Below are 144179 nucleotides of genomic sequence, written 5' to 3'. Positions count from 1 at the left end.
GAAACAATACATGCACTGACATTTGTCATTCAAAGTGGAATGTTTTTGTTAGTTAAACTTCATGAAGTGTATCAATGAGTGGTGGACCTTCCCCTTCTTAAGTCTTCATTCAGTACTGCTCAAACAGTATTGTTGTTGAAGAACAACAGACTAAACAGACTGGGTTCGTTTGACGACAGTGTATTTTTTTCTCTCGTCTGTCTGTCTGTCTGTCTGAAAATGTTGCTTTAAAGATGCTGATATGGAAAACTTTTGTGAGGCTGTAAGCTACCTGACTACACAATGCCAACATATTGATGTTTAATGTTTACCATGTTGTTAATTTGCAGATATTTAGTCAGAAACAAGAAACAAGATTAATCTCTATAGGAATTGAATAAGAAGTGAGCGCTGCTGTTTGTATGAACGGTAGGTAGATTGCTCCCTCTAGTTTTGTATTTGAATAAAGTCTCTGTCACCATCTTCACTACAGTGATCATGAATGTGAAATCACACTCCATTCAACACTTTGTGTGGAGTACACATACTGATACTGAGGTACTGTGCATACACTCAATGTTTAGAGTGGTTGATTCATTATAGAAATGATGCTACCATCATGTTTCACAGAGACGTAAACTTTATGTAAATTAATTTTGTATATTAAATACTGATAATTCAACACCAAATAACAAAACAAGCATACAAAGTCCTATTTACAACTTCATTGTGATTTACAGACTCACTGTATGTGAACCTTAATCAATTTGTTACACATAGTTAAGTGAGAGAAAGAAGATGCTGATTTTAACTCTCCCTGCCTCTGCAAGTGCATTCACCACAGTAGAAAGAACATTTTTCTATTTCTTTTCATGATTTAAAACGTGTTCTGATAATGCAATACTAATACAAACAACTAATACAAAGACAATACAAAGCAAGCAGAATTTGGTATCTGGAAGTTGTGACCATTCTTTTATCTTCTGAACCCCCATTTGTAGCCTCTTAGCCCAGCTGTTTTTCTTTGTAGGACTGGGGCTGTAGAATAGGTACATGCTCTCATTGAATTTGCAGCCAGTAAAAGAGTAGACCAGGATCCCAGTGTCTGCATCAACAAAGCACACCAATCCAGCGTCATAGTCTACAAACACAACGACTCTCTCAGGTTTCCTAATCAAGAAGAGGTGGACTGGGACCTCATGTAGAGCATTGCAGTTGGTGTCAGTTCCTAACCTTATGACCCAGTTTTCATTCCTGGGGTTAGGTATAAATGTCCTCATCCCACGCATCGACTCTCCTATATCCAAGCCGGTGTTCCCTTCGGCCTGAACCTCACAATAGAATCTTCCTTCAGAAAAGTCCCTGTTTCCTGCATAATAGCCATGTCTGTTGAATTGGTGTGGAATCCACCAAATGGGAGACACTTGCATTTGATTCGTGCCTACATTGTTTGCCATCACTTCATATTTGCCTTTTCTCTTTGTCTGCACTGCCACTTTTGTCTTCTGAGCCCTCTTTCCACGCTTATGTTTCACTTCTGCCTTTTTCTTCCCCATCTGAACCCTCTTGTCGACATATGCTTCCTCTAAAGGGACCATATCATGAGAGCTATGTTCTGTACACAGGACACAAACACATGCCTGGTCATTCCTGCAGAAGAGCTCCAACATCCTGTTGTGTTTCTTGCATATTTGGTCCTCCAGGTTATGCACAGGATTAGTCAGTTTGTGTCTCTTTAAAGCTGGAACTTTCAGATGAGGCTCTAGGTGCGTTTCACAATAAGAGGCCAAGCAAACCAAACAGGTTTTAGAGGCTTTGAACTTGTTTCCAAGGCAGCAGTCACATGGCACCTGTCCTGGTTTGACTGGGGAATATTTGTTAGCTATCACATTGTGTTCCTTGAAATTCTCCACCACCTCCCTGAATACAGTGTTGACACAAAGTTTGAGCCCTTTGTTGAACTTCGCATTGCACAGTGGACACTGACACTGCTCTTTGCCCTCCCAGTGCCTGGTGAGACAGGCCTTGCAGAAGTTGTGTCCACATGGAACTGAAACAGGCTCAGTGAAAACATCCAGACAGATGGAGCACTGGAACTGATCTTCAGACAGGAAACTGCAGGCCGTGGCCATATCTAGAGGAGAGATGGTTTGAAAGCTAAGAACCATCGTTTTTTGACTCCTAAGTGCTACTGGTGTGAGCCATTTTGTCAACAAAAGGTGCAAAGTTCATTACACGTAGCTAAAAAATACTCTACAATATCAGAATATTATCAAGTATTTAACAGGGAAGTTGAACTTCACCTTCTTGGATGCTCTGCTCTGCTGTTGTCTGTCTTGTATGTGAATGGGCGAACTTATCTGTGTTTACCAGTTAAGTTTCATTTCTCTATAAATGTTGCAATAGTGCTCCTCCTGCCCTGGCTCATACTCCACCCATCTGCTCTTCCTGCATGACATTAACCCCTTATGACATGAAATGGAATATGATTTTGAGCATAATTTCTGCTAATGAAACCAATAAAGAACGCTTTATTACTACACAGTGTAATAACAGATCCACTCAACCAAAGTAACACCAACTCAAACCACAACGAACATCTGTGCCCAACTCAAACTTAACTCTAAAAGGAGATCTGTCTCTGAACCAAGTCATCTTGTGTGAAATTATTAGTCTCCACTCTTAAAGAGTTAACATGAAAGGAGTGAAACGTCTGTGCCACGAAAATGAAATGAATCACTCCACAAATATTCTATTCTGTAAAACTGCTGTTTAGTTTCTGGTTTCACTTTAAGATAGAGTGGAAAGAAGCATGAATGTGTCTGCAAATTTAACTCCAAATTTCACTTAATGAATCAATAATGTAATCTGATTACTTTTGGCCGTGCATTTGCCTAATATGGATTATGAAGATGATGCTATGCATTGTATTTCAGTCACTTCTTACTTGACTTCTATAACATTTAACCACCTATAGTTACTTGTGTAAAGTGTGTTTTTTAATGTTCTTATAAACAGCATTTCTGTAAAAATATATTCATTTAATCAAAAATAAAAAGTAACACCTCTTGGATTATATTTGTTTTACTTTGATAGTAATAAATCACATCAGTATTTTAGTAACAACGTGATTTAACATTATATTGAAAAGTGTGAGGCCTGCAAAATATGTTAAACTAATAGGGAAGTATGCAAAAATAAATCTGACTGAGGATTAAAAAAAAGATTATTTAACAACCTTTAAATAGCATCACCTTTAATAAGATTGAGTTATCTGTGTGTTTGTTTGTTTGTTTGTTTTGAAGGTCATTACCACAACAAAGAATGTACATTTCCTCTGTTAGCTCATTTCCATATAAAAGTAAAAATCAAGTGTAGCTTATACACCTCATTAAGCCAAATTATTCTTAGTGTTTCTGTTTTAGTCTCTTTCTCAAAATAAACCCCTCTTTGGTGCGGCTCAGTAGTAATGATATATGTAGTTCAGAAGGCGAGCAAGTAAGGAAGCTTGGCTCCTTTGTTATACAGCCTGCCTGCACTAAACATTCCAGTGACTACACAATTTGAATAATTATGACATAGACACTGAAATATGTAATATTAAATCATTAGATCATGCCCTTATTTCTCATAGTATTCACATGTGCACATACATCTACATACACATCTTGGTTTCTCATGCCTCCTCCATAATGTATGTTGCAAAAATAGAAATTCAGTTTATTTTAATTAATAATCTCCATGCATGTAATATATATATATATATATATATATATATATATATATATATATATATATATATATATATATATAAAAGAGGTGACTCAAAGCTTCTTGAAAAGGCACTATTTAATTTGAACATATTCATTTAATTCAAACTTGTGAAGTATGAATGTTCAATTTAATACTTTAACCTGAGCATCTTTATAAAAAAAAAGACAGTATATGGAACATTACTGTGCATTTAAATAAATAACTAAATGTTTGGGGGAATAAGTTAAGACGGTCAGTTTGTATTAATGGCCTATAATTTTCAAATTTCAAGATACAAGATGGCTTACTTCTGCATTTCTAGAATATAATTGAATAATCTTTATTGCACCAAGGCAGGACATTTGTCTGTGTATCAAAAATAACACCCACAGCTAAATGGATCAAATAACACAATAATAGAGGGTTCCCAGTGGTTTTACTGACACGTTTAACCTCACAGACGTCAATTTAAAATGCCACCAGTAGGTGTCGTGGCTGCATTGCTAATAGCTATGACAGCTGTTTAAAGAAAATGCATACTTATGGATTTAAGTGTCGTTACATCCAAAAAGCTGTAACTTCTATGCACTTAAAGTCCTCACTGAAGTCCCAGCAGCTCTTTGGTTGTTTCCCCCTGATATGATCATGTCTGAAGCTGCTGACTGAAGCTGCATCATGGCTTTTGCCTCCATCTCCTCTTCTGCATCCCTGCCAGTCACTCACAGGGCTCGGACCCTACTCATCGTCAAACAGAGGCTCCATGCATTGATTGTAGAGATAACCTGACACGAGTTGCACCTTGAGTTCACTCATCTGAACTCTCACGAGCCTGCAGGATTGACAGCTTGCATGTGAAGGACCTTTAGAATAATGATGGAGTTGTAAAGCAAAAGCTCAGAGGAGGGCTCTCCATGTCAGAGCTTCCTAACAAAACGCTCGCTATCTCTTTGAGACGTCAAAACAGGCTAGGCGCATTCATGTACGCGCGTAACCAGTCTCACGTCTGCAACGTGAACTTGGTCAGCAGAGTGCATGGTCTCACTGGGAATTGGAAGACTAGAAACTCGGTTCTAGTCATATTTAATTAAGATTAAGAAGATTAAGATGCGTCTGTTTAATAAAGGCATGTTAAAAACAGCTACCATAATGAAAATGTCCAGTTTTTTGTCACTTCTTCAGCACCACGCGGCCTAATGACTCACAAAACCCAATTATGGTTTTATTCACGAAATAGACGTTAATTGCTTTTTAATTATATATTTTAACATCACAATAGGGTTTTTGCATCATTGTAATATTATTAACCTACGAGTAGCCTACAATTAATACATTAATAGATTTTGTGAATTTGTTCATTGTGGTTTAACTATGCATCACTTGTGACGTCTCAACGTTCAGGGGAAATGATGAACACATGAAGTGTATAGGGTCTGGAGATGGGATCGGCTGACGGCGGGGGGAGCAAACTCCACCCAGCAGATAGGATCCCTGGCAGGCGGAGCGGGGAGCTGCTTGCGCCGAAAGGGCTCGGGCTGGTTGGTCGGGACGCTTGACAAGTCCCGCAGAAAACTTGAGAGGGGCAAAGTCCAGCCTGAGTGTGAGGGAGACAGAGTGGAAGTTGGTGTGTGAGAGCGTGCTGGGGACATAACCACATGTAATTTTAAAGAAATGTTCCAAAGATGGCGGTGGCAATAGCGACTGGAGTTTCAGGTGCCTCCGGAGTGCAAAAAAGTGGATTTGTGGAGGTTTTGGTGCGGGAGCGGTGGCACAAAGTTTTGGTCATCTTGAACGAGGAAGCGCTCACGTTAAGTTGCGAGGAAAGCTGCGTTAACGACAACGTGAACGACAATGTCAACTCCAACGGCGTTACCAACGGATCTTACCTTGACAACAATAACACTAACTCCAACAACGGCCCCCAAACTGTGCGCACCGCGTTCACGGACCTCCCGGAGCGAGTGCCCGAGGCGATCGCCAACAGAAAACGTTGCGTTAAGGTGACCAAGCAGGAGATCGGGGGACTTGGGATCAGCATCAAAGGTGGGAAGGAGAATAAAATGCCTATCCTCATCAGTAAGATATTCCAGGGGCTCGCAGCGGACCAGACCCAGGCTCTGTATGTCGGGGATGCCATCCTGTCAGTGAACAGCGTGAACCTGCGGGACGCGACCCACGACGAGGCTGTGCAGGCGCTAAAACGGGCCGGGAAAGAGGTGACACTGGAAGGTAGGCATGCTGGACGGACTGTGTGAGAGAGGATGACAGAAACAATGTGGGACCCAAATAATGAAAGAGAGTTGCGGCCGGGGGTTAGGGAACTAAACTGTTTTAAGCCTATAGTCTACTTCATGCATGCGCCAATTTATTTCATAAACTCCCAAATAATAAGGTTATATTTTAGGAAGCCCACGTAAGCGTTATGTGTGTATATAAGCTATATATTTTAGTGAATGATTGTACAGGGGACTGTACCTGGGGAGATACAAGTTAATTATTAGATCTCAGTTTAGCCAAAGTCCTTCTGTTTTCAGCCTCATTTTTTATGGAGACCTAATATAACCAAACTCAAAGATCCCTGAGGGAACTCTGGACCTTAACATGCATGGGGACCTCATCCTTTAGGGAGGGAGAAATGCCATGTAAGTCTGAGCGCTTCTTATCCCTTAGCTTCCTTTTTCCTAGACTGGCGTTGGGCTGTTTTATGCACATCATCCATCAGGTCGGTGGTCCTCAGGACACAAAGTTCTGCAAATTACTGCAAGTTTTCTATTCTACCTGCCAGTTGATTGTATTCACTAAGCATCCCAGGTGCAAATCACTCCCTGATTAGAGGATAATGAAAAGCTGCTGGACTCTAACAGTTGAACCATCTGCTGTAGATGTGATTTACTTTCCATTAAAGAAAGGAGGTAGACTACTGGTTAATAGCAAGAGCGGAGAAAGAAAGGATGGTATTTGTATTGCACCTGCCTATATTATTCATATCTAATTTCATCAAATCTGTTTTTCTGTTAATTTACAATTTGTTGTCACCAAGCAGTCTCCCAGGGTACAAAAACTGAAGGAAAAAAAATTCTTCTCTGCAAATGTATTTAATTTACTGCAGAAGAGGGGAAGACACTTTACTTATGTACATAGTGCAACTTTCCAGGACACCCTACAGTGCATGTATTCTATAGTTGTGAAACAGCTGTACTGCCTGCCTTTTGTACAAAAGAACAGTTTAGATTCCTAAGGAAACAGTTATTATGCAACCAGAGATGCCAAGGGAGAATCATTCAAGGTCATGCTGCGTTCCAGACACAATTTTTAGCCCGTAAGTGATGTCACAACTCACGACTTGGTAGTGTTCCAGGCAAAGTCACCACCTTAATTTTACTGTCTATGGTCACCACAAACCCTTCTAGCTAGCATTAGCATTAATTAGCGGCTACCTAGCGCTAGATGATACTATCGATTTCTAGTCAGCATCATATTTTGGGCTTAATTTAATAAACATAACCTGTAGTAGTACACAATCGTATGTGTATTGTTTTGATTACAATGTGCGGAATGACTTTACGTTGCCTATTTATGTATATTTATTTCTATTTCTCACTGTTAATAACCGGCGCCTGTACAGCATCAACAGGGGTCGACATGGTTGTTTATGTGTGTGTGACGTCAAAACTGCAACTTGGAGTACAACGATCTGGTACGAGTTCACGAGTAGTAAGTTATGGGTTTGACTGCCGTTCCAGGGCACTTTCACGGGTAGAAGCCAGGTTGTGAAAACACGAGTTAGACACACACACACACACACACACACACACACACACTTTGCTTTCACCTCACTCACACTAGTGCGGCCAAGTTGGTGTTGCGCAGCTGTTTTTAGCCAAAAGTGAAGATCAAAATCAGGCTGATGGTAGCTAGTGCTGGGCGGTATACCGGTTTTATACGGTATTAAATTCCCGTATGATATGAATTTTTTATATACCGTAATACCGGTGCATTGCTGCAGGGAGCGCTACGGCCGAAGTAATCTGCAAGTGAATTGAGAACGGGAGCCGTGTTAACTGCGTACCCTTCTCACTAATGTTAGTAACTTTATAACACAACAATTAATAACCCACAACTAACTCTCTTTAACAGGATAAAACACCATAGCACACAACAATTTGTGACTTAAACAATTTCTAACACTAATAATTTTACATTTACAAATTTACACTGCCGGACGGCATGTTGGGTAACATTATAGCTGCTAGCTAGCCAGGTAGCAAAACAGTCTGTAAAGCTGGGAGAGGCTCCGGTCGCTACTGCACATTCAAGAAGTTAGAGGATGAAGAAAAACTGGAGATACACCAGAACACCGTATGCTCAAGAGAGGAGCTGTCTGTTGTTCCAAAGTTTTTTGTTTCTAAAAAATCTGACATAATTTAGCCACTGTTGTTGCCCGTCGCTGTAACATACTTGGTTGCGCTAACGTTACTCGGCCATGCTAACGTTAAAGACATGTCACTTCAAGCATGCAGTGGAGCAACATTATGAACGCAATAACAATCCACCTACGGTCCTGCTACAGACGGTTGAGAAAGAAGGGAGAAAGACAGGTTCAGAGAAATGATTAAAACACTAGATTTAAGATGTCTTGCCTCGCTGAAATACGTCCACCAACCTAATAACATTATTCAAACACCGAAGGAGACTGACAACAGAGCTCCGTTCAGTCGCCCACTTTTCTACAACAACCTAACTTACCTGTGGCCAAGGTAGTGTTTATACAACTATCTTACAACTATTTTGTTTTGAAAGGGAAACAATGTTAACGTTGTTTGTATGTGTATTCATTCGATTTAAGTTTAATTTACTACTTTGCAGTTTGCACAATAAAAATAGTTTAGATTCTGTAACTGTTTCATGCATTCTCCTTCATATAACGTTATTATATAATGTTGTGAAGCCAAGCAAACCCTTTAGTAATCAAAGCTTTTAGTAAACATGACATTAAAATATTTGTGTGATATTCTATGTACTCCTGACAGTAGAATAAGCCATTATAAACTTAAATAAAGGCCCAGTCAAGCAAAAGAAAGAAAATACCGTGATATACCTTGAAACCGCCAGAATCTTAAAAAATACTGTGATACAAATTTTTGGTCATACCGCCCAGGATTAATGGCAGCCAGATTCCACTCTGGAGCAAGAACATCATTTTACCCCCATAACACATTCACATGTACACACACACACACACACACACACACACACACACACACACACACACACACACACACACACACACACACACGCGCGCACACACACACACACACACACACACACACACACACACACACACACATAAGTATGCAAGCACAAATACACACGCACACGGAAAATGTTGCACACAAGTGTCCACTTCTGATTTTTTTTCTTTTCTGTTACTGTGAGGACTCTTGGACCCGAGATAGTAAGAACAAAGTGTCTCTCGCTCTTCCTACCTCACTTTTGCACACACACATGCACATTGTCTCTCTCACTTGTATATACATGTGAGCATGAACCTTCCCAGAGGGACACAGGGGCTATACTGCAGAGGAAAAAGCAAATCCCTGCTGAAAACTTACCAAGATAAGAAACAAGGAGAAAGGGAAGGGAGCAGGCAAGAAGGAAGGGGGGGAGAGATGGGTGTGTGTGTGTGTGTGTGTGTGTGGGGGGGCTGAATTTGAATTTAATGGGGAAAGTGCTAAGAGGGAGAGAGATAGAAAGAGACTGAACAGAAGGAAAGCTAACGAGGGAGGCTAAGAGGCTGATAACGACGACAGCGAGGGTTAACTTAAGGGTAACAGAGAGACAGAAGTTCACCACAACTGCAATTTAACAGAGATCATTTGCATTTGGCAAAGCAGTATAACATAGTGAAATAGCAAAAAGTGACCAAGTGCGTTTTCAAGAGATTTCATGGATGTTTGGGTTGCTCAACACGTAATCGAGCACATTATCTTTCATTTTAGATTAAAAGACGCCTAAAATGAGTGATTTAGTCCCTTTATTTTTCCTGAGTGTAAGCCACTTATAAGATGTGAGAGAAAAAGACTGTGTTACATGAGATCAGGAGGAAAAATCGGATTCAAATGTTTGGAGAGATAGTACATGCCTCATGGGAGGTGTGTGTGTGTGTGTGTGTGTGTGTGTGTGTGTGTGTGTGTGTGTGTGTGTGTGTGTGTGTGTTTGTGTGTGTGTGTGTGTGTGTGTGTGCGTGCGTGCGTGTGTGACTTTACATACTGTATATGTCTGTAGAGATGCACTGCATTTTTGTGTGTACAGCAACAGAGCTTGTACAGGCACTTGGTAATCTGTTTATTTTACTGTAGCACTGACAAGCCATCTTGGAAACTCATTAAGAAGATGGAGAACAAATTCAGCTAAAATAGGCAGTGACCACTCACTCCCGCCTGATGCAGTCGTAAAAGGGCAGCAGATTGATCCATTGGTCAAAAACTAAGAGGCACAACGGTTCAAGCCCCCATGTCAGAGAGGATCCGCTTTGTTAAAGTGTCCCCTGAGCAAGACGCTGGCTCTTTGCTGGCTCTGTTCTGTGGCTCAGCATGCAGCCTGACAAGTCAAAAGTGAATTTTCCCACAAATAATGCCTTCAATTACAGTACATACTGATGAAAAACGATACATAATACAGTTACAAGTTTGTACTTGTACAGATTTTTTTGACCCTATAGTGTACAGCTTGTACAGTGTACTGCAACTTGAGAGTCAAAGTAACTTTTATTTTATTTTATTTATTTATCTCAAACAATCAACCTACTTTAAAATAGAAAAAATAAAATAAAACACAAATATAAAACACAATCATATAGAAATCAATCTGATTCCCTCAAAGAAAACAGAAAGGATGAGTTCGAGAAGGAGCAGGCAGAAGCATAATGCTTATAAAGTCCTGCCCCTACTTTAAAATATCATATAATCACAAAAACAAATATATATTCTTTAATGAAATTGTAGGTCATACAACAACCCACAAAATACAACAACAGACAAACTTCAAGCAGCAATTGGCCTCTTTCACTTGTCATAGTAGGAAAAACAAAGGTGTTACTAACAACACAGTGATGCCTCTGTTCTTTTCAAGTGTCCCAGTAAGTCACGACAGAACCCTGAAACTGATGAGTGGAATTCAGCCTGTGCTTTTCCTACTGTGACAAATGTCAAAATATCTATCTCTATACCCACCCTCCTCTGCCTCTAATTGGCTGGTACTCGCTGCTTTCACTGATTAGATTGGTTAACTTTAGGCATGAGGACTGATGAGCCAATCAGAGGCAGAGTAGGGCGGGTCATGCCGAGGAAAATATCGCTAATACCTCAGGTGCCAGTGAAAAAAAACAAAAAAAAACCTCAGGTGCCGGTGCCACTTGACTACGATAACGGCAGCAGACCAAACAACAGCTGAAGAAATAACACAAGCGGCGGTGTGCCACCCCAGTTGATGGAAGACATAATTCTGAGGTAAGTTTTAAGGTGGTTTCCAAATCAATCATTATTTTAAACTACTGGCAAATTGCCAGTGGCAATATGACTGCACATTTAGAGGAGAAGAGATAACACCATGTTTGCCTCATGATAAATACATTTTACATTCATCCAGGCTGCTTGTGTGACCAGTAGTAACTACAAACTGCTCCTAATCAAGTCATGATCATTTTATAATAGTGAGCAAGTAGAAATGACAGATTTTTGGGTAAACTAAATCATAGTCTTACATGTCACTGTTTCTAAAACAGGGCTTTTTTCTGGACTACTTTAGAAAAAAAAAAAAAAAAAAAAAAGGTGAAAACTGAGAGTATACCCACTTCTCCAGGGACCACTACACCACTGGGCCCAATTAGCCATGTGTGTGGAGAGAAAGTATGCAATATTTGAACATCTCTCTCAAAAAGACACATACAAGACATAGTGACCTAAGTCAGCAGATCCTGCCTTCTCTCCCGATATCAGTGCCCCATAGAGAACCTGTGAGATGTCCTGGATAGCAACATTAGCAGGTGTGACCCCTTTACCTGCCTGTGGTAAACAACTTAATTCCCTGGTGCAGGACTAAGAGAACTTTACAGGTGTCAGTTGTGGCTGCAAGAGGCGGTCATGCAAGGATAACCGTTTTTAATGTTCACAGCTGTCCCCGGTCTGTCCTCGTTGCACTGTTTTGTTTTCCTTTTGTATTGCTGTTTTATGCAGTGATGATTGAAAATTCAGTCCAAACATGGGGGTGTTAAGTTTATTTTTCCCTCAGTGCGAAGAGCTATTTGGTTAAAGTTAAAAAGAGAGGAGAACAATACCTTTGGAGAATTGTGTAGCTCAATTCATTTATGTTTATAATTAAAACTGGATAGTATCACATGTAAAAAAAAATATATCACATGTAAAAAAATATTTCTAAATTTAGATTATGGAGTGTTTTAGAGCCAGAAGACGATATAGATGATGTCTACCCCACACAAGGAGAGGTCAGATTATTTATTTAGAATTTCTTTGTATTTTGCTGATTGTACCTAGGTGATCATTCATCGAGTCACGTGTGGGCTGAACAAAACCTTCCCAAGGTTGGCTTGATGCCAAGAGGCTAAATTGATTTTCACTGACCTCAGAGTAGTCCAGGTTGTCTCAGTAGCCAGTGATGTTAAGAATACTCAATATATTTGTCTTATTTAGGGTGTGGAAAAATATATTCTGCAGTTTTTTCACAGTAGCATGTAATGCTGTAGATAGCTTTATGTAGGTTGTGTAGCTTTTTCCCTTTGAGGGAAGTTGCCAGACTAGGTCAAAAGCCTGCTGTGTAGAGTAGTAATATGTTTTTGGTATGTCAGTAATAGCTTACTCAAATAATGTGTATGCATTACAGCTTAAAAAAAAGTGTAAGTATCTACAGTAATATGGTATTTGAGAATCTAAGCCTCATAGTTTTTACTAGTTTATGTAAAGTAACCTCTCATGTTCTGCCACTTGTCAAACGCAACCCTTGAGTTGATGAAATTGACACGTTAATACAATCTCTGCCCGACGTTGTTGTTACCTGTCGAGCTTTCCGCTCTCGCACGGTACACATGCAATTTGCAGTGTAAACAGTGGTGGATTTACCATAAAAAATCTTTGTCATTTTTGAAACAATGCGTTCTTGATATTGGACAGAGGTAGAAGTGCATCAAAACAAGTCCAAAAAGCCTAAACATGAAGGAAGAAGAAATGAAGAACTGAAAGCCACAATACAATAAAGAACATCTGCCACACTTCAGTAGACAGGAAATGAGTCAGTGTCTTGTAAGCTCCTCTGTCGATCCACCTAACAAGCCGTACCTGTCATCATCTGTCATCTGGATGGGTATACTGTGTATATGTGCTGCTGTCAGCAGTGTGATGCAGAGTGTGTGTCTAGGAGCTTGTGTATATCTGTGCAATCAAGTTAAGTCAGCAGTGTAGTCTAGACCGATGCTACAGTCAATGGTATGCTGTATGTGGTTGAGTGTGCTAAGTGTGTGTGAGAGAGATAGAGAGAGATTAAGAAAAAGAGAGAGAGTCGATGTGTCTACCAGCTGCTTGTGTATGTCATTAGAGAAACTATCATCTCCTCTGCTTTGTGGAGTCTGACTCAGAGCGGGAGTGGGTGATGATAATAACTGTAGCGTTGCAGTAGTTATTGTTGTGGTGAAGACAATAGATTGACTCATTCATTCCTCTGTGAAAGTTACAGCCAAAACAAAAGCTCAGAGTTAAAGCTCATCTGTTGTTTCCTGTTGTCTTTGTTTGAAAAAGACAAAACTCCTTTCCCCTCCAGGTGTAAGCATTGGGTTTGTTTTTATTCTAGTTTTCTCCAATCGTCGTCAGAAAACTGAACTTTACGGTGGCTAAATACTTCACGTTAGTGCTTGAATTGGAAATTTGAAAAAGATTTTAACAGGATGACCAAAAATGACCCAAAATAACTGTTCTTCACTGTCTTCACTGACTTCTGTTGAATCCGTATCACTCTAGACGAGTCAACAGCCTACTGTAAAAACTGCCATCTGTTCACACTTTCTGTGGTTGTGGTTTTGAGCAATTATGGTGGCTTATGTTGTCATTTACAGACATGTATAAAGTACTAGAGACCCAGACTTGAGTAAAAGTACAAGTGCTCTATCAAAAAAGTGACTTGAGTAGAATTTGAAGTGCTCTTTAAGCACCTCACTTAAGTGGAAGCACTAAATTATTCAACATTTTTTGTACTTAAGTATTGCAAGTAGTTTATTTTAAAATGTACTACTCAAGTACTGAAAGTAAAAGTACAAGTATTGTGTTATGAATGTATTAAAGAAAGCAGTCAAAAGTTTGAATATCATATTGTTTATATTATTTCAAATGGTTAGCCTAAAGTAGGCCTCCACAATATTGGAAAAAACTTACGTTGCAATATTTTTTTCTCCCTGCGATATATATTGCGAAATGAATAAAGATGACTAATAAAAAATAATAAATCATTCTGGACTACTGGGGTGATTTTGTAGGGGCGTGCATCTACATAGAAAATAAAAATGAAAAAGGAACTTTTCTAATGTGAATCATTCTTTGAACTTTAATGCTTTACAAACGCCAAAGCAAGTAAGCGCTGTGACTACTCTTCTGAAGTGATTTTGGAGAGGGACATAAAGGTAGTTAAATACACTGGTTGACTGACATGACACCATTGTAGCCTATTCATAGAATACTATCAATCCAGGCTAAAGTGAATTATATTAACAATGCATGCATGTTGCTTCCTCTAAATTTTAGGTTGTGGTCGACTAGTGGGGCCTGCTTGTTAGATAAGTTGATCAACATAGATTGTGATTAGTGGTTTGCTGTGCATCCAGACCTACATGTCACACACTAGCAACAAACTGTGTATCCAAGAACACTTCAGTCAGTGTAAATGACGTTATATCAGACACAGACTTCTCTTGTAGATTGGTGTTACGTTTCCAGCGTTGCGGCTCTGAACCGTAACGTTAGTTGGGACTTTTTCTTTAGGCTACCTATATTAGTTTTAGCCTGGCTGGTAGCAGCTTTCTGCGGTGAAAAATAGCCGGGAGATGTCGTGATAATGTTGCATTAATCAGGTGATTTAGTTTGTCTTTGCATTGAACATAAAACACTGACTACTGTATACTGTAATGTAACGCACAGCTTACTAGTTTTAAAGATTGATGATAAAAATAATGTATCCTGCCTTTCACTTTTTCTACTTTTTTTAAGCTGAGTAATATATTGTATGCTATCCTTTTGGCATTAGGAATTTGGTATTTTGGTTTTTGTGAGCAAACACTGAGAAATTGCTGTGATAGATTTGTGTAAAGTTTAAATATGGACGAGCAGGACGTCAGAATATATGTACGATTTTGGTTATGAGGATGATGCACTTACCTTTAGTTATGGTCAAGCTTTCTGCCTTATGGCAAAAAGTGAGTTTACAATGGTAACAAAGTCAGATTTATCGCTTGAAATTGTCAGTGATTTTTGAACAGTGTCCCTGATTTCAGACAGAAGTACAAAAGAGCAGGCTTTTTAATCCTAGACGGCGACCGTTGATTTCGCTGGCAGACTAGGCTAGCTGATTAAGCTTAGGTCAGCTTAATCAATCAGTTGAAAACGTTTTCTCTGGTTGATTTTTTTGGTGTCCGCTCACTCCAATCATGCTTGGATTTAGCTGTTCAATATGAATATTTGACTATTTGTTCCTATTTTCATATAGAGTATCAAGCAAAGCATGTTTTAATGGGAAGGATGTTCATGGTAACGGCAGCATGCACGTAATACAGTAAACAAGCCAATCTTTTCACCACATAGTCAATTGTAAGTCAATTCGGACAAAAGCATCTGCTAAATGAGTTTAATGTAGTATAAGGTAATGATTTACGGCCCTAAAAATATCACGCAAACATAAAAAGCTCAGCCTCACCAGTATGTGAGAATATATGGGATGTGAGTTGTTTTTCTGACAGTTTAACATATTAGGCAGATTTTTGGCTGTTAATAATCACATAAAACGTGTCCTTCTGAACACACTGTGTGGTTGTAGGCATCAAGTATTTGCATCTTCTTATTTGACTTTTTGCAAATAAGCTCTTGAGCTCATCTTTCTTTTCAGTTTCTTTGTACTTGTATACACGCCTACCAAAGTGACTAAAATTTAAACATTCACATACTCATAGCCCTATTTACAGTCAAACAATTTATCAAGATGTTTTCATACAGAAAACCTATGGCTATTCATTTTCTTTGATCTACAGGTTCAGCTCACTTTTGCTATCTCTTCAATCTGTTCAGATCCATGTCTCCTTTTTTGTGTAAACACATTTCTTCTTCTCTACTTACAGTACCTAAAGTTAGGAGCCTGCAGAGAGTTAGTAACTGTTTGACATCATGTTCAGAGTTCGTTGTCAGTGAGTAATTCTGCCTACGCAATTGCTTTGTCAAATTCCTTTTATAAAAAGTCCTTCACCTTAGTTACTATTCATTGTTCACTTAAGGCGATATTTGAACTCTTTGAAAAATTTGTCCAAATCTTACAAAAAGATGCCTTGAGGGTGGATTTGTAAAGGCCTTTTGTGCTGCAGTAGTATCCAGCTACCTGCTCAATGCCGACACGGAGTAAAAGCCTTCATTCTTCTATCAGAGGACCCTTTTTCTCCTTTTCTACCTCTTTGCCCTGCTCTGTTCTCTTTTCACTATCTACTAATGTTAAGCTGTCTACTTTATCTCCCACAGGCTTAATTAGAGGAAGTATTTTTTTTTTTCCTTTGGTACATTTTCTCACCAAATACAAATCCCCATTGAAAGCATATGGTAGAAAGTCCAATGACTTCGGACCTCATTAAATACTGTTAAGGACTATTAAGTGAAAAAGACACAATGACGCTGATATAGTAATTACACCTTGCGGTATGGAGTGGTGTGTGTGTGTGTGTGTGTGTGTGTGTGTGTGTGTGTGTGTGTGTGTGTGTGTGTGTGTATGTGTGTTGGGGCTGCGCAAACACATGGTGAGGAATGCGAATGAACAAGTGTGTGTATGTTTTCATTGTGAATGTGTGTTGTAGACACAACTGAACACTATTCTATTATTTGGACAATGTATAAGTCCTGTTATGGGGCTGAGTACAGTTTTCAAACAGGTGAATGGTTTTTAAATATCATCAATGGAAGTGGCATTTTTATGGTGAGTTGAACAGCTGTCTGTGGTGATACATTGCCATTCAGACATCTGCATCACAACTACTAAAACAGCAAGCCACTGTTTCTAAATGGAGTGGAGAAAAGCGGAGAGTGGAAGTCACAACACAAAAATATTTAGTTGTGTCTGTATGTGCATGCTCTCACTTTGTTTCAAGCCAGAGCCAGAAAAATCGGGAATTAAAATGATGGGGGAGGGCAGCCCCTCATTTGGATCATTTGGTTTGACTTATGTAACGGCCCAAGCAGTACGAGCGCTATTCTCTCCAAGTTCTTATCGTGCTATTGAGGTTATTGTGCAGAGTTGGCCGTGTTGCTGCTGTAATGGAATTGAAACACGTCCAAAGGGAACACATTTACACACGTCCACTGTAATGATCACATGGACTCCACCCCATTTATTTTCCCCTCTGCTGGAAACAGTTACAGCTCTATTTCTGGGCACAGAGCCCCGGGTTCGTGAGTTTACATTTCCTCCCAACGGACTGTCATTGTAAATGTTAACTGAAAACAAATCACCCACTAAACATTATGTTTGTGTAATAGCTGCATATGATTTGTTTTTAATTTAGTTTGTTCAGAAAGTGGACTGTAAAAAACCCAAGATTGAGCTGCTTGGCTACATAGTTTTAGTATAATTTGAAATTCATTGTGTTCAAAGTAAAATGTCCCCTTATCTTTGTCCTCATTAGGGATGCAACTAACAATCGTTCCGATGTTAATTCATTGATTAATCATTTAAAATATAAAAAAGCATCCATCACATAATCCAGGGCCAGAGGTGACATTTCAAACTGCCTGTTTACAGATATTCAATATACAATGATATAAAGTAGAGAAAAGCAGAACACCCTTTAACCAGAGTGGCATTTAGACACACACACACACACACACACACACTTTTTGGGGATCTTAGGTATTGCAGCTTCATCATGCTTTGCATCACAAAAGATGAGGCAACAGTGTGTGTTAGTGTGTGCATCTATGTATGTCACAAGACTCTCTCAAATTTGAAAACCTTGTTGCCTTTTCCTTTCTAAATTTAAATCCTACATGTGCCTTTGTGTCACTTTGGTCTCATAGATGCACGGCTCTGAACAATCACAACCAGACAAGGTTGTCATCATCCAACCGCACCAGATTTGATCTTTTCAGTCCATTGAATTCACTTGTATTGTACCTTCTTATGATGCATTTTAACAAATGGATTTGTCAGTCTTTTAATCTGATTAGACTTTGGGTTATTCTAATGTGCAATTGGATCACGCGTCGTCACTGTCGGTCCATTGAGGACACTCTCACCCCCGTCTCCTCCTCTGTGTTATGTGTCAGCCTGTCATCTCTTCTCTACAGGTTGGTGGTTAGGCTTGTTATGCAGTCTCATAGGGGTCCATAGTGCTTCTTCCTAGAATAGTTCACTTGCTGGATTACAAATGCCAACAGCCATATGCCAATTATACGCGGCCTAGTACAGTGGGATATGCCAATTAAACATCCAAGGCATACCAAGGATTCAGAACATTCAGGATATAGAAAGCGTACTGAGCACCCACTTTATCTCTGCCTCTCTATTTTTGTCCTTTACTGAAACATGTGTCCTGTCAGAAAATTGAGTTTGACATTTACAAGTAAAGCTTTCTGTTTTACCGGTTAAAAATGGGGGCTTCTAAGCAGAATCGGTTATATATCGGTTATCTGTTATAAAATACCCTTCTGCCATCTAGTGGAACTTATTGTGGAAGTGCCTTCCCTGTTGAAACAATGTTTGAATTGGATTGTAACATTAAAATCGAAAGTTAAATGAAATCGTGAATTTGGAGAATCGTGACACCTCTACTTCTGAGTCAGTTGTGACTGCCCTATATGAAAATATAGGAGGCTATGGGGGGTAGCATCAGTATTTTCAAGACCATAACTCTTTTCATGCTGCCTGCCCGTAGCAACAGAGACAAGGTGTGAATCATCAGTGCAATTAATAGCATGAATACATTACAGTATACATTTTAGGAACTATACTGAGAGGTGAACCCGAGTCTGCTTTGACTATCAGCATTTTGACTGTTAGTTCAAATTGACAACAGAGAGGGCTAACTGTACCAGCTCATTGGAAGGTAATCATTTGATCAACAGAGCTTCCTGTTGTCTGTGCAACATGCATGCACTGCTTTATTTGCATACTGCTTTATTTGCATACTCAATACTTCATACTTCAATTATAGAATCACAAGTTGTACACACATTTGTTTTAATGTGTAACTTATGGACTAAGGTCTACTATAAAGACAATTCCCCCTTGCAAACCTGAACCAGCAATTGAATAGTCTCATAGTCAAAGAAATGTCACATTGACAAGTTTCCAGACTACCCACACATCTTCAGTTCAAGCACCGTTTATGCACAGATATATTACAGAGAGTTATCTTTCTATCTGTTGCCACATGACAGGATCTGTAATACTTACCAATGCCTCAGAGGTACAATAATTATTTCTGTTGTGTATCTAAACATCTGTGGTATCATCACATCCTTCCTCTGTCCTGTAACGGAGACAAACTACCTACAATAGATTGAGCCTTTTTAAACAGTTTTTTGTTGCCTTTGATATTATAATTGGGGTCCACATCAAAATATGATTCAAGATCGAACAGTAGATTCTGTGATTTGCATCTATGGAATGAGTAAGTCAGTCATCTGTGTGTGTTGCTCACACAAATATTATACCAAACAATGCTGCAGGAATCTACTGAGTGAAATATTTTTTTCTTTTTTCCCAATTTATGCATTCAAATTAATCCCCCACCTTGACCAAAGGTATCTCCAGAACATTTCAAGCTCTAAATGTGCTACTGCCATGTCCCAGTTCAACCGTGTTTACCATGTCTTACTATATACTGGAAATGTCTGTCTTTGTTTTTCTGCCCAGTGAAGTACATGCGCGAGGCCACACCGTACGTGAAAAAGGGCTCCCCTGTGTCTGAGATCGGCTGGGAAACCCCCCCTCCTGATTCTCCCCGTCTCGGCAGCCCTCCCATCACCTCCTCATCTGAACCTCCGAGCTCTCCTGCCCAGCCCTCCCTGTCTCTGCAGGGCGACAGGAGGTGCATACCACTCAAGATGTGTTGTGTAACCCGAGCCATGACCACACCAGACCCTGAGAACAGGCAGGTGAAACACACACACACACACACACACACACACACACATAAAAATGCCTGTATCCTCATTCTTTTCATCATTCATCATTTTCTTTTCATTCATTGGCTCTCTCGCCCAGCTATCTCAGCTCAATTCTCTTCTTCTATCTCCATCCTCTGCCCATTATTGTGTCTCTCTTAAATGTATTTCTTTTTTCTCTCTCAGTTCTCAGTGTCTCTCTATTGTTCCGTCCCTCCACCCATGTGTGTTCCTCTCTGCATAATGTATGATTTTAGAAGTGTGAGATAGTTGAACCTCACTAAACTTCAAAGCTTTAGATGATGGAGTCAACATCAAAGTCAAGTCCTAACACTGAGCAGTCACTTCAAAGTCCCTCCGTATGTATAGACGTTGTTAGACGGCTCAATGCTGCAACTGTAAAATGTAAATGCTAACACACACACACACACACACACACACACACACAAACAATCAGTGAAAAAATACAAACTAAATGACAAATAAGAACACCATCCACAGGCGGAGCAGATGTTCTCTGTTGACTGGCTCTCTTGTGTGATCAAACTTTTATTTCCTTTAAAATATGAAATACAAAGATTCACAAAAACTACATTATTTTTGTCAGATGGAAATGCAGTTGTCACTTTTCCTTGCTGGATATGTCCAGAGTCAGCTGTTTCCCCTCTCTTCTAATTATTATGCTAAGCTACGCTAATTGCCTCTCAGCTCTCCACACTTGAGAGTGGTATTGTTCTTATTTAACTTTCGAAAAGAGGGCAAATAAATGGGTTTCTTAAAATGTCGAACTACTACTTTAAAGCTACATTTCAACAGGCTGTTAAGATCTGTTAGAGCAGGACCCACCTTAAGGGGTTATTGGTTCCTCCCCCCAGCTTCAAATTCAACTTGAAAACATCAGTCTCCCTTTAGTGTAGTATTTTAGGAAAAAAACTCTCTTGACTTGAAAAATAACAGAAAGCTTCCTGGTGAAAACAGCTTTTCGAAACTGATCTGATGGAAAATGTGCAACATATAGAAGTTTTTGTAGATACAAAGCTTTTGCAGACATTAGTGAGGACGTAGTTGGAGTTCATGCTGTGGTTGGCCAGTTGTTCTTGGATAGATAGTTTTGCCTGAAAATGGGAATAAACAGATTTCCCTTTAAAAATATAAAATATTGAATCCCACATTTCAAAATGCTCAGAGACTGTTCAGAGAACATTTCAGTTGTACTTGCACACATCTTGGTTTAAGTATTAAACCTTTTTAAGAGCACAGTGTAGTTGAACATTCATTTTGATGGCCATAACTTTGACTTTATTGGTAAGCCAGTTAAAGGAACTGGGGTCAATAACTTTTTGGTGGCAAGGTGAGTTTTTGCTTTCCACAGATAACAGTGTTTTATGGTTTGATTTGTGTAAAAATGTACCTTGACCAGCATGTTTCTTTTTTGTAATGTCCTTTATCCTCACAGCCAGGGCAAATTCCCCTTTGACTCACCAGTAAATGTTTATTAAATGTTTGAATGGGAGGACACCCAAGTTGAAATGAAGCCTGTTATGCCATGCAACTCACATAAAGTTGGATGCTTCTCAGTATTATCGTGTTCATAGATAATGTAATCAGATAAAGATTACAGGGCAAAATTAAACCTACTCTCTGTTTTTCTTATTTTTGGTTCGGAGATGGAATGGTTCAAGAGGCTTTATGCTAAGTGACAGGGGAGTCTGGCTTATCTTTTTATACAAGACTCAATGTTGCATCCCCTCAGAGGGTTTCTCTTTTCATTTCAGCAGATGTTGTTTAAACTGTGTGCGAGCCTTTGAGAACAGACAGGAGAGAAGGATATGAGGAAAGGCGGAGCACGATCAAAAACGACAAGGAAAGTAGAGGTGAAGGAGTAGAGTACGGAGAAGAGAAGACTTGATTTGCCTTATTTTAAAACTAAACTTTGTAACGCTCTGAAGGCATTTTCCCCACCTTACTCTAACATACACAATGAAAGTGTATACAGTATAACTTCCTGTGACATTGGTGAAAGATTATATATATCATATTATTACATTCTTATCATTTACAGTGTGGATAAAAATGTTATGAGAAGGTGTGGAGAGACGGAATAAGAGGAAGTGAGAAGGGATGGAGGAGAAAATTGAGAAAAACAGAAAAGGCTAAGATGAGCAAAGATAAGGAAAAGGAGAAGAGAGAGGTGCCAAGAGACAAGAGGAAAAAAGTTATTAACTCCTAAATGGATGAAATATATCTCTGTTTTCTTTCACTATCAATCTGTGTCATTACTGGGAAACCTGCAGTGTGAATGTGTGAGACTTGGTTATCAATAGAAAACATGTATGGCTGTGTAAAAGGAGGAGATGACTCCTGGCAGAACCAGCACAGTTCCTCACAGTATGATTAACCTTGAAAGCTTTTTGAAAGGAATAACACTTACACTCTCTCTCTCTCTCCAATTCTCACCTAGGTCAAGTGTATGCCTACATACTATGTTAGATAACCTCAATATTAGTGCAGGGAAATTAGCCTTTTAACTTGAATGATACAACCTCTTACTTTGGTATCCTAGTACTAATCTCTTAAAGGTCCAATGTGTGGGGATTTCTCCCATCAAGCGTTGAGATCATTTATCGCAATCAACTCTCTCGCACCACGCAGTTCAAAGTACGTATTACAGCTACGGTAGCCTTCACGCTTCAAAAAGCCAGTCTCTTGCTCTTTTCAATATCCTTTTTCTTTTTCTGGGTGAAGAAGAAGACTCCTGTTCCTGAAATTTGGATTTTGAATACGTGTGGTCCTCTATGTTTCCTTCTTCAAACTTGCCGGGGCCGGGAAGCTACGATACCCATTAGCAGCACCTGTGAGTTTATCATGTGACAGCGAAAACGAGAAAGGCTGAGCAGTATGTCCTGTATGTCCCTTACCGGCTAATGTATTTCAAGATGGCAATTTCAAGCCAAAAGGAATACTTGGAATTGATGGTGGTGGTAAATATTCATGAAAAAGGACAAGTTTGTGAACGGGCAACACAGATTTTGATAATGAACAACTAAACACGTTACACACTGGACCTTTAAGTTGTCTCCATTGTGTGAATGCTGATTCAGCAGTATTGTTATCAGATTCTTTATTCTTCAGCTTTCTTTGGTTGCCTCTAACTTCTGCATACGTTCAGCTACAAAAAAATATATAAACATCAAAATGTTTAGCTACTTCAGGACGTGATGGCTACTATTCAACTTTTTTTCTGTTAGTTGTAACTGTGTGAATGCTGATTCTGCAGCATTCACAGTATTGTTAGATTCTTTATTATTTTTATTTTTCCATACGTTTTTTGGTCGTCTCTAACTTCTGCATACGTTCAGCTACAAAAAACATTCAAATATCAAAATGTTCAGCTCTTTAAGGACATTTTTGCTCCTCTTCAATTTTTTCTGCTATTTCTGCTTTTTAAGTTAGGTTTCATTGAAAAAAAATTACATTGAAAGTGATTGGGAGCAGGCTTCAAATCCTTCAAATCCTTTTCCACTTCAAAATGCTACTCCTCCTACATACTTTCACCTACAGACGTCATTCAAACTTTTAAACTATTGACAAAACTTCTGCTATTAGAAAATATCTCTGCTGTTTGATATCTTGTAATTTTTTTGTGTTATCACCGTTTAAGTTTAATGCTTTTTTAGGCTATTTCTGCGTTTGTGAGGCTGCTTAGTGTGTGTGATGTCATAGCTAGAGGGCAGAGAGATAGAAATCCTCTTAAAATTTTCTCTATAACTTGCTCTCCCGCCCACACTTCTTACTTGTCATACACAATTTATACGTCAAAATGTAGGTATGCTTGTCTACTTTCAGCCAATGTGCTCATTTAAGTGATAGGAGTTAGACATTTGGCTCAGTGAGCTTCCAACAGTTTGAAGCATTCCTCCATTCAAAGCCCATATTAAACATCCGCAACATTTCTGGATGAAGCCACAGCGTACCAGTTCTACGAATCACTGTTTTGCCCATTTTTTATAACTTTTTTCGACGTACCATACTATGACTTTTTAATGGCTTTTTTGGCATAGTATGCTATGACTGTGTTGCCACGTGGCTCAGTGGTTAAGTGCTGCCAGCAAGTAGGCCCTCCAGACTCAGACACTTGGTTCGATCCCCAGTTTGGCCTGGGCCTTTTTGATTGGAGTTTGCATGTTCTTAAAGACTTTTTTTGCCATACTATACTATGACTTTTTTTTAAATACTATGCTATGACTTTTTCAACATTCTATATTATGGCTTTTTTCGACATACCATACTATGACTATTTTTGACATACTATACTATGATTTTTTGAAAACTTTTTTTGATATATACTATGACTTTTTATGACTTTCGAAATACTATACTCTGACTTTTTTCGACTTACCATATTATGATTTTTTAATGGCTTTTTTCAACACACTGTTTTCAACGAACTTTATTTTCGTGGCTCAGTTGTTAACACTCTTCCAATTTGTACTGGAAGCAGGTAGTTCGATTCCCAGTTTGGGCTGGCCGTTTTTTGAGTGGAGTTTGCATTTTCTTAAAGAATTTCTTTGACATACTCACCCAAGACTTTTTTTCAAAATACTATACTATGACTTTTTTATCACTTTTTTCGTCATACTATACTATCACTTTTTTTATCACTTTTTTCGACATACCTATGATGACTTTTTTATCACTTTTTTTTAGATACTATTCTATGACCTTTTTATTACTTTTTTCGACATACTATATGTCTTTTTAAACATACTATGTATGACTTTTTTATGACTTTTTTCGACGTGCTATACTATGACTTTTTTCCACATGCTGTACTATGACTTTTTCGACATCCTATACTATGACTATTTCGACATACTATACTATGACTTTTTTATCACTTTTTTCGACATACTATACAACTTTTTATCACTTTTTTCTACATGCTATACTATGACTTTTTCAACATCTTATACTATGACTTCTTTCGACATACTATACTATGACTATTTTCGACATACTCTATTTTCGACATACTATACTATGACTATTTTCGACATATTATACCATGACTTTTTTATCACTTTTTTCAACATGCTATACTATGACTTTTTCGACATGCTATACTATGAATTTTTTGACATTCTATACTTTGACTTGTTTAACACTTTTTTTGACATACTATACTATGATTTTTTTACAAAAACACTAACTTTGTGTCAGGTCAGATAGCTTAGGGTGATATGGTTATGATCTTATACTGTATGTTTCCTTAAGTTTTGAGGTTCAGTATATTAAGTGAAAGAGGCAAATGACGAAAACATAAATGTTTGTGTCAGGTCAGATAGCTTAAGGTGATAAGGGATTGATTGGAAGACAGAAGGTTGAGTGTTCAAATCCTGTATGGTGCAATCAGTTTCAAGACTTACATACAGGAATGAAGAATGCAAATAGATGAAAAGAATGTTTGTGGCAGTCCTGTTTTTTGACTTTTTTACCACTATTTTCGACATGCTATACTTTGACTTTTTTATAATTTTTTTCGACATGCTATCCTATGACTTTTTATGACTTTTTTTGACATACTATGCTATGACTTTTTTATCACTTTTTTCGACATGCTATACTATATTATGACTTTTTATCACTTTTTTCAACATACTATACAATGACTTTTTATCACTTTTTTCGACTGCTATACATACATTATTATTATTATTTTCGACATGCTATACGATATTATGACTTTTTTAACACTTTTTTCGACACAGTATAGCATGTCAAAAAAAGTCATAGTATAGTATGACTTTTTATCACTTTTTTATCTATGACTTTTTTGCCATACTATACTATGACTTTTTTTTATCACGTTTTCGACAAACTATACTATGACTTTTTTAGACATCTTATACTATGACCTTTTAATCACTTTTTTTGACATGCTATACTATGACTTTTTGACATACTATACTATGATTTATTCATCACTTTTTTCGACATACTATACTATGACTTTTTACAAAAACATAAGCTTTGTGTCAGGTCAGATATCTCAGGGTGATAAGATTATCATTGGAAAACAGAAGGTTGAGTGTTCAAATCTTACACTTTTGAGGAAGTTTTGAGGTTCAATATACTAAGTGAAAGAGATGAATATGCCAAAATCATAAGGTCATCTGTCAGTTCAGATAGCTTAGAGTGATAAGAGAATGACTGAAAGACAGAAGGTTGAGGTATTGAATCTATAGCATAACTTTTTTATCACTTTCTTCGACATACTATACAATGACTTTGTTATCACTTTTTTCGACATGCTATACAATGACTTTTTTGACATTCTGTACTTTGACTTATTTATCACTTTTTTCGACATACTATACTATGAATTTTTTATGAAAACATTAAGTTTGTGTCAGGTCAGATAGCTTAGGCTAATAAGAGAATGATTGGAAGCCAGAAGGTTGAATGTTTTGAGGGCTAACATACTAAGTCAAAGAGACGAATATGCCAAAATCAGGAACTATTCTTTCAAATCAGATAGCTTAGAGTGATAAGCGAAGGCTTGGAAGACAGAAGGTGTAGTGTTTGAATCTTATATGTTTCATCAAGTTTTGAGGTTCAATATACTAGTGAAATACATACTATATTATGACTTATTTATCACCTTTTTCGACATACTATACTATGACTTTTTTGACTTATTATACTATGACTTTTTTATGACTTTCTTCGACATACTATACCATGACTTTGTTATCACTTTTTTCGACATGCTATACTATGAATTTTTTATCACTTTTTTGACATGCTATCAGGGCTGGACTGGGACAAAAAATCGGCCCGGAGTGGGAAGGGGGTTGGCCAGTCAGGCCAGTGCCAATAAAGAAAATTAACCAATGGGCCGCTGTGAGTTCTTTATGGGCCGGCGCGGCCCAAAAAAAAAAATAAAAGGGGCTATTTATATCGGTGATTCGGCCCGAAAGTGCTTCGGCCCACCGGGAAAATGCCCGGTATGCCAGATGGCCAGTCTATATATATATATATATATATATATATATATATATATATGCATGCTATACTATATTATGACTTTTTATCACTTTTTTCGACATACTATACAATGGCTTTTAATCACCTTTTTCGACATACTATATTATGACTTATTTATCACTTTTTTCGACATGTATACTGTGACTTTTTTATCCCTTTTTTGACATGCTATACTTTGACTATTTTCAACATGCTATACTATGACTTTTTTCAACATTTTCAACATCAACTTTTTTATCACTTTTTTCAACAAACTATACTATGTTTTTTTTCAACATGCTATACTATGACTTATTTATCACTATTTTCGAACATGCTGTACTATGACTTTTTTCAACATGCTATACTATAACTTTTTCATCACTTTCTTCAACATGCTATACTTTCACTATTTTCAAACATGCTGTACTATACAATGCCTTTTTATCACCTTTTTGGACATAATATACTATGACCTTTTTCAACATACTAGACTATGACTATTTTCGACATGCTATACTATGACTTTTTTTTCACTATTTTCAACTTGCTATACTATGACTTTTTATCACTTTTTTCGACATATTATGTAGTGACTTTTTCGACATACTATACTATGACTTTTTTCGACATGCTATGCTATGACTTTTTTTTCATTATTTTCAACTTGCTATACTATGACTTTTTAATCACTTTTTTCAACATGCTATACTGTGACTTTTTATCACTTTTTTCCAACATACTGTACTATGACTTTTTTATCACTTTTTTTGACATGCTATACTTTGACTATTTTCGACATTACTTTTTAATCACTTTTTTCAACATGCTATACTGTGACTTTTTATCACTTTTTTCGACATGCTACACTATGACTTTTTTATCACTTTTTCAGACATACTATACTGTGACTTTTTATCACTTTTTCAGACATACTATATTATGACTTTTTTTCACAATTTTTTCGACATACTATACTGTGACTTTTTATCACTTTTTTCGACATGCTACACTATGACTTTTTATGACTTTTTTCGACATGCTGTACTATCACTTTTTATCAACTTTTTGGACATACAACTTTTTGGACATGCTTTACTTTGACTATTTTCGACATACTATGACTTTTTAATCACTTTTTTCGACATACTATACTGTGACTTTTTATCACTTTTTTCGACATGCTACACTATGACTTTTTATGACTTTTTTCGACATGCTATACTATCACTTTTTATCAACTTTTTGGACATACAACTTTTTGGACATGCTTTACTTTGACTATTTTCGACATACTATGACTTTTTAATCACTTTTTTCAACATGCTATACTGTGACTTTTTATCACTTTTTTTGACATACTATACTATGACTTTTTATCACTTTTTTCAACATTCTATACTTTGACTATTTTCGACATGCTATACTATATTATGACTTTTAATCACATTTTTCAACATGCTATACTACGTTTTTTTTTTTAACATACTATACTATGACTTATTTATTTGTATCAACTTTTTGGACATGCTTTACTTTGACTATTTTCGACATGCTATACTCTGACTTTTTTATCACTATTTTCGACATGCTATACTATAACCTTTTGATGACTTTCTTCGACATAATATACTATGACTTTTTTCGACATACTATACAATTACTTTTTTGATCACTTTTTTCGACACATTATACTATGACTTTTTCAACATGCTATACTATGACTTTTTTATCACTTTTTTCGACTTAATACACTATGACATTTTCGACATACCATACTATGACTTTTTTTGCCATACCATACTATGACTTTTTTCAACATGCATGACTTTTTTACCACTTTTTTTCGACATGCTATACTATGACTTTTTTATCACTTTTTTCGACCTGCTATACTATTACTTTTTTATCACTTTTTTCGACATATTATCCTATGACTTTTTAATTACTTTTTTCGACATACTATACTAAGACTTTTTTATCACTTTTTTCGACATATTATCCTATGACTTTTTAATTACTTTTTTCGACATACTATACTATGACCTTTTTGTCATTTTTTTCGACATAGTATTCCATGACTTTTTTCAACATGCAATACTATGACTTTTCTTGGCTTTTTTAGACATACTATACAATTACTTTTTTATGACTTTTTTCAACATACTATACAATGACTTTATCATTTTTCTGACATACTATACAAGGACTTTTTTTCACATTTTAGACATACTATAACTTTTTTCAACATTCTATACTATGAGTTTTTGTACATGCTTTACTATCACTTTTTTAAATCACTTTTTACGTCATACTATACCATTACTTTTTTATCACTTTTTTCAACATTCTACACTATGACTTTTTTCAACATACTATACTGACTTTTTTAATCACTTTTTTTGACATACTATAATTTGACTTTTTTATAAATGTTTTTGTCATACTATACCATGACTTTTATATCACTTTTTTCAACGTAGTAAACTATTACTTTTTTCAACATTCTATACTATGACTTTTTTTTATCACTTTTTTCGACACAGTATACTATTACATTTGTCGATATACTATACTATGACTTTTGACATTCATAGTAGTTATAGTATAATAACTTTTTTTATCACTTTTTTCGATAATACTATACCATGAATTTTCTGTCACTTTTTTCGTCATAGTATTCTACGACATTTTCTGACTTTTTCCGACAGACTATACTATGATTCTTTTCAACATACTATACTATGGCGTTTTTTCAACATACTCATACTTTCTGCTAGAAAATAACTTCAAACCGTACAATGTTCTACATCTTTTGGCATTATTGAACTTTTCCGGTAATAGCTCAATTCCAATTGGCTTATATTTTGTGTTGTTATATCAAAAACATCAGTTTTTCAACAGTATTATCACGTGCATTACTGCTTTAAATGGATATTTTGCTATTAAAGCTATTTATTTCATGCAACTGCTGTTTAGAGTTCATTAATTAATATTTACAAAAATAAATCAGCATGAATCACATCTGTATGCTGGAACAGACCTTCCAAGCTTGAATATATATTTGCTATATATAGTGCTAATCCTGTGAGAACAACTACCCTTTGATCAAGTGAGAGATTGATCTTCACTCAGTCAGGACTTAGTTCTTTACATTCAAGTCCATCTATGGGTCATCCAGTCCATGTGCTGTTCTCCAAGTTATTCCCCATGCATTGTGTCATGCATGCAAGAGATGGGTATTTTGGCCCCAAAGCCACCCCCCATCATAACCAGAGAATGGCCGATAATGCTTCCTCTGGGTCTAGTATAACTCACGGTAGTCAAGTTGTTGCTAAAACAAACACCATCCTTAAAAACCTCCTATATCAAAAGCACATCTGGCCCCTTCCTCCCCCTCTGCTCTCCCCCTAGCCTGTCCTTAATCAACTTGCTTTTTACAGGCAGCATTTCTATTTTTAACCCAGAAAAACACCTGGAGCTGATCTAGACGGTCCCTCCCACCTCCGAGGGTTTGATGGAATAGCAGATTCATCACATTCACTGGGGCTTTTCCAGGTCTCCAGTGTGTACTGTATGAATAAAGAAAGCTGCAAAGAAAGCATGTTTGCAGAGTTGAAACCACCCTGGTTTTGGAGTAGTTTATATTTAAAACCACTGGGAGCACCTGGCCAGTGGAGTGCTGTGAACAGAGATGCTAGATTGTTTCAGAGTTGGTGGGAAACTCGTGGCCAAATCTCAGCATTTTGCCTTTGAGTCAGCCATACTTAATAGTTTGTGTGTCAAAGTTAATTGTGATATCACTCTTACTTTGAATCGTTTTTCATTTTTTCCTCAAAAAAGGATAACAAGCAGTTTAGCTTTGCTTTAGCATCACTGTTCAGAGTATTTTAACTGCTGGTTTTACACCACAGAACACTGCTGTATGCACTGTAGAGGCTGATTCATTGTCAAATATTCATTGAGCACACAATCAAAGAGCTTTTCAGTGAAATCGAGAAGCATCTTACAGATGCATTTCTCCCAAGGCCTGCAACACTCCCATATGATATAAGGAGATTAGCTTTGGAAATTTAGTGGGAGACAGCAATGTGTCATTTGGCCCGAATAGGATACATAAACAATGTCTGTTTTGTGTTTTCATTTGACTTCAAATTTTAATGCACTTTATTTCATTGTTCTGACCGAGTGTCCATTTTCAATTGGATGACACAAACGAGCATCTGTTGAAGCTGAGACCTAAATGGATTACATTTGGTTTCTAAATCTATGAGTTAAGATTATATTGAGTCCAATAGTCCTTATCCAACCTGATAAGGCTAGCATAGATTCAATATGAAGAATGTATTCATTGAGGGTTGTGAACCATGAAAGTCTTAGAACCTGTCCAATGATAACAGAGAGGTTAGGGCTGTTTTAACTTTTTTTATCTCCTCCTCCAGACAACTGGAGTTGCACTCCCCTGACGCTAGGCACACCGTGGTGCTGCGTTGCTCAGACCAACCATCTGCCCTGTCCTGGTTTACTGCCATGCACTCTGTCACATCCACACTGGCACAGGTCTGTCTTTGATTTCATTGGTAATTCTCATCAACGTCACCATTAGAATTAGATTTTTCAATGATTCCATACTGTACTGTGGCCATGCTTCGGCTCGTTAGAGCTGCTCTGAATCTAATGCATCCTGAATGATCATCCCACCACAGCGGGCGCTGGCAGAGGTTATCCAGAACACAGCCAGGACGGGGGTAGCTGGCAGCAAAGAGATACGACACCTGGGATGGCTGGCTGGGAAGGTAGGTGTGTGTGTGTGTGTGTGTGTGTGTGTGTGTGTGTGTGTGTGTGTGCGCGTGCGTGCGTGCGAGAGAGAGAGAGAGAGAGAGAGAGAGAGAGAGAGAGAGAGAGACAGGGAGTGTAAAATGCTTTACAATACACCCCTGGTTCTAGATTTCTCACATTTTGAATGGGGTACCTTGTCTTATTACCATTTTGGGACTATGGTGTGTCAACGGTCTTATAGACTAGATGCAGTCCAGCTGGCGCGTACAAATGTGACGTCATGGGATCGCCGTGACTATTTATACCCACGCTGGTGCTCGCGACACTAGTTGCAGTCTTCTCCTGAACAGCGGTGGCGCTATGAGCAAAGGCTACAGACGTTGCTCTTTCTACGGGCTAGAAGAAGAAGAAAAAAGTAAACAATGGCAGAAATGCTTCGATTTGATTCGATGACCTACTTCGTCGGATCAAGCCTTTCATTCACCATAAAAGAACTCATCTTAACCCAGTAGGTTTACAAGAGAGACTTGCAGTCACTCTGAGAGTCCTGGCATCCGGTTGTCGGCGAACGGAAAAAGGACGGAAAAAGAACGGAAAAAGAGCCGTGCGCGGAAAAAGAGCCGTGCGCACGCCGGCAGGATATTACGTCATTTTGACGTCACAATGGCGCGTGCCACCTTGGATGCGTCCAGTATAAGGCTGAATCCCATTTCTCTGTCTTACCCCTACCCCTACCCCTTAGTTTACCCCTAGCCCTTGGCCCTCGAAAACGAGTGGTAAGGGGAAGGGGTGAAAACATACCCCTATGAAATGAGACGCCACTTGGTTACATCATCATACATACTTAGGTCTGTTTGCAATAAATATTTGTATACACACTAGAGCTTAGATCGGCCCAAAAAATCAAGCCCGAACCTGCCCGAGCCCGAGCACGTTGTGTCCGAGCCCGGCCCGGCCCGACACATTAACTGTAATTATGAGCCCGAGCCCGATTTAAACCCGACAATTTTTTAATACGTGGGCCGTTATAACTGACGTTCTCAACTACAATTCAGAGTTGTTTGAACTGGAGAAATCTGTTTAGAATAATACAACAAGGACGAAGCATGTAAACTGCGCTGTTTGTTTAGAATGGAACGGATCGCAAGTGGATCCGAATGAAGAACCGTAAAAAAAAAAAAAGAAACAATGAGGAACAACATATTGTTGTCACTGCCCACGACTTGTTTAAACTGCTTCCATACCTCCGACTTTCCTCCACACTTGCTCAAAGTTAATTCTCCTGTTTTTCTTTTTTTCTTTACATTTCAAGCTCCCGGTGTGATGCGTGTGAGAGGAGGAGACTCCGCGCATGACACGTGCTGCATTTTGTAACTGCAGCCTAACTTTTGTACACATAGCCTATATATATATTTATTATATTTCTGATTATGGCATAGCTATCTCCCCACCCAAATAGGATAATAAGGTAATGGATAAAAAAAAAAAAAAAAAAAATTGCTTGATCAAGGGTCCGGCCCAGGCGCGGCCCGGCCCGGGCCGAGGATGTGGCGGAAAATAACGGCCCGAGCCCGACCCGAGGTCCGGTCGGGCTCGGGTCGGGCTCGGGCTAGGGCCGAGAATCTAAACTCTAATACACACTGCATGGTGTGTTGTATATCTGTTTCAGTTATCACTGTTTTGAATGTCATTGATGTTAAGAAACACTTTGTTCTTTGTTAACAAAAAAGCTGTCTTTATTGCCCAATAAAGCAAGCATTATTACAACTATTAGAACCATAAGTTACATGTCACACACATATAAAAAAGGCACTCAAACAACTACAGCTATTCTGAAATTCCAGACCCCAGTCTGATGCTTGTTGGCCAGTAACCTTTCCCTCCATACCCCATTTCTTTCATTAGTGTCCTGTATCATAACCAACAACAATGTACAGGTGCATGAACAGGAATGAATTACACATGTTTACAATAATACAGTACCAATACAATAATGAATGGCTACAACATGAACGCAGAAACTTCTGCTCGTTTTGAGCCCAGAAAGTGGATCAGCTGCTGGGTTTCCTCCGGCGTCCCTGTGTGATACAGGACGGTATATGTAAAGCACGTATCTATGTCTCCAAACCAAGTAGTGTTATACGCTAATATCAAACTTTATGCTAAGTTTTTTTTTTTGTATTTTAAAAAGCCTTTTTTAACATCGAAGGCAGGGGACTACAGATGAAAAATAGCCTTTTGGCTAATTCTGGCTTTTTTAACCCATGGGAAATCATGTGTTTTATTAATTTGCGCTGTCCCCTTCCATAAATAAACTAAACTCAAACGAAATTCGCTGCTAATGGAGTTTAGTTAACACTGTAGACATGCATGGAGTCCATTCAAGGCAGAGAAATGCGGGACTGTTGTGCAAATAAGCAATGTAGCTAACGTTAACGTTAAATTTAGCATTAGCATTAGCATAGCAAGCTAGCGATTTTTAAAAATGTTTCAATTACAAATATGGTTGCAAATATATATGTACAGGACTGTGTAGAGCACAAAACAACAACTGGTCGACCTGGCAGCCATTTTCCTTGTTGCGCAATGTATCTCGATACCCCTTGCTTTTCAAGTAAGCTTGCGTCCTTGCTTGGCGTTAAGGGGTATCTAGCCCTTCCCCTTAGCCCTACTCCTTGACCAAAATGAGTATTGGGACAGCCCTTACTCTCACGTGAACGCGTAAAACTAAGGGGAAAGGGTAAGGGGTAAGACAGAGAAATGAGACGCAGCCTAATTCTCGCTTAAGTGTATATGTGCACGTGTGCTCTTCATCTGTCTTTGTGAGGACCAGTTTGAGTTTACACTTTAAAAGTGTGGACTTTTTTTTTTAAATTAGGACACAATTTCACCTTCAAAGGTCTGTTTAAGGGGTAAGACTTGATTTGTATATATATATTTTTTATTAACGTTTTCATGTCTTGTTTTAGACAGATTACTTATGATTTGCATTTTATGTAGCCTATTGATCAATTATATTTACATTTTTATTTTTTATTTAGTGGTTATCTAATAATACCAGGGTTAAGGTTAGAATTAGGTTTAGGTTTTCTGTGAGCTCTGGGATGCATTACAGCAGTCAGTTTATAGATTTAGTGTGTGTGTGTGTGTGTGTGTGTATATGTGTTTGTGTGCGCATAGGTATCTGTGTTTCCATGCATATTTTTGTAGTGTGCAATACTACTATACACACAAGGTACACACCTTTGAAATTCATACAAGCACATACACACATACACACACAGGTAAAGCTTGACTTTCTCTTTCATACAAACACACACACACACACACACACACACACACACACACACACACACACACACACACATATACCTGTCTAATTTAGTCCTCATGCATTTGCCAGTATTTGATACTTCAAATGCAGTACAATACTGTTACTTAGCAACATATTCTCATTATGTTAAAAAGCTGACCCATGACCCTCAAAATCCCACGATACGATTGGCTGAGGCTGTACTTCAAAGAGCAGCTTAGGATTCCATGGCAGGCTTGCAGATAAGCACTCATAATGAGAATAGTTATGGAGCATTGTAATATGAAACACGGGGCTCTGTGTGTGTGTGTGTGTGTGTGTGTGTGTGTGTGTGTGTGTGTGTGTGTGCGCTCTAAGCTAAGAGATTAACAGTGTGTGTTCTGAAGGGAAAGCGAGGGTTTGCTCGTTAGGAGGGAAGGGTGGGCGAGGGGGCATTGCATAGAAAAGTCTACCTGCACACTAGCCACCTTTATTTTTAGCTAATGGTTACACAACAGTATAGTGAACTTACACATTTCTTGTGAAAGTGTGTAACAGCCCAAACATTTTTGGAGCATTTTGGAATGAAATATGACGGATGAAAAGTGTAGGTTAAGAGGTGATTTTAAAAAAAAAGATTGAGCGGTGAAGACTGATGTACACCCACTGCTGAGTACACACTGAGTCTTTTACATGTTAAACACATGCACACACCATCCCTCTCTCTGACACACCATTAGTCCCATTAATCCAGCTCTCTCACTGGCAAACAACCATTGATATAACTGATGAAATACCTGCTTTCATCTAAAGACCTGAGGACAATTTCAGTGTTTGTGACAAAATATAAGAGGCCATTGGTACATCGAATCCTGCAGCATCAAATGAATTAAGGTTGTGCTTGATTCAAATTCAACATGATCAACCTATTAGATTTATTTAATTCATTTATCTTTTATAGCTCCACGAAGATCTGTTTATATTATTATAGAAACGAATGTCTAATACTTTTTTGGGGGCTGCTGATCAGACTCTTTAATCATTTTTAAGTTATTACTTCAGGCCCTGGTAATTCATGGTAAAATAGTGCAATACTCAACTAAAACATATTTTTAAACAGCTTTTTTGTTTAAATGTTTTTCATCTGAATATGGCACTCCCCCCATGGCCCTGAACAGGATGAGTGGGTATAGAAAATGGATAGATGAATACAAGCTTTCCTTTTTATCTGTTTGTGCTGCAGACAGAGAGTGAGAAGCAGTGCTGGAAGCCGGTGCTGGTGGTGGTGACGGAGAAAGACCTTCTGCTGTATGAGACTTTACCACGAGGCAAGGAGGCCTGGCAGAGCCCTGCACACACTCATCCACTCTTAGCAACGCGGTAGGTCCACCACCATATGTACAGACATCACAAACACACCCAGTATATTCACACCACAACATATTTAAGATATTCCTTCTGCACGCAATAGGATAGCACTACAACCAACCAGAGCAACGAAGAAGGTAGCGAAGCTAGTTGATAGATTAAACCTTTGCCGTATCCGGTCGGCAAAACTCCGAACACATCTTCCTTTTTAAGAATGATTTCAGTGCCGTTCTTTGTTCTTTTCTCAAAGAAAAGCTTAACTCCAAGTCTTCCAGAAGACCGCTGTTCCCAGCAGCAGCAGCCATGAGCCCGCCCACCGACTCTATACACGATGTGATTGGCCTGACTAGAGTTTGGTTTTTCCAGCTCGCAAACCAACGGAGAGTGCCTAGACCCTCCCTGGCTGCAAATTAAATTTGCTGCCGCTAGGGTGCGTCTAAATTTCTAGGCTAACATTTGATATCAATAAAAAAGTATTGGAAAAAATAGGCTAACCCTGTGCTACAATACTATTCTATTTCAGCCACTTTTAGCTACTTTGTGCTAATTTGTATGTTGCAAAGCATCTATCTAATATATTATACATCTAAATATTGTAAGTTACCTGCTTAACACCAGCATGTTAGCATTTTCATTGTGAGAACGTTAGCATGACAGTCGTTACCATACCTACCTCTACCATTTCTGTATGTACTTTATCACAACTCCTAAGGATCAAAAGCAAACTTTGAACTTCAACTTTTATTCATCTTCCAATTTGTTTTTTGTTTATAATAAGCATTACAGCATCACAGAGCTCAGCTGTTATGTGGCTGTAGATCTTTAGGATGTGTCTGAAATGAGTCCCTCATTCAGTCATTCAGTTTCCAATATAATAGACCCTCAATAGTTTACTCTATATTGTCCAGTAAATTGAGAGTTGAACTGTGTCTTCACATTGAGGGAAAAAACAAGAAAGTTTGTCATTAACAAGAGTTTGTGATGGCATGTATTTTCTTAGTTATAACGACAAAAATATCCTTACCATATATTACATGGCAGTTTATGTTTATGTGTTTATCCAGTCTGGTACACTCTGGCCCTGACCGGGGGTCGCCGCATTCTGGTACAGAGCTTTTCTTTGCCACTCGGACTGGCACACGACTTGGCATCGAGACTCACCTGTTCCGGGCTGAGACCACCAAGGATCTGTCCCTCTGGACCAGACACATAGTCAACGGATGTCACGCCTCAGCTGAGATGATCAAAGAAGTCACGACGAGTGAGTACTGATACATAATACATAAACAATTTGATTCAAAGTACCTTTTAAAACGGATAAAGACAAACATAAACACTTTGACGCTATAAACAGAGACCGGAACACACAAGAATATGTAGCTGTGGAAGGAGTGGAGTGAGCAGCGCAGGTCACTGTACTGAATTTTGTGATGCATGCTTAGACGTGTTTAGGCATGCTGCAGCAAAACATATCCAGAGAGACTGAAGAGTTTGGAAGAATAAGTAATGCCTGAGGTCTTGCAGGCCTAAAATAAAGTCTAAATTCAGTGCATAAATCCAAATGTGTACATACACTACACTATCAACCACTTATACACTGAGATATGAAAGGGTTTGTGATTAAATTGAATAGCCATATGAAAGATGTGGATGAAGCACTTGCTATTTAAAGAAATTAATGATATTCTAGTGTGTGTGTGTGTGTGTGTGTGTGTGTGTGTGTGTGTGTGTTTTATATGGCATTGGGTTTTGGGCCATCCAGGGAATTCCAACAGAATACCTCTCTCTCTCTCTCTCTCTCTCTCTCTCCAAGCACAAAATGTCCTGGTAACTGCACATCTCCCCTGGGTACCTCTCCTCTCTCCATCTATGATATCACTGTGCCAAAGTCAGTTTCACTTTAGACTAGCAAGGCTTCATTCATGCCTGCAGAGCTCAATTTGAATTAAACGCTCCCAAGATGTTTGATAATAATCACATTGTGTGTGTCATTGTAGTTAGCGAGGAAATGTGAATGTTAAAAGGACATTTTATTTAATCCCATGAAAAAACGCTGTCTAGACTGAAACAAGCTGCTGAGTATTGACGCGCCGTAGCTTACAGATAACAATAACAAATAAAGTGAAGGGCCCTGCACACCCATGGTACACCCACACAGGTGATTGTACTTATTTTGGATGATTACAGCTCTTCACAGGAGTCTGTGGGATTGTGGAGAATGTGTTTGATTATAACATCTTTCTCATTCTCCTGTTAGCTTTGTGAATATTACACCTTTATCATCCGGTGACCGCATGTAATTCTCTGCCCACCTTCAGCCTAAGCAGAGGTCTAATCAGCTGGGATAAGTGAAAACACATGTACCTTTAAAACCTGCATTAACTGTTTTTTTGGCCACTTAGATGAGTAGATATGGAGCAACATTAGCATTAATTTAGCTGTAAATGCTGCACTAGCATTTGCCACCCAGACTGGCACATGACTCGGCATCGCTAACTTTCGCTAACTTTTGCTGTCTGTCGTTTGGTTCTGGGCAGAAGGTTATTACAGCTTTTGCCAAAAACACCACCTGCTTCATCGGAAAACAACACTAATGAGAACCAAAACTGTGAGGTTGTGGGCAAACAATAAGCTAAAAGATGCTGAAATGATCCACAGAGCTCTATAGACTCTCTGAAGTCACTGTAAGTGACACATATCTTTTGGTCACCATTGAATTTTTGTCTGAAATGGATCCCATAATTTCCTGAAACTGATTGATGTTAGCAAGTCCTCGGTTTCTTGTTATGGAAGTAGAAAAGTAATTTACACTTCTCCGAGAAGGAGTGTGATAATCCATTTGCTCATTTTTCAGCAGTTGCCACCTGAGGAGTTGTCGCACTGACCTTGTCATCTTTTCATCTGTGTAACATTCTGATAAATCATTGTGATGGTTTATTTACTGTCAAGGCTCGTGATAAAGATTTGCTCTGAAGACTGATTAACTCTCAATCACTCTACAGGCAGCAGGCCATTCTTGGAGGGACATTAAAGGGGAAATTAATTTGTTCAGCTCCGAAATCAAATTTCACAGGCACTTGGCCTGCAGTCATTTCTATTATTATTATGTCCAAGGTGACTTAAAATATGTCAGAGGTTAAATTCATATTTTGAGCAATTAGCAGGATAAGGCACTGTCTATATCATGTAGTTCCAAGGTTTACACCTTCCTTGTGTCTATTGCATATCTGCTCTCTCAATAATCTGACAGTCCTGTGCAGTGTTTCATGGAGCAGAATATATAAATAGATCTTGCAGATGGAGTTTGCCCAGTTGTCATGGTATCGCAGATCCTAATTCTTTTAAACACTTTCAGGAACTAGTTTGAGATTTTGGGAAATATGCTTTGATTTGTTTAGATGAGAGGATAGATACCACTCTGGTGTTTGTACGCTAAATATGAAGCTACAACAAGCTGTCAGTTACCTAACTTTAGCTTTCCATAAAGACTGGCTCTGTCCAATAGTAACAAAATATGCATTCCTGCACCTCTAAAGCTCACTAATTATCATGTTATTTCTCTCTTGTTTAATCTGTCCAAAAACAAAAGTGTAAAAACCTCAGGTTGGTCGTGGTGTTACGGGGGTTGAGTGTGTGGTGACAGTTTTTATGATGAACTACAGCTGCTTGAAAACCCCACAACAGCTACTACTGCTGTGGCCAAGGCCAAGAATAAACTTTGAACAACAGATTCAAAACATTATTTTATGACCAGCTTTAGAAGCTAAGTAATCTTCCTGCACACCCACAGTCTTCTTGTCAGTGTTGTTGTCAAAGGTGGCAGCTGTAAAAGTGTCTTAGAGGTCAACTGGGTCTCCTTAATGAACAGGTAAACAGCTTAATGACTTGGAGCATTTAAACAAAGCAACTTTATCTCAGTGGTTGTGGGCAATTAACCTGCTGTGACACTTGGAGGTTTAGCGCAGTAGGATGCAGTTTTAAAATATGAAGTATTTTACCTGCTGTTAATGTCATTTACAAGTTTAAAACTAATGACAGAAAAAAACTCCATCTCTCTTTCCCTCAGTTCCTCTCTCTGTGTTATCACGCTCTGACCCTCTATCTGTCTAATCCACTCACTGTCAGGCAGAGAGAAGGGCTTTTGTTGCAGCCTGAAAAGCCTATGTGTGTGTGTGTGTGTGTGTGTGTGTGTGTGTGTGTGTGTGTGTGTGTCTGTGTCTGTGTCTGTGTGTGTGTGTGTGTGTGTGTGTGTGTCTCTGTCTGTGTCTGTGTGTGTGTGTGTGTGTGTGTGTGTGTGTCTGTGTGTGTGTGTGTGTGTGTGTGTGTGTGTGTGTGTGTGTGTGTGTGTGTATCTGTGTGTGTGTGTGTGTGTGTGTGTCTGTGTGTCTGTGTGTGTATGTATTCTGGTGGGAAACCCTGCTTGCTCCACAGATCAAGGCTCTCGGGTGGAAGAGTAGAGTTTCAGGTCTAATTTTCACAAAGACCCGGCACTCTTTGCCCCATTTACAACTGCTATGCCATTAGGGAGCTGTTTGTCCTGCCAGATTGTTAATACATCATTAGAATAATATTACACATTATGAGATTCATTTTTCATCATGAATGGGATGTCTTCAGTGTTCTGGGGATATTACACTGCATATTTGACTGTGTGTGTGTGTGTGTGTGTGTGTGTGTGTGTGTGTGTGTGTGTGTGTGTGTGTGTGTGTGTGTGTGTGTGCGTGTGCTCATTTTTCTATATCTAATCACTATTACTTCCAGAAGTTGTAATCAACCCACCTCTGTTGTTTTAGTGTGTTTCACAGTTGATAAGGAGAGGAGAAATTGTAAACTACTCTGCTTCTGACACAAAAAAGGGTCTAAAACCCACACTAGCACTGCCTTCTGTAGGCGCCTTGATGTTTCCAACACCTCACCTGTTCAATGTTGTTTGAAACCAACATTGCTTCTGTGGTTTTGCTATCTAACAATATGTAGAATACTGTATATTACAATAGGTTGCCGGAGTGAAGCTATTTGGAACAGCTATGAATACTTTTTATTTCAGACATGGGCATGTCGTAAGAACTAGTACTGATCGAGTATACCCCGGCCCTTATTCCCCCCCTTAACAACCAGATACATGAACATTAAATGTAAAAAATATATAGCACATAAGGAGGAAGAAGAGGTGGCAGAGAGAGATGCAACAGCAAACTGTGCTTTGCATGAAGATTGCAGCAGATTAATAGTGAAGCGATCAGGTTATAATGGCTGCACTGTACACCTGCATGAATATGATTGGATGTTACGAGTCAGCTGGTAGTCAAGCAGCTGATGACTTCAGTGCTCTGCCTGAGCTAAAGCTATGCTCCACTTATAATTTGTTGAGACTGTCTCCCCCATCGGTTGACATAATGAATAAATCTGTAGTTTTATTTTATCAGTGTGCCTGTAATTTGGGCTCTGACTTTATGCTGCTGGTGGTCTCACATACTAAAGTGCTAATTACCACCTCTTTTTACAGCTGCCAACTGCTGCTAATTGGCTGTCAATCTAATATGACCCACTTTTGTAGCAGTGTTTGTAATTGTGAATATGTTATTTCAGAGTTAAACGACTTTTCATTATTTTATCCCCTTGCTGAACCACAGTGATAAAATAATGGAAGGTTTTTCTACAAAGGTTCAAATGTGCAGAACCCAATGAAATGCCAAAAAATCAACAATTTCTATGACTTCATTACACTGTTATGCCGTACAACCAATCCATCTGCTACTCTGTGCAGGGTAAATTAAACTCACAAGAATTATTTGCCTTCAACCATGGTCTGGTATGTGTATGTGTGTGTGTGTGTGTGTGTGTGTGTGTGTGTGTGTGTGTGTGTGTGTGTTACTGTGTACATATTTGGCTTGGTTTCATAATCGCCTTTGGCTAAAGAGCCGAAGGAGGAAGGGATTTAGGTGTGTATAGGGTGATTAGTGTGGTTTGACTGACAACACGGTTAAGTAGTCAGAAAACCGTCCTGTTGACAGTCGGACAAAAAAGAGACTGATGTTGGCCACAGAGTGCGTACCTATACATTATGTAAACACACATGCATAGCTATTCTATAGTCCACAGACGACTCACTCATATATGCATCTCCATGTCTCGTTCACATGTCTGCAAGATAGAAAATACGCTCCTTTACCTCACCAGCTTAGAGGCATTACACACACACACACACACACACACACACACACACACACACACACACACACACGCACACTGTCATACAGTATGTACACACATGCAAACACACACTCCCATCCGTGTTCATGCAATACAAACACATCCTGCTCAGGCTGTCAGCAAACAATGGAAAGATAACAACTCTCTTCTCACTTACCATCTCTTTGTCACACAAACACGCCGCTCAATAGATCAGATGTCATCAAGAGAGAGGAGCCTATTCTGTAAATGAAGTTTTCAGCATGCAGGGGGTGGAGCAAGGGAACTCTGCTGTCAAGGCATTGAAAAACAAGACTAAATGCAGCTGGATCACACTGTGTGGAGACGCGACAGGTTTGTCATTACAGCAGAGGAAAGTGATTTGGAGAGTAGATATAGATAGCACACTCTGCTTTCAGCCGGACACATGCTGCGAGGAGAGACGAGAGAGAGCGGGAAAAAAAGTAATGAAAAATGATGTCGAACTAATACATTACACTGTGCAGCAGCGGTTTGGTCTCTACGTGAAAAGAGTAGTCCATCACTGAAATGTGGTAAATTGTAATGTGTAAAAGACACATAAGTTAGAACAGAGTTGGGCTTTGACAACATGACAGAACATGAATAAGAAGGGCCTAGATCTACATTAATGCTGTATAAGAGGTATCTCTAATGTTTATATATATATATATATATATATATATATATAATATAAATGGGGAGGACCAAATATTAGAAATACCTCTTTGTAAAACACTACAATTCTACAGCAGAAAATTACTAAAAAAGTTTAATCAACACAGTTTAACAAAAAAATGAACATTAAACCTTCATGAAGAACAGATTTATTGTTATATCATCAGTGCATCGTTTGTGTTAGCTCGGTGTACCTAATAAACTGGCGACAGAGAGAGAAAATGCCTTCTGAACAGTAAGAGTAGGGAAATATCACCAAGAATGTCAACACGATAACAGTAATTGTCTATGTTTTAAGTATTTTCTATGGAAGAAATAGTATAGTACAGTATACTCATAATAAGGCTGGCCAAAAAATCATTCAATATTTATATTCTTTATTAGTTGAAAAAGAGACTGTATCAATGTCATTCATCTTTTTTTTATATTAAGAACATGGAAAATTAAAGCACTTTGTACAAACATCCAACCAAGTTACACAACACATTGATCAAACTGAATGGCCCTGCCCTTCCAATACAAGCCAACACTTTAGTCATTAGACAGTAGGAAATGTATATCGTCCCTAACAGATAGGTTTTCAAAGAACAGAGATGAAATACATTTTGAAGTCCACAATATGCATTTAAAGTTGTACTGCTACTTTCTTACATAATAGTCTGTGATTCAGAGTCTAACTTTTACCTTTCATTGTAATAACTTATTCTACAATGCATGTACCAGGTGATTCAAATTCTGACTTGCACTTTAACTCTTATTTCTGTCATCCACACATTGTCAATACAGGGAAAATGAGCATCTTGTTCACTAACATTCAAAAATGTTAATATCCTATTATCTTCCAGGTTGTCTTTACCAGAGTCAGGAGTGCCGGTTGGTGATTCACTACGAACAGGGTTTCTCTGTGCTGACTGACCCCAAACTGGGAGATGGGGAGGAGAGGGGAGCTCACACACCCACCAGGCCCCGAGTGCTCCTCTCCTACCCCTACGAAAAACTAAAGTTGTCCTCAGATGACGGAGTTCGCATGCTCTTCCTTGACTTCGGAGGGAAGGAGGGGGAGATTGTGAGTGTTTCCTTTTTTAATAAAGCATTAGGTTTTGACACACATAATGTAACAAGATGTGCTCTGATAGGAACTCAGGGGTTCATAGTCCACTGAAACTCTGTTTTGTTCTGTGTATAAATAGTCAAACAGATCATGTGCAATCATATGAAGAAATGTGAGTAGTAGGCTGATTTGACATTTGTTTTGCCCCAGTAATAGCTTCAGTAGACCAGCAAATGTGAGGATTGTTACTTCTTTTTAAATCAAGTTTGAACAAATTTTTACTAACATGTAATTTGTTTGATTTGATTTGAACCCACGTGGCCTAATCCTAAACTACACTGTAAAATAGACATGATAATTGGATATTGTGTCATATTCAAAATGCTCCCACACATTACTCTCAGATGTTTTGGTGTCCATCCGTTCATTTTGCGTTCAGCATGGCTCGCTAGTTTTCTCCGTTTTGCTTTAGCGAAAACGACAGCAGCCTAATTTACTGACTCCCTGCTGGAGTACAAGACATGGTCTGTCGCACTCATATTTTGAATTTGAATATATCATTACGGATTACTTTTATTTTGCAACATTCACACTTTGGATTTTGAAAAAAAACTTACAGCCTTCTAATTTTCTCCAACCTATGAAACAAATATATTTCTTATATTTAACCCAATCCAAAGAATTGCACTTAATAATTTCTCATTTCAAGTTCAACAAAGTTAAAATGTTATTCTTTAAGCTTAATATTAATAACTTTGCTTTTTAGTTTTTGCTTTTCAATTCAAACTGAATTGACCAAGCTTTGCTGTGGTCATGTACAACTCAGTACAATAAATAGAACAAATTCTTACCCACTCTCAGGGGGTTTCAGGAGGCCTTCTGGGAAATGAAGCCAAAAACAAACTGGAGTACAGGTGAACAAGACAGGCAGAGGGAAAGTGGTACAGCAGAAAGTAAATTAGAGCAATTGATCATAAAAGAACTTCACATATACGTAGGTCTTACCAGGAAAGAGTGAAGTTTTCTTTAAAAAATAGCCTGCCACTTACTGTAAGGGTTTTAATCTGTTTACATCATTCAACTGCTCCCTGTATAGAAGTCCAGGTGGCTCGTGTTTTAGGGGCCACCCTCAAAGTTATCAATGTGTATACCTGAAAACAACCAAGTAGAAACACTACCACTCTCACTACCAATCAGGTTGTTCTCATGAACCATTTGTACAAAGCTACGAAAAGTAATGCACTGTAAATCCAATGTATTCCATTAGATATTACTGTTAGCCCAACATTGACTGCCGCTGTATAAGGTGGTGAATAAGTCCTGACACACAGGACTTTTGAGCGGGGGAGTGGAGTTTGTTTACAGGAAGAGGTTTAATGGAAAACACAAGACTTTCCCCCAGGACATGGGTGTTCGTTTCCTGGAAGTACTACTTAAGGGGACCAGTGTTTTAACACAAACTACAAACTTTTTCCTAATCTCAGTAATCGGTCGTTTTGATCCCTAAACTTAACTGCCACGGCCGCTGTCACGACCGTCTCAAGGTGACCGGTACCCGGCTCGCAGTCACCTTTTGCCGGCTAAACTTGACTGTAACGACCACTAAACTTAACTTTCACAAGACCGGTTGGCATACGCCTCAATTTCGTGACATATACGAATTGTTGTGCAATGGTATCGCATACAATATCATACGAACCTGTTCATGAGAATGTGTACCTAAAGTATTTATTACTTCTGTTAGAAATGTTTTAGCATCTTGGATCTTATTTGACAATATAACATATAAATGTTTGTGTCAAGGGGATGAGCTAGCTAACTATTTACTCTATCAGCTTATGGGATTGAGAAATTGGAAACTGAGATGTTTTATATATCGATGCCTCGAACTGTCTGTACAACAGTCCACATACGGCTCTCTATGAAACTTCTGTCAGATACACTCATGTTTCAAGGCTCAGATTATCCTGAAGGCAAATAAGCAAAGACTTTGGAGCTTTGATTCAAAAGTCTCTGCTGGCTACCTTAGCAGAACAGATTTTGGGATCCGTAGCATTTCTGAATCCCAACACAGTCACAGACAAGGCTTTATAAAAATCCCAAGGCACTTGCTGATGTGGCTGGTGGCTCATTAGCCACATTTGAACCAATTTGTTGGACCTACTGAAAGACTGACTGACATTGCCACTAAAAAACACCATCTTTCCCACCTCCTAAAAATCTGACTTTTTTAGATGACAAGATTTTTGTAGACCAGTACAGATGTATTGATGTATTATATTAAATTGCACTGGGTTTGCTGGTGATGAGGTAGCCTCTAAAAAGTCCTCAGTGTTAAATATGACCAACTAAACAGTAAGTACTAAGTTTGGATTTATAGGATAAATCCTAAGGAACAGGATATGAGTCATATGCCTGCTGTTGATTCAGGCTATGAACAGAGCTTTGTTCACAGTGAGTGTGTGTGTGTGTGTGTGTGTGTGTGTGTGTGTGTGTGTGTGTGTGTGTGTGTGTGTGTGTGTGTGTGTGTGTGCCGCGCTTAGCTCCAGCTAGATCTGTCTAATCCTCGACTCATGGGGAACTGTTGCCTGTGTAGTTAGTTTTGAATATATTTTTATGATTTTATGTGCTTTACAAACTTCTTTTCCTTCCCTCCCCTGCCTCTTCCTTTCTCTTTTATCCCTTCTCCTAAATGAATTCTCACATCTTTTAATCATATTCTCTCCTCCATACTCCTGTTGTCTTTTGCATTATTCTGTTTTGTTCTACTTTTTTTAATTCGGTTGCTTTTCCTTCCTCTTCCAGCAACTGGACCTCCACTCCTGTCCGAAGCCGATCGTCTTTATCCTCCACTCCTTCCTCTCTGCTAAGATCTCCCGCCTGGGTCTGGTGGCCTGACCTCTCTAAAGGGACATTTCATCTCTTTTGAAAACAGAAATCCACCTTGTTTCTCCACCTCTCTGCAGCACCGCATGCAGTAGTACACCACGTCAAACGCTGTCAGTCGGGGACCCAAGCTGAGTGAATGTAGCCTCTATTGACCTTTTTTTGGGTCTCCAAGTTAAAGAAACACTGGGGAAACCAATTCAGGTTGGTTTTGCTTTGGGTGAAATGAACAGATTATTTTGGGGGATAAACCCTCCCTTTAAGGGTTGCAAGGACTGAAGTGTTGACTGAAGAACCACAGAAGAAAACAGGGACTGGACTAGAAGCAGTAGGATGATATATACAGAGGGACACAGATTGGGCATTACTGTCACGTCCTGGATTGGAAGGACTGGACATGTGCAGTACGGTTGAGATGAATTTACTTTTAATTCAATCAAGATGTAATGGCAAACTGCCTTCCATTCACCAATTATTTAATTTATTCACCATTAGCTCTGAAAGAACATTCTGAATTTCACTTGGCCATTTTTCTTCACCAAACATTTGACACACTCTGGAAAAACTTTATGCATTTGTCTTTGTTAGCGTCTCCTGAAATGTCTTGTTAGCGCTGTCAGCATTCATCATTGAAAGTAGCGGGCACAATCACCCACACAGTTTCCCACAAAGACAGCTGACTCAAATTCAAAATGTCACAGTATTCTTTTAACAGGTTGCATACTGTGACCATCCCATGGTCAGCGTATTCCAGTGTTCAACAGTGATCTGTCAGTTCTAATGTCTTCAAGTATATATTTTTTTAAAGCCTCCGCTTCAATTAACATGAATTATAATATACTCAAGCATTCAGATTTTTTTCATCACATTTAAATTCCACGTACTATATATCACTCAAAAACTCAGCATTTACTATTGTGTTTCTGATACATATAACTGTGTTCTACAGAAATAGGGGTCATTCTAATGTTCCCCAGGTCCTGTGTTCCCCAGCTCTAAATTGTACTGACACAGGTCTTTGTCTTAATCTAGAGATAATAGTTACTCTTTTGTATGAAGGAAAAAGTCCCAAACATATTTCAGGCCTAAATGCAAAATTATTAATAAAAATTAGTCAACCAACTAAAAGAGAGGAAAAAGAAAAACAAAAGATGAAAAAGAGACAAAAATAATTCTGAAACATTTTAGGATTAGGAAATCAAAAGTAGTTTGCAATTGCCATTTTTAAACAGGTTAAGATGAGGAAAGAGGAAAGGGTGAAAAACTACTTCTGAAATATTTTAATTTAAAACAGGTCAAATTTGTTATCAGAATATTGAACTGGGGAACAAGGCACCATGGCACCATAGCTACATTTCCAAATACTACATATTATGCATTAAAGTGTATGATCTCTAAATAGTACCATAAACAAACAATCAGGTAATGTTTAGAATACACATTTTGACTAGATCATTTTAAGCAATAGTTTGATCTTTTAGACACTTTTCCATGTTCTCGCCAAGAGTTAAATTAGATGAGCTACAGCCAGTAGCCGGCTAGCTTAGCTTTGCTTAATGACTGGCAACAGAGAAAAGGCTAGCTAGTTGAGCTAGTTACTCACTGAGCTTTAGAGATGCTGGTAGGTGGATTTTGTTACCTTCGGACAAGCTAGCCGTTTCCCGGGTTTTTGCTAATCTAGCCAACTACAAGCTGTTGTCTTTTATTTAACAGACAGATATGAGAGTGGTATCAATATTCTCATCTAACTCACAGCATGAAAGCCAGTACATTTATTTCCCAAAATGTTGAACTATTCCACAAATGGTCTGCACTCTGATCAGACGTGATGAAGCTGTTCAATCCTTCCTCCTTTCAGAGTGGACAGTGAACTGTTTGATTCTCTCTGAAGAACTGTCACATTTGCCTGGTTAACTGACAAACTGCCATGAGTTCTTCTAATATTCATATTTTGAAAACTGAAACGCAACAATGCCACAGTCACCCCATCAAGTATTATTTGTCTTTCATTATAGCAAGGTAGCCATGATAGGAGTCCTCAATCCTCCTTCAGCCAGTGCAGGTCATTATTGTGTTGGGATGTTATGCAGCAGATCACATCTGTATAGTACTCTGCACTGTCTGTGACATGGCTGGCTGCCAGGTGCCTTTCCTCCTGCCTTCATATGACAGAAAAGAAGATATTTGAAACATTTGAATTTTGAACGAAATTAATCATAGAGATCAAAGGATGGAGCAACTTTCTTCTATTATGGCTACTTTTACTTTTAGTTATGAGTGCAGAAATACAACCAACCAGCAGTAATTTTGTATTTGCTCTTTTCTTACATTGAGGAAATATCAAACACACATTTCCAACGACCACACACACACACACACACACACACACACACACACACACACACACACACACACACACACACACACACACACACACACACACACACACACATACACAGAGTGAACAATGATTTACAAATTGTAATCCCACTCTTATTATCTGTTTTGTTGATACTAAAAGATAGTGGAGGCATTGTAAAACTTCTGTTCAGCCATGAAGCCAGCACTGACTGATAACCTCAAATGGAAACAACCTTTGAGTAAAGGCTGCTTTGATATGTAGTATACTCTGATGCCTTTTGGCAGCTACTGTACTGTCACTCAGAATGATAAAGACTAGTTTTTTTTAACTCAAACAGTGCACATAAATCATGTATTTAACAAAAGCGACATCATGAGATTGTTTTTATTGTCTTCACTTGTTTATTCATTTCTCATCAACAGCAAATACAAATCAACTGAAGAAGCCTGTAAAATGTGGGCTTTGGTGAGTTTCGATTTCACTTAAATGACATTAAAATGTAAATTACGTATACAATGTGTTTGCTAATGATTCTGGTTCTTAGTATTAGGATATACTGTATATTCGACTATTCCCTTCTCCAACTTTCAGAATTGAAATGAACCCTGCTGTAAACACACACATTCTCTGCAGTTCAGAATTTTATCTCGGGGACAGTAAAGATAAAAAGGTGGTCTACTAATTTACTGCGTATTAGCGACAGTTTAGCTTGATTTGGGTAGCGTTTTGTTGATCAGCTCAGCAGGAAGGAATAATGTGTCTTTAGCCAAAGAGCTTGAGAGTCTTTGAGTTGTAGGCAGCGCCTAACTAGCATCCTTTCTCTCTTACACACACACACACACACACACACACACACACACACACACACACACACACACACACACACACACACACACACACACATACACACACACACACACACACACACACACACACACACATGGATGGACACATTCATGTAACTGAGGATAATTTGTTCAGACCTCACACACAGTGATAACTGTCAACATTGTTTACTAGCAGATTTTCCCACCCTTTTCCCCACCTCTTTGTGTTTATCATGGTTTGTCTTCTGTTTAGATCGTTACTGAATCACATCAGACTCTCAGTGGGACACAAAACGTCTAAAGAGAGCAATTGTTGCATAATGTGAAAGAAAAACACAAAGAACTCTCCAGGTCAACTTTCCCACTGAGACAGACAGAAAGTTGTGTTTGTGCCAATCTCAAAGACCTAAAAACACACACAAAAGGACCAACACTGTTATTGATGACATTTTAACACACACACAACCACACGAACATGCACACTCACTAACGACCAGCTTTCTCATTGAGGGAGTAAAGGGCAAAAAACATACACTACATACAATCCACAAGCCACACACAATTTACCACAGTTTTGCAGTTGTCTTATAATTTGTGAGAATGTACACATGTTTTACTAACTTCATATTAAAAATTAAGTCCCAATGCGCTCTAGTTCTCCCCTAACATAATACCTAAATAACTTTGAAGGGCATAAAAATAAGCACTTCATCTATTTTGTCCTCATTTCAATTCTAGCTGTCTGTGAGAAAATAAATACATCCATGGACAGCTCAACTTCGTCATCTTCCCCTGAGCCCCGCCCTAAACGCCGGCTCCCAATCCCCAGAAGTTATGAGTTCCTGGAAATTCTAGGCGAAGGTGGCTTTGGAAAAGTGGTCAAATGTGTGAAACGAGGCACTGAACAGACTGTCGCCATAAAGATTGCCAACAACTATGATAATCTCTGCCAGGAGGTGGGACACTGTTGATTTTGATTTCACAGTTGCATAATAGACTTTTTTTATGGGTGGGGTATGTACTAATGGTAATAATAACAGGACTGCATATACAAAACTACACTAACGTGGCAAGAAGTAGCCTGATTGGTGGCCTGTCCCAGATCATGAATGGGCAGCACACACTGTGTGCTGTGTGAATGGGCAGCACACACTGTAAAATTCCAGCTGTGTGCCAGCAAACTATGCCAGATGCTAGTCAAATGCCAGATGTCTATATGAAAACTCTTTTTTTCTCCATTTTTTCAAGTATCTCATATGTGAGCTTGTTTACTTAATATTTCTGGGTGAAACCACTAGTGATCACTGTTGTTGTTGTTGTTGTTGTTGTTGTTGTTGTTGTTGTTGTTGTTGTTGTTGAGGAGGAGGGCTAATTCGTCCATGTGAACATATCAGCTAACTTGTCACGTCTCCCCAGGTGTCCATGCTAAAAGTACTCATGCGCCATAATATGGACAACTTTAAAGGTCCTATGACATGCTGCTTTTTGGATGCTTTTATATAGGCCTTAGTGGTCCCCTAATACTGTATCTGAAGTCTCTGTCCCGAAATTCAGCCTTGGTGCAGAATTACAGCCACTAGAGCCAGTCCCACAATGAGCTTTCCTTAGGATGTGCCATTTCTGTGTCTGTAGCTTTAAATGCTATTGAGGAGGAGAGAGGGGGGGGCGAGGTGGAGGGTGGGGGTGTGGCCTTGACCAACTGCCATGCTTCGCTTGTTTTCAACAAGGGGGTAAGCTTCGCTTCAGAGCTCGAACCTCCTATGAAGCCATTTTGATGCTACCAAACGATCACCCGACGTTAGCATTCTATTGACTGCCATTCATTTTGACGTCACTTTGACAGCGAATAACTTTACATCTGAAGCGTTTAAAGACTTTTTTTGTCCATTGTTTATTTCTAAAGAAACACGACAATGTATAAAAGGCTCCATTACCTTGTATCTCACGTTATGGCTCCGTAGCAGACGTTTTTATAAAAATAGGCTAACGATTGTGTCATAACCACGGGACTTACTGTCGCATAGTAGAGGAATTACTGTATAGTACAGGAGAAGCTCGCAGGCAGTTTAGCTGTTTAAGTTTAATTACTAATATTAACTAGCATTTTAGTTAGCAATAATTAGCCTGTGCCCATGTTATCTCCTTACATATACCTACGCTCTCCGTCTCTGTAAGATTGGGAATGATTGAGATTTCTTTTGGCACAGCTACCAGAAGACTTGCAACTTTCAGACAGGTTGCTCACATCATAGTTACGTCATCTCTCTCAGTTGGAGGCTGCGCAGTAACGCTCAACGCTCACCGGAAAAGTGCTTCTAACGGCCTTCACTGGTCTCCGTCCAGAGCAACGGGATCTGTTGGTCCATTTTATATACAGTCTATGGTTTTCAAGCCATGATGTCTCTCTCTTTCTCATGGGCGGTAGGGGTGGGCGATATATATTGTCTACAATAATATCGTCATTGTTGTGTTAACGATGTGCAAATTGACATTATCTAGTATTTAAATTACTTAGAAAAAAACACTTCAAAACACGCATTGGAATGCTACACATTCACTAATGTCAACAAAGATGGCGGCACGCGATTGTGCAGTGGCTACTAGCTCTCCTGTCGGTGTTTATTTAATCAAGCACAGCCACACTGAATTAATCACTATAGGACTACAATACAACACAGCCGTTACGAGAGCCTTCCAGGCGGCTCATAACATCCCGGAGGACATAGCCAGACCGGGCGCTCCATGGATTGTTGTCGGCAGCTAGCAGGCCGAGCTACCGGCAGGATCGAGACAAGAACTCCGGCAAGACCAGAGGAGGAGGACTGTGCATTTTTGTGCATAATGAATGGAGTACAGCAGGATCGTTGCCCAGCACTGCCCACCTGACCTGGAAGCCCTGTCGGTAATATACAGGCCATTTTATTTACCACAAAAACAGCACACTGCCGTCTACATAGCCCCCGATGCTAACGTTAGCACAAGTTTGGCTCACTGCTAACCATAGTGAACAAACTGTAGCGCGATCACCCGGAGGGGATACATATTGCATACATACAGCATGTTTTCCCCAGCTTTTTCCAGCATGTAGATTGTGCTACTAGAGGGAAGAACACACTAGACCATGTAACATACTCTAACATCAAAAAAAGCATACAAAACTACTCCTGATCCCAGCATAAATCCCGGTCAGAAAGACTATACAGCCAAGTAGAAGGACTGTTCAAAACCTGACCTGACACTGCCCTATCCCAGCTCCAGGACTGCTTCCAATAAGGACATGGTTGTGTGCAATATGTTACAGAACAGAGCCCTTTGTTTATTGTTATGATTTCATCTTGCTTGTATGCTGCACAATTTACATTACAGCAGAGGTGTACAACTGAATGTTTACTCAGAGTTCAATGTTCCTACACTAGTTCAATTAGTATTTTGTTTTTACTTGAATACTTACATTTTAAAGAAAATAAATAAGAACTGTTTTCATTCAACATTGTGCCCATTATTATCATCAGTGATTAAGTAACTCTGACTTTTAAAAACACATTTTCAAAGGATATCGTCTAATTATCATTATCGTCAAAATCGCCAAAAATATCGAGATATTATTTTTTGTCCATATCGCTCACCCCTAATGGCCGTGGCAAATTCTTGGGGCGGGCAAAGCAGAGAAAGGGGAGGTAACCTTCCTCCTTATGACCTCATAAGGAGGAGATTCCAGATCGGCCCATCTGAGCTTTCATTTTCTCAAAGGCAGAGCAGGAGACCCAGGGCTTGGTTTACATCTATTGCCATTTCTAGCCACTGGGGGACCATAGGCAGGCTAGGGGAACTCACATTAATGTTAAAAAACCTCATAAAGTGAAATTTTCATGCCACGGGACCTTTAACATCATCAAGTTTCATGGCAAGGTTATCATGAAGACTAGGATTAGTCTGGTGTTTGAGATGTTGGACATCAGCCTTCAGGACTACCTATTAGATTTAAACGGCCCAATGCGTCTGGTCGACATCCAAACTGTTATCCAGCAGGTATGGCATGAGCAAGAAACTAAAAGCTCTGTTTCAAACTGTGGTCCACACTGACATTGTAGCTATGTTTTATCTAATGCCATTTTTTATGATTTAAACACTGTACCTTTTACATACAATATAATTCTGTTTTTATGTGATCAAAGTTTCTATAGATATATTTCATTCCTAATATTATTTTTACTTACAGATGGGAACAGCATTCAATGCCCTGAAGAGGATTGGTGTGATCCATACTGATATGAAAATAGACAACATTATGATGGTGGATCATGTGAGACAGCCGTTCAGGGTGAAACTTATCAACTTCGGCTTGGCAGTTTACAGTTCTCAAGCCAAGCAGGGCAGGGTTCACCAAACACCTTTCTATAGGTAATAATAATAAGAAAAAAAGATTATTTTTAAACTATGTAGTTTGGCTTTAATTATCAAAATATGAAAATGTTTTTGTTGTGCTTTTCAGGTCTCCAGAAATTATGTTGGGTCTCCCTTTTCTCATTTCTCATTTTTCATTCTTTTCAGTTGTGTTGACATTTTAGTTACCAGTTACAGTAGGTTAGCTAACATATGGTATCACATGGACTCCACTCATACACAGCTGAGTCCACAGGGAACCAGTGATCAGTGATAAAACACTATTCTCTAGATGATGAGTGAAATTGATATGGTACAACTCAAGCTGGTTTCAAGCTAAAACACATGTCCAACCAAGCTATAGCAGCAAGCTGGTATTTAATGAATTTAGGAGTATTAAGGCCTACATTTTATTAGAAACTTGTTATGGTTTTGGTGTTTTGTCTTGTCTTATTGTAGTCTGTTTTCCTGTTTTATTTTGATAGTCTGTTTTCTGTCTTGTCTTGTCTAGTTTTACTCCCTGTGTTTTCCCGTTCTTGTCCGATGTTTTCCACCTGTTTCCCAGTCCTTGTGTCACCTGCCTCTTGTTACCTCGTTACCCTCGGTATTTAGTCTTTGTGTTCCCCTTGTCCTGTGTCAGATCATTGTGTGTGTGTGTTTGTGTTGGTTCCTGTTGTGTTTCTCTGTGTCAGCTAGTGCTGCTTTCTGTGCTTCTTATATTTTCCTATTTTCCTTTGTTTTTTGGATTCCTTTTTCTACATTCTGGAATGTGTTTTTTGCCTGCTGCAGTTCTCAGGACTCCCTCGGTTCATTTTTGTTTTTTGGTCTAATAAATCCTCAAATCCAACTTTCTCCTGCCTGCCTGCCTGCCTGCCTGCTCTCTGCAATTGGGTCCAATTATTCCCTGCAACATAACAAAACTGGGCATTCATAATTGGGAGGACAAAAAAATACAACACAAATGACGCTTGCTAGATCAATCTTTTTTTTTAAAGCATATCTTAGAATGAATTTGACTTTTAGTTTTTATGTTTGATTCATTTCAAGCCTTATTATCTTCTGTGTGACACTCTGGTGTCATTCTTAATTTTAGGCAGTTGTAAAGTACGTTGTACAATTGCTATGAAAATACTATTGTGATTTTTAACCATAGCAATGCTTCATCAATACAGAAGAAAGGTGGTATTCCTATTGTATATTGTCATGATGTGTTTTGTCTCCAGCTACGATTTATTATCGACCTGCTGGTCAGAAATCCAAGGTGTTTTTCAAGAAAACCGATTCCGATCAGTGGATGCTAAAGGTATATATGCCATTCTTTGACTTTTCAAATAGTTAATTCATCTTTAACCTTCCTTCTCTTTTAATGATAAAAGTTTTTCTACAGTTATGACAATTAAGCTAAATTTATTAACATATGTGTATCATAAATACATTTAACACTTTTTTTAGATGCCTGAGGAGTACTGGGGACCATTAAATTACTCCACAGGTTCTACCAGGTTCTACACGTTCCGTTCTCTGGACGAAGTAAAGACAGTAGGTGGTTAAGTTGGCGTTCAGTTCAGTTCAGTCACTTTATTATCCCAGGTGGGAAACTTGATCTACAGTCAGGAGTGCAAGTTTAAAAAAGAAAAACGCATGTATAAATAAACGATATGATAACAATACAAAAACAAAGTACAAAAATGTTTCCTGTACATACAATATAGAGAACACAATTGTACACTATACTACAGGAGCAATCTCTAAAACAAAAACTAAATTACATATGCAAATTAAGCAGAATTATTGCACAGGGAACAAAATAGATTTTACTCCTATTGCTCTTGAAACTGAACCAGTTGCTGAGAGATGGGACCCACACCGAATGGTTGACCCAAGGCCGGACAATCCTGATCATGAAGGACCCCCAGAAGGGAGCAACTCCCTCCAATTACCAGCCAATAACTTGCCTCTACACAACATGGAAGCTCTTGGCAGGCATTATTACAGTTAAGATGAGTAGACACATGGCACTTGACACATGGAGATTGCAAGAACAGACGAACTAATCTGTGCACTGCCTGAATCGACTACAAGAAAGCCTATGACTCAATGCGGCACTCATGCATACTGGAATGTTTGGACCTGTATAACATCAACAGGACACTAAGAACTTTCATCAAGAACTCAATGGGGCTGTGGAAGACAGCTCTAGTGGCCAACTCAAAGCCAATTGCACATGTTAACATCAAGTGTGGCATATACCAAGGTGATGCTCTGTCCCCACTGCTGTTCTGCATAGGGCTGAACCCCCTCAGTCACAATATATAAATATACTGTAGCCCTTGATGAAGATTAGAAAAGTTACAAATTAAAAATTAAAATGAAGCTGAACATGAACGTAAGATCGCAAGTTTTTCTGTGTGTGTGTGTGTGTGTGTGTGTGAACTGAGCTGGAGAAACCTGAGCATTCCTAATTTGGAGGAAAACAATGAGCCTACATACAGTGTTCGTACAGTATATTTTACTTTCTGTTTTCATATTAAGTCTGATTATCTAGTCTGTGTCATTCTTCATTTTTGGCAGCTGCCAGTAAAGCACTTTGTACAATTGCTAATATAGCTGCTATGCTATTGAAGTTTTTGTTATGATTTTGACCATAACAAAGCTTTGTGACAAGTGTTTTGGTCTCCAGCTGCGATTCATCATTAACCTCCTGGCTCTGCCACCAAAGAAGAAAATCAAGATGCAATGTTACCCATTATTTGACTTAATTCATCTTCAACCTTCCTTCTCTTATTAAGATAAATTCAATAATAATAATGAATATGTATTATTAATAATAATAATAATACTTATTAATAAAATAAATGTGTATAGTTGTTCAACTTAATTAGTTCAAGTTATTAAGAACTATATTTATATAAAACATTAATAACCTATTAAGATTTAGATCATCAGAATTTCCGATTATTTATTATTTCCAACTAGATGCATCTGGAGAAAGATAACATGACTGAGACTGATGAGAGGAGGGAGTGCACAGAATTGTTAAAGGTAAACTTTTTAATCTAGGACGATGTTATTGTTCATGTTGTGGTTGTTGTTTTTATTTTTATTTTTTTTTCTCTTTTCTCCCCTCCTTTCAGCTTTTATGGGGTTAGTGGGGAGCCTAGGACACAAGCCTTTATCACAGTCTTATCTACCTCAGCCTTATGTAATGCTTTATAGAGCACATGTGAAACTTATTGCTCTTACTAATGCTTCACCGCCTTTCTCATGCCTTTTTACCGCACTACTCAAATGCTTCTGTTACAGCTTTAAAACATTACCATACACCATTATACTCCTATGGCTACTTCTTACAATTTGAACTATAACTCACAAGTACGTTTTGTTTTGTGGAATGTTAAGGGATTGAATGGTCCAGTCAAACGATCCAGAGTTTTCTCCCACCTTAAATCTACCAATGCTGATATTTTGTTTTTACAAGAGACACATTTACGTCTAAAAGATCATACCCGTTTGCGTAAAGCTTGGATCAGCCAAGTCTATCACTCTAGACATAATGGTAGTTTGAAAGGGGTTGCCATTCTCATTAATAAGAAGGTGCAGTTTACACCAACAGAGGTCATCACTGACCCTTACGGCCGCTTTGTCATAATTTGCGGTAGTCTTTTTCAAACCAAAGTTCTTCTGGTAAATGTGTATTCCCCAAACTGGGACGATACTGATTTTGTTAATAAACTTCTGTCATCAATACCAAACCTGGATACTCATTAATTAATTTTGGGAGGTGACTTGAATTGTGCTATCAACCCTGCATTAGACAGATCATGTCCCAAAAAATCATCTTTGTCAGGCATGGCAAGGGCATGGTCAGCATTCATGGCGCAGAGTGGTTATATAGATCCATGGCGGCTTCGTAACCCAAATTTGAAACTGTTCTCTTTTTTCTCCCCAATTTACCACTCCTTCTCTTGCATAGATTATTTCTTCAGTGACAGCGCGTTCATTCCTTCAATTAAATCTGTTGACTACGTAGCTATTGTTATTTCTGATCATGCCCCTGTTGTTTTAGATATTTCCTTTGCTCTGAATATAAAGCAGCATTCAATGTGGAAACTAGACCCTCTTTTACTGGCGGATGAAGACTTTTGCAAATTTTTGGCAACCAATATAGATGTTTACATCAGCACAAATAAAACTGATGGGATCTCATATGCCCTACTTTGGGAATCACTTAAAGTTTACCTTAGGGGGCAAATTATTTCACATGTGGCATTTAGCAATAAGGAACATTCAAGGGAGATATCAGACTTAACTAACTCTATACGTAGGCTTGACCAGCTCTTTTCAGAGTCACCTAATGCTGAATTACATAAGAAACGGGTGGATTTGCAAGCTAAACTAAACATTTTAACTACGAAACATGTGGAGCAACTTTTACTGAAAACCTGCGGAAACTGTTATGAATATAGGGATACTCATTTATATGGGACAATAAAGCCCCTAGAGTTAAGAAGAACCTTTTACAAAGGCAACGTAGTGTTGGTGGACTCACTTTGCCCAGTTTCATCCATTACTACTGGGCTGCAAATATCCAAAAGATACTTTTTTGGTTACACTCTCCTCGTACAAACTGTCATGTCAGCGCTCTAGCCTTAGAGCTTTAATTTACTCTTCTTTACCTCTAAGACCTTCTCGCTTCACCTCCCATCCAATAGTGCTATCCACTCCTAAGATTTGGAACCAATTTCGCTCTCACTACAAATTTGTTTCTGCCTCTATCCTTTGCCCCATTCACAAAAACCACCTATTTCCTCCATCTATGGATTTGTCCTTTATAGAGTGGTGGAAGATGGGTATTTATTCTTTTCAAGACCTTTACAACTCTAAAGTCCTTTTTTCAATATCTTTAAATTCGACATTTTCTCAAAATCTGCTACTCTTCCTTCCCCACCCTACCAGCACGCAAATCCTGGGAGGAGTTAACTCTTATAAAGCCAGGAAAAGGATTGTTTTCTGTATTGTATCAGAAAATAATCTCTTTGGAGAACCATAACATAGCCAGGATTCAGTCTACCTGGGAGGACGAGCTGGGAATTGATCTGGGAGAGTACTGGGATGGTGCACTAATGAGAGTCAATTCATCTTCATCCTGTGCCCGCTTGGCACTTATTCAGTTTAAAGTGCTACATAGAGTACATTACAGTAAAGCTAAGCTAGCTGAAATATACCTGTAGCAGGTGTTGTAGCAGGGGTTCTTTTTCCCCTGCTAATCTTACTCACGCTTTTTGGTCTTGTCCTTCCCTTGAAATATATTGGTCGGGAGTGTTCAAAATTTTATCTGGGGCTCTCAATATAACCATCGAACCGAACCCCTTGATTGCGATATTTGGTATCCTCTCAGAAACAGTTACTAGAGCCCAGTCCGATGTTATTGCATTTACCTCTCTGCTTGCCTGCCATAGAATCCTTCTAGGGTGGAAATCCACCACACCTCCATCGCTAGCTCGTTGGCTGGAGGATGTTATGCTTTTTCATAAGTTAGAAAAAATTAAATTTATGTTGAGAGGGTCAATGAAAAACTTTTACTTGAGATGGCAACCCATCATTACCTACTTTCAGAACTTAAAAGGACTGGAGTCCGAACCCATATGATCTACCTTGCATTTCCACTTTTTTCTTCTTTCTTTTTTGAGACTGCGCGGTACACAGGCTCATAAAACACCTACTTTTATGCGACGATTTACTAAGGCTGTTATTATCAGTATTACTATGGCATTTCAATATGATGCCTTGATGCCTTTTTTATAAATCATTATTTTGATTTTAGATTTTACTTTACTCTTAATCTTTTATTTGTAGTGTTGTAATGCTAGTTCAAGGCATTTTCATGAATGATGTTTATTGAATTATTTTTTTTATACTGATACACACTTTATTCTATATATTTCTTGTGCAATTTCCATCAATAAACAGATCAAAAAAAGCAGAGTTCAGTGGTGGCATGATCAATAATTAAATATCAAGAGACACTTTAATGGATTGTCAAGATGGCAAATCACATAGATAAATACAACACTTGGTCATCTTAGCCACATCTAGCTAGTGTACAGGGATCATACAAGTGTTCCAGTATTTTCTACTGACAGTGCAGCCCCAAACCACCCACTTTGTGCTTTTATTCACAGTTCTATGAAAGTGAAATGTTTTCAGTGCTGATTATATTTCATAAATGCCTTACTGCATTTTGTTTTTATTTGAAGGAATGTTGTGAGATGTTAACTCACTCCAAATTAACTTTTTAAACAGAGTTTTAGAAGTGTTCTTGACATCATAGAGATGTTCTAGAACTGATGTCACATATAAGGTTCTGAGTGAACTCTGGTCATTTTACTGAGACAGACTCAACTGGATAGACAACAGTGCTGCTGAATCAACTTCAACCAAACTAATCCAAAGAAGTGTGGTTTAAAATCAAACTGTGGATAACAGGTAAGTCTGTCTTTCATTCTTTATGATGTAGAAACATTTGGCAAAGCTCAGACAGAGAGCGAGTACAGGGTAGAACTCTTAAGCTGTTGTCTCATAATTTGTCCAAGTGTAGTTAATATTTACCTACTTGATAATAAGATGAAAGTATCAACAACAAAAATTAAATTAACCTGTTCTTTTTCATGTTTGTCCCCATTTCAATATCAGCTTCCTTACCAACATGGGAAATAAACCTATATCAATTTCCCCTGACTCCAACCTTGAAGAATTGTACTCCCTCCCCAGAAGATATGAGGTCCTGAAACTTCTGGGACAGGGCAACTTTGGAGTCGTACTGAAATGCTTGGACCAGGACACTAAAAAGACTGTGGCCATAAAGGTTGCCAAAGTCTATACTGATCTGAACGAGGAGGTGGGTCACTTTGTTGGTTTTGATCTTTACAATTATTGCCAAAGAGACATTTCTTAAAATAGGCAACAGCATTGTGAAAAGCTGTACATGTCTGAGGTCAACGTGTAATTTCCTTTTGATACGTTAATGCTTTGCTTTTCAATGGTCTTAGAAGTGACCTTATTTGCCTAATTGCAAGCTACTTGTAGTGATGACAGTTTTTTTCTGTGGAGAGCTACAGAATCACTAGTTTCCCTGCGGCAATAATACGTGAGAACACAAAAGAATAGGCCCACAACTAAGCATGTCAATTTTGTCATGTATCTTCAGGCATCCATGATGCAAGTGTTAATGGACAACAACCTGGACCAGCAGAACATCGTCAAGTTTTACGGTGGATTCTGGATGAACAAATATCTGGTGTTCGAGATGCTGGACATGAGCCTGAAAAACTATCTTTGTAAGAGAGAGGCCCCAATGAGTCCCCAGGACATCAGAACTGTCATCCAGCAGGTATGGCATCAGCTAGAAGGCAACACTGAACGCTGTGTCAGTTTTTAAACCATAGTCAATTTATGAATTGTATTTCCAGCTTTTACGTTATCTCATTACTGCTGTCTTAACACTTTGTGTGACATAAATGTAACATGTATTATCATTATCATCACTTGCAGCTGGCCAAAGCATTTGATGCCCTAACAACCATCGGAGTGATCCACACTGATGTGACAACTACCAACATCATGCTGGTGGATCACGTGAGGCAGCCGTTCAAGGTGAAGCTGATTGACTTCGGTTTGGCTATTTTCAAATCTAAAGCCAAGCACGTCAAGATTCATCAGACCCCTTTCTTTTGGTGGGGTCTACAGAAAATCTGATCTTTATTGTGCTGGCGTGTGCTTTTATTTTGTTTGCAACTGTGTAATCAGTTGTAGGCTACTTTTATTCTTAAAACACCACAAAGGTCCATGATTTCATTAAAGACTTTTCTTCGTCATTCAGAGCTCCAGAAATAATGTTGAGACTCCGGTTGTCCGAGGCCATTGACATCTGGTCGCTGGGCTGTGTGATGGCCATCATGATGTTTGGCTTTGCACTCTTCCCGGGGAAGACTGACTATGAATTAGTACGTTTTAACGTTTGACTAATTGTAAATCATTGCTCTTAAAGGCCACATACAGTTATTATTAAGTTTAGCAATTGTAGACTAAAAGAATTAAGTTGAATGTCTAAATATGATGCTGTTTTTTCTCCAGCTGCAATACATTATCGACCTCCTAGGCCCACCACCAGCCCCCACTGTTAATGTTGAATGGAAATGGGAACGGTTTTTCAAAAAGACAGCTTCCAATCAGTGGATACTTAAGGTATAATACTAATTCTTTGAGTTTCATCTTTAATACTCTCTCCTTAAATAAATATGATAGCTTTCAACATTTTCCTCCAGTTGATCACTAACAAATACTTAAATACTTTTATCCTATTTAGACACCTCAGGAGTACTGGAGAACAACGACCACTGACAACAGGCACTACACCTTCCGTTCTCTTGACGAAATGAAGACAGTAGGTCATTGAGCAGAGGGTAGCTGCTGCAATGTGACTTTTATTGATTGTCCTTTTATGCTTTAGAAAGTTGAGTTGACCACTGTTGTATTTTTTGATTGTTCTATAAACTAGACGTGTCTGGAGAAAGATAATGCCACAGAGGATGATGAGAGGTGGGAGTGCATTGAGCTGTTGAAGGCAATGCTCAAGTGGACTGAGAAGGAGAGGATTACCCCTAGTGGTATTCTCAATCACCCATTTATTACCATGAGCTACCTCAACAGCTGCTCCCACCTCAGTTCCTGGTGAGTGTACGTGCGTGCAGATTTACATATTACAGAAAACACAAGCCATCCTAAAGGACTCATTGCAACCTGCCCATCACCTGTTTGATTAACGCTACAGGTCCATCAAAACATTTACAAGATTCATGAAGAATTTCTATCACAAAGCCATCACCATACTGAACTCCGAACTGAAAGCACACCCCCAAATACATGTCAGCATTAATGTGCAATCATTTATCTATCTATCTGTCTATCTATCTATCTATTTGCATACTCTGTAAATCCTGTTTGACAGCCATAAACATAACAGTGTGAGTTTCTTTTTTTCTTGTAGCAATAGGTCTGTAGAAGCTGAAACCAGCCCAAGCCAGGCATCCGGCCCCAGTGCGAGCCCTGCAGCTAAACCTGGCATTGACAAAGCTATTGACTCCAACACTAAGAAGGCAGCCGAGCCTGGCACCAGGCGACTCAACTGAGCACGAACCAGGCTTCTGACCCCAACACCAGGCAGGCCCAGACGAGGACCAAAGACAACATCATGAGGACTTGTGTAGATGATAAGTAAGTGTCATTTGAAGTTGGGCAAGATGGGGTTGGGTTTCCACTGAATCAATGCTAGTGATTGGTTTTATGATCACTGACATTGCAGGTGATCAATGAGAACTTTATTTGCGAAAATACAGAACGGCTGAGGCTGTAGGCAGCTGCCTGTAGTGCCTGTAATTAACTGCATGTGTCTTCATTTAACAGCACACGAAGAACACACAGGCCGACGTCTACAGCACTGCCATCAGGTTTTATCAGGGTTCAGCCTGCTCCTTCACAGAGCAGAATCCCACTGGAGGAGACGTCTGAGGAGGAGTCCATCAGTGAATGTGATACTTTGGCTTCCACATCTGAGGATTCCAACGCCAGCAACCATTCGGACAACACAGATGACAGCGAGTCAAAGAAGAAGAGAAAGAAAAACTGCCTCAAATGCTTCTCCTGGATGAGGAGGACATGCTGCTCTTGCTGCTACATGGACAATGTATAGAAGTGAAGATCTCTATAGCTAAACACCTGAGAGCTTTCTCTTAATTGTTCTGCTACAAAAGCATTGGTAGTTCTCATTGGAAGCAGCATGAGTAGCATTGCAACCTCACAGCAGCAGATCCTGAACTTTTCTGTTAAATAACTAAAATCAGACGCTACTCAGCTTAACAGACAGCTTTTGGGCACTTGTGGAAGACAAATGTTTGTTTGTCCTTGACATGTTGAATTAATTTTTAATTGATAGAATCTAACATTAAATTGTTAAAACCGATAAGAATCTGTGTACATATATATGCATGTGATATTGGGGGTTGGGTGGCTCTGGGTGCTGTGGAAAAAGATTTTCTTTGAAGGGGTGCCGTGGTTTGGAAGAGTTTTTTGACCACTGCTCTAGCTTCATATTTAGCATACAGACATGAGGGTGGTAGAAATCTTTTCATCTTACTCTAAGGAAGAAAGTGATATATAGGTAAATGTTCATTTATCTGAGAAGCCAAAAGCATGAATCTAAATACTGTGGCAAGCTTTTCATGTACTTTGTAGAATGACTGAAACTTTGGTAATGTCTGCAAGAGATAGAAACTGGGCCACCTGCTCACTCTGTCTCTGTTATTATCTGTTAATGTACAAGAAGAGGATGAGTAACCTTTTCAGCAACATACACACACTGCACGCAAACACACACAGGAGGACACAGTCTTACATTAGAGGATAGGAGGCATGTTTGTAAGGTGATGTCGCTGCCGTGACCCTCCCACTTAACAAGCGCTTTACCTCAAGCTCGGTTACTCTCAGAAACAACCACCCAAAGGTAACCTATACACATATGCAGCCTTAAATTATGAACTATGTACTCCCACTGACTGTACACAACGTACAAGAGGGAGAGACACTGTGTAAGTCTAGAATTCTACTGTGTGTCATTCTTCATTTTTGGCAGCTGTAAAGCACTTTGTACAATTGCTAATATAGCTGCTAAGCTATGAAAGATTATGGTTATGATTTTGACCTTAATTTGTAACAAATGTGATACTGTGTTTTGGTCTCCAGCTGGGATTCATCATTAACCTCCTGGCCACCAAAGAAGAAATTCAGAAAGAGAGAGAGCGAGAGAGAGAGAGAGAGAGAGAGAGAGAGAGAGAGAGCGAGAGAGAGAGCGAGAGAGAGAGAAAGGAATGTTTTGGGACGCCACTGCCAAGTTCCTACAGTAACCCCTGAATGTACCCCCATCTTTGTCTCTATTTCTCTCACTGACACACACATGCACACACGCGCGCGCGCGCGCGCGCGCACACACACACACACACACACACACACACACACACACACACTGGATGTTCTGTGTGTTCTCTGTCCCGTGAACTTGGGATCAGAAGCAAAGGGATAGATAAATGTGTAATGTGTGTGTAATGTGTGTGTGTGTGTGTGTGTGTGTGTGTGTGTGTGTGTGTGTGTGTGTGTGTGTGTGCGTGTGCGTGTGCGTGTGCGTGTGCGTGTGCGTGTGCTTGTGCTTTCTTGCACATGTGAATTGATCCCACGGGTATAGCAAGCTGTCATGAGAATAGTACCAATGGCAGCATTATTATAGTCACAATTTGTATGAAAACGATAGTGGAAGGGAGGCAGACATCACAAAAGAGAAAGAACCTCAGAGAGACAATATCTGATCTGACACAAACAAAGAGAGAACACATACACATGCAGGGAAAACGGGACAGTGGGATTACAAAGGAAATCATGACGCTGACAATGACAGGATGCACTGCAGTAATATGCTTTGAAAAGAGCTTTGGGGGACCTAACAGAAGTTAAGGGAAAAACTCAAGAGCTTGATTATATCAATATAATAACAAAATATATCAATTAGGCTTTAATTTACATTAAAGCTGCATTCATATTTACATTAAAAGTGAATTGAATGACTGGAATGTAAAACGGGGTGTTTATGGTAACAAATCCACAGATAATTATCACCAACTCTGCAGTTGACCTATTCATGGAGGGTTTTAGCCGTGTTCAGCTTATTGTTTTGGTTGGATGTTTTGGCTCCTCCTCAAAGCTCTGCTTAGTGTAGTGTCAAACCACAACATACTGCTGTTTTTCAGCAAATAGCTCTGATGAACTTTAATCTTTAATGCAGAGAAGGGATTGAAATAAATCTTCCCATTTTACCTTCAGAAAAAAGGCAAATGAGCATATATTCTACTTCTTTGAGATTACAAAACACCCACAAAAATCTAACTAGCGTTAAAGCTAGCTCAATGGAATAGTTTGACATTTTGGGACATTTGCTTGATTGATACCCCTCATATTTTGAGTGGTAAAAAATTAAAGCTTATAAAAAAAAGAAAATAAAGAGAAGTAAAGTATTATTATGTTCCAGCTGTGTGTCAGAAGTTGGTGACATGTTGTCTGGCCACGGTCAGGCCGGTCTAGTATCATCCTTTAGAGGAAGGTTTTGGCACAGATGGTGGTCTGGCAGTGCAGGCTAGATGGCAATCATGATTGTAATTTTATCTTAATGGCTCCTCATTTTCATCAACTCTCTAAAATGTTGTTAATGTGTATTTTTGTAAAACTGTTTTTGTCACCAAAATGAGCATGTTACACACTGATGCACCCAAACAAAATCTGCCACCTACTCATACTGACACAGAAAATCAAACACACACACACTGGCTGTCGTGTGGCTTCCTATAGTCTGTTCAGCACTAATTACTGTTCTATAAAATGTACAAACGCAGCAGTCTGTGTCAGCCTGTTTCTCTCGGGACTTCAGTGTCTTTTAACTTCCAGCTAATTACTGTTCCAGTACAGGTTTAGAGTATCAATCATCGTTTCAGGAGTGCTTCTCAAACATGAGGTCAAACATCAACATGGCTGCCTAAAGGAAGCGTCAGTGCCTGTCCAAGTCTCTTATTGTAACACACTTGATGTAACTGAAATTATAATCCATCAACCCGAACAAAAACAAGGGATGTAGCTACCATTGAGGACACCAAGGTCATGTCCTCTGTATTATTTCTGAGAATTTAGGGGGATTATTGACCGAGAACTATAGGCAATACTTAAATGAAAATAGAATGAAGGTATTTAGTACGTGAAAGCTTGGGAGGGCTTTTAAATAGCATTAGGACCATACTGTAGGGAGATAAAGTGTACATACAGAAGACATAATTGAAAAGTAAATGAGTTTGTGTGTGTGGTTTTTTTAGTGGCCGTGCAATTGCATATAGGGTCACTGCAAAGACGCAAATGACTTGAGCGAATTGAGACAGAAATTTTCATACCTGCGAGTTGAAATTTTGCACTTTTTACAAAACATACAGAGATGAAAAGAAAAATGAAAAAGACTTTGAAAACACTACATTAGCAAAAAGTTAGCTTTATGTTCAGTCCTAATACAGTGACAGTGGCCAGTCAAAAAATGTTTTAGGCGAGTTGCATTAGGTTAAAACAATGTCATGACCTGTGTTTCTAAATCCTGGCCAAGATACCGTAAGTTGGGTATGTAAGGAGAACAACAAAGGTTCCTGGAAACTTTGGCCATGGATGGCATCACTGAAGCGCCACACAACAAGGTAGATCACAATGTAAAGTATTCATACAATATGAATTAGCTCTTCAGTACAGTTCAAAATTGTTTCCCTGGCAAACAAGCAACAGAGTGGAAACTGGGCTGAACATACTTCACACTCTGACTTTGTCCAAAGTAACAGTTTAGAAATCAGATAGAAAACGGTCTTTTCCTCTGCAACCTCTCCTTCCCTCTTTAGTTAATTTTCTCATCCCTCTATCAGTCAAAAGACAAACCAGAAGTTCCTGGAAAAAGAGCCTCCAACAGCCATTAATAACATTTATTTTACATGTTGTAACAAGCAGCAGCGACAGATGGCCAACTCATCTATTCATTGCTGTATCCATTTAATGAGCCCACATAAAATCTCTGTAAATTATTTAGGGTCCTGGAATTTAAAAACAAAAAACCATGCATACTGCAACATGATACATTAGATGCTGCAATATGTGGCTGTGAATTTGTGGTTCCACAGAAATACTGAGGCTGCGGTTTCCTTTTTTAGTAACACAGGAACACAAATTTAAAAAAATAAAAATGTTTTACTCTAAATACTAAGAGACTAATGCTAGGTTACCCTTATCACTTTATACCAAGGACTAGTGATAAGTGGCACCATATGTTGTCTCCCCTGCACAGCCATAGTATTGTCCTTTTCTGGATATTTTCTACCAAAGGATTTTGGGTAGGAGGTACAATGTAAACTGTATTATCTTTTTTGTTGGTCCACTGCGATACAACAGGCACATGCAGATAATACTTTCATTATCTGCACTCACTCTGTCATTCAGTGGTGCTCCCACACACTGATGGATACCACACTCAGTCCATTCCCACATAAACGGGCACACTGAAAATGTCAGGTTATGCAGTTTACATGCCCTTAAGTACCCTCAAAGTGAGTATCCCTGCTATGAAAAACACAGACATACTATATTTGGATGGTCTATTGTTGATTCTCAACTATCAGCTGACGAGAAAGTAGCAGCAGACATTCAACAAAGTGTCACTTGTCTACATGTGTACAGTATGTTTAGTTACTGTAGCACTGACCCTGATACTAAATATTAGTCTCGCATTGCCAGACCTTCCTCCACAGCGCTGCGGAGGAGGGTCTGGTGAGTCCACACAACATTCCGGGATAGGAGAAAAAAAGTGCTCTGGTTTATTGGTATTTCTTTAAACCAATCACAATCGTCTTGGGTCGCGCTAAGCGCCGCACGGAGCAACAGCGCCTCTGCAAAATAGCCTCGGGGAAGAACTTGTTCTGGTGGAAAGTGTAAATTCAATGGTAGTTTTAGTCATGAACAATCCCGGAACGTCGTGGATATAGACTACTAAATATAGACTGGTTTTCAGAGAACTGTGAGATCACCTGGAACTCACATAAGACAGTAATGTAAAAGCATCTACTTTGCAGTAGTTTCCTAATAATTTCCAAGTTGTTTCTAAGAAAGAACGACGTGATTTGATACCAAATTTAGAAAAAACAGAAACAGTGTTCAATTGGTACACTTGCTATTATATATTTCAAATTACTTACTGAATAACCATAGTCTTTTAGTAAGCGAACATGCAAAAATATAAAATGTGTTTACATGCAAACATACAATTCAACAAATATGGAGAATAAAGTTTCCTCTAAAATAAATGATTTGCTTGGATTTAAATAGAGCAGTAAATTCCTATTTTCCCTATAATTAGTACCAAACTGTACCCAAATAACATACCAAAACTTGAGCAAGTTATTCCTGTTCAAGAACAGTCCAGCAGCTAACCTCATCGTATTTTGCTTGGCAGAAATTTGCTTCTTGTGCATAGTCACATAACTGTCTTCATAGTCCTCCTATTCATGCAGGTAATCCAATGTCATGTCAGAATTAAACTGTCCACTGCTGTGAAGTTAAAGCTTTTTGTTGTGAAGTTCAACTTCAAGTAGATCCTTTTATGTTGTCTTGGCATGAAGACATTGTTTTGTTGTTGCCAGAAACCTGCAGCCAGCACCTCTAGGAGAAAGGACAACATGATGCCAGTAGTGGAATTGTTGGGTCTTTGTAAATTATAGAGTGTGGTCTAGACCTACTCTATCTGTAAAGTGTCTTGAGATAACTCTTGTTATGATCTGATACTATAAATAAAATTGAATTAAAAAAATTGAATAGTGGAACGACTGGCTGCACGTGTTGTATCTCATCACAGAGATCCAGAAATCTTAGCGGTGTTCCTCATCAGTCTGTACTGTAATAGTACAAAGTCTGACTGTCAGTGATAATCGGCGCTGCATAACGTGCTGCACTGCTCGTGGCTTTGTTTTCAGTGTCTGAATAACAGCTACCTTCCAGGTGGGGCTGTTAGCTGTCAACACTGATAATGTAATACATATTTCACAGCACACATACTCTCGTATCTTTTTTGTAAGCAGGAAGTTACACTTTGCACAATATAAGAACAAAACATTTTATTGGGTTACAAACAGTAAAAAGATAAAATATGTACATTCATAAAGCCATAACATTATTACAGTATTTAGAAACAAAATAAACAAGTAAGATTCAAACTCATGTTTGAAAACAGCTATAAAGAAAAGAACTGCAACCTGAAGTCAACATCTAAGCCCTCGTGGCCTCTCAGAGTGCAGAATGTACTATGTTGATTTTGTCTCAGTATGTTTCTGTTTTTCTGTTTCAAGGCTCTGGAGCAGTGGGAGTATATCAGAATAGCTGTGTACAAATACAAACTAAAAAAAAAAAAAAAAAAAAAAAAAATACACACACAATACATATGAAAAAATGATATGTCACTACATAACCGCCTTAGTGAAGACACGATAAAATCAAAGAAAGGATTAAGTTCATTTAAACAGGCTTAATGTAACAATTTAAAACTAGTCAGGAAGGCTTTAAAAGCAAACACTCAAAAATGTGACACACAATGCAGTTTTTTTATGATGCAGCACTCTTTTACCTATGAAACAAAAATCACATATAGAATACGTCTTTACTTTTTTGATGTCTTCTCCAACACCCAGTCAATGACCTACAACACAACAAAACAACATTTAGGAGGTTCAGGTTAAGAAGAACTAAACTAAGTGGAGGACCATTGGAGGTTGGTGGGGTTACCTGTTTAACGTTGCTACTGGCTGCCTTCTTCATCTCGTCATGCAGACCCCGAGATGTCTTCAGATCCTGGGATCAAACAACAGAACAGGAGATCACTAATGCTGATCCAGGAAAGTTAACTCACGTGGGCATTTTCGGTCACAGATGAGAACATTTTAATGGGGTTAGGACTTGGGTAGAACAGAGTGGAGAAAAAAAGAAAAGTGTAAGTACAATTACCCAATTACTGTACTCAGGTTAAAGTATCTCAGAATTATACTTGAGGGTTTTTCATTTTCTGCTACTTCTTCACCACTACATTTCAGCGGGAAACATTGTACATGGTACTCCACTACATCTATGTGACAGCCATACTATACTAGATAGATTTTACATACAAAACATACAAGTATTTGTAATAGATTAAACTGCTGTTGTGGCTACTTGTCCATTATCAAAGTCAAATACTTCAAATCATCAACTGAAAATGTACATGACAGGGATACATTATATTCAGGCAAAATAACTATTAACTGTCAATTAAGAAATGTTTGTGATTTTCTTTCTAGATCTGACCAGAATTACACTTGTGCTTTCCATAAACTGTCGTTGCTTTAGCCTATTATTTCAGTTGCAACCCTGGCAGTGGTAAGCGATCATGAAAAAGAGCAAATAAAAAATATAAAAACATAATTCAAACCGATGAGCGCATTGGCAACACACGGCTCAACAAGCGACAAATAGCCTATATGTAAGTCCCTCCGCTGAAAATATGTATCTTTCATAAAAATACCAATCAGGGAATGTTAACGGGGTTGTCGGTCTCTAAATGTTTTAACTTTTATGAGTGCACTTCTCTCTCTCTGCGCCCACCGAGATCCACCGGATCTTCTGAGAATGGTGACGCCGTTATCAATCGAGTATTGATTGGTCAGTAGGCGGTGCTTTTACACCAGTTGATCTCTAATCTCCAACATAACCTGCTCCCGAGCAGGTTAGGTGTTCAGCATAAGTTACCACGGCGATTTAACCCGGTAACAAGTGATCCACCGTTGTGATACACAAAACCCTGGGTTGAACCTGAAGTTACCTCGTTAACGCCAAAATCTTGCTTCGTAGTACGGGCCTCTGGATGCACAGGAGCATACAAATAAAGAAACTGCCAAAGAGATGTCAGCACTGACTGAGTGTGGGCAGTAAAAAGACTAAGACTAACCTTGAGATAGAATTTCGAGATATCAAACAATCTTTTGCTGCAGGCCTCAAAGCACTGATGCTCAGCAGTGATCCCGTGGTGTTTGAGTGTTTTAGCCACTACCTCCTGCAGCATCTGAGGACACAAAAGATAAACACACGCACACAGTTTTTATATTAGCACAATTGTGAAAACATTTAATCTAGTTTTGTTTATTCCCTAACCACCTGGCGCTAAGCTGGTTCTGAGAAACTCATTTTAGCACGACTCCCTTTTTAAAAAGGAAGGGATGTCAAATGTCTCGACTCTGGGGGACGTCCTTGCAAAGTGCACGCTTCAGTGTGAGCTCGCAGGTACAAACATAATAACAAATATTTTACTGGTAGTGTTGGCAGGAAAAAAAACACATTCATGAAATGAATAGATCTGACTTTAATCTTGTCACAGCAACTGTTCAGAGGAAACTCCATAAATTATTGTGAGGACTCATCTGTGCTATTCAGTCTCTTGACGAGAAAGGCAGCTTTTAATCTCTGTCCTGAATAAACTGCTATCATTATTTCTGAATAGGGCCAACTGCTCTTTCCTGTACTTGGGTTTGGATGATAAGCCTATTTGCATAGTAATCAGAAATCAGAACAAGTCAAGGTTGGGATGCAGATTGTGAGCTGTATGAGGGACAGAAGAAACGCTGTGAAGGTGTGTGTGTGTGTGTGTGTGTGTGTGTGTGTGTGTGTGTGTGTGTGCGCGTGTGTGCGTGTGTGCGCGTGTGCATGCATGTGTGTGTGTAGGCAGGCAGCAGGTGATATGATAATAATATAGTTGCTGTAACATTAAAATGCAGCCCACACATTAACAGTGATCACATGCAAAACATAAAACATTTGTCTTTACTGGAGCTGTTGCACAACTCTCATCTGTAGTAGAAAGATTTTGTGTGTCTATGTGTGTAACGTTTGATGTGAGTGGGGGATTTACACATTGAGTTGTTTTCAGATTTTAGTGCGAACAGTAAAATACTGTCTTTTTTAATCCATCACTAAACAGGTGATTATTACAAGAAAACTGTGGTTTAATACAACTTGGGTTTTATTTTGGTGGCTCCGACTATCAGTTATGATAACACTTTATTAGTCACCAAAGTAACTACAGGGATCTTGTTCGAGTGTGGCAACATCACTAAAGATTTGCTAAAAAACAGTATCCAATTAGACAATAAGTACGTCATGAGAAGACGTGTGCTAGCATACCAGTTTTACTATATACCGTAGTAAAACATACTGATGGTAGCAACACAGCCAGAAATTTCTACCATCATTACTGTAACTACCATTGTTTCAGGTGGCACAATATAGTGCTCCTGCCTTCATTTAGCAGTTTTATTTTATTAGTCACAAGGATTTGCCTTTTTACTTGTCAAACAGAGGCAGAGTGACCTATACAGACCAGCAAACCAGGCTCCTTATCCGTTTAGCTCCAGATACTGAGGTAATGCTAACATTAGCTTGTTGACCTACTGGAGGGCTGATTGTTTAAAGGGGTGATAGAATGATTATATAGGGTATTTCACACTGTTCCTTAAGGTCTCCTAATAGGGTATGTAACATTGGTTGGGCTGAAAATGGCCCGAGTGCTATTCTATAGGGCCTAAACCACCCTGTGAATATGGCCCTATTTGGAACAAGAGCTTTTCTTCCAAATACGGTATGCTCATGAATATTTAGATGAGCTGCACGCTGATTGGTTGAGCGAACCACATACACATACATTGGAAACGAGACAGCAGGTCTCATATTTCAGACACTGCAATGTTATACATTGTTTGTCGGGCTATTTCGTTACTAAATTCACTTTTTTATGCGAGAAATCAACTACATATAAAGCTCAAATATGGGGCGTTTTACGAAAATGTATGGCTAATTGCAAATTTGGTAAGACGCGTCGGACTTCAGGAGCTCCACACAGTCTGACGAGAAAGCGGCAGCCTGCTGGGCTCCATACCCAGGGCAAAGTCACCGTTTCTGGGTTATTGGACTACCGGGGCTCGGGGCTCAGGGCTCCGTGGAGCTGGCCGGCTGCCAGCTGCCGGCATAACTATAGTATATTTACAGTTTGAATTTCGTCACGGCATATATATCACAGCTACCCTAAGGTCTTACAAAGCTAACACTTTTGTCCGATTTCAATTTAAAGGCATTTTTGTGAATTTGAGGGGTCTCGTTAGGAGGAGCTGCTAGCTAGGCTATGTGTCCCAGTCAATCCTATGGGAAAAGATCGCCGCTACACTTTCGGCATAACTCTGCATGTATATCACAGCTACCCTAAGGTCTTACAAATCTTAGCTAACACTTTTGTCTGATTTCAATATAATGCATTTTTGTGAATTTCAAAGGTCTCGTTAGGAGGAGGCTAGCTAGCTCTCATTGATAGAGCTCCATCCAGCTCACTCGCGGCGTTTATTTCCCCGATCGTTTGTTTAAATAACTCAACACACATATCCATTATAAGATTAACTGGAACCTGTGGTAAGAGATTGCTGGCGTAACAAGCTCGCTGACCGCGCTCTCACTCACACACACCGGCCATTTAGCAGGAAGAGGGGAGGGAGAGCAGCGAGCTGCAGGCCCTGGAGCTCTGTCAGGACAGCGGCGTTTGGTAGTCCAGTAACCCAGAAACGGTGACTTTGCGCGGGTATGGAGCACCGCGGGCTGCCGGCCGTGACAGAGCTCCATCTAGCTCACAGCGGGCCGGGTTGAGATTTGCCCGTTTTCAGAGGCAGTTTCAAATTGTGAGATTTGCAGAGGAAAGGTGTGTCAATGGGATTTTGAGGTTCTATGTATGTCCTATTTACCCACCAAACTGTCGTTATTCAACTATGACAAGGTAAAATCGGTTTTGCATTCTATCACCCCTTTAAGGGTGCGGGAACGTTACCGTTAAGAGTGAGAGAGAGAGAGAGTGAGCATGCATTTTACATGACTGACAAAAATGAAACTTGCAACCTTAAGAACCTGCTCTTTTCATTCTCCCTCACGTTGTTTACGGTGTTTAAAGTGTATTTGATGTTGAATCTAACATTGTTTAATATACTTTTCACTTTTCAGTCTACTGGGTATGAAATCCAAGGCAAACGTGGTATGAGATAATCTTACTATATTAAGACCATAGATATAGAACAATATTCTATATCTATGATTAAGACTATGTTTAGCGTGATAAATTTGGGCCACAACAACCGTAGCATGAAAATGTAATACCGGCACATTCCCAATCATAACCGATCAGCCAACCCAACAGCCAGAGCTCCGAAAATTAGTTGGTATGAGAAAAGCAGTATTATGCCCTCATGGTCAATGTCCGCTGTTAAAGTTCCTCCTAGCAATACACTTTAACCCCTTACATGAAGGGAAAACTTTTATGTTCATGTATGAACCAAATATCTTGCAACACTTTACTTCTGAGGACTTGTTTCCAAGGTAACAGTTGTATTTAAATGATTTCAATAGCATGAATAGGTTTACAAAAAAAGAAAATAATCACTGCATTTTAGGCAATAATAATTTCAAAACAAGGGTTGTGTTTTTTTAAAAGCATGTCACCCCTTTCAAAATAAGACACACAAACACTCACCCTATTGTGTTTCTGGGAGCGTGACTCTTTGGAAGGTTTGTCCTCTGTTTGTTCATGATGCGTCTTCAGCTGTTGAGGTTTAGGTTTGTCAGCAGAGGCAAGAGTCACCAAACCTGAGTAATAATGTCAGGAAAATGAACAATCAGGCACTACCATCATGATAGTACAATTCCTTGGCATATGTCTGAGTAGAACAAGACTGAATAGAAAAAAATAATCAATAAATAAATAAAAATGATCATGATAATATCAATAAGTGTGCTAGATTATTTAGACAAACTCAAACGTGGTCTTAGGATCTCCTATAAAGAGTCACTACAGTGAGAATCCATCTACTTGTAAAGTATAAGTAAGTATTTTAAGAGGTCTTCTGAGGTTTTCACATAATACGATATGAGGGGCTTGAAGTAAAGTTAGAATGTATTAAAAGAAATTGATGAAATCCATTCAAAGAAAAAAGGATCTATGTTTGACAAGTATGTTGTTCCACAATGACATGAAATAAGGAGGAGATAATTTGCAAATCACAAACAAATTCTCTCCAGGGACTGTAGGTGATTGGTAGCTTTTTCATGTTATAATCACATTTCAGCAGATATTAGGCCTCTAAAAGTATTCATTAAGTAAAAATAAAGTATATTATCACATATGACAATGATGAGAAATTTGTTGTGAAAAGAGTTGAGTGGATTGTTGGATTCAATGTTTAGAATTGTTGCTCTATGTGTTACTTCATATCGTCATACTGGTTGCACGCCATGAGTTTGTCCCACAACAGTTAAGCTGATAATTTTATTTAACATTATAAGTAATGGTGTGCAGCCTTTCTCATGCATATTTGCCAGTTTTGAAAGACCTGTGTACTTAACTACAATAGATGGAGCGTGGCGTTTCTAGATAGTTGGATCATTAATACCGTGCACTGATAACTGTATATTAGTTTGTGTAAAATTAAGTACCAACTGTTATTCTAACACCTTCTGTAAAGCAGGATCACTCGTCCCTTTCCATTTAAGGTTGAGTGTTTTTGTTTTACCTGAGGATGTGGACTGGGATCTGCGTGGCTGTTGCCGTAGAGACCTAATGGCAGGGTGTGTCCCACTGCTGCCACTGCTCTGAGAACAGAGGGAGTCACTGCTCTCCGACTTCACCAGCCTGGATCATTCAGACAAACACACAGACACAAACATGGTAATATTATTAACACTAAAGCAACGGCATTCCACGTACCACAACTGCAACCCCAAGACCCACGCAGCCATCCACCCATCAGTGTACGGTAGCAACATCACCATACCTCTTGCGAGGATAACCTCCGATAATGTCCGTGTCCCATGACTTGCGCTTGAGTCGCGCTACATCAGCGTTCTGCAGAGTCTCGCCGTCAGGCACACTTCCTGGTTCTGACATCACAGCAGGGGAGGGGGCGGGGCTGAGGGCAAAGGGCAGGGCACAGGGCTCCTTGGAGCAGGTGGTTTGGGTCTCATAGCGAATCAGACGGGACTGGAGTTTTACAAAGGCCTGGTCCCGGTCCAGGGACCGCTGGTTGTCCAGGCAGAACCTAGATGAACAAATACATTTTTTTTTTAAATAATAAACAAAGAAGTTATGGAGACTGATTAGTTACTGTCTGAGCTTCTGCAAATCATAATACATTTTAATAGCTGCCTGTACTGTAAAACATCAGTTACTGTAGCTGAACAGTTGCTGTATACTTTATAGAAACTTACTCTATGCCATGGTAATGCGATGCTGAGGCTTTGTTGAAGGACATCTGGCTGATTCTCCTGGGAGAAAGGTCTGGTGACAACTGAAACACATTATTACTGAAGAGAATGTGGATGAAAGAGAGAGTTGGGGTGGTGGACGGAGACAGTGAAAGAGAGAAAAACAGTTTGTCAAAGAAAGTTGCGTTTTTCTCGTCATTAAACCTCAAATACAAACAACACTAATTAAAACACACAGTTTGTCCTGACAGAATTATTAGCCCTAACTGATGACTGCTCTGCTCCAGAATAATAATTTATTCAACCCAACTCAATGTTTCTACAAAAAGGTTGTAAGCTCAATGTAGCAGACTAATGATCATAATCAAATCCTCATTATGGCCTCATTAACTGTCATTCAGAACCATCCTAAAAACAACACAGATACTGTTTACCTGATTACAGTATGTGTATGTTAATTTGTAAAGCTGTAATTTTGCTGTACTGAGTCATTTGTCTCATTTCATGAGCGTGTTTGTCTGCCACTCTGGCAGACTAATGTGGCTGCCTCTTTCTACATGTGTCTCTTTATGTCTGCCTGTGCGAAGGACTAGTCACAGCTTCAGTCAGTGCCAGAAAAGATGACTGAACCTACCCTTTATTGATAGCCAGTGGTTGCAGCTCCCCAGTAGGCAGGCCATCACACGTAAAATGTTTCAGAAGTTCTCTGGCGTCCAGTAATGCAGGGGAGCTCTTTTGAATGTCTTTAGGACCCAGCAGACTGTCACTGGAGCCTGGACCTAACAGACCAAATCTAACACACACAGAATGCACTGTAGATCAAATACAGTATATTAGGAACACAGAGTTGTCGTATGTCTATTTGAATCTCATTTACCTCCTCTTCTGTCGTCTCCTCTGCAGGTTCTCTATGTTGTGGAGGACGCTCCTCTCAGGCCAGTCAGATTGCAGGTGGGAAATGGTCTGAAAACCTCCAATGAAGAAACAACAAGGCTTAGCTGGTCAGAGTCGCCCTTCCCACTGATTCATTTGGAAAATTCCCTCCAAGCTAGAACCATCATCTTTCAATATGGGGCGCACATGAACCATTTTTATTTGTCTGCAAGCCAATGTCTCCTCTTCTTCAAAACCTTTATTGTAGGTTGATTTCCATTAAAACTGCAGTCACAGGGTGTTTCACATTGTGAAATAACTATGGACACAAAAGTATACTGTTACCCCAAATCAGCTTACTACTAAGGGAGGCTAACTATTAAAGATCCTTAGTTGTGTGTATAAGGCTTTAGTTGTCTGATATAGACCTAAAAATACCAAGTAACTGTAGTTGATGTCATGAACAAGATGGGAGTTATCAATCATTTTAAAATGCTGATGGATGAGCATTTACAGCACCTTAAATGGAAATAGAGTTCAGTGCTGCTGGGGAAAATCTGTAAGATATTCAGTGTTTCCCCTAGTTTGACTGCTTTAGCATGATGGATGGGTCCCTTCTGTTTTACCAAAACATTCTCTGGCTCAGCTAAAAACACAATACCGAATCCATCAGCACATTAATGTGTCGTTTACTACCGAGCCTGTTTGTAAGCGTAAGGCTACCGACAACGTTATCTTAACACCTGTTTAACTGACTTTAGCAGTTTAGATAACAGACACGACTGTCCAGCTGTTGCAGGCGTGAACTAACCACAGACAGTTGCCTCGTTCATGGACACATCGCAGTGCGCCGCTGCAGAATGAAAATAGGGGAAACACAATGGATACCATAATTTTGCACTTCTGTTGTGTTTTCACAGGAATGTTAAGTGTTATCTCAAGGAGGATGGTAATGTGATGAAACTGTATAAAGCAGGTTTACCGACGAGATGACGGTGTTTCATGCACAGTAATGTCCTGAGGTTGTGAGTGTGTTATATAAAGAGACTGAAGCTCTCCGGCAACACAGATACAAAAGACATTCTGAATGGATTTGCAGAAGCTCTTCGTTGCTGTAGACAACATCCCCATCTCCAGAGCAGAGGGTGGGCAAGGATTATGATGGGAGAAAAAGTACCTGATTTGCACCTTAGAATGTATGTCTCTATGTGTTTACATCTATCATCACTTCTGTTTTTGAAGCTCACTGGCTCAGCTCTTACGAAATTCAAGTGTGTCTTTTGTGTGAGGTCCTGGAGAGCTAAATACATCTAAATGGTACAGGACAGAAAACAGGGAGGATACCCACAAAGGCCATTATGTCAACTGTTTTAGAGAATTAGACAAGTGCTACTTTTGCTGGTGAAGGCTTTTCCAATTCACTTCATTCCAACACTTGCTGAAGGAATGCCTCAATCCATGTTACTAGATTGAGGCATTCCCTCAGCAAGTGTAAGAATTACACTATAAACATTATGACGGATAAAGTTGTGCAGAAACTTCAAAATAATTGGCAAGTATTGTCACAGCATTTATGACATGAAAACTGCTTGACATGCAGGTCTATTAGCCCCACGGCTACATTTTTAAAACCAACATTACCCTCACTGTGCACATGTAGCTCGAACTGCAGACTGGGAATTGTTTGTTTTATTGTTTACAATTTATTTGCTTATTATTAGCTGCCATTGTTTCTTAAAACTGTCATCCAATGAATGTATGTGAAGTTAATACTGATGTGCTGCTGCATTAACAATTCCTGAGCAAGTCAGAATATGTGTTAAATGGGTGAACAGACATCAGTTGATTATTATACGTGTGAGATTTCTATAGGACTGTTCACTCTCTTTGGATTGGCTGAATAATCTAAGGCCAAATAACATTTGTAAATCTCATCATCTGTGTACAAGGAGCATTTTTTATATTTATAATTATCATCATCATAGTTGGTCCAGAGGCGTGCGACCTCTGACACATATAGCAATTTGTAAGTCGCTTTGGATAAAGGTGTCAGCTAAATGACATGTAATGTAATCATTAGGGCTGTCCTCAACTAAAGAAATTCTTAGTCGACTAACACTTATATGATTTTGTCGATTAATCGATTAGTTGATGTAATCGACAGAGCTGTGCTCTTTGAGAGGTGATTAAGACTAGAAAAGCACAATATAAATGTAGTTAATGAACCATCTGTAAAACTGAGTTTCTCCACAATTAATCCTGCAAAAGCACCACTTTAAATCTTGTGTTTACCAGAAATGTGCTCATAAGTTTCTTGGAAATGAGTAATTAAGCATGAATAAGCATAAAAAATGACTCATCAACTAAAGAAATCTTAGTCGACTAAGACCAAAACGACCGATTAGTCGACTAATCGACTAAGAGGTGGCAGCCCTAGTAATCATGCAGGTCTGCAGTAGCATATAGCCAGGGCTTCCTTTAATCTAAAGGCCTATCATACAGCAATGGTTAGGTTAGTAAACTTAAAGCAGGTGACTGCTTCCTTCGGTCTCATAGTATTCTTGAACCTCATTGTTTAAAATGTAACCATTGGCTTTAGCATTCAAGTCATATTGATCAGAACATAATGACAAACAGACTAGTCGGAAAAACATTCATGTCAGCCTCTTACTGTAGCTGTAATTCAGAGTGGAAGATATCAGGAAATTCTGACAATGATATTTCCCACTTGACGTTAAGGAAGTGTCAACAAACTGGTGTTGAAATGGCTACAAAAACCACCATCTTAATGAAAGCCTATATTAACACATATACGATCGATTAAGCTGTTTTAAAAAGGCATATATTTTGTTTGTACCTAGTTTCACTTGTTAACTAACCGCTCCAAAAATAGCCAATTTGGGCTATTTAAATGCTCTGACAACAAAGCTAGCAATGGGGGTAACCATCTTGGAATATATGTGAACATTGTCAAGACAGAATAATGGAAGTTCTATCCCACCCCTTCTGCCTACATTGTGTGGATGTAGCATTATATGCATGGGTTTTAATGTAAAACAGTGAGTTTTTGGCATCAATTTAAAATTTGACACATTCAATGAGAAAAGTGGCATTAACGCACAACAAAAGAAAATGTGGTCGGTGAGTGGAAGGTATGGGGGAATTTCCAGCTTATGAACGTAGGCGTTTCATTGTGTCTACACAACAAAGATTGACCAGCCTACTAAAAGAAAATAAAAAAATACTATAAAAATAATGTTGCTTTTTTTTTTTTTTTACTTTCTTAGGCCATACCTGAGTTCTTGGCGGCTGTGCTCTCCTGCTTGTCTGTCAGACAGGTGGCAGCAGAAGGCAGAGTGGAGTCAGTCATCTTCAGATACTGCTCCCTGGCTAGACTCAGAATCACCTTCAAGTCATTGACGGGTATTGAGGGTGAGGCTGATGCTTCTTCTTTCTGTCCTGGACAAACAAACAGAGGCCAGTTTAAATTTTTGGCAACATTTCAGGTTAAGGCTTTTTTGTCTTTGATTGGTAAACTTGGTAAAAAGGTGGAACATATAACAGCTTTAGGATTGAATTTTGGTTTGAAAGTTTTCAATTAAAAGCAATTATGTAACATTAGTAATCTATATATTGTAAAAACCTGGTTGGCTCAGTGGGTAGAGCAGGCGCACATATACTTTGAGGCTTATGCATCGACACAGATGTCCAGGGTTCGAGTCCGATCGGTGACGATTTCCTGCATGTCTTCCCCCTCTCTCTCCCCTTTCTTACCAAACTGCCCTATCAATTAATGGCGGAAAAGACCCAAAAAACATCTTTTCGATCTACAGGGAAGGAGTGACTAAAAAGTGTTTCTCGCTGGACTAACTTTTGGATTTCACTACTACTCTATTACACTAGTAAGTTTCAATAGAAGATTTCCTGCTAGTGACAACAACAAACTCCAAGATCTATGTCAAGAAACTGGAAGAATCTCTAGCATTAATCTTCCTGTCTGGTGTGCCCCAGTGTGTGACTCAGGCTTTGAAATGGTTGTATTTTTACATTAAAACCTTATGCAGGCTTATTATAAATGTTGGAGAGTTAGGTAACTAGTCAAATTAAAACTGAAAAAATTATAAATTAAGTCTTTATCACCATATGCATCCGCTGGCATACTGTACTCATCGCACACATGCAGAGATAGACTGATTACAGCCTATAAGACAACAGACGGACCCATTGAAGTACACACACACACACACACAAAAACACACACAAAAACTTGCGGTACCACAGTACAGTTCTTCTAACTTTTGCCACTTGTAAGGACATGCTTTTTCCCCAATGTGAAAGAATTTCATTAAGGCCTGTGTTCTGTCAGGACTCTTCATTCTGCTCACGGCATTCTTATTGCTTTTTCTAAAGTCTGAAGAATTTCACTGAATTTCCTTAGATCTGTTCAACTCCACTGGTGTTACACTATCTTCTCCTGCCAAGGGGACATTATGTGTGTCTGTAAAATAATGATACTACAGTCTTTCTATGCACCAGCCTGTTCCAAGGGCTGGTTAAATCTGATAGTTCAAACTGACGACAGTTTAGGAAACTGAGTGGCCCCGACAGTTGATACACACAATCACACACACGCACTTACAGACTGACCTTTTAATTCTACCGGCAGGTGATTGAATAAAAAGGACATGTACAGTGAGAAATTACAGTACAACAGCAGACTCTTGGTCGGTCTTTACCAGTTCCAAACGTTTTTTTAAAGTATTACATTATAAGGTTCATATGGTTTACAAACGGCTATTTTCATTATTGAGTAATCTGCCAATTATTTTGTCAATTAATTGATTCATGGTTTTGCCAATGAAATGTTAGAAAATAGTGAAGAATGCAATTTCCAAATTTCTTGTTATCTGACCAACATTACAGATATTGAATTGATTATGACATAAAACAGAGAAAAGCAGCAAATCTTCCCATTTGAGAAATTGACCAAATATTTGACATTTTCACTTTAAAAAAAAAAATCCTGAAATGATTGATTAATCATATAAATATTTTCCAGTTTGTTGACTAGTTTGTAGACTGATTGAACAGTTACTCAATTTATTCTTTTAGTCCTTATAATTTATCAAATGAGATTAATTTAAGTGTTTTGTAGTTTTTATGACCGGTTTTTGAAGATATGACCCATGAAGCAAATAATATGTGTTCTCCCATCCATGGCATTGCAAATTAAACAGTATGTGTCGATCCTCAAAACCATGAAGACTCAGATTTTATACTAGGCACAATTAGTGGTTGTGTCCGTCTGGATAACATGAAGATGGTGAGATGGTGAAAAGGACTAATTAAAGAGGGGTGTGAGCCAGCAGCTATCAGGGTCAGAAAAGGTTAGCGACATGAGGCCAACACATCCTTCTCATATGATCTCCATTATACTGTAAAAAAACGATTGCTGAACAGTGTGCAGGGTCAACCAGGTTTATGTACAGAATGTGTTCGTCTGTTGTTAAAGCGTAATTCTCGCCAAAATGCAACCTAGGGTCTTTTTGTGAATGTACCCGAGTCAAACTTTCATTTAAAAGCATATTTAGGACGGAAGCGACACTTAAGATTTACTGTATTTTCGTTTTTCGGTCAAATGGCCTTTTGAATGGGAGTGCTAGGGGCACTTTTATGCTAGCCTCAAAATAGCTATTTTTAAAACACTAAGAAGGCTCGACACAACATGAAACTTTTCTCCAAGTATCACCAGGGTCTCTACACATGAACTTGAGCATTGAGAACATTGTTTGTGTACCCAGAGTTTACTAAAAAGAACAACTCACCATAGCTCTTGTTGTTTCCGGCTGCTACCACCTCGGCAGTCGAAACGAGTCGATATCAAAACAAGTAGCCACAGATTTAGTATATCCCTTGTGCACCGGTGTAGTTAAGGTGTAGAGACCCTGGTGATACTTCGAGCAAAGTTTCATGCTGTGTCGAGCCTTCTTAGTGTTTTAAAAATATCTATTTTGAGGCTAGCATAAAAGTGCCCCCATTACTCCCATTCAAAAGGCCATTTGACCGAAAAACAAAAATACGGTACATCTAAAAAGTGGCACTTCCGTCCTAAATATGCTTTTAAATGAAAGTTTGACTCGGGTATATCCACAAAAAGACCCTAGGTTGCATTTTGGCGAGAGTTACGCTTTAAGTCACCTTTGTTTTTCCTAATTGTCAAACAATGTTCCTAATGAGAAGACACACCAGTTGTTAGACAGGTTAAAAAAATGTGTCTGTTATGAGAAAAATCTGGTCCCATTTTCTCCTCTCCTATTCTGTAATAGATCACTTCTCCATTCCTGCTTGAGGGCATACAAGTTTGATTGTCAAATCTTAGCGAGCTCAAGGTTCTGTTCTGAGAGCTTGTCTTGCTTATTATCATACAATAGCATGCAAGCAGTTAATGAAAGCACAATGGTAGTACTAAAATACAACAAAAATGGTGATCAAATCTTTTTGACTTCAACAGTGTGCAGTTTCTGTCTACATAATGTTTAACTTGTACACCACCTACTTTTTGTTCCCAGAACTACAGTAGATTCTGTAATTTTTCTTTTCAAGAATTCTTTAAATGTAGTACTTACTGAGATATTCTTTGAGTACCAGTGTCTGGACCTGGGTCACCTTCCTCTCTCTCTTCAGCAGGGCGTCTCCTTGGAGACAGGGAAGAGGGCACAGGATGTTGCCTACAGCTCCTCCTGGTGGAAGACAGAGAAGTATGAGCGCTCCACCGATTTTACACAAAAAGGTCTATTCACTTGAAATATTTGCCAGAAAACTTATCAAGTCACAACATAATATATCACTCGTGCGGAATTACTATTAATTTTTTATTTACCGCACCGCATTTTAAGCAAGATTGTTGCTCAAATACTTTGCAGTAACCTTATGAATTAAACATGTAACCACTTGGCAAAAGAGACTTGAAAACATTACGACTTGAAACATTATGCTTGAAACATTATCCTAGTACTAGACACAACGGTATATTGAGTATTTCATGCTTTTTGTTCAGGTGCAACAACCCTCAGGTGTGTTTTTAAAGGGGAACTATGCCAGGTTTTTTTTTAGCTTAATTTACCTTAACTGAACAGCTTCGGAGTCATTGGAAAGATTATATGACTTTTTTCGAGTTGAATGGTGGTCGCCTCGCTCCCCCCTAGCGCCTGTGAGCGGAAAAACCACCCTTGCAACTTTCGGCCGGCGAGCCGGCGGCCTCAGCGGCAGGAAGTATCGCGTGATATCAGGTCTCGCTATGTAACAAATTGCTTCACGGTACTGCACACGTACGCCCATTCAGGAACCGGCTAACAAGGTAGCGATGGAGTTTTTCACACATTCGTCATGGCTGAGCCGGCAAAAAAGAAACAGAAACCTAGGAAAGCATTGTCGAAGGAACAGAGAAAGAGGAAACGGCAGACTGAGTCACGAGTAAACATAGGAGTTGCCAAATATCTATTCCGAAGCTGTAGTGGGAGCTCTATAGAGAAAACTGCGAGCACAAAGCGAGAAAACAGCGAAGAAATGGCCAAAACTGCATAGCACCCCTTTAAGATTTTTACTTATTTAAAACTCTGCTGTCACTGCAGCAGTTAGGGCACCTTTTATATCTTGTTCTGCATTTAAAAGTATTTCAAAAGTGTCTCTTGAAGGTTGCATGAAATGTTAACAATCGCGGGAACTCTCAGGAGGAAACACCACAGTAGGTGCCCTGAATATTATATGAAGCCCAAGAACAGTGAAGGATTTAAGAGATTTTTGCCTCATTGTCAGAGTGGGTCCTTCTAGTCAGCCATAACCAGCCAAGGTTTTTGTTCAATCATCCGTCCAGTTCAGTTCCAGTGTCAGTCTTTGAAAACCCCTGCACCCCACAACTACAGGGGGGGGGAGAAGTTAGGTAAAAAGTTTTTTCTATCTCTTTCTGACTCTCTCAAACAGATGCTGCGATTCAAGGTTTTAGCAAATTAAAGTGACACTGACACATTTACAGTGGCACACACAAATACACACACACAGACACACACACACACACACACACACAGAACAATGATTTACAAATCCCATTTGTAATCCCACCACTCTCTAGAAGAAATACTATCTGTTTTCTCTACAAACATGGCAACATAATATACCTGATGATGACAGAGACTTCTCTCTCAGCAACCCGGAGATGGTTGCCATGGCAGCCCCTCCATTGATTTGACTGTCTGAGTGCAACATCCTGACCCTGCAGCCTCCCAACTCGACGCCATCCGAGCCCTGGACCAACAGAAGGTAGTGAGCACTCTCACCTTTTACCTCTACGTCAGGCACTGCAGGGGACAGACAGCAGAAACGAGATTACATCCACAGTTAATCCTTGATATTTTACAAACTTGTTTTATTACAATTACTATTATTTATTGTTTTTTTTTATCTGCTGAACTCTCAGCATGATTTATGCTTTTTATCCTATTCTAATGGTTTGTTGCTGCAATGAAAAAATTAATTTCACACTTACTTACTCTAAAAAATGTTGGCCAAGCGTATTGTATATCTAATCCCTGCTGTCCAATTCTTTTATTAATTACCATTTTCTGCAGCAATCCAATTATCTTAAGGGCATAGTAATATCAGTTACAGCAGTTTTATCTAGTCTCATGAATTTTGTTTCTGAATTCTTCATGGGTGTTTTCAAAATTGATTTTGTCTCACTTACAAATCTGTTGCCCAAACAGAGGGCTTTATTATCAGCGTAGTTCAAGTTACCAATTTATTTCCCCAAGGAAGGTGATATGGCTTCTCTCCGTTGTTGCAAAACGATCATCCATTTCACAAGGAAATGAAAGGACTTGGGGGTCTTACCAGGTAAAGACTTTGGTCTCCTGGCTATAGACTCTCTCCAGCGCTGGGAGCTTAGTTGGCCGGCTGGGGGCTGGGCGATGGGTGTGATTATACAGGACAGGCTGAACAATGCTCCAACCTGGAGATAGAAACACAGTTGATAAACGTACACACTCACACAGTCCCTCAATCCCATGAGTCATATAGTAGATGAACCTTATATGCGTATTCTTCTGTATGTCCTATGTACTGTACATGTAGACACATTAGACTGGGGACCAAAGTAAACATGCAGAAATATAAGTTTGGCAATTAATTTACTCATTTGCTTCACTAGAGATGATAAAGTTCCGTGGCTGATGTTTTCCAACATTTGTACTTAAAAGAGCTCAGTTTAGTGGCCGATACCTTTCCATGCAGTGACCTCAGCTGGTCCAACAGAAGTTTAGCTTTCATTGACTTCCCAGATAGGCTTCTGTATGTTGGTGATGAAGGAAAAATACAATATTGAGGAGAAAGTGAGACAGGAAAACCCTTAGGAGGCTTCAGTTAAAACAGTAGAAGCTGCATTACGTAATCTTCAATCGCATATTAAAATTGTATGTATGTATGGATAAAGAATCAATGTTTTGTTATTGTGTCACTTTAACAGTTTGCATCTAGATAAGTGGATACATTTAAATATGGATGATAGTACACTTTGATTATACATGGTCTCCTTAACACACACACACACACACACACACAAAATAAGGATACAGTTCAAACTGGGTTGTGGACATCAGAAAGCTGGGCAGCTCTGACAGATTAACCAGCTGAACCAAATCTAAAACTGGTGCGTAGTAATGGAAGACCTGCAAACAGAACAGAGAGACACAGGGTGGTGGAGGAGAGAAAGAATGAACACAGAGAAGAAGAAAATGAAGAAAAAGCAACAGGGTTATCACACAGAACAGCATCTACGAAGAAAAAAAACACAGTAGTTTGTGAGGCAACAGCTTCAGGAGTTGGAGGCCATCCAACGACAGAAAGACTAACTGAGCGTGTCCTTGAGCAAGATACTGAACCTTAACCAGTTCAGAAGAGATGTTATATAACGGACCCTGAAATGTGATCTTCCTTGGTGTCAAATCTGGATTTGGACTTCCAGTGGAAATGTCAGCAATAATATTTTGGTGCATCCAGATGTGCCCAAGTGTGTGTGAGAAAGAAAAGAGGAGGGTTTGAGGGAAAGGAAAAAAAGATTTAGACAGAACACCCACTCTTATACTCACTGTTTTATACCTTAACACGAGGGCTGCAACCAACACTTTTTTTTTTTAATACCTACATTTCAACAGTCTGCAGTTGTCCTACTTATCTAATGAGCTCATTACGTGAGGAAATCAATAATATATAAATCATTTGTCACATGAAAAAACAGGTCATTTGCATGTACAGTAAATTACAAGAATACCAAGGAAAGCCTGAAATCTTAATCTCATAATTTATTCATCTGGAATAAAGTGGTGACCTATTTCTTATAGTAGAAGAATAAATGAAGATTTTAATGAACCCGGGTCGGATTCTCAGTTTCGCGAGTTGGTAAAGTTTATTACTCACTTGCTCTGACTGACTAGTGCGGTGACCTCCAATATTTAACTGTCCTCAGTACTTGGAATCATCCTTTATAATGGTTTGAAGTTACAAATGGCTGTGGTTAAAATGCTTTTGTACACAACATGACTCTCGGTAAATCAATATGTAATCAATGCAAAAGTGACTTCCATCTGAGTGCTGTTGCGTGTGTTTTTCTTTGCAGGAGCATTACGTGTTATACTTATCCCTATGTACATAGATTGCTGTAATCTTGTCCCATGTACTTGCCCTGTGAATAGCCGAGCAGTGTTCCAACAGTAAGTGCTGTCCATGAGCAGTCAATTGTCTTGTTACATTGTGTATTATATAATATTGTATCGTTGTCGAAAGACTGAATATATTGTATCATGATTAAACGTGTGATTTACGCCCCTAGTAAGGGTAAAACAAACTCTCTAATTATCGTGAACCCTCAATACATTAGCCATCAACAACATTGGTGTCAAGGACGTTTCCAGTAGTGACGACTCATGCATGACTTTCACTGCAGATTAAAAAGGCTTTAGGAGTGAAGGAAATGCAAAAGTTTTAATGCAGATTTTGTGGCCAGAAGAATATTTTAATCCTAAAAGAATGTTGCAATGTAAAGACCTTTCCTTTCTTTGACACATTGGGTTGAGGCACTTTTAAAAAGGACGAGAGAGAGACTAAATGTCACCATTTGAATGTGCTATAGGGCAGTTGGATCTGTGTAGAAGAACATTCACTATTAAAAAAAAAAAGCTTTTCTGATAAAACAGCTCGCTGGAGAATTACATTAGAAGAATAAAAAAGGTGACTGTAACATGATTCAGAGGAATTTCCTCCATGTTTTGAAAATGTCTAGAATGTACAATTTCTTGTACTTGCAACATTTCCTTTACTGTCCATGATTTCACTTTTTCAATTGAACATGAGACAATGTTCAGCCTTGTAACGGTTAGCATCATTGTAGAATAAAGACTTGTATCCTGTAACAAGGAAGTGGCTATTCTACCAATGTCTCTGGTTGTATTAGATCATTGTGGGCAGCGCTGAAAATCAATGAGCAGGACTGTGTTATGGCAGTATTGACTTACAGGACTTTTGCATCAATGTGATGGAGTAGAGATGGACAAGTATTTCATCTACTACATATTATCCATATAATAGGCAAGCTTATATCACATACGTAATATCGTTGTCTAACGCTTTATACTTGCCTGCAGGTTAGATTTCATTAATCACACACTTTGGGTTTGAATCTCACACAGCAGTGTGGCCTCCCTGCCTACTGAGGCTGAATGTGTGTGTGTGTGTGTGTGTGTGTGTGTGTGTGTGTGTGTGTGTGTAATTATCACAACAGTTACTCCTGACAGTGAGGAGGCCTAATAGTTTTTGTCTGAGCATAGTTTAAATTTTACAGTCAGTTATCCCAGCAGTGTGGAGATGTGATAGTTTTGTTGTCCTCAGAGTTTTATTTTTTTATTATGTGCCAAGACAATCACCGCCATCTGCTTCTCTGTAAACAGATCTGATGAGATTGCACACCCACACCGTCTTACTCTCCATAGACGTGTAGATGAGTAGCATGCACAAACACACACACCTTAACTATGGCACTCTGCTGTGTTAACTGGGTAATGAGCACACACAACACAAACACATACTATATGTTGCCAGAAACAAACTCACAAAGCAGACCATGGTTAAGATGACAACAGCACACATATTAAACTATATAAAACTATAAAACAGCAACTCAGCACTTCTCCTTTCTGAAGAGCTAATGAGTCTTTTCATTATTTTTTTAATGTGTACAACAGACGTCCCTTCAACCAATTGTCTTTAATGCTGATAAAGGCTGCCTGTGTGTGTGCTATAGACCTCATATCAGGCCATAACTTCTTGGGCACAGCTACTGTGGTTGTATTGTTATGAACAGACAAAGACACGTCAAGATGCATCAATGACTCTGGGAAACTCTTTTTCACTAACATTTTATGGACCAAGTGCTTAATTAATCGATTAATCAAGGAAACAATTGTCAATGATCAAATTAGTTGTTACAGCAGTTACAGGCCTTATGATAATAATAAAGTAATGATTTACATCTGTTTGACAAGGTATAACTGTGTGGTCTGTCCTAAGACTAACATAACTTAAAGTGCCCATATTATGAAAATAAATCACTTTTTCTGGGATTTGGGGTGTTATTTTGTGTCTCTGGTGCTTCCACGCGCATACAAACATCCATGCTGTTTTGAGTGAGATACGGGTTTCTGAATGTGTCCTGCCTTCAGTCTCCGGGTGAGCTGGTCAAAATCGGCAATGCCGTCTACGTCATCGGCCAAAACATTTGGTGTGTGCTAGCCACTTTAGCTAATACCACATCAGCTAGCTGTTTCTCCAACTTAGGTCAGTACAAGGCAGGATTAGCCGGGAGACTTCTTCTAAACGAGGGCACACTTCCAACTTTGCGTGGAATACCTGCAGAACAGGGACATGTAAGTAGTTCCATAGTGTTGAAGCAGTGTTTTGCCATTGAGAACGAGGTGGCTAACCGCTAGCTTCTAGCTAGTAGTCCTTACCTAGCTACTGTGCATGTGCGACTCCCAACAAAGATGGAATAGAAGTGTAATGCCTCACTCTGTAGCTAAAACAGAGAGCTCAACACACAGGGTGAAAAGAGGAGCTGCAGCAATGTGCAGTACAACAGAAATATGGTGTATTTTGAAAATTAAACCATGTAAACCTATTCTGGTACAACCTCTAAATACAATTATGAACCTGAAAATGAGCATAATATGAGCACTTTAAGCACAACAGTGACTTCTAGCAGTGTTTTAGAGTTTTGTAATCACAGGGTTAAATTTAAATTAAGATGAAACATAAAAGTGTCAAAAAAATATGTATTGGGAGTCACGTGGGTACGGCAAACAAGATGGCGGCTGATTAGGGATACTGCGCTCTCCGACGGGTAAATTTGTGATGATACCAAAGTATAGGCTCAAGTTATATTAAAATACTACCCACGTTGCGAAGAGAAAACAGCTGGCGCTGTTTTGGAAAATTGAAATAACTGAAATTAAGCGAAATGGCCACTTCAAAATATTTCAAAAGGCACAGGCCGCATGACTACTCGAAAAAGCCCTCCACATGAAGACGAAGACCCAACAGGTGACCCACCTCCCAGTCTCGACTGTCTGTTTACAGAAATTACTAAAATGAGCAGCACACTGCAGAGCGTCGCTACAGATGTCTCAACTATTAAAGAGACGACAACGGTGTTGAAAGCCACAGTGACGGCTAAGCAAGAGTCTGGCGGAAGTAGAAATGCGCATTGAGCGCCTAGAGGAGACCTCAGAGCGGCTACACACTGATGGAGACAAGAGAAATAAGCTAATGGATGTATTGTGGGACTGCATTCAAGCCCTGGAAAATCACAGCAAAAGGAACAACGTGAGGCTCATAGGCCTGAAAGAGACTTTTGGGACCAATGGGACATTATTGGGCTGTGTTCAGAAAATTTTGACGGAAGGGCTGGGGCTCCGGGTTGATGCCGAGTTTGAGATTGAGAGAGCACACCGGTTGCTCGCACCGATGCCGGACCCAGAGCAGCCTCCACGACCGGTGCTGATACGGTTGCTGAGACAGCCAGCGAGGGACAAAGTGATAACGGCAGCCAAAGAAAAACGGGGCTTCATATGGGAAGGATGCCGACTATCTGTATTCCCCGATATGACAAAAGAGTTGGGGGAGAAGAGGAAAACCCTTACCTTGGAAAACCCTTACCTTGGTGAGGCGTAATAAATGTATTAATGACAACGACCAGGGTAACGACTAACCATCCGACAAGGGCGATGAGTGGATATTCATGTCTATGGGGAACTGAGCCACATACATGTTGTGAAGACAGACGTTGGAGGGGAGAGATCCGTCTAGTAAAGCTGCTACAGAGGATTACAGTTGGGAGGAGCGGTAACCCACGGACCAGATAAGGCTTTATTTTAGCTTTTCATTTCAAAGCTGCACATGTCAGCTACAGGACTGTCAGACCTTTTCTGGCTTGAATTTAAGTTTTTGTTTTAGGTTGTTGTTTTTCCGTGGTGTAATATGTACGGGAAACGTTCTTTTTCCAAGTTAAATGTTAGTGTTCATATTTTGTCAGAGTACAGGGTTTAAAAGAATGATAACACAGAAGGCATAGACATACAGGTGAAGAGTGCTTCAAACAGGAACAGTGAAGTAGACATGGTTGTGGAGACATACAAAGATGATTAAGAAATGTATTAAGTATGTGTCATGGAATATTAACGGAAGTGGAAATCCAGTCAAAAGACTCAAGGTATTGTCATATTTAAAAACTAATAAGGAAGATATAGTTTTCATACAGGAAACCCACCTTAATGAGGGTGATGCGGCTAAATTCAAAACAGGCTGGGTGAGGCATGTTTTTCACAGCTCACTCTCAAGTTCATGAAATGGGGTTATGATTTTGGTTAACAGGAGGATACATTTTGTGTTGCTTAAAGAGGTTAAAGATACAGAGGGAAGAATGATATGTGTGCAGGCACTAATAGAGGGTATGCAGGTGATATTATGTAATATTTATGCACCTAATAAGGGAGACCCATACTTCTTTCATGAAGTGAATAGGGTTCTAGGGAAAATGGATGGGCAAATAATACTGGCAGGAGACTTTAACCAAGTGATGGATCCTATTTTAGACAAAAGTCAGTTTAAAGGTCCACTGATGACTAAAGATAGGGAAACAATTCATATGTTAAAAGAGGACATGGCGCTTGTGGATGTCTGGAGGCTTACTAACCCTAGGGAGAGGGAGTACACGTTTTTTTTTCCCCCATTGTCATAAGTCACTCTCCAGAATTGACTTTTTCTTAATTGCAAGCCCTTTAGTAAACAATGTAGTTAGTTGCAGTATAAGAACTATTGCTATCACAGATCATGCAGCGGTGGAATTATGTATAAACACAGAATTGGACATGGGTAAAAGTACTAGATGGAGAATGAATACATCATTATTACAGGACAAAGGCTTTAGGACATTGTTGGGAGAGGATTTGAAATCTTTTTTGGAATTAAACACTGGCAGCACTAAGGAAATTGCAACAGTTTGGGAGGCCTCTAAAGCATATATAACAGGGAAACTAATAGCCTGTTCGGCTCAAAAGAAAAAAAGAGAGCCTAAACAGAATCAAGGAATTAGAAGGTGAAATTAAAGGAAAATGATTTAGCAGAACACTTTTCAGAACCACAATATCAGGAACTCTGTAAGCTTAAGTTTCAGCTGCATGAAATCTAACAAAAAAGTAGAATACTCCTTATACAGATTAAAAACTAATTTTTATGAAGGTGGGGAAAAAACTGGGAAAATATTAGTTAGACAAGTGAAAGAAAAAGACTCCTCAAATATAATTTCAGCCATCAAACAGGGAGATAAATTAGTAACCTCAACTAAAGATATAAATGAGACATTTCAACATTACAAGAAACTATATACATCATCGGTATCTTGCGATGACAAACAAATAAATTCATTCTTATCTAACATTAATATGCCTAAGCTTAACCCTGATCACACAAGGAAGTTAGAGTCGCCTATAACTGTAGCAGAAATAAGGAAAGCTGTGTCATTAATGAACACTGGGAAATCACCAGGTTATGACGGATTTCCTGTGGAATATTATAAAGAGTACACAGACATTCTTGCCCCTGTCTTGGTGAAGGTGTATCAGGAGGCATTTGAAAAAGGCCACATGCCGCCAACATTTAATGAAGCTTTAATATCTCTGATTCCAAAGAAAGACAGAGACATAATAGACCCATCTAATTTCAGACCTATTAGCCTGCTTAATCTGGACTTTAAAATACTGACAAAAGTGCTGGCTCTACGACTTCAACAAGTTTTACCCAATATTATACATCCCAACCAAGCAGGCTTCATGAAGAACAGATCCTCATCAGACAACATGAGGAAGTTAATACATCTAATGTGACTTGCCCAGTCCAAAAATGTGCCTATAGCTGCTATTTCCTTAGATGCCAAAAAGGCCTTTGATGAGGTGGAATGGCGCTTTCTCTTTTCCGCTTTGTCACATTTTGGGTTCGGTCCATATTTCTCTCAATGGGTAAAGACATTATATAAAAAACCAAAAGCAGCAGTAATTACCATCCATCCATCTTCTTCCGCTTATCCGGTAACGGGTCGCGGGGGTAGCAGCTCCAGCAGGGGACCCCAAACTTCCCTTTCCCGAGCCACATTAACCAGCTCCGACTGGGGGATCCCGAGGCGTTCCCAGGCCAGGTTGGAGATATAATCCCTCCACCTAGTCCTGGGTCTTCCCCGAGGCCTCCTCCCAGCTGGACGTGCCTGGAAAACCTCCCTAGGGAGGCGCCCAGGGGGCATCCTTACCAGATGCCCGAACCACCTCAACTGGCTCCTTTCGACGCGAAGGAGCAGCGGCTCTACTCCGAGCTCCTCACGGATGACTGAGCTTCTCACCCTATCTCTAAGGGAGACGCCAGCCACCCTCCTGAGGAAACCCATTTCGGCCGCTTGTACCCTGGATCTCGTTCTTTCGGTCATGACCCAGCCTTCATGACCATAGGTGAGGGTAGGAACGAAAACTGACCGGTAGATTGAGAGCTTTGCCTTCTGGCTCAGCTCTCTTTTCGTCACAACGGTGCGATAAATTGAGTGTAATACCGCACCCGCTGCGCCGATTCTCCGACCAATCTCCCGCTCCATTGTTCCCTCACTCGCGAACAAGACTCCAAGGTACTTGAACTCCTTCACTTGGGGTAAAGACTCATTCCCTACCTGGAGAAGGCACTCCATCGGTTTCCTGCTGAGAACCATGGCCTCAGATTTAGAGGTGCTGATCCTCATCCCAGCCGCTTCACACTCGGCTGCGAACCGATCCAGTGAGTGCTGAAGGTCACAGGCCGACGATGCCATCAGGACCACATCATCTGCAAAAAGCAGCGATGAGATCCCCACTGCAACCCCTCTCCACCCCGACTACGCCTCGATATCCTGTCCATAAATACTACAAACAGGATTGGTGACAAAGCGCAGCCCTGGCGGAGGCCAACTCTCACCTGAAACAAGTCCGACTTACTGCCGAGAACCCGGACACAGCGCTCGCTTTGGTCGTACAGAGATTGGATGGCCCTGAGAAGGGACCCCCTCACCCCATACTCCCGCAGCACCTCCCACAGTGTCTCCCGGGGGACCCGGTCATACGCCTTCTCCAGATCCACAAAGCACATGTAGACCGGTTGGGCATACTCCCAGGCTCCCTCCAGGATCCTTGCGAGAGTAAAGATCTGGTCCGTTGTTCCACGACCAGGACGGAATCCGCATTGTTCAGCAGTAATTACCAATGGAGTTATATCACCCTTTTTCAGCCTGTCTAGAGGCACTCACCAAGGCTGCTCTTTGAGCCCTCTATTGTTTATAATTTGTCTAGAAACATTGGCTGTTAGTATCAGGAATAATGGGAGAATTAAGGGAGTAGAGGGTGGGGGACAGGAACATAAATTGTTGCTATATGCTGATGATATTTTAGCTGTAGTGACAGACCCTGAGGCATCTTTGCCACATTTGATGGCTACTATTCAGTCCTACTCTGAACTGTCAGGCTACATAATTATAATTGGAATAAATCCAAGGCTATGCCTATGACTTCCACATGCTACCATTACATGGTGGAAAAACTTAAATTTAAGTGGGTACCCCAAGGCATGAAGTATCTTGGAATTAAACTCAGTCAAGACCTAGGAGAGATGCCCTCGTTAAACTTTAACCCGGTGTTGCAAAAAATTAAACTAATTTGGAGAAGTGGCAAAAGATAAAACTTACTCTGTGAGGAAAAGTAAATATCATTAAAATGATAGTAGCTCCTCAATTTAACTATTTAGTAATGATGCTGCCAATCATGATACCGCCTGCCATTTTTAAGAAGTATGATGATATAATTAAACAGTTCTTATGGGATGGGAAAAGAGCAAGGATAAAACTAAGTAAACTCTGTGCCCCCAAGGAGAAAGGGGGATTAGGTTTACCAGATCCAAGGTTATATGGGATATCTTTTGAAATGGCTAAATTATCCAAATATTGGAAAACGACAGACAACAAGCCTGATGGAGATTGAGAATGTGTTATGTTTACCATTTAGTCCAAAGGAGCAACTGTCTCAACGAAGTAAAACAACAAACCCAATTCTTGTGCACTCTAGGGAAGTGTGGGCCAAGGTACACAAAATGTATAAGTTGTCGCAATATGTACAGATATATGCTTCATTGTTTAATCCTGCCATACATATTGGTAAAACGTCAGTGTATTGGAGACAGTAGCGTTCAAGTGGAGTATGTACTATAGGAGACCTGTACAAAAATGGACAATTCATGTCTTATGAGGAATTATCGCGTCAATTTAAACTCGAAGGCAAACATTTTTGGAAATACTTGCAAATAAGGGACTGTGTAAAATCCCGATTTGTTAATTGTTCAGAAAATTATATTTTGGAATATCTGAATGCGCCACAGGAACGCTGCACGGCCTCACAATTCTATAGACTAACAAACTATTCAGTAAGTGGTGAGTCTTCTAATGTGAAATTGTTATGGCAGAGAGACCTGAGAATAAACTTTACACAGGAGAAATGGTTGGAGGTACTAGCAGACTGTGGAAAGTATGTAAGGGAAGCAAGAGGGAAGTTCACACAGTATAAGATCATGCATAGATATTATCATACCACTGTGAGATTACATAGAATGAAATTGATGAATGATAATATGTGTTGAAAGTGTAAAACAGAGGTAGGAACTTTTCTTCACTGTGTAAGGGAATTCCCCTGACTCCTGCTGTATGTTTACTAGGGGACAGATCACAAATATTGAATATATCAAAAATAACTTTTTCTGTCATTATAGTGGGCTTGGTCACAGCTTCTAGAGTTATTTTACGACACTGGAAAACTGCGGTATCTCCTAATCTGAAAGACTGGACTAATGCAATGGTGGAGACAGCATCGTATGAGTCTATGCTTCACAAACTGTCGGCTAACAAGGAGGATGGGATGACCCCTTGGGATCTTTTTTGGACCTACACAAGGGCTAATGAAAACTCAACCTAAGAAAGCAGAGACTAAATACAGCATAGCTTCTTCGTCCTTCTGTAGACTGGATTTCCCCCTTATATTTCTTACTTTATTTTTCAAGTTTTATTTTTCCTCCGTGACATGTCGTATGTTTATGCCAAGATTCCGAAATGTATGACCATCCCTGTACTTACTCAGCTATTAAGAATTCTCCCCCCTCCCTTTTCCTGTCTTCAGCTTTCCTATCGAATAAAGGCCAAAAATGCCCAAAAAATTATCTTAAAAAAAAGAATTATTGTAAGCACAGACAATGTCCGACAATGTCATCATTCTGGCATCATTCATGGCTCTCCGTGATGAAATGATGAATCTATATTCGAATACTGTTTTCTGGCTACAAGGTCATCAGAGGTACAAGAGGTCGGCACTCATTTGGCAGATAAAATACATTTGATTTATCTGACTGATGGTCCTTCAGTCATTGGTTCCTCAATGCGATTAAAGGGCAACAAGGAAGTGACCCTTTTGAACATCTCCTTCTAGCCACCAGAAATAATTAGGAGATAGAACCGTGTGCAGCTCATTCAACTCTTTAGCTTGGAGGTAAGATGTGGCTTCAACTGGGGATAAAGGAAGAGTTCTCCCCTAAATGTAAATTCAGTCATTATCTACTCAACATCCTGTCAATCAAAAACCTCCCTAAAGTTTGTAGGAATATGGACACAGACATCGTTTCAAAATAGTCTTCTTCCAAGCTGCAGAGGTTAACCTCAACACACAATACATTTCTCTAAACAAGATTTCCTCACTGACAGCATTTGTCCAGGGCCCACAGCACTCTGGCAGAAGACTACAACATATTTTTGTCAGAGAGGAAAAAACAAGAAATAATGATGCAAACAATTGGGAATTTTGAAACTACAATAAAATTGTCTGGCAATAAAACCCATACATGTTGCTGCCTGAGGTGTTTGGAAAAGTTAAATAAAATGCAGCAATGATAAAAAGCCTAGTTCCAGACCTTTCAAATAGGTCTGTTGTGGTGCCCACAGAGTTGGAGAAACATTCAACCTATCAGAGCTTTGTGGGAGCCATTTAGCTACACCCATGAAAAATGGCGACAACAGCAAAAGCATCTAAAATGCCGACTGTGAATGATGATGACGGATATGTCACTCACTACTGTTTGGTTGGGGCAAAACAAAACAAAATGCACCCCCTTCAAACAAAATGGCAACTCAGTCTGATTATTATTATTATTACATGTCATTTAGCTGACGCTTTTATCCAAAGCGACTTACAATTAAGTGCTTTCAACTGTGAAGGTTCAAACTCCAGACCACAAGTAGTAAGTGCAAATACAGTAGCTTTAAATAGGCAAAGCTACAAAGAGACATATGAAAGTGCAGGTTCGAAAGTGCAAGTTCAAGATTTTTTTTTTATTTTTATTTTTTTTTATTTTTATCCGAGGTGTAGTCGGAAGAGATGCGTTTTTAGCCTTCGGCGGAAGATGTGTAGGCTTTCGGCCATCCTGATATCGATGGGGAGCTCGTTCCACCATTTGGGAGCCAGGACAGTGAACAGTCGGGATTTCGTTGAGTGATTAGTTCTCCCTCGCTGTGAGGGAGCAGCCAGCAGTTTGGCTGATGCAGAACGAAGTCGGCAGGTTGGGGTATATGGTTTGACCATGTTCTGGATTATGAGGTTAGCTATCACACACTTTGAGCATTAGAATTGTCATTTCAGTGTGAACTATTCCCATAAATAAGGCTGTGGTTGTCTTAAGTTTCATGAGCTCAGGGGAAAAGGGTTAACTTTAAACAACGAGAAAGGTTAAGGTTGGAAAATAAAGATGTGAGAGGTAGTGAAGAGCTCAGGACTTACCTCAGACTGTAGTTTGTGCTCTGTAGTGGTGTAAGGAGCTTGCAAGACACTGGTCCCTGATATGTGATGCACTGGAGAGCGCAGAGAAAAGCCATCAAAACGGAGCTCCGACGCATACTGAGGAAAACACACACAGAGGAGAGAAAAGGTCACGTAGCGGTAAGTTGTTTTATACTTTGATACACACTGTTACCGTCTATCATGCAGCTATCAAGTGTTTTTTCTTAAATTAACTCACAAAAATAGTCACAGTTTGCTTTGTCACATGGCTGTATAGTTATTGGTACACGTGCACACACGCACACATATTAGTTGTAATGCTATGTTTTACACAGCTGTAAAGTGGTTGTTCTCAGACAGACTTTTATTCCTTTGGGAATTCTCCTTTGTTCCACCACTCTCCAAATGTGAAGCTTTTACTGACTGACTGCCCCAGCCCAATCACTTCTGAAGGAAGCAACTTCGAAAAGGTCACTTTCATTAAGTGCGATTCAAAAGCAGCGATTCAAAAGCTGCATACTCAGAGCTCGGTAGACAGAGCAGAGATGTCTGCAGAAAACATTTGTCAAGCATACAATAGCGTCGCCAGTTGACTAGGATAAAAAATATCAATTAAAGCTGCTTTAAACTTATTTCCGAGTAGAACACAAACGTACAAACAGCAATAGACTAAACAATTGACTTAATTAAGAAATTTTCTGAGCAGTTTTAAGATACCAGTTAGGTATCATTATCATTAAATAGCAACTGAAAATCTCAGCCAGGTTTAAAAGAACAAAAGTTTGAGACATTAAGGGTAACTCCACGGTGAAGCAGATTGCTGATTCTCCCCAGAGAAACGTGGAAGAGAAGCACAAGTGTCCAATTCTAAAAACCACTGAACCTGCCAATTTCTGCTTAATGAGAAACCAGTACAAGTGGGTGTGAAGTCATCTCCAGAGTAGCAACAAAAAACACCTCACCTCAGCCTATTCACTTTGACACTAAAGGGCAGTGTGTGAAGCTACTTGCAGGTAAGCAGTAATAAAGTACACTACATGGCCAAAAGTACAACACTCTCTTATTGTTTCACACCTCATTCCAAACACAATGAATATGCTGCTTTGACAGTCTCCTACTCTTCTGGGAAGATGAAGGAGCATGGCTGCAGTAATGTGTTCCCATTCAGCCTGAGGAGCATTACTGAGGCAGTCCACTTCATCCCCAAGGTGATGCATTGATTGGGTTGAGGTCAGGGCATGGTACAGGCCAGTCAAGTTCTTCTCCAACAAACTGGGAAGGCCATTTTTCTTTTTGGACCTGGCATTGTGCACGTTGACACAAGAATGGGCCTTCGCCAAACTGTTGCCACAATGTTGGAATCACACCATTGTTTTATTACAGTGATTCTCAACGACCGAGCCACAAACATGTTCACCTTCCCTCCTGCCAGATGATTCAAAATGACAATGCATGTAAATGTACATTCAATTTGGTGCCCTCTCATATTTTTTGCTGAGCATCAGAACTGAGTAGCAGTGAAACCCTTACTGCCCCTCTAAACCACATACTTCTACTTCTCAACTTCATTTCTCCACCCTGTCAGCCACAAAAAAAGAGTTGTGAATTTGCCCATGTTTTTCACTGAGTGTTGAGTTAACACTTCTCTCTTTCAGCAACTTAACTTATTTTTAACTTAGTGATTTATTTTACATTTTGACAGCTTATTTTGACTGAATGCACTTGTTTGTTAGTCTCTCTCCAGTCAAAAATGTCAACTCACTGTGATTATTGAGCATCGCTGTGCAGAATGATGTACGTGCAGAGTTTGTTTTAACTTACATCAGCTTAAATCTCAGCAAATGTAGTGTAGAAACTTCAAGCCGTGTACAAACATTGACAACTGACTTTTCAGAGCTGTAGGAGACATCATGATAGATTCTAGGTTCTTAATCAGGGTTTACATGTCTGGAGAGGATCTTTTAAAGTAGACTCAGTCTGGTCTAACCCTGACCCCTGACCGCTGCCCACCCCACCGGTCCTCAAGACCACTCTTTTCCAGCTTGCTGGTCCCCACATCCAAAAAGGTAGAGAAACCCCTGGTCTAATATATCTTTGTATGCTGTAGCAAATCACAAATCACACCAAATTACAAAGCACAAATTACATCGTCGGAACTTCCTTCATCCTTTTAGTAAAGAGAGAATAAGGCTGAGTGAGTAAAATATATTGATAAAGTGCTTTTCACAGACATAAGTCACAAAGTGTTTTACAGGGCAAACACAAGACACACAACACAGAGTGAGACCACGATACACAAATCGGTATTACACAATTAATGTATTGAAAGTGCAGAGCAGCTGCACACCGTCTAAACAGGTATGTTTTTATCTGATTTTTAAAAGAATCCACAGAAACAGCAAGGTAAGGGAGGAGGCAGAGCATTTCATAGTTTAGGTGCTAAGGAATCAAAAGCCCAATCACCTCGGGTCTTATCCAGGTGTGTAGGACAGACAGTAAATTTAGCATATTAGATCTAAGAGAGCGAGCTGACAAATATGGGTGAAGTAGCTCAGCCACATAGGCAGGAGCCTCACCGTGCAACACTCTGTACGTCGTAAGTGGGAGAATTTTAAACTGAATCCCATATGCAGAGCCAGACTTTTTCTGGAGCAAAAACTGTTCTTAAAGCCATTATTTTCACAGAATTCTACTTTTACACTTTTCTAAGAAAGTAAAACATACCTGCATTTCAATAACACCAGCACTATCCTTTAAACACAGACAGAATCTGCCCTGAGGCGTTCTCTAACCCTTGTCCTTGCCTAAGTCCTTAATAATCAATTACAGCCAACTCCTCAGGGAGCAAGGTCGTGTGGGAGTGGAGCCGGGCGGGCTCTGCCAGCAAGGCAGAGCTATTTCCCATGACCCCTCAGTGACCTCCAGTAATATCTCTAGATTCATTCAGCAGCAGAGAGAGACTTATCTCCCACTGAGTAAAAACATTCACGCAATTTTAAAGAAATTATGTGAAAATGTACCCTCCGGCCTTTGTGTGCGCTGCATGAGTAATTTATGAAAAAGACAGACAATCACACTGAGGCATGAATCAGGTCGCCATGATTAGCCCCAGTACAGAAGGTTCTTAAGCAAATGCTGTTTTCTCTGCCGTCTCTCGCTGAGCCCCGCTAGCTGTATGCTCCAGCATACAGAGAACACTGCTCATAATAAAAAAGCCCTGAGCAAGCAAGCAGGTAAGTTAAAGAAGAACACTGTTTTTTCTCATGCCCTCTCCAGTACTTGGCCAACACTGACAGAGAGTCCGAGTTTATGAGGAAAAAGAAAAAGTTCTTTCTCTCGAAAGCTAGTAACTCACACACACACACCTTTGTTTTTTATTGCTAATTTTAAATGACCAATCACACACACTGTACAGTAGTGTACACAGATTCATAAAAGTATATACAAAGACTTAAATAATTTTTTACTTTCTTCTCTTTGGCACACAAAACAGCTGTGCCCCACATTTTTCTAAAGGTCTTAACCTTTCTCACACTTTTGCCCAAAAATCATATTCGAAGTTCGTTTGTTTATGAATATTAATATTCAAATATATTCGAATATTTATTAATAATATTTTGACCATTAAATGCCTTCAGTAAGGCTTATATTGGTATCAAACTTCGTATATGTTCTGTCCACCAGAGGGCAGTGTATCAGTCAGTAGGCGTGCAATGATGTTGTTAGAAGAAAAACACACTGCCACCACTGTTTTTTTTTTTTTTTAATTAAAAGTCAGACCCTGGATTAAACACAAACAATATGCTTTCAACAGGAAGGTCGGATATTTCACCGTAGCCTACGTAAGTGGTCTGATGTTCATACTTTTGCGCTGGTGTGTGCGTCAAGCTGCGCGTGGGTGTGTGTGTGTGGAGTGTGTGTTAGAGTGAGAGAGTGACGGTGATTACTGGTAGCTTCAGAGCGAGTAGCGACTCTATAGTCTTAGTGAGAGAAACAAAGTGTCTCCCCTGTTCTTTCTGACCACGGTGGGAAATCTGGAGCAGGAAAAGTTAACCATCTCCTTGATTTTACGTTGTTTATGGAGAAAGAGAACCAGGAAATGAGTCGGGGGAAATGCGCTACCAAGCCACGGCCGAGCAACGTGCGTCGCCGCGATGTGTTTACATTTTGAAATGCGTGAAAAAGCCTCGGAATCTGAATTGAAAACAGGGTTTACAAGCAAACACATTTACAAAAAAAAATAATGCCCATAACAGGTTCGAAATTCGAATATTAAGGGCTGCCTAATATTCGTTCGAATATCAATATTTTTGTTAATATTCGAATTATATTCGAATATCGAAGTTCGGAGTCAAAGCCCTAACACACACACACACACACACACACACACACACACACACACACACACACACATCTCACTATCTTTGTGGGGACCCGTCATTGACATAATGCATTCCATAGCCCCTTACCCTAACCTTAACCATTACAACTAAATGCCTAACCTTAACCCTCACCCTAACCATAACCTAATTCTAACCTCAAACAGCCGTTTAAACTTGTGGCGTCCAGCATTTTGGCCACACAAAGCTGTCCGGACCCCACAAGTATAATGTATTCCCGGTTTTTGGACGCCACGAATATAGTTAAACAAGAACACGCACGCGCACACACACACACACACACACACACACACACACACACTCACTATTTCCTGAATGTTTCTTCCGTACACTCAATCCATTTTCTGAGCCCCTTACCTTCTTCTCTCTGATGACCAGGCCGCCCCTCCACAGTTCTCTATGGTCCATACAGTTGTGTAGGTCAGCAGGCTCCACCAGACCGGCACTCAGGTAGGACGCTGCTTTTTGCCACCTGGGCAAAAAAAAAAAAGGTTCACTCAATGACCAGCACAGGGGAGCTTTGGTAACTTTTATTCTTGATTTGTAAAAAAAAATTAGGCATAAAAGTCCTGAGCCATCTTTGCATTTTCTCATCAGATTTTCATGTTTGACATACCACAATGAACTAATAGCTGTGTGTTTGTGTACTGGCATATGTACACTGTGAGCCCAGGGAATGTACAGGTATCGTCTGACTTGAGGAACGTTCTTGTGTTAGTGTGTTAGATTAGTTTCAAAGTGTATTTATCCTTTGCTTTGTGCAACTCAAGAAATGTAAATCGAGTGTATTTTCGCCTCCCTTACCCAGTGGTGTGCTGTGTGACTAAAGTGATCTTAGCAGCATGCCAGCAGGAGATGTGTTTGAGGGCTCCCAGTAGAGGCAGCAGGTCCTTTATAGGAGGGGACTGCTCTGCAGAGCCCAACACAAGCACATCCAACAAGGCTTTACCTAGGGGGGGAAATAGAACAAACCAAAGAGGAATTCATTATCATCATCATTTTCTGTCTTCTTTTTTTTGTCTCTGTAGGATTTCAGGAGGGGTCAATAAGCCGCTGGTTGTTCCACTGATACCATCTTTTTTATAAGTACATAGAAATGCCTGTTTGCAATTCTGAATATCAAGATCTGTGGAAGAAAAGTTGAAAGCCCATAGTGACTACAGCTCCTCGGGGCAGCTAACAATGGAGGGTGACTGTTCCTGAACTCCTGCTGAGGTGGTGTGCTAAAAAATGGTCTGTAAGAAAGTGAAGTATCACTCCAGGATGCAGACTTGAGAAGAAGTAGTCAGAACAAAAGCATCCTATCTTCCCAGTGGTGAGTGCATATCCATGATGTAGAGTAGGCCACCTTTTCTACAAGGCTATAGTATATTTCCAAAACCTAATTGCTTGAGTAAATAGTTTTTAATTCCTTGTTATTAGAAGCTTTTGGCAAAGACAAAACTCTCACTTGAGACATTGATTTGTGCAGTAATCTAACTTCTTGCTCTGTTGCCCTATCATTAAACCAGATGTTTGTTGTTCTCCTCGTTGAAGCAAAATTAGGAAACTGGCGAGCTGTGCTGTACAGACAATCATATTAACACCCAAAATCAATCAAAAAGTAGTGGTGTGTGGAAGCATTTTGGATTTAACACAATAGAAGTGAAGATTGTGCCTTCAAATGAATTTGAATCCAATTAATGTTGGTTCTCGTTTATTCTAACAAAATATTTTTGAAAAGTTTACAGCCCTAAGTTAACATCTTCACAAATGCACAGCTGCTAAGTAGGGTTGTGCCGATGGATGATATCATCGTCCGTCGTGATGGCTGGCTGACATCACGCCCCTCCCCCTTACGTGCAACCTATTTGTGAAAAAGACCATCGCTTTGAGCAGACTGGATTGGCTGCAGGGATACATTCTCTCTCTCTCTCCCTGTCAGTTGTAGCTCGCTCTACCTGCTAGTAACGTTGGACACAGCGGTCTCGAGCGAGAGAGAAAAAAGCGTTAACGTGGAACGCTATCACACTTTCCTTTCTCCCCTCATTGGACTATGTTTGTCGACACTACTGTGTGCGTGCATCAATAAGTAAGTCTGATGTCCTGTAGGTACGGGACGGTGTTATACAGGATTTATGAATTAGCAACAGTAGGCTAATTCACGAGGGTGTTATTTTATGTGTGAGCTAATATTGCGCATCTGTTCATGTGCGCTGCAAGAGTTATGTTTCGGTTTATTGAATGCGTTGTTCAGTGCAAACATAACCGAGAATGTAGTTTAATCTCAGTAATGATGGTTTATTAGGTTATTACTGTCGCTCTGTTGAAGGCAAACGTCCCACTGTACTGTCCTTACGCAGATCACGGACATCTGATTGACTTTACTGCACCGTAGTTAAGTGAAAGTAGGTCAAGTTGTAAAAAACTGCCCCTACCAGCAAGGCAGCATATAATACTGTCTATTTACAGAGGGCATTTAAATGTATGTCTGATCGTTTCTATGTTAACTGTTAGCCCATAGTAGTAGAAAAACTTATTTATGTAAAGAGATATAGTAAAATAGAAAGTGCCCCCCCCCCATGTTTTACTGTAAACATCGTCAGCTGCCAATTTAGGGGACATCGCCCGACCCTACTGCTAAGGAAGGTACTGTATATAAAGAAAGTAAGTGCTCAGCAGTACCTGGAGGTGGTAGCTTGTCTGACAGTAGATGCAGTCCTTCTGCAGCCTCCTCTAGCAGCCTGTTTAATAAAGACATTCAGATCAGAACAGAAAGACTTGCAGCCCACTATCCAAAAAGTCATACTTTGTCTTTGATTCTTTGAGACACATGAAGATTTTCCCTTTTTTACATGTACATCAGCAAAGTATCTCAAAATCAATCTCCTGATTCGCTGTATAAAACAGTAAGATAAATATAAAATAGATTATATTGGGGCAAATTCAGTACTATCAATGATAGTTTAATATATGTTCAGATAATATTAATATTTATGAGCTCACAAAAGATGCATCAGACAAATACCTGCAACACCGAGCAGAAAAAACAAGAACATATCATATTATAAAAAAGAGAAATGATCATCTGTTGCTCACTCTGTCAGTGTCGGCTGATCATCCTTTTGGTCCGGTGTCTCCTGATTACTCAGAGCACTGAGACATGACTCCACAGCAGTTGGCTTCTCCTCTTCACGGTCCGTTTTCTGATGGCCTGTCCACAGCTCTTCCCAGTCTGAGCTGCAAAACTACAAAACAGGTGTTATGGATTCAAGTATGAATACAGAATTACAGCCCATGTTCCTTTATCCATGTATCAATAGTTTGAATGGCAAAAATCCTAATACACTTCCTCTCTGAATGCCATACCCCCTTCTTAGTTGGAGTGGATTAAATAGGAAAAAAATAAATAAATACTTTTATCAGCATCTTTCACATGAGTTCAGCTGGTCAGCATACAAGTGGATAAAAATGTTTATTGACCAAATGTACAGCGATACCACCAACTGGATATCAACACACGGGGTACAGTATGTCGACATGTTGCAGCAACTACGGCTTTGGTAAATTCTATGAAAAACATTTTTACATCAATACCTGATGTGTCACTGTTCAAAGACAAAGTTAAATAAATATGCTTTTAAGTGTATTTAATAAATACATTTGGAGACACAAACCCTACACCTTGCAACAAAAAACATGTTTATGGCAAAACGTCTTGAATCTTCCAAATGTCTCACCTGCGTAACTCCTTGGCAAGCCTGAACTGCAAAGTGCCATCTCTGAACTGATGGGCTGCCACTGAGAGAACAAGCTGGGAAAACATGCAGAGGGAAGAAAGAGGCGAGGAAAGTTGTGGAATAACAACAGCTTATGTGTGGAGGTAAGACAGGGTTTAAGATAGTGTTTAATTTACTGTACCAGGAAACACAGAGATCCCTCTCACTGACTCCTGAGTTGAGATGTCCACAAGTTTGTCATGTATCTGCTTTACTGGCTCCAGACCTGTGGACAATGACAATTCAGTAGTCAGGCTTCACCACAACCGGACTACTGGTTTATTTATAATAAAAAAAACATATACATAGCACGTGCTGTGCATGGGTTAGTCCTAGCCACTTTTAAGCCTTAAGTTTTTTAAATTTACGTAAACCACTTTTTCTTTTTTTACTCTAGCTAACGTTAGCGTGATAACGTTATTGGCCGGGTAACGTTCATTTAACGCTACAAGCCAAATGTATGCGACTCAACTCTCTTGAAACGAACACTGTTAGCATTGTAACCAAACCTTACAGGTATGTTGTTAACCTAGCTAAGTTATGTGTTGGATCGTGTACGTTATGTGTACAGTATCAACATACGCTTTAAGCCACTGGCTAACGTTAACTAACGTCAACGTTAAACTTGGTTTAGCAGCGTTAACGTTAGCAAAGTAAGTATAAACTTACACGTAACGTTATACTCCTCCGCCAGGTCGTCATCAGTTTGGCAAAAGGATATAACCAACACGTAACGGTCCATGTCATGTAAGCATTAGTATTGTCACGATTAATAATAACTTGTAGTGAAATATCGAACAACAATCTTTCGCGCAGACAAATTTCCCACCGGTGCTTCTTCTTCTTCTGTAATCTAAACAATGTACCGGATGTAAGCAACAGACCACAAAGCGCGCCACTGCCACCTACTGGACTGAGACTAAACTACCACGTAGAGCTGCTATATTATCTTTTTGTGTCATACAGCACATTGTATAGTCTGTTTCCAAGTTACAAATAAACAGAAACCACTATATTGAATTCCTAATGCAAAGTGTTGTTCCTCCAAGAGCCATGGCTTTTCCTCTTTTTATTTTTATTCAAAATGTTTTTGTAAACTACTCTTAAATTACTTCCATAAAAATGTATATAATACTTCAAAGTATTGCAAATATTCTGTGTTGCTTTTTCTCATATCATATTCAGTCACACATGTCAAATGTGTCATAATATGAAAACTGTACCAAATGTTTCAGAATTTCTGATGTGAAAACATACTGAGCAACAACTAAACTCAAATCAACTTTGTTTTTTTTTAAAAAATGAAGCCACTCCAGTGCAAAGAGCAGTGCAGGACAGGGTTTTTATTCAAATATACTTTGTAAGTACAAAATATGTCACATAATCACACAAGTATGGTTTTCATAATTACCAAGCGAATGAAAAAATAAATCTGATGAATGAAATACTTAATGAGGACAGGGAAACATTGACTAAATCCTGATTTTATTGCTTATTGGTACATTTTATGTTACTTAACTTTTTGCAAACGGATACTCACTGATCCCCTTAACACTGATGGATCGACAGATGTTGAAATGCTACTGTAGCATTACTAGTTGATTTCTACAGTGTGTTCCTGGACGTAGACAATATAGTGGTGAGTGTTTTCTCCCTGAGTGAGGACTGTCAGAGCCTCCAGGCCGTGTGCGTCCTCCACCACCATCACCTGGTTACCGACTAGACCCCCCTCTGCATTCACCACCATCAGCTGGTTGCTGCAGTTACCAACTTCCTGCTCATCAGCCACCTGCAACTTCAGTCACAACTCAACATCAACATTTTCTTGTAACAACTGATGAATTACTGAGTATGTGATGTGGTGTTGTTTACCTGTTGTACGACGGTAACAGTGCCTGGAGCCATGGCGACCATGGAGGTGACGGCGTCGTGAGTCTCGGAACTGAATTCGGTAATCTGCTGGATATTAACTGAACACAAGAGACACGCATGTATTGTGATGTGTCACATAGTACATTATGCAAGCACTTTCCCCAATTATTTGTGGGAAAATAATTTTAAAAAATTGTCTGTATCCACTGTATGTTTATCACTGTTGTTGTTACCATTGTCCTGTAGGGCTGCTACAGGTTCTTCCGTTAGCTGCTCTTCATCCTCCACAGGCACGTACTGGGCCTCTACTGTCTCCCCCACCTGGTTATTCATACATATGGCGGAGATTGTACTATACTGAAAATACTAGCTTTGACAAAGAAAAACAACTCATACTTATACTAAATGCTAACATGATTGAGCTAGCAAGATTTTAAGCGTGATTTCTGCTTCTGATATTGTGGCAGCAGTTTTTAAGTTTCTAAATCAGAAATATAATTTTTAATGACAAGAGATTGGGACAGAAACAAGACAAAGAGTCTCCAGCCATGCTAGTAGCTCTGTGTGGCTGTACTTAGGTACATTGGTGCTTTGAGCTTAATGCTAATGTTAGCATGCAAACATGCTCACAATGATAATGCTATCATGTTGAACCTAGCAGGTATAATGTTTACCATGTTAACTATCTTAGTTTAGCATGTTAGCATTTTCTAATTAGCACTAAACACAATGTACATCTGAGGCTGATGGGAATGCCATTAGTTTTGAAAGTATTTGGTCTATTAGTCAAAATTAAATTATGATCTGATGATGTCATAATTTCAGGGTGTCACCAAAGAGGCAATACGTCCTGAGGGGAACATGAATTTTTGTGCCAAATTTTGTGCCAATCAATAGTCAATATATGGTATTTTAGTCTGGACCATAGTGGTGGACCAACCGACATTGCCATCCCCAGAGTCATGTCACTAGCATGGCTAAAAATAACCCAATGCTTTTTTTCCACTGTATCTAGTCTGTGTATGTGTATACTGTTTACCTCCCAGGTGCCTTCCACTACTTTCAGGCTGTGTTTGCTCTTCAGGTGGCGGTTCAGCTCCCACTTGGTGCCATAAACAAATTCACATTCAGGACACTTCATACCACCTAAACACAGGCACACACAAAAGCTATGTTAGGTTGTGCTAAACACACTTTTTGTTCTGTACTGCGACAAGCCTAAAGCAATATTAAATTATTAATTATTAATACATTATTAATTAAGGGTCTTCACCATAATGCCAACCATACTTTAACAATCTGTACGTAATACAAATGTCCTACTGTAGTAAAATGTGACATTAAAGAACATGAAAAGTCTGGACATGGCAGTATGAGAGCAGAGATCAGACCTTGCTGTTTCAGAGCATCAGGGTTAGGCAGTCCAGGTCCGGCATTCTGATATTTCTGATCTGGGTGTTTCATGTTGTAGTGTCGCTTCAGGGGACCAGCGATGTTGCAGGAGTAGTGGCAGTGGGCACAGCGAAATGGCTACATAGATAGATAAAAACACACACAAGTTAATGCAAATACAATATCTGTAAAACTAGATTACATTTATTATTGTAAACAACAATGTTGTTCAATCATGTTGTCAACACAATGACATGACATCATGAGTACAGCTTTTGTGTGTGTGTGTGTGTGTGTGTGTGTGTGTGTGTGTGTGTGTGTGTGGTTTATCTGTGTTTTAAGCCCCTGACGTCTCGGCACCTAACGTTAGGGTTAGGTGCCTTGAAGTCAACAGTTGCAGCGCTGCCTGGAAGGAGACATTTGGGGCTTAAAACACCATTGTGTGTGTGTGTGTGTGTGTGTGTGTGTGTGTGTGTGTGTGCGTGTGTGCGTGTGTGCGTGCGTGCGTGTGTGTGTGTGTGTTTGCGCGCGCGCCTGTGCATTTATTCTGACCTTAAACTCAGCGTGTTGCTCCATGTGTCTGAGCAAGGAAGGTTTGGAGACCGAGGTGAAGTCACACTCCGAACATTGAAACCGCTTCCCTGAACAAACCAAAAAATATTATATATAGATCATCGCTTTGCACTTACTCAAATTACGTCCAGTCAAGCAGAATACTTGGGACATACAATAATCAATTATAACATGGATAATAATAAATAAATAAATAATACATACCTTCATCGGTGTGGCTCAGTCTGTGGCTTTTGAGCGTGACTTTAGATTTGAACTTTTTACCGCACAGATCACAGAGGTGACTTCTCTCTGTGTTGTGTCGGTTCATGTGAGTCTTCAGGTTGCTTCTACTGCGGCCTGCATAGTCACACACACTGCAGACATATGGCTTCAAACCTACACACACGGAGACACACGCAAACAAAAGAAAAAGCACATGAGACAGCAACAAAATGCTAAAAAAGAAAATAATAAAACGTTTTGTTTACAATTGTAATTACAATATTTGTAGATTAATAAAAGAACATAAACATAACATAAACAGCTAGAAAGTTACAGTAAAATAACTATATTAAGTGCATAAGTGTGTTATTAGTCCACCACCTTGTGATTGATATGTGCCTACATGTTTTCTATGGGTGAGTGTTGTATGGGCGCAGCCAGCAGTGAGCTAGGAAGTGTAGCAAAATCTTGTGACAAAGTGGCAGAAAGTGTCAAGAAAACAAAGCCAGATAAACTGCTGAAAAACACAATCAGCATACTATGCATTGCAGGGTTTTTTGGCTGTGCTCTCTGAGACCTTCATCAACAGCTGTGCTGGATTTATGTCTGCCAGCTTCCTCAGCCTCAGCACAGATGTAACTTCAAGGTAAACAGGAAGGGTTTAAGCAGGGACTGATGGGAAGAGGAATAGACTAACAATTCACTTCCTCAAAACAAAACATTGTACATTACAGCTGATGTGCACATAGTTAACGTATTAAACGAGTGTGGGAACCAGAGGGTCGCCGGTTCAGGCCTGTACGGTAGTATAGAGTGCGGACTGGCAGCTGGAGAGGTGCCAGTCTGCCTCCTGGGCCCTACCGAGGTGGCCTTCAGCAAGGCACCAAACCCCCAAACTGCACCAGGAGCGCCATACCATGGTTGCCCCTTCGATACTCTGCGATTTGCTTGTATGTGCTGTGTGTATAATAAAAAGGGATTTGCAAAAGATACATTTGAACTGTCTATTATCTTGTGGATTGTGTGGACTGACAAAATTAATTAAGTAAACAACTTCAGCACATATTCATTAGCAGTAATTTTAGCAGCCCCACATTACTCATTAGATTCTCAGATAAACAAACATATAGCGTAGCAAAAGTTTTGACCAAGAGATTATTGCAGGAGAAAAAACAGTCTCATAACTTTCGTGTAACTTCTGCCTATCTTCATTGCCAGATTTAAATTTTTTATCTTTGAGATAAAGCCAGCAGCATACACGCAGATGATTTGGTTTGTTTGTGCTCTCATCATTTCACAAGTAACTTGACCAACGGGCCAATTTCCTTCTACAACGTCTGGAGTGTGTTTTCAGTCTAGTCCATCGTCCTGGAAGGCAGCCAGGAGAAAGAGAGACAGATGGAAGCTAAGATCACAAAGTAATCAAGCAGTGAAATACTGTGCATTTGGTCACTCGTGGGCCCAGATGTGTTTCTCCACACTTGTGCTGTGTGTGTATGTGTTTGCCTGTGTTGAGATTAGATGAATATCTCACCTTGGTGGGCCCAGATGTGCCTCTGAAAGTCACTGCTGTTCTTCAGGAAATAGGAGTCACAGTAGGGGCACTTCTCTGCGCGCTGCACCATCAGTCCTTTACCCTGCATAGGTAGCGTGTCTGTCCAACACACAAAATGAAATCGCAACCTTGGACATTTTCTTGAACTTGGCTATGTAACTAACTATTTATTTCAGTCATATGCAATACAGTAAGCACAGTGGAGAATGAACAAAATACCCACGCTGATTTAAAGGACAGCTTTGAAATTGAACTTTTTAGAGAACAAACATCAAAAGGTAGTGTGTGCATGTTTTGTGTATGTCTGTAGATATATTTGTGTATTCTTTACCAGGGTGGGATGTTTTGATGTGGTGTTTTAGTCTGTGTTCTGGATAGCTGTTCTGGCAGACAGGACAAGTCAAGCTCTTCCCCTGTAAACAACAGAAGAGTCAATGTTTGCATCCGTCACAGTAAAAATGGGTAAAACAGTGAAGGTCTTCCCCTGATTAAAGCTCAGATATAAAATCATTAGGGCGGCATGAATGATCTTTTTCGTTAACTTAATTTTTCTACTAATTTAACAAATGTAAAAAGCTACCTTGAATACATGCATAATGCAAATGCATTACATTTTAATGCAAATAAACTAAAATGTTGATCAAACAAATTGATCTAAACTTGCATTGAGGTAAACAATACATTAGGGTGGGTAGGGTAAGGTAGAAGACTGGTTACCTGTTCCTGGTGTGTCTTCAAATGGGCCTGAAGTTTGTATTTGTCAGGTGTGGTGTATTTACAGCCGAGATTCGAACAAGGCAGTAGCAAGCCGCTGTGCTTCTGGATCTGGTGCCGCTTTAAAGAGCTTTTGGTGATGGACGAGTAGCTACACTTTGAACAGTAATGCGAGTGCTCCTTGGTGTGTGTGCGTACATGGACGTTATAGTGGACTTTGTACCAGAACAGTTTACCTGTGCAGCAAAAAAAGACACGATTTAACACTCTAGCCAGATAGAGGAAAAGCTAATAGAGGTGTCACGGTTCTCATTTTCGATTTAAACATTTTTTTTTCAACAGGGAGGGCAATGCCACAGTAAGAGCCACTAGATGGCAGAAGGGTACTACAACAAAAAAATTAGTTTTTCAGAGTTCACAGGGCGCAGTTGATTCCACCATTAGTTTAACTAGGTGCACCTGAAGGCACCATGGAGTCCCTTCGGCACAACTCACTCACACAGAAGGCAAAATGTTGCCACACAGCTGAAAGCAAAGGGGCAGGGGCCATGGTGTCTGGAAAAGTCAAGCTGTAGGCTACCGGTAAGCTACGTTACCCTGGGTTTATAGCTGCATGCTACCAGCCGGTAAGCTACACTGTGTCTGCTGTTGTTTATTTCTTTGGACGTGCGCGAGTAGGGAGGGTGGAGAAAGAAAAAAATACTGGGGATCGATTTTCGATTTAAAAACAAAATCGTGACACCCCTGAGTAAAAAATCACATGTAATATAAAGCAAAATTAAACTAAATAAATAAAATAACAGGACAAAATAAAACCAGCCTTCTCGAGGGAGTTTCATCATCTCACCACAGTATTGACATTCCAAGTCTCCGTAAATTTTCCTGAGTCGTTGGAAAGACTCCATATTGAGCCGAGTCTTCTGAAGAGTTGAGAACACCTGCTGGAACGCACTCTGATGCAAAACCTCCAACACCTACCAGCAATAAACAAAGAACAAGTCAGACTGCCAGGAGCAAAGCTGAGGAGAAGGTCTACCTCAAGAGAAGATGAAAAGATGACTTAAAGTAGAATTCCTCTAAAGAATTATGTATTTTAGACACAGATTAAATAGTTCTGATTAAATAATAAGACTGCATCATAATCTTCATTACGTGCAATCGTTGCCTGTTATCGCCCTTTCTATATATAGAGAAGAACATTACTTTGGATGGATAATCAGACATGGATGACATAATTCCGATATGTCTTGTAATGTAAAAGATTATATACACTAATTATTGGCTTTTTAGTGCTGAAAATTAATCAGCAGCAATCGATTAACCATTAAGTCATTTTCTTAAGTACATCTTAATATTCTCTCGTTTGAAATTCTGGAACATTAAATGATTTGAGATTTGATTTGATTAAAATGATTTAAAGAAATTAAATATCTTTGGGTTTTGGATTGTTGGATGGACAAAATAAGACAAAGGCCAGACAATTCATCGTTAGTGGGAGTCCTAGCTGATATTATTGTGTACCTGGGACTAATTTACCGTTTCTGATTGTGGAGTTTGTTTATCTTCCACAGGAGGTGCTGAAGGTGTCTGTGTGTTCTCGTCAGCTGGGTGTTTATTTTCTTGAGTCCTGTCCTCCAAGTGGGGGGTGTGACTGCTCTCTGGTGTATCATCTCCAGCTGCTGCGGTGCATGTGTCCACCGTGCTGTCCTGTGACTTCTCCCCAGCTGTTGCTTCATCTTGTCTGTCAGATGGAGTTGTGGTTTCTGTAGAAATAGCTTGATGGGGCAGTTCTTGGGAATCTTGCTGTGCACTTCTGTTCTCTAATTCTCCTTCTTTCCGCTGCATTTCTTCTGCACTTTCACCCTGAGATTTAGCTTGTTCTTCCTCTTTCTCTTGCTCCACATCTTCACTTGCTGCTACTTTCAGCTGCTCCCCTTCCCCATCTCGCCACTCCTCCCCTCCTACACCATCTCTTCTACCCCCCTCTCTTGTCCTCTCATCTTCCCCATCCTGCTCTATCCTTAGCTCTTCCTCCATCCCATTATCTGGATCGTCTCTCTCCTCATCCCCCCACATGCCTCCTCCGTGCTGTATCAGATAGTAGCTGTTGTTGATGCAGTCGGTGAAGGCCTGCCCCTGGTCCAGCTCGGGGTGAGACTCTTTCAAGTGACTCTTCAGTCTCTGAGAGCTGACAAACTTCCCGTCACACACACAGCACACGTATAGGAAGAGGTGCTTCCTGACATGAGCAGCGAGGGTGGCCATCTTGGTTGCAGCATGGTCACAGAGGAGGCAGGCGAAGGGACGCTGGGGCCCGTGGACCAACAGGTGGCGCTCCCGCTCCAGCTGGTTCTTAAAGCGGCGGTTACAGGTGGGACAGTGGTAGAGGAGCTGTCTGAGGCCCTGACGAGTCTTTAACCTAGACCAGATAAACAGATTTAGAAGGGCAGGCATGTCCGATGGTAGATGGGATGGTAAAATAATGTAGATAATGAAGTAGAGCTGGGCAATATATCGATATTGTATCGATATGGTGATATGAGACTAGATATTGTCTTAGATTTTGGATATCGTAATATCGCAATATGGCATAAGTGTTGCTTTTCCTGGTTTTACAGGCTGCATTACAGTAAAGTGATGTCATTTTCTGAACTTACCAGACTGTTGTAACTGTTCTATTATTTGCCTTTACCCACTTAGTCATTATATACATATTACTGATGATTATTTATCAAAAATCTCCCAGCCCTATAATGAAGCTCAAACCTCAGCTGTTGGTAGCTCTGGGAGACAGCAGGGTCTTTCAGGTTATGTCGTTTCTCCATGTGTTTAAGCAAGTTCTTTACATCGGAGTATTTTTTCTCACAGAAGCTGCAGTGCTGCTTCACCTTTAAATGGACTCGCTCTATGTGGACCTGCATTACCAGAAATACAGAATTACTGCTGCAACCAGAAAAAAAGCCCTGACCATTGATCTAATCTATTTGAGTGTGGAAACCAGAATCACAACATACTTTGCATTGTGTCTCTAAGCTTGCATGTTAGTTTTAATTATTAGGGGTGCACGATTCAGAAAATGTCACGATTCGATTCAATATCAATTTTTAGACTCACGATTCGATTCAAAATAGGTTTTCGATTCAAAAACGATTCTCGATTCAAAAAACGATTCACAATATGTAAATGTAGTTACTTTTCCCATGTGATTGCAGTAAACATACAATAAAAAAAATAAAAAAAAGCAATCGATTTTTGGAATTCTATGAATCAATTTTGAATCAGTAGAGCTTGATACGCGATTTGAATATGAATCGATTTTTTTGCACACCCCTATTAATTATACTGAGGATATAACAGTGCTACAAATAACATCAATACCAGTAATTAAGTAATAACAACACCTTGAGGTGTCCTGGGCTGAGACAGTTGAAAGGACAGTGCTGACAGCTGAACTTCTCTCCTGTGTGCTTCCTCAGGTGAACATTCAGGTTGGCTTTGAAGGGAAAGGAAGGTAAGAAAGTAAGCAACTTTTACAGGCTTTTTAATAGTTTGTAACTGCAAGTTTTATGATTTTGTTATTTAAAGATTCCAGAAGGTACCCTGGTCTGCTATAGGTTTTACAAATACTTCCAGTAATTCCGTGTTGCTTGTTTGTAACTATTGATATTTCCCAATTTCCTCATGGGGAGCATTAAATACTTATCCATTCTTATTGATTATAATAGCTATTAGCAGTAATTGCAAAGGCACCTGATTACACATTTAAAGGAGGAGTTAAGACAAAATATCTCTACAGCCCTCTTTCACCAAGGATCCAACATGGGACACTGAAATAAAATGGTTAAAAGCAACACAAAGAAACAGCACCAATGTTTAATGGCATTGCTTCAATGTTGTACAAACAAAAACTTCACATGAAATCCTACGAATAGGGGCATGTGGTGGTTAAGACGGATGCCATATAACCTGGGACCCGTCATACCCACCCCTCTCTCTCCCCCTGTTTCCCATCAGCACCTTTGATTTACACAAACTTCAAAATATAAATTGTAACTTTAACAACTCGATTCATTTCACTTTTAATAATCAAGCTTAAAAGTGTCTGTGTGGCCTCGAGAACAGTGAGCCTGGATTTACCTTTGATGGCTGATGCGTAGTCACAGTGTGGACACTGGAACGGTTTTTCCTGGGTGTGTGTTCTGAGGTGGGCCACCAGCGAGTGTCTGAATTTAAAGATCTTATTACAGAACTCACAGGCAAAGATCTTCAACTGGCTCTGAAGTAAACTGGGAGACAGAGAGTAACAATATTACAATTACCAGTTGACCAATATATTGTAGTTACTATGGTGGCAGTAGAGATTGCTGTTGATGTTGCTAACAAAATAGACAAAATTCTTCGACTGACTTTAGGCTGCTCGGATAACAACATTAGCAATAAGGAAGCAAACTAAATAAACTTTTAACTACTCAAAAAAAAACAAAACAGGAAAAACAAAGTCAGACATATCTTTTCTGTTAGATTGTTACATTAGAAGCAGATTTAGTTACAGTAGGGTTTAGCCTGTAGTTTACAAAGGAGCATTTAGCTACACTTAACCACCACACTTAACCGCCAAAGCTACAACTACTATAAAATAAATTCTATGTTAATACATTTAATAAAAATATTCATACAGTACTTGGTAGCATCTTGCTTGATAGAATATTCCTGGAAGCCTCTGCTGGCTGCTACTGTTTTTGTTGTTGTTGTTGTTGTTGTTGTGGAGGTCGGGTTAGAACTACGAGTAGAAAACAAAGGGATCAGACCACTGACAGGAGATAACATCGATAGATCAGACTGCTGCTAGCACAAACTAGCAGGACCTTTACAACATTATTTATGCATGCATTTGACAAACTAACTCCCGTTGTCAGATTGTCTGTATGAAGCGATCTGCTTATTACCATCAATTATGTATTACATTCAAAGAATTATAGAAGAGATGGACATTTTCTATTATATTACCTCGGCACCTGATCTGTTTTAGGGTCACCCTCGCAGGCAGTGGCTCCACTTGCAAGGTCTTGACATGACCGACTCTGGAAGACTGCAGACTGCCCAGACAAATTCAATAAATAAACCCATATACTATTAGCACTCACAGATCAACTCAAATCAAATCAATATTAGATAATAACTAATACATGAAAAAAGAGACACACACTGCAACATTGTATCACAGAACCATCTCATTTAAAACTCAGTTGAAATGCTAATATGCTAAAACATTTTAGAAATAATGTGTTTTTATTTTGCATTTGAGCCCACATCCTTTTTTTATAGCAATTATGTCTTTGAAATACGTTTCCATAGAAACTACTCACAAAAAGGTCTCTGCACTATCCTGAGTTACTGGGACACTGTTCCTGAAAAACGATGTAATTTTTCACTGTTGTGAGCACAACTAATGGAATTCTATACAGCGTTATTCTATTGGGATGGAGACATAAATCTCAGAGATATCTCAAAACCTGGGCAAATAAACTCCAGGTTGTCTGCCAGGCTAAATACTACAAGAGGTAAGTGAGAAATACATTTTACAATTTAGGTGAATGTTTGTGTGTATTCCTGTGCTTACCTGAGGTTGAGCTTGTGTGGCTGAAGACTCTGTTTCTGCTGAATTGTCCTCTACTGGAACCATTGTAGAAACACCTGTTGAATGAAAGGTTAACATACTTATTCAATTCAATTCGATTCAAATAACCCAAATTGTCCCAGAAGAGGAATTAAAAGGCACAAAGAGTAGTACATAAAAGGACAATTCACAGATACAGTACAACTATGAATGAATAGATAAATTAATAAATAATAATGCATTGCGTAATGCTGTGCATTCTAAAGTGCTAAAGATCATAAAGTCATTACAACCATAATTAACAAGGTGCTGTGGTGCAGTTCTTAATTTTGAATCAGGGGTGTGGTTGGGCTGGTGGGTAGCGGTGCTGGATCATAAATATTTCTTCTACAGCAGTCGATGTTAGCCAAAATGTGAATGCTAGCCCAACAAAAACGCTCCTAAGGACAAACCTGGAAGTGTTTTATCTTCTGTCAGAACAACACTGATGACCGATTTTTTGTTTCCCGTTGCGTTTTTGCGTTGCGTCCCGTTTCGGTTGGTTCTCGGGGGTCTGAAGCTGCCCACGTCTACAAGCAGGGAAGAAGAAAAGGTCAAACTGCTAAGATCATTAATCTTTCACATTTCATCACAAATTACCCAAGAACATGCCTGTCTGAGAAGAGAAAGAATTTGTTCACTCTCTGTGCGGTAAAATCATGGAACGAGCTTCCAGAAGAAGTTGTGCGTTCCCCTTCAGTTAATTCTTTTAAGAATAGGTTGGATGGCCCTTAGTACAGCTAACAAATGTATAGCTATGCATTGGAAAGATGTATTACCACCTACATTTGCTAGATGGACGAATGAACTGGTATTATGCATACCAAGTGAAAAGATTATGTATAATTTGAAGGGTAAACCTGGAGAGTTTCAAAAGATCTGGGGTGGTTTTCTAGCATATGTGGACATGGTGCCCACAATACAATAATTCTTTTATATTTACACAATGTCAGGTGATGGTTAAACATGCTAATACAACATTTGGTGCGGTTTCTAGCTTTATTTTTTGTTTGTTTTATATTTCTTTTCTACCTATCCCTGCTAGGCACCTCCCTTCTGCAACAGTTTTGTTTTAGGCTTATTTTGTTTTTGCTCGTTTGTTTTATGTTATACTGAAGGCTAGTATTCACTCTCTTTTTTTTACTTGGTACACACTCTGTAAGAATGTATGGTCGGACCCGTAGGGGTGGAGTGAGTGGGAGGGAGGGAGGGAGGGAGGGATGGGCTGGTCTGGTGTCTACTTGATATATTGTTGTACAATATCCCTTTTCTCAGCTCTAGGGTTGTTATATAAAAAATTCAATAAAGATATTGTTGAAAAAAAAATAGGTTGGATGCATTTTGCCTGTCAAAAGGTATACTGTATAATTATAAAGCTTGTCAGTAATTTATGTAACTTATTTATGAATTTGAGAAAATTTCAATCATGAAATTAATGTGTTTTATGAAAACAACATGTTAAAATGTAAATATATATATATTTTTGTTTTGTGTTGCTTGAGTCTGGAATAGAGGATTTTATATCCTGTACCAGAATTTTTTTCAATAAATTGTAATATTAAAGCAGCAATTAGATGTCCCTCTTGGTAAGAATTAATTTGAAGAAATCATGTACTGAACTTAAACCTTATACCTTTTTCTCTCATGAGTCCTGGTCTCGCTGGGTTTTGTTGCATCTGGTTTGGATCTGTTCCCCCAGGATCCAAACTTCCAGAAGCCTCAACTCCTGCTCCACCACAGATGCTCCCTGAAAATGATTATTATGTCTGTTAAATTGCCAAGACCTTCTGTACTTTTTCCCAACATCTGTAGTTAAGGCAGATGTATTGAATGATCTATAATTATTGGAAGGATAATTCCAAACGTTCTCCTTCAGTTCACCCCAAATTTGAATGCCTCTTTGGCACACATTCACTTTTCTATCGCAGATTTGTTTCACTCCTCACCATTCTCCTCTTCTTCGTCCTCGTCAACTTCCTCTTCTCTCAGGCAGATGTGTTTAAGGATCTGTCGTCTGTTGCTGAACGAGCGATGGCAGTCTCTACATTCCAGCCCCAACATCCCGTCATTGCTTTCGGCTAGCAGAGGAAGAGTCAGTATGCCGTGTGCAGGAAACACAGTTTGTGTAGAATATTTACAGAAATCACTAACAAAAACAAGTTCACTTGAAAAAAATAAAACTCATGGTTTAAATGCCTACACAACAATTTAGTGACTTTTAAGAAAAGTTAGGTTACCAACCAGGCAAAAGCCAGTTGCCCAAAACCCTTTATACTGTAAAATTGGCTATAAACTTTAAGCAAGCGTCTTCTCTCATGCAGAAGTTACTTATCATGTCTTCTGCATGAAAAAGAAAGAATTATGGAATACATATAATTGGCAACAACACTACCTTGTATTGAGCTACATTGTCTGTCTCCCTCCTCCTTATTGCCTTCTTCTTCTCTTTGAACATTATCCTCCTGAGAAAGGGTAGAGTCGGTCATGCACTCTGTCAAATCTGTGCGCGTCTTCTTGGTAGAGCCTTTCGGTCGTCCTCGTTTTCGCTTCACTGGGCTCTCTGTGGGCCAACAACACAGCAGAACAGATAAGAAGATAACGCAGTGTTTTTTCAATTAATAGATCCCACTAAGAGACCAAAACAAACCATGAGCTTATCCTACAAACACTTATTTTCTGTGTAGCAAAAGCCGTACTAATGTAGCTTATGCCGTGTGTCATAGAACTCCATTGTACAGCAATCTCCCAGACACAATCAAAAACAGAGAAGAGTTAGAGTGTTGCACTGACCGGCATATTCCTGTGTAGTATAATGTTTATTTGTTCTTCATTCTTAATTAATTGTTCACATTTTTTTATTTGCTTGGTATTTTAATTATCTTCTAATTAACTTTGACTTGATTATCAGTCCAAGAATATTAGTACAGTTAAGTACTGTATTGGACTCAAGCCCCTATCAAATATATTGTACAAATTCATCGTCCAATTCATCCCCAAATTAGTGAACATAGTGATAATTATTATGCAATAGAAAGTGTGGTTTGTTTGTTTTTACATGATTTACTGACAGCAATGCTGGCAATTACCAGCTAATCATTACTGGCTAATCTGACCTGTCAGCGTCTCCACAGGCTCTCCTACAAGAGGCTGCAGAGCAATGATGATGTCATCAGGAGGCTCCTGCTGGGGGTGCAGTTGGGAGCAATGGGCCAGCAGCTGAGAGCGACTGGGAGAGAAGAGGTTGCACAGCCGACACATGAACACAGAACCAGCTGGGGAGACAAAGAGAAAAAAAGGTGGCAGATCAAGAGGCAGTGAGAGGAGGAAAAAAAACAGGAAAAAAGAGAGTGAGATAGATTAACATTATATGTCTGAGCAAATTTTGTTATTTGTTATTTATTTGGATTATCCCCCATTTTCCAGCCTCCCCCCTTCACCCATCTGCAACATCTCATAGAAACTGGTCTTTCTTTGTGAGAGAATGTATTTAATCTAGTGTCAAAGAGACATACGTATGAATGAAAACTGCTTTAACTAGTTTCACTATAGCACAATCCTAATCTGCATTATTCAAAGTTTGTTTGTTTCTGTGGATGTCAATGTTGAAATTGTTAACATTGTTTCCTTTTTTCCCCCCTTCTCTTCTGTTTAATTTTACTTTCAATACTGTACATGCAACCGGAGTCAAAGGTAGGGAGAAAATAAGGGAAATAGAAGGGAAGGAGTGTGCCATACTTTATTGCTTATATGCAGTTCAATGATAGGTAATGGAGGACGGCATGTATGTCTACAGGAAACATTTGTGATTGAAAGATTCTTTAAAATGAATTATTTTCAACCGGTTGTTTTGTTGATTTCATTCCACATCTAACAGAGCATGCTGTTGGGGCTCAATAAAATAATAGGAGCTATTATTCAACACAGCTCCTTGTTCCCACCTGTTGAACATTGAGGGGCATTTAACAGTAAACAGGACCCAGACCCACAATAATATATACTATATAATACTATAATATATTAATATATAATATTAAATATCAACAATTCATCAGCATTTCCTTTTCAAGTGGATGCAATTTACGTATTTGGATGTTAATTCATAGGATATGGCAATTGCTGAAACATCACAGCTTTATTTAACAGCAGCATCCAGAAGACTAACATGAGGCAGTTCTTCGGTCCATCCACAGTTATCTTGAATATTGTTAATGTTTTAACTCCTTGATATGTTTTTTGTTTTTTTGTGTGAAATTGACTATGTTCCTTATGAAATGAAGCAATGAAAATATGAGCTAGCGTTGATTTTGAGTGCTGATCCGTTGATACATTTCCTTTTTAACTAAGGTCGATAAGCTGTCTTTGTCCACACAATCTGATGCTGTATGAAAACCTTCATTATTAATCAGCCACATCATTGAGCTTCGGGGCTAACATTCGCAGGACTGACACTTGTGCCTTCAAAAGCTGTCGACTATTAAAGACACTCTCTACAGACTACTTATACCGGTATCGCAGAACAAAAAGTCTGTAAATAATGTCCTCAGCGAGAATAAAAAATAAAACACTCTGAAAATTAGCACACTAACAAAACACGTTTGTTTATTTTGATTTGGCCCAAACCAACATGAAATCCCGACAAACATATTCGAGTTGAAGCTAGCCCAAATTCTTACCCGTTTTTTGTCCATCCATTTCTCCAGCGTCTAAACAACAAAAGAATACTAATTTATCAAGTGATTTGAGGCAATATACGGCTAAATATAACCACTGAATTTGTATTTAAAGCCTAATTTTACATTACGCACAAAGAAATTTCTGTCGAATCTGCCCATGGATGAATCTGCCACACAAGTCCATCCAATCAGCGGAAGTGGACCGGACACAGTGATACTGTAGCTGGTCTAGCAGCGCCCTATGCGGCGGGAGGACTGTACTGCGGCTGAGAAAGGAACTGCAGCAGTTTTCTTTAAAGAATTTCTTTTTGCCAATGATTTCTTTTACATAACATCTTTAATATGTTGACCATTGTGTCAGCAGGCATCAACACTGTTGCCATATACTTGTAGTTGTTTAGTTGAAGTTGTGGGAGTAATACAGTGTGTGTGAGTAATACTTGTTTTAATGTAACATTTATGGTGGTCACATGGTGCAACAAATACAGACCATGTAAAAAAATCAGGGTAATAGGACTGTAAAAAAAGTTGTTTTTTTAAATGGCTCCTTACAGGACAATGGCTAAATTATGGCTAAAAATGTCTGATACTAACATTTATTCAACTAGAAAATCATTACAAGAATTTTGTGGTAACCATGGGATTTTAAGAATACATTATAATTTTACAGGCTAAAATCAAAGTAATCATAAGGTCAATAAATGATTTGGGAGTGTTGCCGAATTATTGTCATAAAAATAGAGATAAAGAATAGACATGACACAGTTTTAATATTGCAGATTACAGAAAGAATAGCTCCTATCAACATTTACCTTTAGTGTCTTCAAAACCTGGAGGGTGCGGAGAGAGTCGCCCTATTGAAGTCTCTAGGTGACCTGAGTAGGCTGAAAGATCATTTAAGGCCTGACTTAACTTAAACTTAAAGTCCATTAGTATTGACAATAGTGTTTTATATTATACAGCTAATAAAGCCATAATAAACCCACTAATCATTCATTGCTGTTTTCCTCTGGCACATTTTCATTTAATGGCATATTTATTCTCAGTTTTTATTTTATTTTATAATGTCCGTTGGAACGGAACTTCATAAGGATGCAAAACAGGGATCCTTATAGGCACAGTAAAATAGACAGAGGAATTAATTAACAACTATTAAAATATAGGGACAATGACAAAGCCTTTATTAACAGTGCAAAAATGTACAGAGATAGAGACATTTACAGCATTTAGTTTTACATAAAAAAGTGTCAGCTCAGGTCAGTCCCAATTATTAACAATGACTAAAGACTGCAAAACACACACACGCACACACTCACACTCACACGCACACACACACACACACACACACACACACACACACACACACACACACACACACAATTTTACACCCTCTGCTCTCATTTCTTTCTCACAAATTGTTGTTCAGGACATAAGATGATGAGGGGACTACAAGCAATGTACTACTGTAATACATAAAAGGTGCATGCTCTACCATGAAGCAGTTGGTTACATGCATCATTAAGAAACAATACAAATTAATAAGCAAACTCCAACCCACAAGAAAATCTGTATAAGATACTGTAACCTAGTTTAAATGATGCGCATTAATATTTATTCTAGGATTAGAGATCTAAATTTATCCATATATCATCCATGGATTAAAACTGAGATATTATGTCATGAACTGCTGATAATGTGAAAATTCCTTTCTGACAAAGAAACATAAAAAATATGTGTAATACCTGCAATGGTTTCATTTTCTTTGCAAATGTTTGTAGTCAAGGACTGGGAGGAGTGGTTTACCCTTACCTCTAGAATAAAAGTGATAAATAGAGATACTTCATTTAATATTATTTACAACTAGTTTACATCCCTCCGTCATTTTAGAATGTGTGTAATGCATTATAACTGTAGAATGATTAACATTTCCTTTTGTTTTAAATAATACATATGTACTTTTAAACTGGCTTGAAATCAGCTGCTGCTGACAAAGATGTTTACTTTTGTGGGTGTCAGTAAACAGAGCACAATATAATGCACACACTAATATGTAAACACATCATTTGAGCACAATGAAATTAGATTAAAACGGCAACTGTGACAAAACCAAATGAAGGCTTTACGTTTACCAAAATGCTTCATCTAGCATTTCAGAAGCTGATTTTGATACTGAATGGCAGAAAATGCTGCTTGAAAATGAGCCCTTTTATCTCCAGTTACACAGAGAACAGACATCAACAGGAATAATGTAAAAGATAGGGTCAACTTAAAGTATTGACCTAATTTACAGTAAAAACACTGAGCTGTTAACACTCAGAAATACTGCATGCCATTTTATAGCATGATTATGGGGAAGTTTAAACATATTGAACACCTGTACAAAATAATGAAAATTCAATGGTATCTTTACAAAATATCTGGTATGATTTGACGTTTTGAGGGCCAATAGAACAGGTATATCATAATATAAAATTTCAATGTGATTCATGAACCTCAACACATTATCCCTGACCCAACTTTGTGTCTTTTCCATCTATATCTATACTATCTATATCCCCTGAACAATTAGCTACAAAACTTTTTATGTGATTTTCTCTTCCCTGCCCATATTTGCCATCTTTCTTCACTGTAATCTATATTGTGAAGCAAACCATTTTTCTTTAAAAGACAAGATATCACAAAGATGGATTCTAATAAAACTGCTGTCAATTCCCAGGGTACACATAGGCCAAATGAAGCCTGTATATTTTAGTGTTTGTGATAGTGACACAAGGCTGATATGGTTGGATTCCTGAGGCATTTTTTGAGGGATCATGGTATGCAGCAACATTTCGGCCTCAGTGTAAGTTTATGCTCACCCTACTTTGCTCCTTTGAGTTCCCTCACAAAAAGGATGTCACTTCCTGAACATGGTGTCAATGGAATTGAAGTTTCTTTATTTTAAAGTCGAGAAACTACAAACTAACATGGTGGAAAATTACTTCAGGCACACAGAGTGAATTATGAAAATGTGAGAAAAAAAAATAACTATAGTTCTTCCTAATATATAGCCTATCAGAGAGAGTTTAACATGGCTAGTATTTTATTATTTTATGGCGTATAGGTCTTGTAGAAGAGGATAACGTTACACTGGGGACATGGTAAAATCAAGCACATGTACCATAAAAAAGGGCAGTTAAGTACAACATGTATTTTTAATGTGCATTATTCTGTGTTAATGTAATAACGAAGACCTTTAGCTATAATTTAAGCCATTTTTTTTATAAAAATGTGACACATCTTAAAGGAAATATGAGGACAGGGCATATATTAAAATATTGCTGCATAACAGGAATGACCCGGGTACAAAATGTCTTTTGTGTTTTGTGTGTGTGTGTGTGTGTGTGTGTGTGTGTGTGTGTGTGTGTGTGTGTGTGTGTGTGTGTGTGTGTGTGTTCACATTGTGCAGCACTTGTTCTTGTGTGAATTAGAGTCTTTGAAGCGGAGTCTCTGCTTGGATCGATATTTCTCCAGGTAGGTTAGCTGTTTACTGTTGATGGCTCCACGACGCTTCCTGAAATACACACAAAGACAAAATATGTTAAAAAAAAAAGACAAATAATGTATGATGGAAGGTATAACCCTTCCTGATTACCCTAATTCTTCAAATGGCTCTACCGCATGCGTTGCTGTCTGCCTAATTGTTTCTTTAATATCACCACCAGATGGCACCAAAGAAAGAAAATTTAAATTTCTACACGGAGTGTATAACTAGTAGTGAATAAATTGTGTGTGGTAAGATGTATTCTTAAACCATGTTAAATATTTTACATATTACACAAAGCTTTTTTGTGTATATCAAAACCAGTGTTCTTACACTATATTTGTTATTTCTGCATGATGAGGATGTAGTTTATAAGTGTACTCACTGTCTGATAAGTTGAATAGCATCTTCATACTTCATCCCACTCTCTATCAGAGCCAGAGCAACCAGCACAGGGGCCCTGTATGCATGCATAAACACACACAGAGTCATGTCCATGTGTTATGAGTCTGATGTTTGAGTAAAAATAATTATTCCAGCCATTTCTGTGACGCATCTTAAAGGAAATATGAGGACAGGGCATAAATTAAAACATTGCTGCATAACAGGAATGACCCGGGTACAAAATGTCTTTTGTGTGTGTGTGTGTGTGTGTGTGTGTGTGTGTGTGTGTGTGTGTGTGTGTGTGTGTGTGTGTGTGTGTGTGTGTGTATTAGTGTTTGCTGTGTGTGCACATAGTGTTCAACACATATAAGAGAGTGACCAATGCCACTAAAACTACAAAAGGCATCTGATCGTATCATCCGATTATATTGCTGTGTACAGCATAATCATATGCGTGCGACAATAACTATGGTGTGACTGTAATCCAACCGGTCTGACCTAGTTTTATAGCAGAAACATGAAACATTCTCCATGTTAATCCCTGCTGTGCATAGGTGGTGAGTCTCCCTCTCTTGGATTCAGTTAAGACACAATCTGTGTAAAGTTTTTGTTTGTTTGTTTGGTGTGTCTCTCACCTCCCCAGCCCAGCCACACAGTGAACAGCCACGCAGCATCCTGGATCCTCCTGAAACTTCTTCTTCAGTAGACTCAACCAATCATCAACCAGTTTACTGGGGGGCGGGGCTCCATCATCAAACGGCCAATCCTGAAGAAAAAAAGCAGTTAGAAGCAAACAGTGACAGTACTACTGGCACTGTATGTGTGTGTGTGTGTGTGTGTGTGTGTGTGTGTGTGTGTGTGTGTGTGTGTGTGTGTGTGTGTGTGTGTGTGTGTGTGTGTGTGTGTGTGTGTGTGTGTGTGTGTGTGCGCTTACCACTACAGTAATGCCGTCTTTCTCCAACGGTGTTTTATCATAGGTAATATCACAGACTCTAACTACTGTGGTGGCACCAAAGCGCTTTAGGTCCTGGATGGGACGAAAGTGGTAGGAGACCATTTTCACAACTTAGCCAAAACACAAGTTGATCAATTCAATTCAGTTAAAATGTCATGTCATCAGCAAGGGAAACAACACATGCAGTTTATACATGATAAATGTGTATTTATGTGTTTTATTAACGTTTATTTACAGTAAAGCTTTTCAGTGGACTGAAGGGGGTCTGTTATCGCACACACATTTCTTACCTCTATGAAGGAGCTGAGTGTACTGTCTGTGGGGTTGTGTGTGATCAGGAATCTCATGTTTTTGTGGCACAGTTCCACTGGAGCTGGACGGTTCATGGTGACCAGCGTGACCTTTGATAGCCCAGGAGGACCTCGGACCTTTTATGTCAGGGAGAATTGTGCTGTATATAACTAAAAATTGAACATGGCGTCAAATATTTGAGCCAAATTTCAGGGACATTTTTATGCCCCGAAGACATTTGCATATAAAACACAAAAAATGGCACCACATGAAGTTATGGAAAATCCCATCTTTGAGTCATCTCATCTCCACATGTGTTTTAGTGACTACAACACATGCGGTTTTCTAGATTTGTCTCATTCATTTCCCATTAAGTATCACTACTGTATCTTTGACACCAATATGCCTTTTTAACTGAAGACATTTTGACATGTAAAAAAATGAAAAGCATAGGTGTAAATGATAAAATAAATGATGGTGGATTCAGTTTCAGGGTCCTATTATTGTTCATCATCTGTCACACTGGCTTACTGGGACACTTGAATAGAACAGAGCCATCGCTGTTGTAATTAGTACCACATGTGCTTTTCCTACTATGACATGCCAAAATGTCTGCTGTGAAGAAAAAAACGGTCAATTCAGCATACCATGCCCACACACCACAAGCTTCACCCCTCCAGGGTGCATTACTGCAACTTTTTTTTTGAAACGCAACCAATCCTGTTACAAACTTAAGACATCTGAAGATTATCAAAAGGTCAAGGTCACATATTTACAGTCCTTTTCTGTAATGCAATATAATATAAGCACATCTACTGTAGTAAAGGGACACCATTATTCAAAGAGGAATGTAATACTGCAGTTCAAAGCCCTACAACTCCACCGGTTTGGTTTGCTTGACCTCATCTCAAGCAGACTGCACTTGCTTGACACTTTCACTGATGTTGGATTTTATGAATGCGACTGTTAAACTTTAGTGATAAGGGCACTTCTTTGTTTTTTAAAGATTTTTTTTGTTGCATTTTGGCCTTTAATTGATAGGACAGTTCAGGGGCGATTCTAGGAACAGACCTTTAGGGGGGCTCAGCCTCTAATGAGAATGTGACACGGATACAGTGCCTTGCAAAAGTGATAACCCCCCCTGCTAAATCAGTAATTTCATTAGCCGATAATCTCTGAGCTAGCTACTGAACAACAACATCAGCTAACGTTTTTTGACACTATTAACACTATGATGGAACTAAACCTGACACTCAGGCACTCAGGTCACAGTAATAACGACCAATTTGACAAAATGTTCTAACATTCAGCAATTTTAGTTGCTTACGTTTCAATTTGGGTTCTAATCTGCACTATGAAATTACCAACTTCTTCTCTGGGGACTACCAACGTTACACTTCACAACCGCACTCCTGCTTTCCCTCTGACAGATTAGATAGAGACTCAGCCAAAGGCAGGGTTCTGGCACAACTACGTTTCTGTTGACCCTTTCCTTGACTGGGTTACAGGTGTGTAGCATCGACGACAGCAACACAGGATTAAACCTGTTTAAAGCCCTTTGAATCTGTAATTGTCTGTCCTCTGTCACTAACAGACAAGTTCGCAAACTCTTACTTGAAGCACTAAAATTAATTGAAAAAAAACATTGTTTTAATTATTATAATTGTAAGGGGGGCTGAGATAAAATTTAGAGGGGTTTGAGCCCCCATAAAAAGGGTGTAAAATCGCCAATGGGACAATTGTAGACAGGAAACGGGGAAGAGAGAGGGGGAAGACATGCAGCAAATTCAGGGATGCCTTACATTCCATACAGACACTATTTTAGTAAAAGTAAAGTACTATTTGGGTGATCATGCTAGTAAAGAAATGGATAAACTAAGCCAGTGATGACTAGGCATAAATGCGTGACTGAAGGAACTTGTCATAGCTTGTGTACTGCGCATTCATAAATCTGTATAGCATGCAGTACAGGAATTTTGCAGCAACAGGTTTACACTTCCCAAGAACACAGGAGAGATATATCTGCCAAAAGAATTCTTGTAAATAAAACTTACAACCATGGAAATTAGCCAAAAGCTGATTAAACTTACACTGACCAAACTTAAAAATCTATCACAGAATAATATAATCATGCCAGAACAAATCAGTAATGTGCAACAGGTGTTGGTGCATCACTATTTACCTTTAGCTCCAGCTGTAGCAGGTAGCTGCTGTGTCTTATATCAGGTCTCCAGGTAACTCTGGACTTCCTGTCTTTTGCTGAACTTCCTGTTGGAGACTGTTAATGAACAGTCTCCTAAACAGACTGTTTATTTGTTCCCAATTCTGAGGTCCTGTTGTCTTGAGAACAGTTTCACTCCATCAGTTGACTGTATCCTATAGTCCAGGAAGCTACAGTGTGTCAGTTCTCTCTGTGTCTGTCTCTTTGTTTTTATCTCTCTGATCTGCTTTAGTCCTTCTCTCTTTGTCTCTTAGTTCTTTAGCTCTCTCTGTCCTTCTCTCTCCAGTTAGCTTCCAGTGACGAGGTTCCACGTCTTACCCCATGAGCCGGCTGGTTTTAGAGGGCAAGGGCCAATGGTCTTTCAGGTATCAGGGCCGCAGGACTGCATGGTTGCAGCTTCATTCCAGATAGACTCTAAATGTGTTGGGCGTGGCAGTAGTCACCACTCCGCCGCACAAACTCCATCAACCAGCAGTTCTAAAGTACAAAAGATACAAACAAAATGTAACTTAAACGATCAACTTTCAGAAAAACAGTAATGAAAATTGGTACAAATAAAATGTCAATAATCCAGCATTTGTTCCGATGTTCCAAACATAGTATCTGCGAAATCCGCCCATACTGTTTGGCAAAATCTACTAATGACAGCCTAAATCAGTAATGTGAAGGCCAACAGGAGGGCAGATGACTGGCTGATGTACAGTATATAGATAAACATGCAAACACACACATGAACATGTGTATATATACAGATTTTAATGTTTTGCCATTGAACCCACTTAACAAAATTATAGCATTAGTTTCAAATATTAAATCAAATTGACAAACACTTTGGCATACAAACATAGTCACTAGTGAACCTGAGAAATTGGTTGGTGCTTGTAATTTTAAAATAACCCGCCAAAGATTGCCAAATAGCAAGAACAGCTAGCTTATGCATACAGTATATTCAAGACTGCTGATATTTGCAAGTAAGTCTTGATTCTCCCTTGTTTAAGAAGTCAGTTGTGTGCATACATATACACAAACTTACACACACAATGAGTCAACTATCACTGTATGCAGTTACTGAACAACGTACAAAAGTGGTCCTATATTTGCATGGAATAGACAAGTAAGTACAGAAACAGATGACAGATGCAGCATGAGCTAGAAAATCTAATACATGATGTGGCTCACAAAATATGGAAAATGTTATTAGATTAGCCTGCACAATGTCAACCAAATTAAATTTGGTGTGGAAAAAAAGAGAAACCCAGTGTCCTATCCTAGGAGGATTGTACTGTAAGTGTAGAAGAGTAGTAGCTGTAGTTCCTCAGCCTTTGGGACAAAAGACCACACATTGTAGTACAAACTGTAAAACAAATAAAAAGGAAGGTTAGCTCACTTGCTACTTCAAGTAGTCATCCTACTAGGGTGAGAATGAGCTCAGATCAGTACTTCTTGAAAAGTGCAACAACAGCTTTGGCATATTTTCTGCATGCAAACAGTTGCTGTTGATCAGATACATATCTGCACGTCTATGAGATGTTTAAATGATATTTAGTTTTAGCTTAAAAAGTTAAAAAGATAACAGTGTGTCTTAAATGTGTGTTTAACAGCTTGATCCATTGGGCTGAACTCCAGCTATGTAATGTGCTTTATTATTGGTTCAGTATATTTGTAGAAAGTTCTCGTCTGCCGCATTCTGTCCAGCTAAATATTACATAAATTAGTGAAAGGATACTGGGACACTGCTTGGAAATTAAAATGCCGTTTCTTCAGAAAGTTTAATATTCTGCTTAGCAACAATAAAAAAAGATTTAAAAAAAAAAAAAGATGACAGAAACCTGTCTGATAAGTCTTACATAGTTAGGCATACATAAAAGTATGGGACTAAACATGATAAGTGTTTTACCCAAAGCAGGAATAGAAAAACAAATGCTGATCACGTTATGGACGACGGGCAGAGTGAGTGAAGGAAACATAAAGGAAAGTGGTCAAAGACGTTACCAAACCAAACATTCAGACAAACAACAAGGGAAAGTCCAGAGGTACTCTGGGTAATCTGTCGTCACCTTCTCATCTCAGCTAACAATTCACATGCGCACACACACACACACACACACACATACTCTTCATAATCACATGCCGACTTACTCACTAACTCTCCCAGAAGAGTGCCTTCTATTTCAGGTTGTTGACTATCTATGATTAGGAATTTATCCTTTGTTACCACAGTTACCACTAATCAGGATAGTGGTCAATCCCATCCAGTCAATTCAAAGTCTAGAATGAACATTTATTCTGAGGTTTTATGAGATGCCATTTGTGTTTTTACAGCCTCATGTAACACTAGCACAAGAACAATTTATCTCCATGAGACACACAGGATAAAAACAAATGTGTATCACACAAAGCAACATGACAGAAGGCACTGTCACAGACGTGACAAAGCAGTAAATTCACTGAAACCGGGAGACACAACTGAGTGACTTGAATAAAAACATCATAAGAAAGCATAAAGAAGCATGAGGGAAATGGCTAGACGGTAGCAGTAATTCCAATTAAAACTGCAACGCAAATCTTCCCTGTTACCTTAGAGCGCAGTTTGTAAAAACAGGTGCATCCCCAGTTGATCATCTGGCTGCCTGGCTTCCCTGTCACGGGCTGGGTCAGGACCCAAAGAAGTTAAAAATGGATCTCAATGTTATTTTAGAACTGCGTTAGGTAGCCAAACCTTTCTAAAGTGTGTGCAAATGTGAGGCAGAATGAAACACAGTAAGCTTGTAGGTTAGTAGTAATGAGTCTATATCCTTGACGTTCCACTTCCGGGATTGCTCTGTTGCCGACAGAAATTCCGCCGGATTTCACTCATTTAGGCCGGATATCCGTTGCCTTGGGCTTCCTTTGTGTTGGCATTTTAAACTCCGGTTGATTTATGAGGACTATGGTTAACCTTTTCTCAGATCTCTACAGGGTAAATCCATCAGTCCAATCTGAGTTTTCTGTTGCACGACTAAAACAACTTTTGAATGTACACGTTCCACCCCATACTGTCTATGGTTCCACCAAAACAAGTTCCTTCCTGAGGCTATTTTGCAGCAGCACCGCGGCTTTTCCCAGTGCCTAGCACCGCCCAAGACGATTGTGATTGGTTTAAAGAAATGCCAATAAACCAGAGAACATTTTTCTCCCATCCTGGAATGCTGTGTGGACTAGCCAGACCCTCCTCCGCAGGGCTGTGGTGGAAGGTCTGGCAAAGCAAGACTAGTAGTAATGTCCCCAACAAGGCAGGTTAGTAGTAGCCTGAAATAGGATCAATCCTGTTACAGCACATTCTTCTCTGCTGCCTTCAGTTAACATTTACCGAGGAGGAAAAAAAAAAGAAGATGTGCTAAATTTCTAAATTTGAGTTGTGTTTAAAACAGTACAGCCTTCCCTCTTACCTCAGTGATCAGCTTGGCTGCTGAATATGAAAATTCACAAACAGTAAGTCCTGCAAAAGCAACAACCCTAAAACAGTGTGAGTGCTGACACACAAATAACTGACTGGCTGTTATAGTAAACCCCTGTAGACACTGAATACATGCAGCTGTATTTATAGCTGTATCTATACCAGAAGCTGATTCTTCAAATCATTGTGGAAGTAACAGTCTGCAATTCTAGTACACCCATGTCTTGCCACTGACAGCCTGTTCCAGCAAAGAAGTGTGATTATAACTGAATTAGTATCTCTAACTGTGGAAATGAATGTCTATGTAAATTCTCCACCATTGTATCTACATTTGTTATTTGTCACATGAAGTTGTTGTTCCTAAAAGTTACAAAACTTGCTGTGGCTGTGTGACACCTCCAGAAACCTTTCCCAAATACTATTAATTATGATAATAGCAACAAAACAAATCCAACACTACACATTGTCCTTACCTGCTATTCAATGTAATTTCCAACAACAGAAATAACAGCACTTCTTCTGCCTCTTTGCCAAAGCAAAGGCCACCTGCTTTTTCTGCCTCTAGAAGCTGAGCTGTCTGGTAGTCAACCAGCAGAAAATGGCATATTCATGCAACAACCTGCTGCTCCACAATAACACTGAACTATCCACCTCTCCTTGTACCTCTTGGCCTCTCAGTATCCGCTGTGATGTCTGTACTGTACGTGCCAGTTTGTAGCTGTAGCAGTGCAGAGTGCTGGGCTGAGGATCTGCTGTGAGCTGGTCTAATCAGGCTGAGCAGCCATCTGACCCTGACAGCCCTGTCACTACCAGAACACTCTACAGTTAATGCTCTTAGAGGGAGAGGAGAAGAGCCTTACTCCCTCCTCCTCCTCCTCTTACTCCCCCTCCTCTTCTTCCTCCCCTTCATCCACTTGACTCCTTTTTCCCTCCACTCTTCCAGGGTAAAGAAGAGGTGCTGTCCCCCCTTCCTCTCCTCTCCTCACCCTTCCTATAGGCTGATGATTACAAGGTTCAGTCAAGGAAGTCTGTGGTCTCACATATAGTACAGTGCACAGTAACAATATAAATACAGATTGGTGTTTTCAGTTCATCTTTCTCTCAAATATAACAAAAAATATTGTGAAATTGTAGGTCCAACGAGTAGTTTTTGCCATGACACGACTGTCTAGACCTTGTCTTGTTTTCCTCTCCTCCCTCTCTCCCCACTTTTCCTCCCTGTACCAACTAAAAATAGACGGTCCTTTGAGCTACCAGCTCGATTGGACAAGTCAAACCTTTGAGTCCCAGTTCATGGAATTAACTTTCTCCTTAACTCACAATAGTCTCAAGTTTGTGTGTTCCTACAGCCAAACTGATGTGTGTTGTTGCCACACCGCATCACTCACTGTGTTTGTCCAAAAATATAATAAAAAGGGTGAACATTTTCTAAACCAACAATCATTGAGGCAGGCTTTCAAGAAATCCATGCAGCTTTGTGTTTTTTGAGTTTTAAGGATACATTTTATCTGATTTGTTTAGAAAGTTATGGTGAGGATATGTGAGTACAGAGAGTCACAAGGCAGTCATACGCACATACTTCTTCAAGAAGAACAGGCTGGGGCCTCACCTCACTATCAATCACTTTGAGTAGAGGTTGCCATGACTGTTTACCCACGTACGGAGCTTTAGAAAAACACCTCTTACTAGCTAAAATTAGCTGAAGCACTACTTGAACACTTTCCAGTTTATCACATTCAACTTTGAATGTTCAGGATCACGCCTGCTGCTTATTATATTCTGTGTGTATTTGTGCTCTCAAAACTGGAGCTGTGTTTGTTGCGTGCATTATGGTGACAAGAATTTCAGCTACGGTATCATGGCTTAGTGTTACCTCACTGTTATATTTTTTTTGTTCCGGCTAATCAGTAACCACATTTGGTTATTAGCGGGTTCCAAACACAAAGTGACAGTTAGACAGATAAAGACCTTCAGAGAGATGGAAAATAAGAGGCAACTACTTTGCCTTGATGCCCTTTAATTAGGACTTTGACTGCTAAAACATGTAAACATAGAATAGAGGTGATCAGGGCTTGTTCACACTGTACAGTATGTGTCTTTACATCTTTTAAAGCACAGGTGTCATCAGTGTGTGTGTGTGTGTGTGTGTGTGTGTGTGTGTGTGTGTGTGTGTGTGTGTGTGTGTAAACACAGGCAAGAGAGACAGGAACATGGTGGGAGAGAGAGGAACATTGCATGCAACAAAAGGTTGACGTGGGACATATATCTGAGACCACAGAGTCAATTTAGACAGTTCAGACTATAAACATTACCTGAGTTATATATGTATAGAGACAATCACGGACATTGAGGCTGACTGACTACTATAAAGAAATCATTACTCTCAGTACTAAACAGGTGATCAGTACGTCATAGTAAGTATGGAAAAAGCTTAACTGTTTTTCTATTGTTTTCACAGGTTGAGTTACAAATACAATGGAAGTCTATGAGAATTCCAGTGATGTAGTGGAAAGCTTGAATATTCACCACATTTATAGATAATATGAAAATTGACATGATTATGTTGTCAAATATTTTCATAAAGTCTGATCACACATTTGGCAAATTATGCCATGTTACGTTTACAACATTTTATGTAAATAATGTGAATCTGACATAGTCGGCATCAGGACTGTTTCAACCCCTAAAAAGTATCTGTACTCCAAATCGGTCCAAACGTTTTGCATTTAAATGATTGTATTCAGTTACTTTTGAACTTCTGAATAAACTATACACTAATGTACACCTGGGACACCCTCTTACCACCTACTTGGTGTAAATGCACATACTCTTTCTCTCAAGGCTTCCTCTATCTGATCCTCCTGAGGAACAGTCAGCTCTAGTGTGACCATCTGTTTTGACACGACAAACAGCAGTGCACTGGCCTAAACAGGGTATCTGAAATGGCCTCTGGAAATGTGAGCCTTCACCCTGTAGGTCAACTCTCTGCTGGCAGTCTTATGCTTTCGACGGAGTCTAAAGTACACTTTGGGGGCCGGCTGTGGCGCCATGAAAAGCATTGGGCTGACCTGCAAAGACTTTAGAATCCCCTTACCACAGCTACAAGGAAATGTCAAGGAAGTGTTCAGGCCTTATTTTTATTAACCAAACATTGCTGATGGTGACTATCGTGGTAATTATGAATCATCATGCTCAGACTCGCCTGTCAGAGTCGGACTGAAGCAGCAACTATGAATAGAGATAATTTATTACCTTGTTTTCTCATATCAAAACTTTCAGAGTCACAACTCTTTAATCATGACATCCATGATAGCAAGGCTAAATGATAGGACAATGGCACTTAAAGGCCCGCCATACGTATTCTTCTTATCATGTCAAAATGTGTCCATGTGTAGGTATTTGTGAAAGTGAATCTTTTAATTTAAAAAATGACATATTGTGAAATTGCTGATAGCAGAACCAGTGCTGCTGCCAAAGTTCAAGAAGTTTGCTGGAGAGTGCATACATAAATAGATCTAACACCACGAACATACAGTACACACCCCATTGATTTGCACATTGTGCGTTTATTTGTTAATTCTTCCACATATGTTGAGTAAAGTTCTGTTTAACTGTTGTTTAACTAGATTCTTCTTGGAAAGCTATTACGTCATGTTTGGTGCTATTTAAACCTCCTATTGCCTTTATAGAAGCACTCTAATCTGGCTCAGTAGCTTCTTGTCTCACTCTGTTGCATTTGTGTGTGGTGAATACAAACACAGCTTCCAGTAAAAAACAAAACAAACGTCTGACCTACAGTGATATAACCACCGTATATAACTGACCTGTTGGTCAGTCATCTTATTTAATAATGTTATGGGTAACTACAGTGGTAGGAAAAGTATTCTATATTATACATATACCGTACATATACTGTATATATATATATATATATTATATATTATTTAAGTGAAAACTTGCTTTTACAATAAATCTGTTATTGCCCATCTTTATACTGCTCAGAAATTAGGATAATTTTTTATAAAACCACCTCCTGACTACTGACGTCTATTTAAGTTTGTTTCTGTGTCATTCTCTCCTAATGAATGACTGAAATGGGAACACAGGCAAGCTTACCATTTACACTCATTTATCATGTTGATATATATAATTACATAGTACATTCTCTCCCCTTGACTAGTTTGTAATTCTGTCCCTCAGGCACACTAGTCATGCAGCAGTGTGAAATACTTTGTAATCCCCAGAGCAACTAAAAAGAAACTGGATATGAAAAGGAAGCATGGTTTTTCCCCAACAGTTTTCTTACAGTATCGTACAGTATACTGTAAGCTGACATTTCCTGTTTCACACACAACAAGTATTTTAATGGTATCTAAATAGCACACAATCCCACAATGTCTAATTTCACTTTAACCCTAATGTTTAGGGTTTGTGACATCGCAGCAGGTGCATCGCTGCTGGAAAACCGAGCCCCTGATTGGCCAGGAGTGGATGGTGGAGAAATAGCAGTATGCTGTGTGGGATCAAGTGATATTTCAGGGGCTTCCTGTTTTGAGCCATGCTAATATTTTGAAGTGACTGCAGTACACTTGCTTGCAGTTTTGGAAGGATCTTTGATTTGTTGCAAAGTTGTTTGATCTATATAATGCGATACAGGACCATTTCACAAAATGCAATATAAAACAGTGCAAAGAGATACTGTATATGACAACTTGTATTAACAATTCATTGCAGTGGTTCCCAACCTATGGGCCAGAAGGTTGCAAAATAAATCTGAAGGGTCGCAGGCAGATTTAAAAAAAGAAATTGTTCCACCCAAATTTACATTTATGCATATCAAACATTTCTTAAATCTGTGCTTTTTTACTTTATTAACATAGTGCTTTTTTACTTTATTAACATAGTTTATTAACATAGTACATTTTCAGGCATCTAAAACAGTTTCAGGTCTTACAAGTACACAGCAAAATACTGTACCTAAATCTCTTTTTCGAGTCAGGTCATGACCATACCACAACAGTCTGTACCCTTAGCTAATCATGCTATACAAGGAATAGTGGAAAGAGCCTGTGTGTCTTTGCACATAAACACGCACATACCCTCAGAAACATGCTTACAGGAGAACGCACATAGGCTACATACTGACACACACACACACACACACACACACACACACACATACACACAACAACAAACACACACATAAGCACACCGTCAAGCATGTGGCAAGCAGCAGCAGCTGCTGTGTGTATAATTAGAGTGTTTTGAAAGCTGAGAGTTGGACAGCAGGACCTTCACCTGCAGACTTAGAAGAGTTACCATGACAACCACCTGTCAACATGACAATACAACTGCAATTGTGCCCGCTACAGTATACTGTATATGCATATGTAAGCATACACATAATTGATACATAAGCAATTGATACATAAGCAATAAATAAGAATCGTTCTCACCCACAACACAGAGTGTCCATAACACATGTTCAGCAGGTTATATAGAAGGTTGCATATCAATACTCGTAAGTCAAGGATCACTTCAGCATATGCTGAGATTTCTGGCTTTCCAAACTTACTTTCCATCTCACTGTCCATCCCTTCTGTTTTGGAATGGACACCCCCATACGGGATTTAAAAACAAAAAAAAAAGCTCCAAGTGACTTCCTTAAATATTAAAAATATATTGACTATATTTAATGCCACAGATTATATTTTTAAATTGAAGCTATGTGGAAGTACAAAGCGCCAAGTACAAAGTTATTTTAATATTAGGCAACAGTCATTTCAAAAACATTTGTCAGGTGAAAAGCAGTGCATTGAAATTTTGAGCTTTAGCACGCTGCATCCAGAAAGTCAACATCTCCATCTGGTGGAATCAATGCAAAGGTGCAGACTGTGCTGCTACAAGCTTGGGCGACCGTGGAATCTGACACAAATATTGCTTTCTTACAAAGACGGTGTCACAAGACATTCATCTGTACAAAAAAAAAACATACAGACAACCAGAGCTGACCACAGAGGATGTATTCTAAATTGATTCTATGGATAATTAAAGTCAAAAGTATAACAATAACAATACAGTAAAAAATCAACAATACAATACAGTAAAAAATCCATAATATACCTTCATAGTAGAAAAAGTAAGTCGAGAAATAATAGAAATAGAAAATAAATAAATAGGAAAAGAAAAAAATAATTAATTAATTGATTCATTCATTCATTAATATGTAAAATGTAGAGATACAAAGGGGTGCCACAGTGTAAAATCTACTGCCTGTTCCCCAGGAACTAGATCCATACAGTACATAATGTCTCTGATCCAGTGTGAGTGGGAGGGAGGAGCAGAGTCCTTCCACTTACTGTAAGTAAGATAGCTCATCAGCCAGTAAAGCAGTACGTTTGTAAAAGCCTTTCAGGAAATCCAGGTTTGGGTCAATGCCAAAAATAGCAGTCAAAGGATTCGGCTCAATTTGGTTATGAAGGGTTTCTGAAATAATTTAAAAGACTGATTTATCATTTGACATTTATCACATGTACTGTAGGGTCCTGTAAAGTAAAACAAAAAGTAAACTAGTAAGTCTTCTTCACCTAGAAAAAGAAAAAGGATATTGAAAAGAGCAAGAGACTGGCTTTCTGAAGCTTGAAGGCTACCGTAGCTGTAATACGTACTTTGAACTGCGTGGTACGAGAGAGTTGATATATACACATTGGACCTTTAAGTATTCTAAGTGATGACACCTGTTCAATAAAACATGTAGGTTTTTAATGCCTACATTTTGATCAGGCAGTAATACAGTGACAATAGGTTTGTTTCACCTATAAGACATTTTGACATGTCACAGCAGGAATATCACAGGTTTAATGATGGCTGAATTCCATTTAGCTGCTACAGTTTCAGGATTCTGGCATTGCTCATGCTGTCACACTGTCACAGCTTATTGGGACATATGAATAGAACACAACCATCGTTAGTGTTATTTGTAACACCTGTGCTTTTCCTACAATGACAAGCCAAAATGCTGGCCGTAAAGAAAGCCTGTGACTTTATTTTTTCCTGAAGAAATTATTTTTCAATATATATATGGACACCATTCAAAAATTCCAACACAGGCTCACATGACCTAGCCATAGCATTTTTCAAGTAATACAATCTCTTTTTCATTTTTTATCACTTTATTTTTTTTTTTAACTAGTGTACTAGTAACTTTTTTTTTTTTGGAGTCAATTGTTTGATTTCTAAATGCTTCCCATCGAATTAGGGATGACTTCAGTATTTAGTTCATAATATGACTAGATTTAGTGGCATCTAGCCACTAAATCCTATGGTGGCTATAGGCCCTCTCTAGAGCCAGTGTTTGGTTTGTCTGTTCTGGGCTACTGTAGAAAATAAAAACATAGTTATGATTAGTATATTCCATTTTGCCAGTATATCCCCTAAATCCTACACACTTTTGCAGCCATATTGTATCAAGTAACCATTTGTTACAAAATGTTGAAAATTCTTCAATAGCACTTTACTCTGTTGCCAATTGAACAAGGTCAATGTCTGTGGTTGAATGTGTTTCTTATGGTTTTATCTGTTGCACAAGACTTAATGTCCTGTTTGATCAAATGCCAGTTTGTCTTCAATCAAACAGCAGGTGTGACCTTAATTGAACTGGCAGAAATTCTACCTGCAGACAGACTCAATACGCATTTAGAGCTATAGGATATAAACTTGTTGTCATATTAGATAGTTATAACCAACCGGGTGCTTTAATTTTAATGGTGACGCTAGTCACTCAAAACCTCAAACACACTATTATGCATATAATATGGGACTAATGCGGTCACTGGTGAAATAGGCTAGCAAAAAGAAACGATAAAAAAGACACGCACATCTCCGTGCCCAATGGGATGGGTGGTGTATCAAAGGCATTTCATTAAAACAAAAAGAGCCACGTACATCAAGTAGCTCCCGTTAGAATCATTTTAATGCTGTGTAATGTTTGGAGCACCAGGTTCTTCCTTCCTGAGACTTCTTTGAAATAGGCTAGCATGCCAAAGCTTAGTCAGGGTTAGTATGATGTTAAAATGGCTTCCGGCTGACGTGAGGCTGAGTAAGACCCATCTGCTGCTCTCTGCTTATCAGCTACCACTAAATGGATTAAACCTGCTGCACACACACTCATCTAGCTGTGTTTACGTGTGTTCAAGCAAGTTGTGGCGTTATGGCCTTAAGAAGGTGCACACAGCACAGTCTGCTGT

At 39.2% G+C, this 144179-nt stretch overlaps 7 protein-coding genes across 14 annotated transcripts; 3 read left to right on the top strand and 4 right to left on the bottom strand.

Moving 5' to 3' along the window:
• Window positions 1–596: 596 nt before the first annotated feature.
• On the bottom strand, window positions 597–2376 carry LOC116049235 (E3 ubiquitin-protein ligase TRIM31-like). Its single transcript, XM_031298702.2, has 2 exons — window positions 2283–2376; window positions 597–2113 (listed from the first exon to the last, which is right to left on the bottom strand). Exon 2 carries the CDS (start codon window positions 2109–2111, stop codon window positions 840–842), a length of 1272 nt encoding a protein of 423 aa, XP_031154562.1. The 5' UTR covers window positions 2112–2113; window positions 2283–2376; the 3' UTR covers window positions 597–839.
• Window positions 2377–5083: 2707 nt separating this feature from the next.
• sntb1 (syntrophin, basic 1) lies at window positions 5084–48528 on the top strand. Its single transcript, XM_031298703.2, has 8 exons — window positions 5084–5958; window positions 19891–20128; window positions 31610–31727; window positions 31874–31963; window positions 36482–36618; window positions 37671–37867; window positions 44340–44560; window positions 47351–48528. The coding sequence occupies exons 1-8, from the start codon at window positions 5412–5414 to the stop codon at window positions 47441–47443; spliced, it is 1641 nt and encodes a 546-aa protein (XP_031154563.1). The 5' UTR covers window positions 5084–5411; the 3' UTR covers window positions 47444–48528.
• Window positions 48529–61333: 12805 nt separating this feature from the next.
• Window positions 61334–62913, top strand: LOC118496124 (homeodomain-interacting protein kinase 1-like). The gene is made up of 4 exons (XM_036006453.1): window positions 61334–61489; window positions 61697–61901; window positions 62211–62393; window positions 62555–62913. The coding sequence occupies exons 2-4, from the start codon at window positions 61710–61712 to the stop codon at window positions 62756–62758; spliced, it is 579 nt and encodes a 192-aa protein (XP_035862346.1). The 5' UTR covers window positions 61334–61489; window positions 61697–61709; the 3' UTR covers window positions 62759–62913.
• On the top strand, window positions 62913–65663 carry LOC116049797 (homeodomain-interacting protein kinase 4-like). Its single transcript, XM_036006454.1, has 5 exons — window positions 62913–63247; window positions 63369–63446; window positions 63561–63733; window positions 64050–64276; window positions 64466–65663. Exons 1-4 carry the CDS (start codon window positions 63116–63118, stop codon window positions 64189–64191), a joined length of 525 nt encoding a protein of 174 aa, XP_035862347.1. The 5' UTR covers window positions 62913–63115; the 3' UTR covers window positions 64192–64276; window positions 64466–65663.
• Window positions 65664–70768: 5105 nt separating this feature from the next.
• Window positions 70769–109419, bottom strand: LOC116049237 (MDM2 binding protein). Of its 2 annotated transcripts, none has more exons than XM_036005871.1 (23): window positions 109154–109419; window positions 108627–108710; window positions 108446–108519; window positions 107805–107953; window positions 107391–107449; window positions 105531–105675; window positions 105084–105198; window positions 100327–100443; window positions 88478–88572; window positions 88127–88193; window positions 87740–87857; window positions 87028–87207; window positions 85480–85590; window positions 82148–82312; window positions 78858–78951; window positions 78615–78773; window positions 77984–78079; window positions 77551–77814; window positions 77290–77408; window positions 76254–76366; window positions 72645–72758; window positions 71450–71515; window positions 70769–71363 (listed from the first exon to the last, which is right to left on the bottom strand). In XM_036005871.1, the coding sequence occupies exons 1-23, from the start codon at window positions 109224–109226 to the stop codon at window positions 71325–71327; spliced, it is 2616 nt and encodes an 871-aa protein (XP_035861764.1). In that variant the 5' UTR covers window positions 109227–109419; the 3' UTR covers window positions 70769–71324. The 2 variants fall into 2 exon arrangements, with proteins under 2 accessions (XP_035861764.1, XP_031154564.1); XM_031298704.2 differs by having other exon boundaries at window positions 85480–85593; window positions 109154–109418.
• A 393-nt stretch (window positions 109420–109812) lies between these two features.
• Window positions 109813–125347, bottom strand: LOC116049238 (zinc finger protein ZFAT). Of its 5 annotated transcripts, XM_036005870.1 has the most exons (26): window positions 125256–125347; window positions 125124–125153; window positions 123564–123722; window positions 122843–123010; window positions 122397–122528; window positions 122084–122197; window positions 120864–120980; window positions 120415–120488; window positions 119802–119890; window positions 119476–119574; window positions 118932–119080; window positions 118196–118287; window positions 117561–117709; window positions 116506–117213; window positions 115970–115976; window positions 115642–115768; window positions 114798–115030; window positions 114412–114493; window positions 114060–114179; window positions 112526–112699; window positions 112301–112389; window positions 111748–111886; window positions 111396–111502; window positions 110590–110677; window positions 110357–110454; window positions 110027–110279 (listed from the first exon to the last, which is right to left on the bottom strand). In XM_036005870.1, exons 1-26 carry the CDS (start codon window positions 125305–125307, stop codon window positions 110079–110081), a joined length of 3597 nt encoding a protein of 1198 aa, XP_035861763.1. In that variant the 5' UTR covers window positions 125308–125347; the 3' UTR covers window positions 110027–110078. The 5 variants fall into 5 exon arrangements, with proteins under 5 accessions (XP_031154569.1, XP_035861763.1, XP_031154566.1 ...); XM_031298706.2 differs by lacking the exon at window positions 115970–115976 and having other exon boundaries at window positions 116331–117213; XM_031298708.2 differs by lacking the exon at window positions 115970–115976 and having other exon boundaries at window positions 110062–110273; window positions 116331–117213.
• A 934-nt stretch (window positions 125348–126281) lies between these two features.
• Window positions 126282–137118, bottom strand: LOC116049239 (protein tyrosine phosphatase type IVA 3). 3 transcript variants are annotated; one of them, XM_031298714.2, is made up of 7 exons: window positions 136597–137118; window positions 132459–132974; window positions 130276–130413; window positions 129965–130057; window positions 129666–129796; window positions 129032–129106; window positions 126282–128676 (listed from the first exon to the last, which is right to left on the bottom strand). In XM_031298714.2, exons 3-7 carry the CDS (start codon window positions 130369–130371, stop codon window positions 128559–128561), a joined length of 513 nt encoding a protein of 170 aa, XP_031154574.1. In that variant the 5' UTR covers window positions 130372–130413; window positions 132459–132974; window positions 136597–137118; the 3' UTR covers window positions 126282–128558. The 3 variants fall into 3 exon arrangements, with proteins under 3 accessions (XP_031154574.1, XP_031154573.1, XP_031154570.1); XM_031298713.2 differs by having other exon boundaries at window positions 130276–130446; window positions 136407–136799; XM_031298710.2 differs by having other exon boundaries at window positions 136407–136795.
• Window positions 137119–144179: the final 7061 nt, after the last annotated feature.

This window comes from Sander lucioperca, chromosome 10 (genome assembly GCF_008315115.2).
Source record: "Sander lucioperca isolate FBNREF2018 chromosome 10, SLUC_FBN_1.2, whole genome shotgun sequence".
NCBI lineage: Eukaryota > Metazoa > Chordata > Actinopteri > Perciformes > Percidae > Sander > Sander lucioperca.
The sequence above is the reverse complement of the archived record's forward strand: the minus strand, read 5'-3'. Positions and strand labels throughout refer to the sequence as shown.

Excerpts from the sequence above, each read along its gene's own strand:
- LOC116049235 (XM_031298702.2), bottom strand. The coding sequence starts at position 2,111 with ATGGCCACGGCCTGCAGTTTCCTGTCTGAAGATCAGTTCCAGTGCTCC.
- sntb1 (XM_031298703.2), top strand. The coding sequence starts at position 5,412 with ATGGCGGTGGCAATAGCGACTGGAGTTTCAGGTGCCTCCGGAGTGCAA. Across the intron at positions 20,129-31,609 it reads ACACCAGACCCTGAGAACAG|ACAACTGGAGTTGCACTCCC; the intron begins GCAGGTGAAACA and ends CTCCTCCTCCAG. Across the intron at positions 37,868-44,339 it reads GATCAAAGAAGTCACGACGA|GTTGTCTTTACCAGAGTCAG; the intron begins GTGAGTACTGAT and ends ATTATCTTCCAG.
- LOC118496124 (XM_036006453.1), top strand. The coding sequence starts at position 61,710 with ATGGGAAATAAACCTATATCAATTTCCCCTGACTCCAACCTTGAAGAA. Across the intron at positions 61,902-62,210 it reads ATACTGATCTGAACGAGGAG|GCATCCATGATGCAAGTGTT; the intron begins GTGGGTCACTTT and ends ATGTATCTTCAG. Across the intron at positions 62,394-62,554 it reads TCAGAACTGTCATCCAGCAG|CTGGCCAAAGCATTTGATGC; the intron begins GTATGGCATCAG and ends CATCACTTGCAG.
- LOC116049797 (XM_036006454.1), top strand. The coding sequence starts at position 63,116 with ATGATGCTGTTTTTTCTCCAGCTGCAATACATTATCGACCTCCTAGGC. Across the intron at positions 63,447-63,560 it reads CTCTTGACGAAATGAAGACA|ACGTGTCTGGAGAAAGATAA; the intron begins GTAGGTCATTGA and ends TCTATAAACTAG. Across the intron at positions 63,734-64,049 it reads TGCTCCCACCTCAGTTCCTG|CAATAGGTCTGTAGAAGCTG; the intron begins GTGAGTGTACGT and ends TTTTTCTTGTAG.
- LOC116049237 (XM_031298704.2), bottom strand. The coding sequence starts at position 109,226 with ATGGACCGTTACGTGTTGGTTATATCCTTTTGCCAAACTGATGACGAC. Across the intron at positions 87,858-88,126 it reads TGAGGTCACTGCATGGAAAG|GTTGGAGCATTGTTCAGCCT; the intron begins GTATCGGCCACT and ends TTCTATCTCCAG. Across the intron at positions 76,367-77,289 it reads ATCCCAGTCCACATCCTCAG|GTTTGGTGACTCTTGCCTCT; the intron begins GTAAAACAAAAA and ends ATTATTACTCAG.
- LOC116049238 (XM_031298706.2), bottom strand. The coding sequence starts at position 125,307 with ATGGACTTGTGTGGCAGATTCATCCATGGGCAGATTCGACAGAAATTT. Across the intron at positions 119,891-120,414 it reads CCACACAAGCTCAACCTCAG|TCTGCAGTCTTCCAGAGTCG; the intron begins GTAAGCACAGGA and ends TTGTCTGGGCAG. Across the intron at positions 119,575-119,801 it reads AAAACAGATCAGGTGCCGAG|TTCTAACCCGACCTCCACAA; the intron begins GTAATATAATAG and ends TTCTACTCGTAG.
- LOC116049239 (XM_031298714.2), bottom strand. The coding sequence starts at position 130,371 with ATGAACCGTCCAGCTCCAGTGGAACTGTGCCACAAAAACATGAGATTC. Across the intron at positions 130,058-130,275 it reads CACTCAGCTCCTTCATAGAG|GACCTAAAGCGCTTTGGTGC; the intron begins GTAAGAAATGTG and ends CGTCCCATCCAG. Across the intron at positions 129,107-129,665 it reads TGTGTGGCTGGGCTGGGGAG|GGCCCCTGTGCTGGTTGCTC; the intron begins GTGAGAGACACA and ends GCATGCATACAG.